Source organism: Gadus macrocephalus, chromosome 4 (assembly GCF_031168955.1).
Source record: "Gadus macrocephalus chromosome 4, ASM3116895v1".
Taxonomy (NCBI): domain Eukaryota; kingdom Metazoa; phylum Chordata; class Actinopteri; order Gadiformes; family Gadidae; genus Gadus; species Gadus macrocephalus.
Window position 1 is genome coordinate 24,215,603 of NC_082385.1, and position 144,179 is coordinate 24,359,781.

The following is a 144,179-nucleotide window of genomic DNA, read 5'->3' on the forward strand; positions in this document are numbered from 1 at the left end:
AGCAATGAGTTGAAAATTATGAAAATTAGTTTGCTAAAATACATCAATGGAATAGCTTATGATGTGCATTATGTTGAAATTCCAGTATCAGTACCTTGTATCCATAGGAATTTTTTCTTTAAAGGCTTGCTCTATCTCCATGATGACAGTCCGGCTGTTCCAGGACTTGTGTATTTCGAATGCATTCAATATGAAGCCTCTATCATGTAGTTTTCTCTGTGTTTTATGTTTACACACTAGGTCCCAAGATGAGCTTGGTAACAATATCACATCCTTTAGGAAGGTAGGGTGGTTTGGGGTAGAAGGTCTACAAAAAGAAAACATTACATACAGCCATTACCAAACAAATCGACATACAATTCGATGAATGATTGATTCTATCAAATATTAAAAACAAACAAAGAAGCCTTCCAGGTTCAGTTAGTAAGTAATCTACAGTAAAATAACTGATAAGAGTACAACAATAGGCCATTTTCTCGCTAGTGTCCAGCTTATGTACTTCACTGTACGGAATCATATTGGTAGATTTACACAAATGGCAATATGTTCTGCAATCAACAACTCAATCTGAAATGAAATTGTGCATACTGTATAAATGAAGGAAAATAAGAGAGAAGTTTTGCATCATGATTCATCTTAATGGCATGAGAAACATCATCACCTAGCCAGATGCTTGCAACGGGAGCGTGTCTATGTTCCTCGGGTCCTAAGTTCCCCTCTTTGTATGAAACTGGGGAACATAGGACCCTTTTTTAAAAAAAGAGCCCTATGTTCCACGCTTTTCCCAAAAAGGGTCCTATGTTCCCCGATATGTATGTGACCGGGGAACATAGGACCCTTTTTAAAAAAAAAGGGTTCTATGTTCCCCGGTCTGTTACTTTTTCCCCCATTACTGCCAAATTCCAGCCGAGATAACGATAGTTATGTTATTATAACTCTAGTTCTTTGTAGGCGTAGCCGTCTAGGCTTCGCCTCATGGATTTGTCCCGTGCGCGCGTATGCGCGCGCTGAAAATGTCAAACTATGCACCAATCAGCGTGGGCACCGCCCACATTTCCCACTGTAACGTGTCTATATAACGCGGTGTATACCGTCGCTCATCCTCCACGCTTTTCTTTCAGCATTTGGAGGGTACAGCAGGTGGGAAACTAGACGGCTACGCCTACAATCATAGAACTAGAGTTATAATAACATAACTATCGTTCTATTTCATGTAGGCTACGCCGTCTAGGCTTCGCCTTATGGGCTAAGGTGAAGCTGCGAGCGGAGCCCGATCAATGTACTCCTGCTGGACCCCAGTCAAAACGACTTAAGTCACCAGAGCACATTAAGACTCAAAAAGCCAAGGAAGTGTAAAACACAACAGCTTAATAAAAAACGAATTCCTCCTAGATCAAGCAAGGCAATGATCAAGAGAGAAAAATGTGAGTCTGTAAAGACTCCGGCTCTAATCCGTGCTTCATGGAACCCATGAAAAGGAAAAGAAAAACCAGAGCAACACGGTTTCCATTAGGTCCGCTACCACCGGGGGCGGAGCTACGGAATCCGGCTCTCCAATAAGGGGTCTCTCTCGGCCGTTTCTTATTTGAAAGAAACGGCGGGAGTGCCATACTGGCAAACAAAACCACCTGAAAACGGTGGGAGAATAAGACTGGTAGTCAAGTCCAACTCGCCAGCCGGCGAGAGGAAATCCAACCACGCCGCTTTAAAGAACATGTCTATATTCTTAAGCCGTAAAAGGGGTCTCGGACACCAGCACAGAGTTGCCGAGTGAACCCCTGAACATGTCTAACATGTAAAAACATGACATAGGGGCCGGGGGAAGACCAAGACGCAGCCGCGCAGATGTCTTCCACCGAAACGCCCTTGAGTAGAGCCGTTGATGCGGCCACGCTCCGTGTGGAGTAAGCTTTAACGCCCAACGGTGGTGCCAAGCCCTGCCGAGAGTAGGCTAAGCAAACACCCTCACAAATCCAGCGAGAAAACCACTGCTAAGAGAGAGCGCGGCCCCTGCTAGCGTCGCTATATCACACAAACAACTGTTGTGTGGAGCGGAACGCGGCCTAGCGATTCATGTACATAGCCAATGCCCGAACCGGGCACAGGAGATGCAACTCCGCCTCCGCCTCACTAGAATGAGGCGGGGGTTGAAAAGCCTTAAGCACAATATCCCTCGACCGAAAATAACTATTAATGTTCTTCGGGAGGAACACAGGATTAGGTCTGAGCAACGCGAAGGAGCTGTCCTCGTTTAGCAACAAGCAACTCGGGCTGACAGACAGAGCGGTTAGCTCACCGGCCCGCTTGGCAGAAACCAAGGCCAACAAGAGCGCCGTCTTAAAGGACAGGGCATCCAAAGTGGCCTGAGAAAGAGGCTCGAAAGGATCCCTGGACAATCCGCGCAACACAGTGGGGAAATCCCAGCGTGGTGTAAGCACGCGTGAAAACAGGCCTAACCCGTCTAGCCCCACGCAAGAATCTCTTGACCAGTGGATGGCTGAAGATCGGTCCACCATCACAGCCTGCATGGCCAGCCGAAACGGCTGCCGCATAGACCTTGATAGTGGAGAAGGCCAAAACTTTCTCCAATACGTTTTGCAGAAACGAACGCACGCTTCCCACTTCGCATTGAGATGGGACAGCGTGGTTCCTCTCACACCAATTAGAGAAGGCGCACCACTTCGCCGCATAGAGGGAAGAAGTAGATGGCGCACGAGCACTCTGAATAGTGTTGATAACCGTCTCAGGCAAACCTTTGCCCTGCAGGATCAACCTCTCAGGAGCCAAACCAACAGCCGTCCCGAGACATCGGGCGGGTGGTGCACCATCCCGTGGGCCTGTGGAAGTGCATCCGGCCTGAACGGTACCGGCCATGGCGCAGACCGCGAGAGCGCGGCCAGCTCTGGAAACCACAGAGCTGATCGGTTCTCCGGGGCCACTAATATCAGGGACAGGGTCTCTCCTGTCTGACCCGTTCCAGAAGAGGAAGGATCAGCTGGAGCGGGGGAAACGCATACAAGAGGGCCCGCGGCCAAGGTGTGTGTGCCAACGCATTTACCCCCAACGGGGGGAGATCCCGAGGGCTGAGGGAGAACCACCACCTGCAGTGCGTGGTCTCCCTGGACGCGAAGAGGTCCACCTGCGCCGTCCCAAACCTCTGCCAGATCAGTCTGACAATGTCGGGATGTAACCGCCACTCGTCTCGGCGGGGACCGCCTCGAGACATGAGGTCCGCCCCAAAGTTCTGGGTGCCCGCGATATGCAGGGCTCTCATACTGAGGAGATACTGATGAGCTCAAAGCCAGAGCTCGACCGCCTTTCGGTGGAGAGCAGGGGAGCGGACTCCCCCCTGTCTGTTGATGTACGCCGCCGCCGACACGCTGTCTGTCCTGATCAGAACGTGGCGGCCGCGCACCAGGTGAAAGAAATGCAACAGCACTTTCCTCACAGCGTCGAGCTCCAACACATTTATGTGTGCTGCAGGGGGCGTGCGCCACTCGTCTCCGACGGAGTGAGAGAGGCACGTTCCTACCCAACCCGTCAACGAGGCGACCGTGAAGACCACTACGTAGGACGCCACCCTGCCCAGGGGAACACCCCTGAGAAGGGCGGAGGGTCTTTTCCAATATTCCAGGTCTGGCGACACCGAATGGGGAACGAGGAACTCCCTGAGCTTGTGTCGCCTGGGGTCCAACCGTTGGCGAGCAAACCACCGCTGGAGTCTGCGCATAAAAAGCAGACCCAGGGGGACCACGGGGTGGGCAGCTGCCATCAGCCGTAACAGGCGCATGGTGGACAGTGCGGTCACATTTCTGCGAATGCGAAAACGGGAGAGCGACGACAGGATGGCGTCCGAGGAGGCGAAAGCATCGCAGTCATGGTGGCTGAGTCTAGGCAAAGCCCCGAGTAGACTGTCTGCCGGCTGGGGAGCGGGGAGCTCTTCTCCCAGTTGATGGCAAAACCCAGGAAGGAGAGATGGTTTATCACCAACATGGTGTCCCTTCTCGCGGTCTCCTCCGAGTTGCTCAGAATAAGCAGGTCGTCTAGGTAGGGAGAGAATCCTCTTTCCCTGACGCCTGAGCGGTTCCAACGCCGTCTCCACACACTTTGAGAAGTTGCGCGGAGCCAGGGAGTAGCCGAACCTCAGACACTGGTACTCGTACGCCATCCCCATAAAGGCAAAGCGGAGAAACTTCCTGTGCGCCTGCCGAACAGGGACGTGGAAGTAAGCATCCTTGAGATCCAGGGATGTGAACCAATCGCCCTCTCTCACACACCGGAACAATGCTCCGACAGTGAGCATTCTGAACTTCCTCGTGGCAACGAATCTGTTGAACACGCGAAGATCCAGAATAGGTCTCTTTTCCTCTGACTTCTTGGAAACCAGGAAGTAGCGGGAATAAAACCCTAGGTGAGACTCGTGGGGGGGAACGACATTGATGGCCCCCTTCACCAAGAGACGTGCCACCTCTGCTGCCAGAGCCGTGCTCGCAGCCGGGTCCCGTCGCGTGGTCTCCACCAACCCCATAAAGGGTGGGGGACGACGCTTGAACTGTATGGGATGGCCCCATCTCAACGTGGTGTCCAACCACGATGGCAGAACGCACCGCTCTTGCCAACACGCATAGCGGTCGGAGAGAGGGCGAGCAGACAGCTGACCGTCCAGGAATAACCCATATTCCTCGGCCCCTACCGCTTCCACACCGCGTGTGAACCAAGGAGGGCTTCCCATGAAAGGGAGGAGGCTCAGCGAGCGTAGGAGACGTACCAGAACCAGCCGCTGTAAAAACAACGAGCTGTCTAGACGTTGCGCTCGCGCCCGCTGAACAGGGAGCGAGCCGTCCGGCCGCCGCACCTGTGCGCATGCGCTGTCCGCAGGCTGTAGCCACAGCGCGCGGACCCGTCTCCTCACCTCCCACAAACTGTTGAAGGGAGGTAGAGGGGATAATGTGGGAAACCAGGAGACCGGTACAAGCGGCCGTATCCACGGCCTCGGGCAACGAGTCTCTGATCCGTCCACGAGGCTCCAAGGGACGCCGCTTCTTAGAAGCAGGTGAACCAGAGGCCATGTGAACACGCCGTCCGACCGCCACCCTACAGCCACCGGGCTGAGGGGGGGAAAGAGGCAACATGGAGGAATGCACCTCAAGCGTAGGAGGCAGGTGGCCTAAGGAATAACAGTCTGTCCGTGAGAATCGTTCCCGGTTCGGGGCGATTCCCACGGGCTCCTCCCACCAGCAGGCCGGGAGGAAGCGGGGTCCAGGCCGGTCCCAGCGTTCCGGGGGGCCGCCTCCATGATCAGAACGCCGAACAGGGATGTGGAAGTAAGCATCCTTGAGATCCAGGGATGTGAACCAATCGCCCTCTCTCACACACCGGAGCAACGCTCCGACAGTGAGCATTCTGAATATCCTTGCGGCAACGAATCTGTTGAACACGCGAAGATCCAGAATAGGTCTCTTTTCCCCTGACTTCTTGGAAACCAGGAAGTAGCGGGAATAAAACCCTGGGTGAGACTCGTGGGGGGAGCGACAGTGATGGCCCCCTTCACCAAGAGACGGGCCACCTCTGCTGCCAGAGCCGTGCTCGCAGCCGGGTCCCGTAGCGTGGTCTCCACCAACCCCATAAAGGGTGGGGGACGACGCTTGAACTGTATGGGATGGCCCCATCTCAACGTGTTGTCCAACCACGATGGTAGAACGCAACGCCGACTATCTGTCTCTGGAGGCGGTCGGGGGGCATGCAGCGGCTTTTCGTTAGGGCGCCATCCGGCGCCCGGACAGAAAAGCGCTGCCAGGGGAGGCTCCAGGCGAGGGTCACCCTCGCCTGAGTATCGGCCCACCCCTCCACGTTGGTGAAATCCGTGAAGGATTTTCACCGGGGCCTTCAGGGTTGAAGGGTCCCCACCGGCAGCAGTGAACAGGTGCTGCACAGGCGGGAACAGGGGGCACTGGGTAGCCCGCCGGGAAGAAGATGGGGTGCGAAAGCACTCGCCCTGCATATCATCAGATACGGGGACGAGAGGCGGGGCCGGCATGGGAATCCCCTTGATGGCCGCCGCCTCACCCATGATGGCCAATCCAGTTTCCCACGTTGGACGACGGTGGCGGTTGTAACCCGGGAGAGGGAAAAACCGGACGCCGAGTCACCGAAGATGTCGTCCATGGAGGCGTCGTCGTCGGCGTCGATGATGCCGTCGTCGTCGTCCAGGTGGATGGCGTCAGAGAGGTCCACCGCAGGAGAAAAGAAGAGATGCCTGGAGAGGATCCCCTCTTCAGGCAGCTCGCGGCAGGCGACACAGGAGAAATGTTAGACTATTAACAATAATATAAAATGATACCGTAATGCACCCGTTCTTTATCTTTGGATCTTTTGAATAAATGGATCAATATATGGTGAATCACAATGATCTGTCACGGTTAGCGGGTGGCAGGCAGGCAGGTAGGACAGTTCGGGTAAAAGGATCATTTATTAACTCAAAAGGCAAGGAACACGGGGGTTACGCGGGTAACACAGGGAACACCGGGAACACAGGTAACCCGGGGATTCCACCGGACGCGTTACGGCAACGTTACGGCTGCGGCACGGAACGGCTGCGACTCTGCCCTGCTTGCATTTCCACCGGGCGCGTTACGGCAGCGCAGCGTTGCCATGGGAGCCAGCCGTATTAACGCGAGATCGCGCGATAATCCTAAACCTAATGTACTTAACTTCCACTCCCAAAACGACTGCAATTAAATGCCACGCCTTGTCCTTCCGGCCATTGCCCTTATAAAAAGGATGATTTGGTACATAAATGACGTTGTGATATGAGCTGAGTATTGTGTTTTATTTTGAAAATTGACCGGATGCTCTATGGCTTTTACTTTTTCACTTCCTGCCCTGCTCGATCTGCTCTGTTGAAATTGACGCGGTTCAGCAATGGCTTGCGGCCAAAATAGAAATGCTACGGAATGATAGCGCTGCGGCACGGCGAGCTGCTCCTGGGACGTTGCTGAGACATTCCGCAGCCGCGCCCGGTGGAAATGGTCTCATTGATTAGAGTGGAACCGATCTGCTGCGGTGACCACGGCCAAGATGTGCCGCAGCCGTAACGTTGCCGTAACACATCCGGTGGAATCAGGCCTTAACACACAGGACACAACTCATCACAAACTAAAATGATCCGACAAGGAACAAAGGAAAGACAAGGGCTTAAATACAAAACACACACAGGGCACGCAACGAGTAACAGCTGAAACACATTAGGGGAGGGAGCAGTAATCACACAGGAGGGAAACCTGACATGTGGAGAAACAAGACCGATACCAAAGTAAAACAGGTAACACACCAAAACAAGACAAGGAAACCGACAGACCATGACATGATCGCAAGCAGAGGACCGTGAGAGTTATTGAGCAGCAGCTGAACCAGTCTAAAAATCGGACACGTTAACGGAGCACTGAACTAGGCCCTCTCGGATGCCATTTGTTTCACTACGACTCCTTTCAGCTGCACACCCCTCTTCTCCAGCAAAAAATAATTAGAGATAACGGCTAATAAAACGCTTGAGGTGGCGTTTTGAAAAGAAAAAACATAAATTTTTTTAGGACATGGCATGAAGGTAATTATGAGCCTTTGATTGATATCCATACATTTTTTGAGGAGACACATTCCTGTACCCCACTTGTATTGGAGTGAACGGAGATATCTACTTCTGGGTCCCATGATTTGAGGGACCCTTCCACAGCCCGCTTAAACAGCTGCAATACCAGGCTTGGCCGCTGAGCACTGGTGGATTGCGGAAGTATGCAGTGTTCCAGGGGGCTTGGAGCCGGCCCTGGGCATAGGCAGTATAGGCAAGTGCTAGGGGCGCCGTCACCCGCGGGGGGCGCCGAAAACGGGGGGAGAAAAAAATAAAATAAAAATTATATTACTTTTTTTTTTTACCAGTGCCATTACTACTATTATTTCGAAATATTATTTAAGCCCACAGCAACATAAAGTCATAGCAAAGACTATTAAATAATGGAGAAGCCTTTTTTCTGGGTACCTGCCCTCTGTGAAGGGGGGCGGGGTCAAGAGGCCAGCTGCCTGAATCTGACCGGAACGTGACCCCGAGACGACGAAAAAGATTAATGACACTATCGGAATTATGTCCAAAAGACTGAAGCCATCCGGCGCCCAAGGAAGGAAAAGAAGGAAAGAAGAGGAGGAAAAACGTGAAAAAGATAGAGGCACAGTAATGTCAATGTGATGAAGTACATGAAATTAATAGTTTAATGCATCATAGTTACCGTTGTTGGAGCAGAGTGTTAGCTTGCTAGCTTACTTCGGACGATAGCAACATTGTTTAATAATCAATAAATAGCTGAGTCGACGTGTGTTAATGTTACTACACCTTAAATTCATCAGGGACGTTTGGAAACTTAACGTTAGGCCTGTTCAGGTGTTATTTTACAGGTGTTTTTCCTGCTTGTATGTCAGTTAAAATGCTTTTAGTTGTCCATCCCCTTTGTAATAGGGTGGTTGTAAGCATTTGGTTTTATTTGTCACAGTTTATGTTTGTTTAAGTATCAGTGTTAAAGTGCAGTTGAAGTGTATTACTATGGGGCGCCGTTTGTAAAAACTCTGTTACAATTTTTTAGCTGATACATTTTCAACATTTAGCTCACTTTCCTCACATTTACCGCATTTTCCTCACATTTGAGAGAAATTCGTGTAAAACAACATGTTATATTTAATTGTCAACAATATGTTCAAATGTACAAAATCCATGTTAGAAATTATATCTAAATGTTATATCTAAATCTAAATGTTAAATATAAATATAAATGTTAAATATAAATCTAAATGTTAAATTTATATCTAAATGTTAAATCTAAATGTTAAATCTAAATCTAAATGTTAAATTTATATCTAAATGTTAAATCTAAATCTAAATGTTAAATCTAAATCTAAATGTTATATATAAATCTAGATGTTAAATGTAAATGTTAAATCTATATCTAAATGTTAAATGTTAAATCTAAATCTAAATGTTAAATCTAAATCTAAATGTTAAATCTAAATGTTAAATGTTAAATCTAAATGTTAAATGTTAAATCTAAATGTTAACTCTAAATGTGTCGCCAAGTGTAAAGCAAAATATTTAGAAAATATTCAAATCCCCAATGAAACCACGCCCGCTTCAAATCGCGCGGCAAAGATCGAGCGGCAAAGTCAAAGACAAAGTCAAGCAGGCATGGCCGGATCTCTGGGAGTCCTGGACATCAAACGGGTGGTTATTGCAGCTGTACGGGCTGCACTCCAGGGTGTAGCTCCCCCGGTCCAGTCCACATCAGCAACGGTAAATTAAGTTGTTTTAATTTGAGTTCTTTATGCAGACGAGGGGGTTAGCCACTGTTAGCTAACCCAGCCAGTTAGCTGTGTGATATATGCTAGCTGAAGTTTTGTTATCCACTCCACTGTAAGGACTCTGTAGCCTAGTTGACTTAGTGATTACCAGTGACAAAACCGACCACTTACTCTATGAAGCCTGTGCTGTGGTTAACATGTGTAATATTAACATACTTTGCCGCTATATCTCACATCTAAAATGCGGGCTCTTGTTTCAGGTTTCAACACCAGCGGTGCCCAGTGCCTCAGGCACTTCCAACTTTGCCACCACCGTCACATCACTGAGATCAGTAAGTTGTGATATAATAGCTGGATAACGTTTATGTTACCCTGAGAAGAATACAACTATTGATATAAAATAACTGGTTAATATTGAAGTTCAACACTGGTAATTTGAGGATTAGGGCTACAACTAACAATTCGTTTCATAATCGATTAATCTGATGGTTATATTCTCGATTAATCAATTAGTTGTTTGGTCCATAAAATGATAAAATGTTGATCGCTATTTCCCAAAGTTCAAGATGACATACTCGTTGTCTTGTTCTGTCCACAACCTAAAGATATTTAGTTTACTGTCAAACGGGACTAAAGAAACCAATACATATTATAAATAAAGGTTGTTGGTGTTATTATTATTTGAGATACTGGAATAAGATCATTTTTACTCAAACCGATTATAAATTATCAAAATAGTTGGCAATTAGTTTAATTGTTGTCAACTAATCAATTAATAAAGTGTTAATGTGAAATGTACTAACTTGATTGGCATATAATGATTTCATCCTGTGCATTGCAAAATTACATTAAATGTCAGCATGGAGACCTGTATGCAGTTCTTTACAACTTTACTGTTAAACTTGGTCATTATCAGCTCTATTAAGAAAAGTCTCTTGATCTGCTTGTTTTCAATAGGCTCCTCTGCCATCCATCCCTCTACGTAATCGGGCTCAATCGGGATACTTGAGACGAAGGAATGTCAAAACATGCACGAAGGATGTTGTATGTTTAACTTTTTCACCGGGGGTATCGGTCTTCATTATACCCAGAGGAGAAACTCGGACCAGGTTAGCTACGGCTGGCCTTGTTGGAAAAATTTCTTTTTCCACAGAATGGTCTGAAGACCAAGTGAGAGCTGAAATAACTGCTATCTTCAGTGGAGCATTTGGCTTATCAGAGCACCAGTCACTTCCATTTCAGTTTTTGAGCACCATCAAGGGGTGTAAAAAACTGATACCGAAGGTCACCTCCAATTTCCCCTGGGGTGGTAAAGAAGTTGCCTCCGTCTGTTCCAGCACATGCCTGTATATTATGGCAGAAATGGAAGTTCCTGCACAGGTGAGCATGTTATTGAATACATTAGTGTGGTAACTCGGCGGACAAAAGGCTCAGTCTAAATCGGGTGCTGCCCATTTATTGAACTCAGAAAAAGCTTTCAGCCCACACTAGTCCACAGTTTTTTGGCCCCTATATTTCCACAGACCTTGGGCCTTGATCTGTTACTGCACATGGGACGGAACACCCATAAACTGGTGCTCCAGTGATGAGCACACCTGTACTCAATAACTGAATCATCCCCCACATCCTATTCCAACACATACCTATATCTCCATTTACTAGCTAGATGTTGTTTACTCCCCACACCAAGAAAATATGTAATTTTTCAATCAGATACAATTATGTCTGATTTAATTACTGTTCAAGTTGCCTGTTTTTACATAGGAGTACCTTTTTCTTTTGTGCAGAACTGTAGTGTGGAGCTGTCTGATGACAGTGATTTTGAAAGCCCGGTTGTACAACGAAGGAGAGGTGAGTAAAAAAATAAATAAATTAACACCCCTCATTTGTATAGAAAATCCCAGTAAACAACTCTCGAACCTCTCGAGGTTAATTGCTGATCTGACTTGATTTTTGTGATGAATTGGTGACTTATTGCATTATTGAACTTATTGAAACAAGTATTGTTTAGGTTATTATTAAGAGTTACTGAGTAGATTCTCTTTATGTAGTGACTCAGAGACATGCACCGTCCAGAGCCCAGAGCGAACACTGTGAGAGGCAAGAGAGGGTGGAAGCCAGTGCTCCTCCATCCGATGATGGGATGGACCTACAGGGACAGCGAGGGCCAAATGAAGCTATGAATCACTTTGCAGATTTCATGTACAGTTATATGTATTAACTTAAGGTTTTCTCATGTAATATTTGTTACATTTTATGTTGGTCCATTTTGTTAGGGAATGAATCTTTTATCCTTGTGTCTTAATTAACAGTCCTATTGATATTGAAGAAGATGAAGCCATTGAGGAGGCCATAAGACGCAGTCTTTTAGAAGAGTCTGTGCAGGCCTTACAGGATTCAAGGTATACTTGCTTTGCTCATTTTTAACTTTCAGTGTTGCACCAGTCAAAATTAGAGTGGTCAGTGTGGCTTTCATGTGTGCTGGTAATAATCATTATCCTTTATGTTCTGAAGGTTTGCAGAAAGTTTGAGCATAGAAGAAATGACAGGAATTGTGAAAGCTCACAGTGAGAGGGTTGTCACAGAAGCATACAGACCAATCTACATCAGCCGAGGGAACGTGTGGACAACTGCCCTCCGACAGTTTAGTAGACGGAAATTCACTGAGTGCACCGATCTGCTGTATGTCACCTTTGCCAGTGACGAAGGCACCAACGAAGATGGAGAAGACCTCGGAGGGCCACGGCGAGAATTCTTCCGTCTGCTTGTGAAAGCCATCTTCAAAGAGAGTGGAGCATTTGAAGGTAATCTTTTTTTTTTTTTTGCATAATTGTTATGTACTTTACATCAAATGTACTTCTGTGCTGTGGTGGTACAATTATTTTACTTGCATACTGGGTAAGCTGCCCTCTTAAAGTTTGGGTAACATACATAATTGGCGCTTTATTAGCCAATTAAAGGATACTGGCTTTCTTTGTCGACATTTCTGTCTTTCAGAGGCTATAGTGGTCATGCTAGCTTGTTGGAAGGGGGCTAAATAGCAATAACAAATAATAAGTTAGGCTAAATTTATGCCCTTGACTTCTCACCTCAAGATAATAGATATCTGAATGAAAATGGGTACTCAAAAACGTAAAACCCAACACATCTTCAATAAACCTTGTAACATGTAACTTTATGCCAATCCCTTGCAGTTTATGCATGCAGTATAAATGTGTTTTTGCCTATTCTAAAATTCTATTCCATATACAGTTTTTCTGTTATAGGTTAATGGTATTCAGATTATTGTATGATATCTTGAGTGATTCTAGTTGTCTTTACTGAATAAACAAATTGCTTTTTGTCCTTTTGTCCTAGAGTCTCTAAATGGCTTCACTCCAAGAATGAACATTTCTCATGTGCAGAATGGAGTGTACCGCACTATTGGACAGATGATGTCTACCATCATCGTCCAGGGTGGTGAACCTCCAGCCCTCCTTTCTCCTCTGGTAGTGGACTACCTTCTGACAGGACACATCTTTCAGTTGAAGGTCACTCCAGATGATGTAGCTGACATGGAACTGAGAGAAGCCCTGAAGAAGGTATGATATGAGTGTGATAAAATGTTATTCGCTTCAATCCCAGTTTCTGAGGCATTTATTTAAATTCTGAATGCATCTATCATATCCTTATTTTTCGATTGCACCTTAAGGTTGATCAAGCATTAACCACAGAGGAGCTGGAGCAAGCAGTGGAATGCTGTGACTCATGGAGATACCAACTCGAAGGTCTTCCGAACCCAGTCAGCATGGACAACAAAGATGCATTTGTGCAGAATGCAATACTTTTCATTCAACGACAGAGCTGCTATGATCAGTTAGTTGAGGGTTTGAAGTACTACGAGGTAAGTTTAGACTTAAATGTAACTAATTGCATTCTAGTGTACAACAGATGGTGAATTGCTTGTGCATGATTTTTATAGCACACTGGAACACTGTTCAGTCCCATTCAAAATAAACAATGTGAATTATCTACAGATCGCACGAGTGTTCAGACACCGACTACATTACTTGCCCACCACCCCAATCGCTTTGCCTTTTTTATATATATATATATAATTAAAAAACAAGCTTACTGTAAAACACTAAGTATGCTATAACTATGTTATCAATATGTATTTGGATGATGCATCACAGGTTCTGCCACTCCTGAAAGAAAGGCCTTGCCTTAGGGTCCTTCTTGATATGCCCGAAGAACCCAGTGATGTCCCAGCAGATGTTGTGGCTACCCTCCTGAAACCCAACTACTCTGTTCTGGGAAGTAACAAAAGACCAAGAGAGGAGTTAATGGTGGTTAAGTTCAGAGAGTTTCTTCACTGTGTACAAGGTAAATGGATGTCAAATGTAGCATGGATTAAAAAAATAATCTCTTCCCTGATAAACTAAGTTTGCTAACCATTATTTTTATTATCAATTAATCTGCCAAATGTTTTTTTAATTGATTAGTTTGGTCCATAAAATCAGACACTTGAAAAATGTTTAACTGTCATCCAAACCTCAATATGACATCCTCAAGTATCTTGTTCTGTCCATAGCCCCAAATATTCAGTTTACGGTCAGAACAAACGAGAAAAATTCACATTTAGGAAGCTGGACTCAGAATCGTTCCTACCGATTAATTGATTATCAAAATAGTTGTTAATTAATTTAATAGTTAACTAATGGATTAATTGTTACACCTCTAATCCTAAACAAGTGTCTTGATTGGCTGAATAAGGTGTCCTGGTGGTGGAATAGAGCAAATGGTCCTTCTAAAAAAATTAGCATATTGTGATAAAGTTCATTATTTTCCATAATGTAATGATAAAAATTAAACTTTCATATATTTTAGATTCATTGCACACCAACTGAAATATTTCAGGTCTTTTATTGTTTTAATACTGATGATTTTGGCATACAGCTCATGAAAACCCAAAATTCCTATCTCAAAAAATTGGCATATTTCATCCGACCAATAAAAGAAAAGTGTTTTTAATACAAAAAAAGTCAACCTTCAAATAATTATGTTCAGTTATGCACTCAATACTTGGTCGGGAATCCTTTTGCAGAAATTACTGCTTCAATGCGGCGTGGCATGGAGGCAATCAGCCTGTGGCACTGCTGAGGTCTTATGGAGGCCCAGGATGCTTCGATAGCGGCCTTAAGCTCATCCAGAGTGTTGGGTCTTGCGTCTCTCAACTTTCTCTTCACAATATCCCACAGATTCTCTATGGGGTTCAGGTCAGGAGAGTTGGCAGGCCAAATGAGCACAGTAATACCATGGTCAGTAAACCATTTACCAGTGGTTTTGGCACTGTGAGCAGGTGCCAGGTCGTGCTGAAAAATGAAATCTTCATCTCCATAAAGCTTTTCAGCAGATGGAAGCATGAAGTGCTCCAAAATCTCCTGGTAGCTAGCTGCATTGACCCTGCCCTTGATAAAACACAGTGGACCAACACCAGCAGCTGACATGGCACCCCAGACCATCACTGACTGTGGGTATTTGACACTGGACTTCAGGCATTTTGGCATTTCCTTCTCCCCAGTCTTCCTCCAGACTCTGGCACCTTGATTTCCGAATGACATGCAAAATTTGCTTTCATCCGAAAAAAGTACTTTGGACCACTGAGCAACAGTCCAGTGCTGCTTCTCTGTAGCCCAGGTCAGGCGCTTCTGCCGCTGTTTCTGATTCAAAAGTGGCTTGACCTGGGGAATGCGGCACCTGTAGCCCATTTCCTGCACACGCCTGTGCACGGTGGCTCTGGATGTTTCTACTCCAGACTCAGTCCACTGCTTCCGCAGGTCCCCCAAGGTCTGGAATCGGCCCTTCTCCACAATCTTCCTCAGGGTCCGGTCACCTCTTCTCGTCGTGCAGCGTTTTCTGCCACACTTTTTCCTTCCCACAGACTTCCCACTGAGGTGCCTTGATACGGCACTCTGGGAACAGCCTATTCGTTCAGAAATTTCTTTGTGTCTTACCCTCTTGCTTGAGGGTGTCAATGATGGCCTTCTGGACAGCAGTCAGGTCGGCAGTCTTACCCATGATTGCGGTTTTGAGTAATGAACCAGGCTGGGAGTTTTTAAAAGCCTCAGGAATCTTTTGCAGGTGTTTAGAGTTAATTCGTTGATTCAGATGATTAGGTTAATAGCTCGTTTAGAGAACCTTTTCATGATATGCTAATTTTTTGAGATAGGAATTTTGGGTTTTCATGAGCTGTATGCCAAAATCATCAGTATTAAAACAATAAAAGACCTGAAATATTTCAGTTGGTGTGCAATGAATCTAAAATATCTGAAAGTTAAATTTTTATCATTACATTATGGAAAAGAATGAACTTTATCACAATATGCTAATTTTTTGAGAAGGACCTGTATGTGGCATGGATGGTTTATTCCAGGACTGGTTTGAGAACCCTTGATGTAGAAGATATTGCAGTGCATGTCATAGTACAATGTATTCAGTATCCTACTGCAGTCATAAGTGTTACAATAGGCATTTGTGATAAGTGTTTGCTCTGCCTTATTTCTACATTCTCCTACCTATGTTGAGGATAATTACAATATGTAATTTCACATTTCACTATGACGTGTCATGGTACGTCATACATGTCATGTTATCTACATATTTTGAAGTCAAGCTGTATGACAATTCTGTTTTGTAGATACACTTATAATATTCTTTTGTTCTGAAACTTTTCAACCTTGTAGAGAAGGAGCTTGGGGAACATCTTAACGGCAGGAACCTCACTGAGGCAGAAAATGCAGCAAAGTTCCTGCAATTGGATTTTCTCCCAGTCCAAAACTGACTTTTGTTCATGATGACACGAAGCACCTCCTCATTGCTCACACCTGCTCAAATGAGCTTCAGATCTTTGTTAATAGAAAGAATCTGGCAGATGACGATGAATTTGATTACAATTGTCTGGTGGCTCTCATGAATGGATCAATTTTTAGTGCTGTGTAGTCTCGAAAAAAATACGGGCGACCCGAGTTCGCGTCCTGGGTACGTCATTTCATTCTTGCCGTTGCCTGCCGCGAAACTCACCTGAATGGAATTTATGTGGCTGCAATTTCCCATGCAGTGTCTTTGTCATTGTGACAAAGGCTTATCAGTTACATTAATATTAACGTTAACTTTACCATGAGTTTTTGCCAGGAATATTTGGGTTCTAGGGATACTGTAAGATATTTATTACATAAAAAGTAAATTGTTAAGACTCATTTCTGTGATATAAAGGAAATTACAAAAATAAACCAACGGCAAGAATTAAATGACGTACCAAGGACGTGAACTCGGGTCGCCCGAATTGCAGGGCAGAATCTAGACCACTCAGCCAACTGCTGTTTCATATATTTGATGGAGTACATATAGTTTTATTAATATGTGTTGAGAAAATATCCACGATAACAATATAGGCATTTCTCAATTAATTTAATTACTTTATTTGCATCATTTAATCTTAAACCCGTAGTGAAAATATAGGCTGTTTGTGCTTCATATATGTACATTTATGACAAAATCGTGAGGACTAGGCTTGTGACGCACACACACATGTGGCGCTCACGCGGTAATAGCTCATTGGCGCCACCTAGTGATCATTATGTGCAAATGCACAGCCTCTCATTCAAATGACTTAGGGGTCATTTGACCCCTCTTGTGGCGCTAGTAGTAAATAAAAATGGCCCGGCGTTGCTAGTGTTAAAACGATTAAAAGCCACTTGCAAAAAAAACAGTTTGTGCTTTTCTTGTCCAATATCAACAGGTGATAAAAGTTCATGGAAAAAAATTGAAGAGAGGAATTTCAAAAGAAAAAAGTATATCTTTAATATTTTCATAAAGTTCACAGGTGTTAGTCATCTTACAAAGCAAGTTACAAATTGGTTGCTCGACTTTCACTGTTCTGGCATGATATAAACTTTACGTTACAACTTTCCAAAATCACTTATTCACAGGTTTGAGAGGATTAGAGAAGTACACATGGAGATCCTCTACAGGTGGATATACTGAGACACACACGGGAATAAAGTGACGCAAGAATTCACAATTAAGCTGGAATCAGATTATTTTTTTCACAAAAATGACTACCAATTGACTATCAAAATAGTTCAATCAATTCAATAGTTGATAACTAATCATCTCAGTTCTAAAATATATATATACATTTACATATTTACAATTTTGTGTAATACAAATTCCTGTACTCTGTGATCCAATGTTTTTCCCTTATTACCGTCATTGTCAAGTGGGTTTACTGTAACAACCAATTCTTGCAAGTCCTGTTGGTTAAGTGGGCAAAATGAGTAATGTGCAAGAGGAGTTGATAGTGAGTCCACTGTTCTTTCCTCAGCTGCTGATTCTGGGTAGTTTAGTAACAGAAGATGTCTGTCCAGTGTAAAAAGCTGAACTGGGGTCCTGTTTCCTTCAGAGGAAATTGAATGATTGTTAAATGCAGATTTAAACTCATCTATTGTGCGATTGATCCTGGGAATGTACACATAATGAAGAGAAAATAAATCTGTATCATTGTCCACATTCAAAGCCTCCATTGACTCTAGTTCATAGAAAATGGGTGCAAACACATGACTGCAGTTTCTGTTCAAGTCCCGATTGAATCGTTCAATTCGCTGGTTATGTACAGAGCTTCCAGTCAACACAGAATGTTCACCTCTGTGCATGCTCATGTCTTCCCAAACCTGGACATTCTCCCCTCCATGATCAGTTCTAATATGAAGGGGCCGGCCATGTTTGCTGATGGCTGAACTGAAGTGGTTCATGACAGTTTCAGCCCGATTGTTGTTGGAACACTGGAGAAACGTTAACATTCTACTGTAACCATCCATTGCCCCATGTACAACTAATTTCCATCTTATCAGTTTATGATTTCCATCTATGTGCCATATATAGTTTGGACAAGGCACAGTGTATACTCGTCTTTGTATAGTTGTTGTTCTCCTGGACTCAACACCAGCACCATCAACCCGTTGAACGGAGTCTCTGAGACGACGTCGCTGCACCACAATGTTTCTGGCACGCAAATGTCCATTAAGCATAACTTCTCCTACATGTGGATGTTCTGCTTTTATCTCACATATAGTTGCATCCAACTCCTCATCAGAAAGGTTACAAAATTTTGTGCGTCTTATGTTATATACCCGCATGAGCTTGTATAATGTGGGTCTGGAGATCCGCAGGATTGAAGCTACTTCAGAAAGTGTTGTACCTAGCAGCAGCAAACCCTCAATGTCTTCTTTGGAGATTAAAGTATGTTCACCCTAAAAAAAAGAAAAAAGGAAAAAACAGATATGACAATCACTAATATCATAACTTGTTTTTTTGCCATGCATAGGATGTAATCATAATATTCCACACAAGTTACTACACATCACATTACAATTTACATATTCCTACTTACAGCTGCAACGATTATTGATTAGTTAACAATTAAACTAATTGCCAACTATTTTCATAATTGATAATCGGTTTGAGTAAAAATGATCTTATTCCAGTATCTCAAATAATAATAACACCAACAACCTTTATTTATAATATGTATTGGTTTCTTTAGTCCCGTTTGACAGTAAACTAAATATCCTTAGGTTGTGGACAGAACAAGACAACGAGTATGTCATCTTGAACTTTCGGAAATAGCGATCAACATTTTATCATTTTATGGACCAAACAACTAATTGATTAATCGAGAATATAACCATCAGATCAATCGATTATGAAACGAATTGTTAGTTGTAGCCCTAATCCTCAAATTACCAGTGTTGAACTTCAATATTAACCAGTTATTTTATATCAATAGTTGTATTCTTCTCAGGGTAACATAAACGTTATCCAGCTATTATATCACAACTTACTGATCTCAGTGATGTGACGGTGGTGGCAAAGTTGGAAGTGCCTGAGGCACTGGGCACCGCTGGTGTTGAAACCTGAAACAAGAGCCCGCATTTTAGATGTGAGATATAGCGGCAAAGTACGTTAATATTACACATGTTAACCACAGCACAGGCTTCATAGAGTAAGTGGTCGGTTTTGTCACTGGTAACCACTAAGTCAACTAGGCTACAGAGTCCTTACAGTGGAGTGGATAACAAAACTTCAGCTAGCATATACCACACAGCTAACTGGCTGGGTTAGCTAACAGTGGCTAACCCCCTCGTCTGCATAAAGAATTAATTAATAATTAATAATCAAATTAAAACAACTTAACTTACCGTTGCTGATGTTGACTGGACCGGGGGAGCTACACCCTGGAGTGCAGCCCGTACAGCTGCAATAACCACCCGTTCGATGTCCAGGACTCCCAGAGAACTGGCCATGCCTGCTTGACTTTGTCTTTGTCTTTGTCTTTGACTTTGCCGCTCGATCTTTGCCGCGCGATTTGAAGCGGTTGTGGTTTCATTGGGGATTTGAATATTTTCTAAATATTTAGCTTTAGATTTAACATTTAGATTTAGATTTAACATTTAGATATAAATTTAACATTTAGATTTAGATTTAACATTTATATTTAACATTTAACATTTAGATATAAATGTAACATTTAGATTTATATTTAACATTTAGATATAACATTTAGATATGATTTCTAACATGGATTTTGTACATTTGAACATATTGTTGACAATTAAATATAACATGTTGTTTTACATGAATTTCTCTCAAATGTGAGGAAAATGCGCTAAATGTGAGGAAAGTGAGCTAAATGTTGAAAATGTATCAGCTAAAAAATTGTAACAGAGTTTTTACAAACGGCGCCCCATATATTACTGTTAATATTTCATACCTTTCATATATCATTCATAGGCTATATATACATATATATTAATTTCACTGCACTTTACTGGTTTTTGCACTGTGGTTAGACTGAATTGCATTGCAATGACAATAAAGTTGAATGAATCTCATCACATTTTCATTATTAGTCTATATTAATCTCATCTATAGCACACCATGCATGTTTTTTAATAAAGATGTAACATGCAGTCGTCACATATACTTCTCTTCAGATGCACTTTTAAAATATTTCAGTACCACCCCCAGTGACACAGCATCAGGTTATTCTGTCCCGTCTACCTCTGTCCCGTCTGTACCTCTACCTTCTGTCCCGTCTACAGCCCTAATACATTATTGTATTTTTTTTATACTTCAGTCGAGTGCTTGTTTAATCTCTGGTAAGAACCAAACTAGATAAACCATACTACATTTAATTGTATTTACAATAATTTGAATCTGAACTCTTTCTATTATTTTGCTTATGAATGCCTTTAGTAAACATCATGCATTTCTTTGCAGTATTTTGTGCATACCTTATTGTATGAGTGATTCATTGTCACTTGTTTTGCAAGACTTTTTTTACTGCAAAGTGTTTAATTATTAAAAGTTCTAACGTCTGCAGTATTTTGTGCATACCATATTGTATTCATGATTCATTTCTTGTTACATGGTTTGTAATACGTTTCGTGTGTTTCATTTTCTATCTAAAATCATTGAGTCTCAAAGACAAAGCTTTGTAGCTTTGAGTTTATGAACATTGGTAGTCGAATTTACTGTGCGATCCAAAGGGGTAGGGGGCGCCAGCAAAAATCTTGCCTAGGGCGCCAAATTGGTCAGCGCCGGCCCTGCTACCCAGCCAATTCTAGAGCTTTCTCATTTAGCACTAGACTTGCTGTAAACACCATACTCGGATGTCTCCATACCAAAAGATAGACGAAATCCAATGAATGCAGAACAACACAACCTGCGCATTGAATAGCAAATTACTAAATGTGTTTAAAATCGAACAACTTTGATTACGCCTGGGTAGCCTACTACCAATATTCTTCCATAACTGCTGCTGCTAGCTTTTTCTCAGAGTGAAAGTCAAAGTCAAATGTATTTGAATATACAGTCAGTGCGTTTACATGCAGAGTCATTATCGGATATAAAAATCGAATAAGACCTCAACCGGACTTTTTGCGTTCTGCACGAAAAAAGTCGGACACTCGTGCTGTGGGACTCGATTCAATAAATAAAAGTATGTGAGCATGAGCACGAAATCGCGTGATACCGGTTTGTTCACACAGCAGAGTTTTCAATGGAAAATGGCCCGTGTAATGTCGGTGGCCACTAGCACTAGCGATTAGTCAGTGCTAACGTTACGACCATGCTAACAGGAATTTGGGGAGACACTGCAGATAGGAGGACGTTAATAAACGTAAAAAGAGTAAAAGAGTCATTGGCTATATTTTAATCAACCTACCTCCTCCTGGTGGATCTCGACGGCCAGCCGCCGAAATTCTGTCTGGTTTGGTAACGGGATCCTCCGTTAGAACAAGAAGCGCCAGGGCCTGGATTTGCAGTTTGACCCCTGAATAATCTCTGCATCTCAGAGCTCTGTTGGGCCTGGTTTAGTTGACGAGAGCTGGTGGACAATGTCTCACCAGTTCCTAAAATGTTATTAAGTAGACCCACAGCTTCTGTGAGTCTCTCTCTATCCATCGCGAGTGCCAAAGTGGCGCAGTATTTTGACCGCCAGAACAGAAGCTGCCGCTTCTTCTGTCAGCCAATCAGGAACTGAGGAATCAAACTCCCTTCCGTTTCATTCAAACTCACTTCCGTTTCATTCAAACTCTCTCCCGTTTCATTCAAACTCTCTTTCACACACTACTCTCTTACATACACTACTATACTCTCTTACATACACTACTATACTCTCTTACATACACTACTATACTCTCTTACATACACTACTATACTCTCTCACATACACGACTATACACTCTCATACTTGCATGTAAAATGAGTTTAATAGTGTGTGTGTATGAGTATAGTGGTGTATATGCGAAATTATAATAGTGTGTGTAAAGGTGCGGCCACACCAGACGCGTATTTCGCGTACTATGAAATCGCCATTTTTTCCATAGGGAACCATTGGTTTACGCACGTATTACTCGTAGTACGCGTAATACGCGTGTAAGCAACATTGTACGCGCGTATTGCGCGTATGAGGCGCGTATATTTACGCGCTATACGCGCGTATATCGCGTACATTTCAAGAGTTCAAAAAATTGAACTTTTTACACTCATACGCATGACGATTAGCCATGTTGCCCAATCAGCGTTGAGCTTGACCCGACGTCACTGGCAGAGAGTAGTGAGCTTGGACAGAAGCATACGGCCGACATCTTTCTTTATTCTGTGTGGAAATAGTAACATAGTTACGCCATTAAATGCTTTTATGGAAACATTTCTAGCGAGAAATGTGCATTTTACTTTCATAATGTTCGCTCGGTGAATGTGAAGGATGTTTGGTTTGATAGTTATGACGAAGAGGGAACGCTCCGTTCACTTGCATGGACAGAGTCTCTGGTTACTAAGCAACCTCAACGTCTTGGCGGACTATTTCTTTGCTGATCAACACTACAGACACTACACGAACAGAAATGGAGGTGAATCAAAATATCATCGTCGCCGTGTGCGGCCGTCCTGTCCTGTACGACACCACGATGGTGTCGTACAGGGACAGGAACAAAACAGAGAGGGCGTGGGTCGACGTGGCAGAGAATATTGGCGTTCCTGGTGTGTGTGTGTGTGTGTGTGTGTGTGTGTGTGTGTGTGTGTGTGTGTGTGTGTGTGTGTGTGTGTGTGTGTGTGTGTGTATTTTGCTTGGCTTTAGCTATCGGTTGTGTTCTACTATGAAAAAAGTTACCGCCGGTTAGCGGTAGCACCAGTTAGCAGTAATATTAAGTGATACTACTACAACAGACTGTCCCGCTTGTCAGGTTACACAACTTAATATGTATATATGTTCTTGTCAGTGGACGTATGTCGCAGGAGGTGGAAGTCACTCAGGGACAGGTATAGCGCGTATTGCGCGTATTGCGCGTATGCGACCATTTTTGACACAAAATGGTCAAGCAACATTATACGTGCGTATCTCGCGTAAAAAGTATGCGAGATACGCGTCTGGTGTGGCCGCACCTTAAGACCAAGTATGAATTCTGTCCCAGGCGGCCCCTCATAGAAACGTCATGGGTTTGTATACTGTTGTATACTGCTGTTCTGCCATGTGATGGCTCAGTATTTGTGTTTCTATACATTAAACACAATGTTCAACATTTCATCTATGGTGTTTCTTTGGTAAAATACAGTACACAGAAAAGCCTATGGGTGGAACAAGGTTGAGGTAAAAAACTTGTTCCTTGAACTTGTTCCACCCATTTGCTGTTCTACAAAGTTTCACTGGTATTAGTAGATGGTTAACATACAATTAACAACTAATCTGTAAAGTGTGGGTTAATATATTAGTCAAGTATTAGTTATTAGCTTATGTATGTTATTCTAAAGTTGCAACTATTCCTCATTTACTAACAGTTAATAAATGGGGAATAGTTGCAATTTTAGAATAACGTCCCAATAACATATATAAACTATTAACTGATATTTAACAAGTCATTAGTAAGTAATTTACTAATAGCTTGTTCAAGATCTATTACTAATTTATAAGGTATAGTTATAAATTAACATAAAGTTAACAAGTCATTTATAACTCATCATTAACTAACAGTTTATTAATGATCTATTAACTATCTAAACGGCATCATTATAAATCCTTAACAAACACTGTTAACAAACACTTAACAAGTCATTAATAACTCATTAATTAACAGTTTACTTATGATCTATTAACGGATAGTTATTATAAAGTGTTACCGCGCATGGTACTGCCACATTGACAGTAGCTGCGTTTACAGGGACACTTATGATCCGATTAGATTCCTAATCTAAATAGATCTATTCCTATCATGCAATCCGAATGTACTGGATATATAGCATTTACAAAAGTGGTAAGTGTACGTCCGTATGTCTCTCGCGCACAACCGTTATGTTGGTAACAACAACCAATCTGAATAGGTGTATACATGTCGATTATAGCGGACTACACCACCTTGTCTATTCTGCATGGAATGATATTCAGATCAGAGAATTGTATTCCGATTGAGGCGAATAGATTATCATTTTTTGTTCTGATTGAGCTGTTCTTCCACTTCTAATCGGATCAGAAGTGTCCATGTAAACACGACTAATGTCAAGGCATGCACAATTCTGCAAGCAATTTGCAAAATTTGAAAATTTACAAACAATTAGGCTCTGAGCGGCTAAAAGGTAGCTGCCGGCCTGTCCTGGGAAATCCTAAAAGCTGGGGATGTCCTCTATGCTGGAGATGTGGATCGCCTGGCCAGAGAGCGTCCAGCATCACCTCTTCTAAGGTCGATGCCCCCCGAGGTCCCATCACAGAAGATCTCATCTATAATCAGGAGCGCCTTCTACTCCATCTCAGTTGATTCCAGCACTGTGCTGGGCCCAGCACCAGTTAGAAGCCGGTCTCTTCAAAAATATATAGTAATTATTTTAAAAATCAAAAATGAACAAAACTTTCTTCCAAATTAAGGAAATTATACTGGGAAAAGAATGAACCATTATGAGAAACGAGTGAACGTAATAAGTGGTCGAAAGACTTTTATCAACCACTGCCTCTGTCCCTTGACATTTAGTTTTCACCTGACGAACACAAACTGGCTGGGCGGTGCGCAAAGCCCGTACACAGACCCCTACAGGTAGCAAAAATCAAAGCAGTCTCAGCATAAACAGTATTAGGCTTTATAATAAGCTAGAAAAGCTATTTAAAATGTATCTTTCATTTCAAAATGTCTATTTCACATAAATAATCAACAAGTCAGACACCTTTGTAAACAGCAAATCAATAGCCTAATTTGAACGGCTGCAACAGATATAATTAAAGATGCGATTGCCTCAATCTCCTCCGCTGTTTTCTATATTTTTAAATCAGTGTAGGCTATGCTATGTTGGCCCGTGTTTAAATAGTCTAAATGTTTAGACCTACTAGAAGGATTTCGAGCAATGTTTTATTCGCAAAGACTGCAATATTTTTCAGTCATGCGCATGAAATGGAAACTCGATCTCTGAGCAATCGATTTCAGCACGTTCTTTCTGGACAGTGCCATTTACGAACGACGTAAGGAGTTTTTTTCTCAGGAGACTCCTAAGAGACCGTTCGGGAACCACGCCTATTCATACGGTTCATCTGTCATGGTTTTGAATTATGTTTTTTGCACTTTGGACTTTGGCGGCATCAAGTGGCCGTACATGTGTTATTTAAGTATTTTCTGTTCCCTTGCTTTGCCAAATAGCCCTGTCACCTGTGTCTTGTTGCTCTGGTCACATGACCAATCAAGCCATGTATTTTAGCCCTGCTTTTGCCTATGTTCAGTGCTTAGTCTTTGATGTGCCACGTTCGTACTCTGACTGAAGCTAAAGTCTTGTATTGGAACCTATTACTGATCCCCCTGTGTTTTGACCGCTTGCCTGCCCTCTGGATTACCCACTTGGATTTGCCCCATTGGTATGACGTTTTGGAGTTTTGTCTTTTCTGTTGGATTTTTTGCTCTTTTTGGATTTTGCCCTCATTTTGGAATTTGTGATATTCTGTGTTTGTTCCCAAAGACTTTGTTGTAATAAACAACCTTTCAGTTAAACTCTCTCTGCACTTGAGTCTATACCCTTCCCTTTTGTTAACTGGGTTCAGAGTAGAACTGTGGATTCGCAGATCCGGGCTCGATCCACAATTCTGACATCATCTACGCCACGTTTTCTGGAACGCCGCCATGTGCACGACCGATCTCGCCAAGTATATACTTGGCGAGATCGGTATATACTATAGTTTATTTACTATAGTAAACTATAGCATTTTCTGTAGTATACTATAGTTTACTGTAGTAAAACTACTATAGTAAGGTTAAAAAAAACTACAATATTTACTATAGTGTGGTGGTTAACATAATTCACCCACGGAACTATGGGTGGGGGGGCGTGTTTAGCACGGACCCTTTTGGCAGACGGAACGACCGCCCAGTTCAGTCCGGTTTGACTTTCCGAATGTAAGTTTTATTGTGTTGTGTTCATTAAAACTTAGTGCTGAATTCTCCACCTCCGACTCCCGGCATTACACTGGTGACACCGACGTAGGTCTCGCTGAAGCTTCAGGGACCAAAACGAACATGGCGAATAATGCTTTTATTAAGTTGCCGGAGTTCTGGGAGTTTTCACCGACGGCGTGGTTCGCGCAGACGGAGGCGCAGTTCGCCATCACGGACGACACCACACCCTACCACGTCGTGTCGGCGTTGGGGAGATCCACTGCAACCCGGGCGGCAAATTTCATAGCGAATCCCCCGGACCACGGCAAGTACAGGGACCTCAAAGCCTTCCTCTTGAAGACTTTTGGGCTGTCGCAGTCAGAGCGGGCCCAACAGTTGTTGGCTATTCGGGGCCTCGGGGACAGCAAACCCTCTGAGCATATGGAGATGATGCTCAACCTGCTGGGTGCGGAAGGACCTAACTTCCTCTTCATGGAGCTGTTCCTCCAACACATGCCACTGAGGTCCGGACGGCGCTCGCGGGCACGAGGATTACTGAGCCATGCGCGTTGGCGGAGGAAGCCGACTGTTTTTTCCTGGCTGCTCAGAGTTTCGCACCCGAAGTGCTAGCCCCAACACGCAGTGCCTACCCACCGGAGAGTGACAGGCTAACCAACAGAGCCCCAGTGGCCGCCGATGGCCGTGCCAGTAATGGTATGTGCTATTTTAACGCGCGTTTCGGCGCTAAGGCAAAGATGTGCCGGCCCCCGTGTAACTTCAAACCGACGGGAAACGCCAAGGCTTGCACTCATTAGTGGCCGTGAGTGCAGGCACGTCAACCCGGCTATTGTTCATCAGGGACACTCTCTCCGGCCACGAGTTTCTTTGCGACACCGGCGCTCAGAGTAGCGTCCTGCCGGCTACGGTGGAGGACACCGCCCCTGGCGTCCACGGTCCAAAGTTGAGGTCCACTTTTTCAGTCGCCAGTTGACCCCTAGGGAGCGCAAATACAGCGCGTGCGACAGGGAACTCCTTCGACTCTGGCTGGCGATCCGCCATTTCCGGTTCCTCCTGGAAGGACGAGTTTGCGGCTTTCGTGGACCACAAGCCTCTGACATTCTGCATGTCCAAGGTGGCGGAGCCGTGGTCTGCCCGCCAGCAGCGTCAGCTTGCGTACATCTCTGAGTACACCACGGACATCCGACACATTGCTGGCAAGTCCAACGTGGTCGCAGACTGCCTCTCGAGAACAGTCATCGGGGCCGTCCAACTGGGCCTGGATTACGTCCGCATGAGCGTGGACTAGGCCTCCGACCATGGGGTCCAGGCCCTGAGGGATTCGGACACGGGATTGCGCCTGGAGGAGGTTGCGGTTGCCAGCTCGGACGTGAGGCTATGGTGCGACGTCTCCACAGGCCAGCCTCGACCGCTGGTCCCGGTGTCCTGGCGCCGGCCCGTTTTTGAGGCGTTGCATGGCCTTTCCCACCCCGGCAGGAAGCCGTCGTGAAATTGGTTTCCCAGAGGTTTGTGTGGCAGGGGCTTAGAAAGGACGTTAGTGCTTGGGTCAGCTCATTCGTTGACTGTCAACGGTCCAAGGTGCACTGCCATATTAAGGCCCCCCTTGGAGAGTTTACTGTTCCCGAAAGGAGGTTCGACCACGTCAACGTCGACCTGGTGGGACCGCTTCCCTCCTCTCACGGGTTCACCTACCTCTTCACCATGGTCGACAGGACGACCCACTGGCCTGAAGCTGTTCCCCTCTCCTCGACGTCGGCTTCTGACGTGGCACGCGCGTTCATCGACACATGGGTCACGCGCTTTGGGACTCCTTCAGACCTCTCCTCGGACCGGGGCTCGCAGTTCACCTCGGAGCTCTGGAACGCGGTGGCTGAGGGGTTGGGGGTCAAGCTGCACCGCACTACCGCCTATCATCCCCAGGCAAACGGCTTGTGCTAACGTTTCCACCGTTCCATGACGGCAGCCCTACGGGCCAGCTTGAAGGACGGCGACTGGGTAGATAGGCTGCCATGGGTAATGCTCGGCCTCAGGTGCGCCCCTAAGGAGGACCTGCAGTCCTCTTCGGCGGAGCTGGTCTACGGGCAGGCCCTACGAGTGCCAGCCGATTTTATTCCTGACGCCTTGGTTCCCTGGTCGGCGGCCAGACAACATTCCTCCCTGCTGGAAACCCCTAAGGTTTTCGCGCCTGTTCCCACGTCGCAGCACGGCACTGCCACTTTCCGCATGCCACCCGATCTGCACACGGTGGACTATGTTTTCATTCCCCACGACGCCCACCGTGGTCCCCTACGCCCTCCTTACGATGGCCCGTTCAGGGTTTTGAGCCACGGAGACAAGTGCCTGGTGGTGGACGTCGGGGGTAGGCCTGAGACCGTTTCCTGGGATAGGGTTAAGCCGGCTGACGTGGACATTTCCAGACCGGTGGAGCAAGCGCATCCCCCACGCTGGGGACGTCCGCCTGCGCCGCGCCCCGCGCTGGCCGTTGAGACTCCAGCGACCTCGTTGACCCCGGGACCTCCGAGGTGGTGAACGGTGCCGACGTGCCTGCTGCTTCCTCTGCCTCGGCCCCTGTCATCCGCTCGAGACGGGGTCGGGTCGTCGCCCCTTCCCGTCACAAGGACTTTGACTATGGGTGAATTCTGGGGGGGCTTGTGTGGTGGTTAACATAATTCACCCACGGAACTATGGGTGGGGGGCGTGTTTAGCAGACTCTTTTGGCAGACGGAACGACTGTCCAGTTCAGTCCGGTTTGACTTTCCGAATGTACGTTTTATTGTGTTGTGTTCATTAAAACTTAGTGCTGGATACTCCGCCTCCGACTCCCGTCTCTCGGCACTACAATAGTATATATAGGGTATACTATAGTTTATTTACTATAGTAAACTATAGAATTTTTTCATGTGGGATGGCCGCCCGCACCGCTCATCTGAATGTTAGAGAGAGACAGAGATATTATCGATTTTAGGCTCCGATCCTTATTGGTTATCCTTAGTTTTTTTTTTGTCCATTAGTATGCTTGCCTCAAATCAATCTTCATGACATATATATTTATTTAGTCCACAACCCCTCCCCATACAGTGGAGATATCTTGAAAGCGTTCAAGAGCACTGATGCCTACCAATATGCTGTGGCTGGATGGGTGAAGGACGCTAAAGTGAGGCACTTGGCCACCAATAATGTTTATCTGATAAGGGCAAAGTTAAGTACTATATATTTGTGACTTCTTGTGAACAGTTTGTGGTGGGTTAATATCATTGATCGTTCATTGTCTGACATCAGACATCATTGAAATCAGTCATCAAATCATAGACGATAATTTCGCCGGAGACGCTTAGGACGAGTTTACTTCAAGATTCATTTTGTACCCACAACAAAACCCGATTTGAATTATTATGGATTATTTTGGACAATGAATGAGGTATTAATACCAATACCCTTTGGCTGGGACGATGTCAACATTGGGTATATGGAGCAGAACATAGTGAGTCATATGTCAATGTTTTTTGTATGCATTTTATTCATTAGTAAGCTACATGGATATGCCATCTTTCAGAACCTTTCATTACCTGCACTAAAGAGAATAAAAGAGCGCATCCTCATTGTTTGATTGTGGTCGTAGGTGTTGTTGTTGGTGCTGAGTTACCACTGAAATCAGTGGGTCAGTGGGTGGGATCGGTCGTCAAGATGGCGGCGCAAAGCTACAGTGAGTGACGTCACGTGAACCTTATGAATACAACTTTGATAAGTCTAAACGTATAGGCAACCTGGTCTCACAGGAAACAGGAATTTCCAGGATGCCACGGATTTTGTGCCAATGCAAGTTAATGACACTCAGTTAATGACACACATATACACAGTGTTGTGCCTGAACGCGTTCATTGAACGATAGTTCATGAACTCGTTCATATTTTCGGCGAACGTGAACTGAAGGTACTGTATTACTGCCTGATGAACGTTACTGTGAACTCGTTCATTCTGGTGTCTGTGAACGGCACGCACACTCGGGGAGTGTTCGAAACCGCGTACTTGCTTACTACTCCTACTAACTATGACGTCAAATTGAGTAAGCGAGAACTTAGTAAGCGAGTTTAGGTAAGCGAGTAGTATCCGAATGTCTTCTACTTCCGGAAAGATTTTGAGTAAGCATCGCTAGCTTACTAGACGTACTAAACTGCCCCAGAATGCACTGCGTCTATTCAAAAGAACAGTGGAAGCAATGGCGCTAAACGGGGAGCCGCAGCAGCAGTGCTTTTAATAATTGTTTAACAATTGTTTTAACATATCACCGCAAATCCTTAGGTTGAAGGTGTACTGTAACGTTAAATGTGACGTTTATATATTTATTTATAATGTTTATTAACGGCGCCCGGTCGGTAGGTTATTGACACGTCATTTGATTCACGTCATCTGAGGTGGTTAAGTAAGGACGGTCTTCTGAACGTCGATTACTCAAATGGATTACTCAATCATTATTTAAGGATTCGAGAAGTAAGCCAAATATTTAGTAGGTAGTAAGCAGTAAGCAAGTAGGCGGTTTCGAACACACCCTCGGTTTAACTTCGTTATTTGTTTATCAAAACGGCGGATGCGCGCGCAGAATGAGAACATTTGTTTGACCGGTTGCCATGGTTATCTTCGTGTGGTTAATTTGCAGTTGCGGTGTTGTCAGCTTACTGTTACATTAAACTGCAATCAGAAAATGCGGTTATATGCTATAGACCCTATAGTGTCTGTGGTGTAAAGGCTGGGACGAATTAAAAAATATAAATACACTTTATGTTGAAAGTATAGACCGTCCCGATTCCCATTGAAACGAATGGCGCGGTGATTATTCTTCAAAACGAGATCTGTTAAATTGTGAAAAATGAATCAAACTGTAATCAGACAACACAGTTATATGCTATAGACCCTAGAGTGTCTGTGGTATAAAGGCTGAGACGAATTTCGAATTATAAATATGTCAAATCCATAACGTTAGCTCTCTGGCTCATAGCTCAGCGGACTAGAATACCTCCTCGAATCATTGCTTGTTGGCCGGAAACGGAAATGGGGGCTGTTTACGTTTGGTTGTAGTCTTTTCGCTCGGTTCTCCGACTCAACAGTAGGGCTAGAACCGAGCGAAAAGACTACAACCAAACTAGTTCCCTTTCCGCTTCCGGCCAACGAGCAATGAGTCTTCCAACAGAAATCAATGGGATTTACAAAATGCGCTTAATGTACAATAAAACACGATAGAAACTATTTCGCTACGATGCTTGATTCAACCACTCTATTTCATCCTAGACAAATCACGAAGTGGGCTCGATGTTCAAAATACCGGAAAAAAAATAATGGCTCACACAGCAACATATTGAAAAAAAGAACTATGAATTAGTTCATTTTTTGGAACTGTGAACTTAGTTCAAATCTTTGAATTATGAACGTTGAACTGAACTAGTTCATTTTAAAATTTGTGAACTGAACTTTGAACTAGTTCACGTAGAAAGTGAACTATCCCAACACTGCATATACATATACATATATATATATACATACACATATACATATACATACATACATAGGCTATATATACGGAGACCACCAGACCTCCTTGAAGCAACGAGATAAATAAATACATAAGATCTGCTGCAAAACTTGGAGTATCCATAATACAAAGCCCTTTTTTGCATTTGTGAACCATCACTATGGTAGAGCTAAGAAGGTTATACGAGCACTTCAGACCAATCTTACCAACGAACGACGTAGGCCTACCACGTAAGAGATTTGTAGCAAAGAACGTTTCGGGAAACATGCGAGATGTTAAGGTAGAACAGTGTGTGTGTGTGTGTGTGTGTGTGTGTGTGTGTGTGTGTGTGTGTGTGTGTGTGTGTGTGTGTGTGTGTGTGTGTGTGTGTGTGTGTGTGTGTGTGTGTGAACCCCATGTGCTTTCCTCCACTCGGCTTTTGGCCCTTCCAGATAATGAGATTGATGTCTGCTGCAGCTACCGGGGAGGAGCTAGAGAGGGACAGTTACAGAGAGAGACAGATATAAGGGGCGACGCGTAGAGGGAGACAAAGCAAAGGGGACACACAGCAGGAGCGCATAACAATAAGTTTGATTTATTTGTTAAGCTGTCAAAGGGAAAAGCCAAAACTCCCCCCATGATGGGAATAGTAGTTAAGTCAGTTAGTATATAGTAGCAGTGTTCATGTGTTTTAGTAGCCTACTGCTTTATAAAGATTAAAAAACGCTTAACTTACTATCCACTGGGTGGCAGTATTGGCTTGTGCATTTAAAGACAACTCACCTTGCTGCTCGTGTTATTGGGAATTCCATCGCTCAACGTTACCTGTGAAAAAATAACTTTCAAAACGTCGTTTTGAAGCCGCCTTAAAGTTAGGAGTCTAACTTATGGAGTCTTAACTTTATGTATTGATGGAAATACCTAGGTCTATAGACCTCAGTTTTTTGTAGGCTTTTCCAATGGCAGCATGTGTGATATGCTCAATTATTGTTGGGATATCATTTGGATGTCATTTGAACAGATATAACATAAATTTGATCAATGGCAGCTGTTCCTAACATTGAGATTCAAAGCCACGAGAGCCATATATTGTTTGGTTGTTAGCAGAAAAAGTTTGATCGCATTGAAAACAGTGAAGTATAATTATAGACAGGCTGATACAATCGATTGGTTTGATCACACACACTTAGTGAGCGGTCCTTGGGAACACAGGGCCAGCTGCATAAAGGAACCACAGAGTGAAAAACAAAAACGATTAGACACTAAATGCATCAGTGTGAGAACCATGTCTCTATCTGATGCTTTATCACTTGGCTGCATCTAAAACTATTCACTTCATACACTTCATTTTTTTTGAACAAATGAGTACAAGTATATGCACCCATTCTGAGCCGTTACCATTTGATATTTAACACAATACTTCACATCCCACTCCACAGCAGATATTCAGCTTTTTACTCCCAGTTCATTTAAGCATACCCCTGAAATCACTCAATAGGTTTGACTTTAGAGCAGGGGTCTCCAACTCCACCTACCTGGGGGCCGCTGGAGGTAGAGTCTGGGTCAGGCTGGGCTGCATCAATTATTCAACAGAAAAAAGGAGCACAACTGACCCAATCTAAGTTAATGATCGGGCTATCATTAAATCATGTTGGCTATGGTCGCTGACAACACGGGACATTTCATAGCGGTTGGTGGAAACCGGGACATTTTAGCGTCCTTTGGCTTTTGGCGGGACTCAGGACACGCAACTCAAAATTGGGACTGTCCCGGCAAAACCGGGACATCTGGTCACCCTATCACAAGTGATAAAAAAGCGTGGCAAGCCACTCAGCAAAAAGGTGCGTTTGACAACGCGCGGGCCGCACTAACACTAAACTTTGATGCAAAGTAGGGGGCCACAAAATATCATCCCGCGGGCCTCAATTGGCCCCCGGGCCGCGAGTTTGAGAGCCCTGCTTTAGAGGGTTTGTCGTGTTAGCTATCGGTTTTTCCAACTTTAGCCCCATCTTTCTATTACGACTACGATGAGCTCATGAGGGTTGAAAGGTCATGAGTGTATACACCTGCTTTTGATACTTCAGGTTCTGTGTCAGGTACAAAACAAACGCTTCGACATTCACCACCACCACGGCTGTCCCTGCAGGGTTGCTGTTGGACTTTCAAAAGAAATAGCACACTTTGGCCTTCCCTGTGTGCGAGCAAGGTCATGTGCAGACACCAAACCGAAGGCCATGGACACCTCCTGGAGATTATAACACAGTAATGTTATTGTCCAGAGGTTGTTCACATTTTCCCCAAACACTGATTACGGCTCATTCTAGCAGTAACAATCCCAGCCGAGGAGAGAGCGAGAGCGAGATTCACACAAATCTCAGAAGATACTGTTGCTTTCTCTGATGAAGGTAAAGCTTTTGGTAGGGCACTGAGAAGAGGCTGAGCTTAACTTGAGTCCCTTTGCTGATATTCAAAAGTTAGACAAACATCTTTGTTTGAAGGGTAAGTTAGGTACTTTGCTTGTTTAAACCTCCGGTCGAGCCTCGATATCCAGCGACAGAGGAAAGGAACCACCCCTGGATAGGGTCTTGGTCATCATTCTCCGTCCGTCCGTTGCCCCGTAGCTGTCGTTTTAAGGGTGGGAGGTAGTGTGGGGCTGCAGCCATGTTGCGTAGGCTGGTCTGGTTGATGGTGGTCCTGGGGACCGGCGGCATGGCTAGGGCCTGTCCGGACGCAGACATGCCCAGGGAGCTGGTACTGGCTCTGTTCAAGGACTGGGTGCTGGGGCGGATGGGGCTGGAGGCCCCGCCAGTGGCCCCTGCGTTACCCCCGGGCTGGAAGGGACCCAGGCGGCGGCCCCGGAGGTCTAGCAGCGCGGCGGTGGCTGAGGAAGACCACAAGCAGGACCTGGATGTCTCCCAGGTCATTGTGTTCCCCAGCTCCGGTAAGACAACAGTAACGTTTTTTCCACAAATCCAGCCTGAGTGGGTTGTTAGGTCTCAATAGATAGCACGCAGGCCTGTGATTTAACATTTATTTATTTCTCCTTGGAATCACGATGCTTTCAAGCCTCTTGTCTCAAAGGAAAACGTAATCTAGCTAATACTCCTACTTCTAAAGCATTTTCTGTTGTACCCGTGTTGTTCGTTGCAAATGTACAAATACCATAGAAAGATTAAATGTTGATTTTGCTAAGGACATGGTTACCCGTGGCTACATTTGATTTCAAAACATTGGGACAAAAGCCAGCGCTTTAACACATCAATTGTTAATCAAGACGTTTGTTTGGTTGTCAATTAAATAGATCTTATTTAAAAGACGACTAAAACCCTTCTCCATTGCATATGATTCATTTGGCAGACTCGCCGTGCGGCAGAACTGAGGTGAGGGATGCTGAAACGGCCACCTTGCACTCGTATCATTTCCAACCGTCCGTCAACCCCCAGGAGCTCTTGATCACTTCGGCTCACTTCTGGTTCTATGCCGGACCGGAGTCCAACTCCTCCAGCCCGCTCTACATCCTGAACTCAGAGCAACACCCGGACCACTTGGCCGCCATTGCTCCGGCATTGACCAGCTCGGACGGCTGGGCCACGTATGATCTGGACGATCACCACCGGCCAGCCAAGGTTTACTCTGGGCCGCTTACGCTGCAGGTGCGCTGTACCAACCGCCTACCCCTCATCGAAGACCCGGATAAAACGCCTTTCCTTCATCTCCGTGCTCGCCGGCGGGTTTCCAGTCGTTGGCCACGCCACGCGATCCCGTGGTCCCAGTCCGCCGCGGACCTGTTGCAGCGGCCCTCTCAGCAGCAGCCGGAGAGTCGAGACTGTTGGCGGGACGCAGTGGAAATCAGCTTTGACGAACTGGGCTGGGGAAACTGGATCGTCCACCCCAAGGTAGTGACTTTCAGCTATTGCCACGGTAACTGCTCCGCCCCCGACCGTGGCACCGCCCTGCTGGGGATCAAGCAGTGCTGCGCCCCAGTCCCGGAGTCCATGAGGTCCTTGAGGATCACGACGACTTCGGACGGCGGGTACTCGTTCATGTACGAGACTCTGCCCAACATCATACCTGAAGAGTGCAGCTGTTTCTAAACAGACTAGGCAGAAAACTATAAAATGAAATAGGCCGTGCAGTAGTAGACTATTGGGAAATCACAGTGTTGGCTAATGCTTCATCCCCTCCCAGCTGAAACTTTATAGCTCACTTATTACACACTTGAAAACTGTTCTTGTCGCTCGTCCTTCCCACATTTCTGCAATGATGCTTTGCTACAATATGCTTGTATGTTTATGTATGCAAAAATAAAACACTGAAACTGAATATTTTGTCTGAGCAACCTTTGGGGGCAGGGAAGGCTGACCTTCGGACCATATACCACTTCACAGCCCCTTTACTTCGTCAAGCTGTCCATTTTAATCAAATACATGTCTGACAACTGCACTTCATGGCCTTCATGCCCATCTACCTATGCATATCTTGCCAAAAGATATGTGTGTTGGTGTGTCATTTGGTTGTTCTGTTAACCTTGCCCTCTTAAAAGCAACACCAACAATAGATAGTCAATGCCACCCATGAGAAGGTCTGTCAAGTCAGACATTAAGGAAACCTCAACTTTGATTGCTCAAGTGTTGCAAATAATGTTTGTGTTTGGGACAACAGACACTTTCAAACACAAATCAAATGCATTCAAATGCATTTATTAACTGGCCGTTAGAAAATTACAAAAAAAAACAATTACAAAGCCAAACCATATTAAAAGGGAATGTTGTACCATGTGTAAAGTATTCCTTAGTGAAAAAAATAAAAAAATAAACTGTTGACAACTTTACAATACACAAACCAGCTCAAGTTCATCACATTCCAGACAACTAAAAGTCTTATTCCCAGCAGGCCTCGACAGCAAGACTCCATCAGGTGGACAACCAGATAAGCTACAACGTTGGTGTTTTAAAATGCCTATCAACATGAAGTCAGATGGAATCTGCACATAGGCTGTTATGGGGGTAAAGACTGCAAGACAAACGGGTTAAACCATCAGGAACCATTTGCAGGCCTATAACACATACACACACACACACTTGACTTAAACCTGCGAAAGCCAGCATCGAACCAGAAAACGTTAAAGTGCCACAATTTCTTCTCAGAAAAGTAGGTAATTACCAAAAGCAAAACGAAAAATAAGACTTAAAGCTCAACAGTCAAAGGCCAACATTTGCAATAGTATGGTCTTGTCAACTCGAACAAAACACCGTCCAGTCATTGTAGAAATAGTTTCAAGCTTTTCCCAGGTAAACATCTTAAATTTGAGTTTCTGCGTAATACAAGGAGTGGCATACGAATCCACACACGCATATTGGGTTGAAATGTAAAGTGGTGACAGAATATAACTCATCAACTGTCACCCACACAAAATCCCCACCCACCCACACATTTGAAAGGGAGGAGAACAAAAGAGCAGAACCTTGAACCCCTTTCAAAAAACAAAACTTAACGAACAAGGCAGGGGACCCCCAAAGCGGTGCCAGCGGTACAGAAGACGACCCTGGCTTCAACATGCAAGCAGAGACCGTGCTCTAACCACAACACTCCTGAGACAACGACGGTTTCTTTGGATTGTATTTGTTGTTTGGGCCTTTAATACAGAAACACACATTTCCCTCTCCCTCTCACACACATAAACACCTCTCCCTCACTCACACTTTGGTTTTCCCGGCTTGTTCGACATTTCTCCCTTCTATGGATGCGTCCTTCCGTTCGGGGCCCGTGGGAAGCCGGCTCAGGCATGTACTCCTAGAAAAAAAACAGATAATCCATTAGGAAGGCAGGTATTGTGCGATTATGCGATTAATTTGATCCAGCAACATAATTATTGTAATAACCTGTGTTCACAGTGTGCAACCCTTTAAATAGGGAAAGAGGTAGGTATATCCCCCTTACCGGCCACCATAGCTTCTTTAAGGTAATTGGAGAGGGGGGGGGACCGTTGGTCGTGATTTGCAAACGGCCTTTAAATGCTACACACTGCACCAATGATCATCAACAACTCAAGATGTAAATATCCCCAAGCGCTACCTTTCTCTCCACCCTCGGCGCGCCTCTCCTCGGTGAGGTTGTGCCGGTTCTGCACGGCCGCTGTGGGGTCCAGTCCCCCGCTGCCCCCCTGGCCCACCAGGTCCAGCTGCAACTGGGCCTGCCTTATGTGCCGCCGCAGCCGCTCCAGCTCCTGGCCACCACCGCCACCCTCCACCCCGGGACTCTCCCGCCCAGAGTCCGCCAGCGGCAGGAGCCCAGTCCCGGCCTCCTCCTTGGGCCGGTCATGCTTCACCGTGACGTGGTAGCCTGGGGGCGCCGAGGCTCCTCCTCCTCCTCCTCCTCCTCCTCCTCGGGCTGGCCTGGTTCGGGACGCCAGGGTGGCCCTGCGGCGGAAGGTGTCGCGGAGGCCGCCAACGCCGAGGTGCACCATCTCCAGGAGCGTGAGGAGCAGGCAGAGAAAGGACACCACGTACATAATCAGCAGGAAGATGGTCTTCTCGGTGGGCCGTGACACATAGCAGTCAACCGTGTGGGGGCAGGGCAGACGCGTGCACACGTAGTCCGGCGCAACGTGGAAGCCGTACAGGAGGAACTGGCCGTAGAGGAAGGCCATCTCGAAGGCGGCGCGGGTCAGCAGCTGGCAGGCATAGACCTTCATCAGGCCGTCCGCCTGGATCTGACGCCGGCCGTCGTGCTTCTTCTCCGGGCCTGCAGGAGGAGAGACAGGAGGAGGGGCCAGGAGGAGGAGCCCAGAGGAGAAAAAAACGGAGACATACTGGTTAACTAGGGCACGCTGCAGGCAAAAAATAACCACCACAGCAGCCTGTACATGTTGATTTCATTACACAGAAAGTCATATTTTAACCGTGAAAATGTGTTTTTATTAAAATTCTCAGACAAATGACTCCTGATTAACTCACAATGACGTCATGTCTACAGCCAGGCATTAACACGACTACCACTATTCAAGGTAGGTTCGAATCCTACTTGGTAACCCCTGTTTAGAAATGAATGCGCTCAAGGTATTACAACAAACAGAGGCTAAAACACACCGACAGGCGTCAAGTGCAGCCCCTAGTACCAATAGGAAGCACCCCTAGCATCAACAGGAAGACCCAGGCTTGTGAACTAGTAAACTTTCAGTTTTCAAAATGCGCATTTTCAGGGGCGGCGACACTGAGCAATAGGACAGTGGCGTTAAGGGTCGTGGGGCGGGGCGCCGCTGGTGTGGGGGTTGTACATAGAAAATAATAGGGACGACTGTTTTGACGCACGGCGTTCGCCGGCGGTGTACTTTAGGCTTAAGGCTCTTCCAATACAGGCGTCCAAACAGCGTGTTCACATTATATTGTGGTCTGTCATTGAAAATAAACGTTTTTAGCTTAGCAAGCTAGAGCACCAACCGCGCTGCCTCCCTTCTGCGTACCATTGTCCGCCTTCGCCTTCTCGGGCTCGATCTCCTCCTCCATCATGGGGTCCTCCTCCCCGTCCTCCATTGCCTCCTCATAGTTGCACGCGGCCCCGGGGGTCACAATAGGCATGCGCTTGCGGGCGCGGCGGGTGGGCTGGTACTGGGGGTCACCCATGCGGGCCACCTTGTGCGTGGCGAAGCCCAGGTACATGATGGTGGGCGTGGTGATCATCAGCACCTGGCGGAGCAGGAAGAGAGGGAGGAGTCACATAAACGTACACTACTGTTCAAAAGTTGTGGCTAAATCTGACAATTTCAAGTTTTCCATGAAAACTCACTTTGATACAGTTTTCAGCTTTGAAACAGTTTTCAGCTGCGCTAACATAATTGAACAAGGGTTTTCTAATCCATTGGCCTTTTAACACGATAGCTAAACAACGTACCATTAGAACACAGGAGTGATGCTGGCTGGAAATGGACCTCTGTACACCTATGTAGATATTCCATTAAAAATCTGCCGTTTCCAGCTAGAATAGTCATTTGCCACATTAACAATGTCTGGACTGTATCTCTGATTAATTTAATGTTATCTTAATTCACAAGTGTCCCCAAACTTTTGAACAGTAGTGTAGGGAACTGTTACGCAGAGCGGTTAGCCTCCCCGGGACTCACCTGGAAGACCCAGAAGCGGACGTGCGAGAGCGGCGCGAAGGCGTCGTAGCAGACGTTCTCGCAGCCGGGCTGCTGCGTGTTGCACACAAAGTTGCTCTGCTCATCGTGGTAGATGGTCTCTCCACCCACCGCCGTCAGCACGATGCGGAAGATGATGAGCACCGACAGCCACACCTTGCCCACAAAGGTAGAGTGCTGGGAGATCTCGTCCAGCAGCCGCGTGAGGAAGCTCCAGCTCATGGTGCCTGAGCCGAGGCCCGGGGGCTAGCTTGGGGCGCTGAGAAAGCCAATCGGTTGACACAGGGAGTTAGCAGGGAGGGAAGGGTACACTGATGGACCAATAAAAAGATAGACACAGACAGACCGAGAAGTCAGGAAGAGAGGAGGGATAGAGGAGAGACAGGCCGAGAAGTCAGGAAGAGAGGAGAGACAGACCGACCGAGAAGTGAGGGAGAGACAGACCGAGAAGTGAGGGAGAGACAGACAGACCGAGAAGTGAGGGAGAGACAGACAGACCGAGAAGTGAGGGAGAGCAACCCAGTCGCCAAGAAAATACGTTGACGGTGTACGTTTCCATGAACACTGGATACGTACTATTACAACGTAAAAACAGCGTGTTATACCTACAGTATCCACGCGTGCCGCTCTGGAGGCGGGTTTCGCGGTTTGGGTTTCACGGGTTTCGCGCCAGATTGTGGACACGATTGTTGAGGGGGGGGGGGGGGGGGGAGGAGGTACACTGTTGGTGACGGGGGGGGGGGGGGACACGTTTGTTGAAGGGGAGGGGACACGTTTGTTGAGGGGGGGGGGAGACACGTTTGTAGGGGGGGGAACACGTTGTTTGAGGGGGGGGGGCACGTTTCTTGAGGGGGGGGGACACGCTCGACAACGAGAGTTGGTTTTTATTGAACGCTCGACAACGAGAGTTGGTTTTTATTGAACGAGACTTCAACACGGAACAGCTGCACGAAACGATGGTCACGTCACTCTCGGTGACGGTGTCGACAACAATGAACACACGAACAATGTTAATAGAACAACACACAACCACATAACATCCCGAACCCATCAACCCCACTTAATCCTAACAACAAAACAAGTTAACAAAAGCCCCATTTGTCAACTGACAACCCCAATTCCCAGAATCCCCCGCGCCCCCGGAACACGGCGTAGTTTATATTAATCTTTATTATCTGAATGGGAAATGCAATATTTTAGGACAGATACACCATTAAACGCGTTTCTAATGACATTTCTAGCGAGAAATGTACATTTTCCTTACATAATCTTCAGTCAGTGAATGTGTATGATCTTTATTAATCTTTATTATCTGAATGGGAAATGTAATATTTTAGGACCGATTCACCGTTAAACGTGTTTCTAATAACATTTCTAGCGAGAAATATACTTTGTACTTGCATAATCTTCAGTCAGTGATTGTGTCTGATCTTTAGTTTTATAGTTATTAGGATTTGATCGGCTCGCTCGCATGTTTCAACGTCAGGTTGTTAGGCTGCTTTCGCTAAACTAGCAGCTCACGTGCTTCCTGCGTTTGTGTTATTAAACTGTTACTTTATGTAACTTTTAATGATATCATCTTGTTAGAAACACGTATATCTGAGAGGCAACCCAGTCGCCAAAAGCATACGTTGACAGTGTACGTTTCGTGAACACTGGATTACGTCGCATTTCAACACACACACACACACACACACACACACACACACACACACACACACACACACACACACACACACACACACACACACACACACACACACACACACACACACACACACACACACACACACACACACACACACACACACACACACTTCGCTGCTAAAACAAAAAAATAAATTCCCTCAAATATTATTACTAAAGAACCGTTTTCCAAAGAACGAAATGTAAACCAATGCATTCTGAATGGGAGTGTTTCTCCGATTTTTCCATGCTACACAGAACGAAATGTAAACCCATGCAAATAAAGACTTCATGGTCATAATAATTTAAATATCATTAATCTCCTGAGTGTGTTGGGTGGTATTCTATTTTTTTCAACGGGGCTGGTGCCGTCTCCTTTTGACCTTTTGACCCCAGACTTCTGGGGGAATAGCTGAATCAATTCATTAGTCAATCAGAAGCATGTAAATATCTTCCCGGTGGCGTAGGAGAACGAACAAGGTGTCCTTCAACATCTACGCTTCCAGACGATTGCAACGGTGCCACACATGAGCATATTCGAACATGTTTCATGGTAGTAATTAGCTGTCGAAATTGGAGGCCTTAATCAATATGAGCAGCTATTGATTTGCTTCCCCGATAGGAAGCAAATTGATAGGCTCAACTTATGTTGATGTTGATATTAACTGCCCCCAGTAGTCTCTTAAATCTGAAGTCGACAGTTTATTTTCTTACGTAGTATATTGTGTGCTTAATAACCAGCAATGAATGAATACATTTCAAATACTGTTTCTGGAATTGGTATCCATTATTATCAATTTTATTTTCTTCTCCTGCTTTAGTCACTTCATCGGAATCAAAGAGGAGGCTAGCATGTCGCAGCTAGTCGCAAATGGAAACTTGGTTTGGGTTTAGGGCAGGTGTCATGATGCCTTGTATAATACACAACAGGCCTTTATTCATATAGAGAGATTACGACTCTGAAGAAAAGCTGTTGGACCTAGCGAGCTGTTGGGACGGGCCTTCACACTCAGTTACTAACATGAATAACTGATTATAACCCAGACAAGTAAAAAACAATGCATAGAAATTAGGAGTGATGAGGTTCTTATTCAAAACAAACAAGGCCACCACACAAATGAACCGCAACTGCTCATCGAAGCATTTACCGAGTTTGCATTGCAAGTCGTCTGTAAAACCACAAAACACTACCGTCTTTATGACTACCGTCTTTATGACTACCAAACAAATGGTCTCCACAACTTCAAGTGCCCTCCATAATAGACCTGAGCCCAGGTCCGACGGGCCGAGGTTTATAACCCATAACTAAATGATGTGATTCCTCAGCCAAGGAACTCCCAGCCAAACCGCAACATTCTCCAGCTCTTCTCAACTTTACTCATCTTTTTAATCCTCTCCTCCTCCTGGCATTTAACCGAGAAGCACAAAACCACTGCATCGATTCCAGTAAAAAATAATAATGAAGCCTAGGTTGGCAGCATCAGTTAAACAAATCCTCAACGCTTCTAATGGGAGAAAAGTTCAAGTGATGTGGTTTTTCCTGATGTGGTCCGATAAACAGAACTGGGCTTCGCAGATGGCCTGATGGAGCCTCTCACGGTTTGTAGTTATGTGGATAACAAGATAGCCAATTCTATTTTGATTAAGGGAGCACGTCCATTTATAACGTCATCCTGTCCATACCAAACTCAAACAAATGGAACTTCCAATCAACTGAACCACTAAGGGTGGTTTTCCGTTACCAGTCCCAAAAACTGCATCTCAACATCAGGTACATTCCACAATGTTTTGGACAGGAAGCCTCAGGAACCAGATTGTTGTTCAATGACACAATCATACGATAGAATAATCCAATAGACAAGTAATGACTTAAGTTAAGTGATGCTAACAATTATTGGTGTGAGCTTAATGTTTTGTAGGGACCTTAACTCAGCATCATAAGTTCAGACACATTATGTCTTCGTTCCATACACAAAAACACACACACACTCACTTTGATGGGTTTTAGATATATCTTACACAAAAGGGCAACCTGTTATGCACACCTTTGAATCAAATTACACATTTCAATGCAACAAAAATGCTTCTGCCCCAATGCCAAGGACTGATAACAAGCATGCCTTCAGGATTCTTTGTGCTTGATTAATTGTGGAATAAGTAATGATAATGCCAAACAACGCCTTTGTGTTTTTGGAGCTTAGACTTGATACCCTTTAAATCTGAAAAAAATTGTTAAGAAAATAAAAAACATCACAAGTTTTAACAAGCCCACTTTGCTGTGAACCTACACAGCTGTGAAGTAAGCCAACACCTCTTTCCAACCGCATATCACATTCATGTCTAAGCCAATATTAAAGGTCCTTACTCAGACATTGGATAGCAAACGTTTTTGTGGGGTACTTTTGACTGGGTCATCAATGCGCACGTGTCTTGAGTTCTGTTGATTTGCGAGAAAATCAAACTCGCAGGCCCATAAACTTTCAACAAACTCATCATCACACACCAAACCTCTTCCACACCACCTGAAGTCCTCCTCAACAGTTTTTAAAGTTTGCTGCTGACTGGTACGATGAAGACGTGTCGAATGAACTGCATATTAAAAATTGACACAATTGCAAAAGCCCCACCACAAAGGCTTTGCAGGCGGGCAATTATTATAATATACTTCTGCAGTAGGCCTATAGAGTTTGGACAGGGCAAGGCTAATAAAAGTAATTTAATTAAAGGACTTTAATAAGCCATCAAATTGAAGATGAGTCATCTTTCAAAGGTTACCCAATACCTACACTTTTGCCAGACTTATCGGCGTCACACAGGCAAGACCTTTGCTCTCCCACGTGTGAGGGAAAATGTTTGTTTTCCTTTAATGTGCATGTATTTTTAGAGTGTTTGAAGCCTTCTGGAAATGCAGTTCTCACGACACGTCTCGGCCACCGTAGACTGGAAATAAACCTGAACTAAGTTAGCAGCGGCTTGAACAGCAGCTACAATTCTAGATAATTGGAATACACCTATATACAATTACAGAGAACCATTCCTGGATGCATGAATCGAACCCGTGTCTTTGCGATCAGGACCACCCGCCTGTGATCCTTTGCTGCACGTCCATCCCTCTCTCCCATACCCCCCTGTCTATTTCAATCGCTCATAAAGCCTAAAAATGCAAAAACTAAATCTGAAAAAAAAAAAAAAAACATCCAGTCCCACGCAAAACAAACTACACTTCACTGGAGAAGTCCTGGTGGAAAATGATGGGGAAAGAAGGGGGGGAATATGTGAAAACACCACGGATCCACATTCCTCCCTAACCAGAAGCAGAGCACCGGGCTGCAGGACAAGAACATCAAGCCCAGCATGGAAAATTTAACTGCACTCACGAGTTCAAAATAGTCCCCGATGTATCAAATGGTTGTTTCCACAGGATGTTTTCTTAAAAATTCAGTAGGCTACACATTTAAATGGAAACACTTCAGTTAACTTCAGCAACAAGGTGAAGCGCTTCAACGTATGGGACAAGTATCAGACAGTCCGAATTTACCCAAGAAAAAACTGCAGGAGAGAGATGTTGGACGATGATGATGATAATGATAATAGTTGAGCCACTATACAATTGTTTTCAATGGGCTGAAATAGCAAGTTTGGAAGGACACGCCGTGTTAACAACCACAGAAATTAACGCAGCCTACTACCTGTGGCGAATCGAAGAACAAACGTGGAGAAGTTCCTGGTCGAAAGGCATACAAAGCTCCAGTAGTCCTCCAGAAGCGGGTCGAAACGTCCTCAACAAGTCCGCCGACTTCCTCCCGGATCTAATTGATCCGCCGGCTTTTGCCAATTAGTCCCCGTCACCAGCACGAGCCACATTTAATATTAACCCATTGGACGCGCTTCGAGGCGGAACACCCACGTGAGGCCGACCACAGGGGTCGCTACTGAACCGAACGGTCCCGAATCGCGTCCCTCCCACATGACCACGTCATTTATCCTCTCCCCCCCTACCTTCCAAGGAGGCCTCCGCGGACACACACACACACGCGGACACACACGCGGACACACACACACACGCGGACACAGACACAGACACAGACACAGACACAGACACAGACACAGACACACACACACACACACACACACACCCTTCCCTCCCACATGTTTACATAATTTCTCCCCCCACCCCCTTCCAAGGTGCTGCACTAAAGGTGCGGCCACACCAGACGCGTATCTCGCGTACTTCGCGTATGAAATCGCCATTTTTTCCATAGGGAACCATTGGTTTACGCGCGTATTACGCGTTTCACGCGTATAAGCAACATTTTACGCGCGTATTGCGCATATGAGGCGCGTATATTTACGCGCTATACGCGCGTATATCGCGTACATTTCAAGAGTTCAAAAAATTTAACTTTTTACGCTCATACGCATGACGATTAGCCGTGTTGCCCAATCAGCGTTGAGCTTGACCCGACGTCACTGGCAGAGAGTAGTGAGCTTGGACAGAAGCATACGGCCGACATCTTTCTTTATTCTGTGTGGAAATAGTAACATAGTTACGCCATTAAATGCTTTTATGGAAACATTTCCAGCGAGAAATGTGCATTTTACTTTCATAATGTTCGCTCGGTGAATGTGAAGGATGTTTGGTTTGATAGTTATGACGAAGAGGGAACGCTCCGTTCACTTGCATGGACAGAGTCTCTGGTTACTAAGCAACCTCAACGTCTTGGCGGACTATATATCTGCTGATCAACACTACGAATGCTGGAAACACACCAGACACACCATGTGAAGTTATTTAACCCGATTATTGTTATTTATATCCGAGATTATTTAATCTAACCCGATCTAAACTCTATCACCAAAACACGGCGGCGTTTGGGTTTCCTACCTCGGACTCCAGCGCAGCCACGGCCGACAACTATCTTTATTCTGGGTGGAAATAGTAACATAGTTACGCCATTAAATGCGTTTATGGAAACATTTTTAGCGAGAAATGTGCATTTTACTTTCGTAATGTTCGCTTGGTGAATGTGAAGGATGTTTGGTTTGATAGTTATGACGAAGAGGGAACGCTCCGTTCACTTGCATGGACATGGACTCATCTAGGCGAGTGACGTAGGCGCGTATGGCGCGTATGCGACCATTTTTGACACAAAATGGTCAAGCAACATTTTACGCGCGTATCTCGCGTAAAAATTACGCGAGATACGCGTCTGGTGTGGCCGCACCTTAACTCCAATACTTTAAACTTAATAACCAATGAAATAATGAAGGATAAGAAATGTACTTTCAAATTTCAATGTGTTAAAGGCACCCAGTGCAACTTTATGTAAACATTCAATGAAAAATAAACATTCAATTTCTAGTCTTTTTTACACGTAGTAAGTTTCAATAACTCCATACCATTACATATCGACATTCAAGGAGCAAAGATGAGACGTCGTTGTGTGGTGAGAACTGATAGAAAATCGTAAACAACAACAATCGCCGGTGGGGAAAAGCCATTTTTCCATTGACTGGAAGCCGGCTTTATTTATTGTAGGTTACAAAAAATAAAGAAAATGGCGGCATTGTTGTTGTTATCGATTTTGTATCAGTTCTCACCACACAACGACGTCTCATCTTTGCTGCTTAAATGTCGGTATGTAATGGTATGGAGTTATTGAAACTTACTACGTGTAAAAAAGACTAGAAATTGAATGTTTATTTTTAAGCCTCGAAAGTTGCACTGGGTGCCTTTAACACTGAAAATGTCAGAAGGATGTTGGAGTCCCTCCCTGCTTATGGTTCAGCGGGCACTGACAATCTAGACAGTAAGATACTGAAGGTAGCTGCCAATCACATTTCTGGGCCTATTTGCCATATATTGAATAGATGCTTGCTAACTGGAAAATGTCCGGGACGATGGAAAGAGGGTAAAATAATACCATTGCCCAAGGATAGTAGATCAACTTTCAGTGGACCCAACAGTCGTCCTATAAGCATTCTTCCTGTACTGAGTAAAGTTATGGAAAAGATTCTTTATGTTCAGATTCAGGAATATTTCACCTCAAACGGTCTAACCACCAAATACCAACATGCATACAGACCGGGACATTCAACTAGCACTGCCCTAACACAGATGATTGATGATTGGTTAAGGGAAATTGACGACTCAAAGGTAGTGGCTGCAGTTATGCTAGACTTTAGCGCTGCTTTCGATGTTATCGATCATGAGCTGTTGATTAAAAAACGTATCTCTTATGGGTTTACACCCACTGCCGTTACCTTGATTAAGAGCTATCTCTCTTCTAGAACACAGAGAGTCTATTACAATGGCAGCTTATCTCAGAGTAGCAGCCATTTAACTTGTGGTGTGCCTCAAGGAAGTTGTCTGGGACCTCTCCTCTTTTCTATTTTCACTAATGACTTGTCTTCCGCTGTAAAAAATGCTAGTATTGTGATGTATGCTGATGATTCTACAATGTATTATGCAGCTAACACTCATAATGAACTCAATCAAGTTTTATCACAAGAACTAGAAACTGTGCATGATTGGATTACATCAAACAAGCTGGTCTTAAACATATCTAAAACAAAGGGCATTATTTTTGGGTCTAGACACAGGTTGTCTGCTAGGCCAAAATTAGACTTGTATGTGGACAAAGTACCAATTGAACAAGTGTAGAAGGTACAATTACTTGGCATGGTCATTGATAACCATCTGACATGGTCAAAACAGATTGATAACGTCATTAGAAAAATGGGTGTTGGCATTCATATGACTAGACGATGTGAACCATATGTACCATCTCATATTCTTGAACAAGTGTGTCGATCTTTAATACTATCCCATCTGGACTACTGTTCAGTGGTATGGGCCTCAGCCACAAAAACAGTATTATTAAAACTACAAGTTGCCCAGAACAGGGCTGCTAGGCTTGTTCTTGGTTGCTCGTCAAGAACTAGCGTTCGTAAGATGCAGTCTAGTTTATCATGGCTTAGTGTTGAAAATAGGCTTGCCTCAAGCAGTGACATTTCTTGGCAACACATTGCGGACACACAGACCTGAGTTCTTCAAAGAGCAAATTGTTCTTTGTAATACTGTGCATAAACACAATACAAGAAAGGCTAGCAATGGTGATATTGTGCAAGCTCATCCAAAAACCAATTTTCGGAAAAGAACAGTGCTTTACAGAGCAAGTAAAATTTGGAATGAATTGCCTCAAGATATCCGTCAAAAAAAAGCAAAATATCCTTCAAAAGGAGAATAAAGGTGCACTTTTCTTAGTGGTTATATGGACGCTGCTTTTTGTAGGAACAATGTATGCTTTCATTCATGTTGTCTAGGATTACTATCAAGTATTCTAGTTTAAACTGTACTGTTTTAGTTATTTATTATACTGTATTAATAATTGCTGAATTTTTGTGATGTATTATGTATACTGTTATTATAGTTGTGTTTGTATGAACTGTATTTTAATACACTCAATAGTATTACTTGTAATGTGGATTTTATGTGGACCCCAGGAAGATTAGCAAACTGCTATGGCATAAGCTAATGGGGATCCTTTAATAAAATAAAATAAAATAAAAGGAGGCCCAGCAGTGTGAAACCAGAGAGCAGCTAGTGGGCTACTGTTCAGCATCACTAACATCTGGAATCTCAATTAGCGCCCAGAGAAGGCGGGGCTTTTACTTTGAAGTACCTCAAAGTGTGAATATTGGGCGTGGCAATTTATCCGCAATATTATACAAGGTGTAGTTTGCCACTTTCTTATGATTATATAACGTGCTTATATAATATATATAATATGTATATTATATATTATATTATATTGACCTTGGGTGCCTTGAAAGGCGCCTCTAAATCAAATGTATTAATATTATTATTATATGCCTTGATGGTGTGTGTTAAAAGGCCCCCTGCATACATTGCAACTTAGATGTTAAAATTTGCTTTACAGAGACCGTCGTCTGTAATAGGGATTAGATTATTACACAAAATGTAGCTAGACGTTTATAAGAAAAACCTTTTTAATACAGGAAGGCATTCAGTGGTGAGGGAGTCTACAAGGCATGGAGTGGGAGGTGGGGTTTGGGATTGACAGAAATATTATAAACTTGCCTTCCTCATCCCCATCTTCAAACCACTCATCCAAGGTCAGGTCGGGGGCAGCATCTCTAGCAGGGGGCTACATAATTGCCATTCCCATGCCACATAAACTTAACATGTTAATCTAAAACCCCCAACTTGTTGATTCAAAACACTTGACTTGTTTTGTCCCAATCAGTTAAGTAAATATTCAAGAGTTCACTATAGGCTGTTCTCATTGACTTTAGTCCCGTCCATAGCTTTATGTTTCTCTTTTGTCTATAAACAAACCACCCATATAAAGTAGGCCTATACAAAGTGAAACGCTGTTCACGACGATAACATTTCATTTTATTCATCACACATTGTTCTCGTATATAAAAATATACTTTTGTTAGAAATTTCAAAAACAATTTGATCCAAATAAATTACGGTTACTGAAGGCGACGGACCTCATCATCCTCAACGGAATTACGCTGTTGCGACCGCCACGCCCAACACAACAACACACCCACTCGCTCGCACCAATAACCGCTCACTCGCTACAGAGCTGCTCTCACTTTGAGGAAATCATTTTTTTCACGTGATCCTGCATGGGTGCCGAGGTTACGCCCAAAGTCACCTTCATGGTCACCGTGACCGCGGGTGACCTTTTGACGAGGGAGACGGCATGGCTTAGTTAGGCATGCATGTGTGCCTAACTCTACTCGCACGCGGGCACACACATACGCATTGACACGCACGCCCTCCCCCCCACACTCAGACCCCCCCTCAGCCAGAGAAGGTTAACGTGTTTCAAAGGCACAGCTTTAAACCAAGCTTTAAAATGTTTTAATATGATTATGTCACATTGCGTAGCGAATACAACAGCAGCAAAACACACACACACACTCAAAACTAGCACACATCCACACACTAACACACACACACACAGGCCAACTCAGGAGGTGGCGGGGTCGTGCAGGGTGGTTGCGAGTGCGACTCCGAACATGGTTTCCCATTGGTTGCGGACGCAGGTGAGCAGATGGGCGGTGAGCTGGGGGGTCTCGGAGCGCAGGCTCCAGGTCCTCTCCTCCTTCAGCGTCTGGGTGAGGGCCACACACACATATACAGGGACGCACACACAGGCACGCACACACACCCACACACACAGAGGCAAACACACACCCACACACACAGAGGCACACACACACACACACACACACACAGTTAAACCAGCAGCCCACCCCAACCTGTCGCAGACTAGTTCTGAGGTACAGTCAGTAGCAGCGTTTACATGGCACATCTGATCCGCATAAATTTCTATGCGGCATAGATCTGTTCCTAAAATGTGTTCCGAATGTACTGTATACATGGCAGTAACAAAAGTGTTCGTTATGTCTCTCGCGCACACCTGACACATCTCTGGACCGGCGGCGACATAATGGATGTCTAATCACTATCGGGGATTTTAAATTTGATTTTAATGAAAGCACAGCAGGAGAGAGCTTTTCTCTGCCTGCTCCTTCGATTAAGAAGGAGCAGGACAGCGCAGCAACGTCAATTTCTCGTCAGATCTTTATATTTACCCTAAGCTCCGCCGCAAACAAGAGGAATTTGGATGCGAGTCCGCAGCCAAGACTGGTGGGAGAGAGTGGTCTTACGGGAATTTAGTGACCAGGAATCCTCGTAGGTCCAATTGCGCACTACTGCAGATGCCATCTCTCTAAGTTAAGAAGTATTTTAACGTTCAGACTGCAAAAGTACTAGTAGTAGCCTACTCATTTACAGTTATTTCGGACGCGCGCGGACATGTCATTAATAAACACCCATGTCCCGTCGCTAAGCAACCGGACACGCTTACCGGACTACTTTTACGGAGTGATAACAAAGACGTGAATCAGGCAATAAATCCACTTTCCTTGACAGCGGTGAAGTTTGGTGTGCTTAAAAGTACCAACGGAGCTCAGCGGACCAATGGTATAGAATCTATGCCGAACAGATAATTGTATTCCGAATGAAGCGTATACATGATCATTTTCTGTTCCGCATAGAAATCTATGTGGAACAGATGTAAACGCGGCTACTGTTCGTAGTAGGATGCAGTTCCCGGAGTGAGAAAAATATCCCAAACTAACTGAAACATACCCCTTTCCCGGAAGTCCCGCCTTGTCTCTCACCACTAAACCCATGTCAATGAAAGTCCCACCCTCTCTCCCGCCTCTTGACCCATGTCAGGGATGGGCAACTGGCGGCCGCAGGCCGCATACGGCCCGCATCCTCACTCAGTCAGGCCCACACATAATAATAAAAAAAAAAGCTAAAAAATCGATGTTACAGAAAACTCGGTCAAGAAAGATGAGAAGAATTCATAGAATTCAAAGGCAAACCCATGCGACTAGTTAGCTTAGAAACGATATCAGTCATTAAAGATATCCACTTAAGTCGCCACTACAACTACTACAACTGCAATGAATATCATGCTTGTTGGGTTTGAGTTCATTGAGTTGTTGCACTTAATGTTGCGCCACGTTTTTTTCAGTTTTGTGACATCATTGAATGATGATGTATGTGATCCCTTGGCAATGATAAAATACTGACCATTCATATGGCTGTTTGAGCATGGAAAACATGAAATGAATGTATGTTGGTTCAATTAACATACTGTAAATAGGTTATGATTCTGGAAGATTTTTTAGGTAGTGGCCTTCCCCAAAATGCACAAGAATACAGGAAATCATATCTACCAAATTCAAAATTGTGTAGCTTCTCTCAGCTCACGTTTAGTTGAAGTGTGCAGTCATGAGGCCCTCTGATGGTTATGATGAAAAATGTGTCCCTCTTTATCATGAAAGTTGCCCATCCCTGACCCATGTCACTTAAAGTCCCGCCCTCTTTCTCACCACTAGACACATGTCACTGAAAGTCCCGCCCCCTCTCTCTCGCCTCGAAACCCATGTCAATGAAAGTCCCTTCCTCTCTCACACCACTAGTACCATGTCACTTGAAGTCCCTCTCTCTCTCACCGCTAGACTTATTGCTGAAATTCCTGCCCTCTCTATAACCGCTAAACCCATGTCAATGAAAGACCCGACCTCTCTCTAACCGCAAGACCCATGTCACTGTAAAGGTGCATCACACCAAACGCGAAGGGGCATCAAGACCCCATACAAAGTGAACGTAGAGACGCGAATCGGGCAAATTATTCGCTAGAGCAAACCGGCGACAAGTTTTGATTTGTCCACAAATTCGCTTGAGTTGAAATATTTCAACTTTGCCGCGACATTCGCTTGATGACAGCCAATCTGCGTTCAAAAGCGTGGCCACCGAGAGACATGTGTAACGTAACAGCCAATCAGCGTTCAACCGGCCAACCGTTCCCTGCAGTGCAGTCCGAGGTGAACCGCAGCAAATTCGCCTGACAAAACTTGCACAGCGACAGTTTATGTGTCTTTTGGTGTGAACGCACCTTAAGACCCGCATCCTCTAGGGCTGAACTAGTAACTGATCTAGGAGCTGTTGGACGGACCCACCTTGTCCAGGGCTGAACTAGTAACTGTTCCCACCTCGTCGTACAGCTGAATGTCCATCCTGCATGCGTCAGAGGGCCAGAGTTTCGCCGAGCTCACGCAGCTGATTGGCTGGCTCTCCAGGACGATCGCCGCCCCACTCGATGGTTCCACGCTGTCATTGGGTTCGAGGGTCGCCGGGCTCTTACACCATTGGTGGTCTTCGTCAAGCAAGTAAAGCGTCTCCTTGGTAACCAGTACAGTCAGTGGAGTCCAGCTGTTGTCTAAAAGAAGAGACAAACATGATTATTACTCATTTACGGTTTATTTTTATTGTTTAAATTTCACAAATCCTAAATCCTGCTGAGCACTGCAGCATTCAGACGTCCGTGTTCGCAGGATAGTGTGATCAGGGTGTTCGGCAGCAGGCCCAAAGGTTGTGGGCTGTGTTCAAACCTCAATGTGGCCGATGTTTAGCGAACCTTTGAAAAACCTTTGTGGTGTGCCAAATATTTTTTATAATTGTAATCATTTTTAATAACATCTTTGTGACAACTATGTCAAACCACTGGGGTGGGCGCGGGTTGGACACGTGTTCAGCGCTGGCCGGGCTCCACAACACGTGGCTGAACTGCATGCTGCGACAGCTTCCCTCTACACGTCTACAGCTGTGTAGCCGACGGCCGTGTTTCTAACAGCACGCCCTGGAGGGGGGGAAAACAATGCTTGTCTCTCTCTCTCTCTGTGTGTGTGTGTGTGTGTGTGTGTGTGTGTGTGTGTGTGTGTGTGTGTGTGTGTGTGTGTGTGTGTGTGTGTGTGTGTGTGTGTGTGTGTGTGTGTGTGTGTGTGTGTGTGTGTGTGTGTGTGTGTGTGTGCACAAACATCTGTTGTCTTATCAGCTGCAGTGTCTGCGTGTGTATATCCATGCGCACACACGCACACACACACACACACACCCACACACACACCTTGGAATAGGAACGCTAGCAGATAGAAGAAGTGAAGATGACCGTCTTCTGCTTCGGATTCGTCTTCACACACCAGAGGCCTGGAACAAGTTATACCATCAATACAAGATCAATTTACAACCAATTTACTACCAATACACACACCAGATGCCTGGCAGGAACAATTAATACACGACTTTGATTATTAAAATCATGACACCATTATTACACAAATATATTATTATTACACAAATACACTTCCAATACACTATTATTACACAAATATACGACCAATACACTATTAATACACAAATATACTAGCAATATATTATTATGGCATCATTAATACACTAAACACACACACACACACACACACACACACACACACACACACACACACACACACACACACACACACACACACACACACACACACACACACACACACACACACACACTACCAGAGGTGGTGCTGGGGGTGGAGGCGGGAGTTGGAGATAGACTTCAGTTTGCTGCTGGACTTCGGAGCCAACTCACGTACTACACCTGTTAACACACAACACAACATTATAACGAAGGATGGGGATCATTATTTATTGATATTGATACCATTTTCGATACTCCTTAACGATCCTAGTCTTTATCGATACCACCATCTATACTTTTCTATTAATTGGTGGAAATACGAAGCGTTTTTAGTGATGAGGAAAATATTTAGGAAATAAATAATTGCATTTTAAATTAAATATGTAATTCTGAATAAATATTGACATCAGTAGTTTGAGTTACATAAACTAAAATGATTAGAGCACTAAACAACTGTATTAGTAATACAGAAACATGAGTAATACAGTATTACTCATGTTTCTCACCAAAAACTCAATTTACCGTTTCTTTACATTACATTTGAACACATCATGATGACCTAACAGTCGTTTTACTGAGCCAACCTCAACACATCATCAAGCAGCACATCTGAAACTTTATTTACTTTTTAAGATAACTAGCTTGTATGCTGCTGATTACAACACCGATTTCACAATTGGATTACTATTTTTAACTGACAGGACTAGCGAGAATGTCTGTGTGTGCGATTACCACTCGTAGTTTGAGTGGATGATTAAGACGGGCCCGTCTGTGGTGCGACAGGAGAAGGAGGAGACAGTCTTTTCAACTCGGAGACAGTCGAAGGTACTGCATTTGATCTTTATTTGATGCACAATGCTAATGTGCTTGGCCATTGAGGTTGTGTTCCCCCCTTTACAATCTATGATTTTCGCCCTTTTCGCACATTCAGCCATCCTCGCGAGCAAAGTTAACTGCCAGACTTCACTTGTTTTACTTGTTATACCTGTTTGCTTACAATTCCATTCAAAAACATTGGTGGACACGCTGCAGTGATTGGATTGATTGGAACGCCTTGATGCGACTTGAGGGACACAAGGACAAAAAAATAAATAAATGAACGACGGGACTCGATAGTGGTATCGATAAGCCCTAATTATAACACAGTACTACACCTGTTAACACGCAACACAACATTTCGCACGTACTACACTTTCAAAATAAAAGACACAAGCCGAAAAAGGGAGTGAGGACACCAACAGTAGCTGCTGTCTTTTAATTTGTAGGTACCACTGTGAGACCTTCAAAATAAGAGATCCTAGCAAACACATAACCCCTAAACACACCCAAACAATAGAAACACAACAAAAATGGCCCATGCTGTGGGCTAGGATTTCTACTGCCGAATAGGGGTGGGTGGGGACGCCTATGGAGCACAATACGGCAGGTACCTGTGGAAGCTTGAGATTGAGCGTGACAAGGACAAGCAGGGGGGCGTGTGAGGCATCACAGGAGTGGGAGAGAGAGAGAGGGGTGCCTCTGTTTGTGAATAGAGTCACTTCAGAGCGGGCCACTACACTTTGGGGCTCCTGCGTCGTGTGCACACACCGGTCAGGCGGCCGAAGAAGCGTTTGCAGCGGGCGTCGTCCCGCACCAGCAGGGTGTAAGCACCGCCACCTTCCTCAAACTCCATGTGGATGGTCTGGGAGCACAGGCCCACCTCCAGGTAGCTCAGCTCCGTGATTGGATGGCTGTCCCTCTTCTGCAGCCGATCGGACAGCTGGCCGTTGCTGGGCAGAAACACGAAGAAGGATGGGGATTGGAGAATGGTATTACCTCGTAGGAAGACAGAGCTGTCCTCTGATTGGCTCAAAATGGTGTCAGGTGTGCATCTGTGTTTAGTTATAGTGCACTTATAAACACACGGCTAGCCATCTTCATTACTTTTACTAATAAATAATACATTAAGTGAAATTAAATATTGTAGTGAGTTTGTAAGTTGACATGATATTCAATACTATATCTAAACTTTCTAAGAGTCTCTACCACAAACTAAATCAAAGCACACCTACTTTTCTAATTGTGTGCGTATCTTAATCATCTATACATTTCATCACACACAACTACTGATACTCACTGGGTGGAAGATGACATCTCCAGGAAGTAGAGCCTCTGATTGGACACGACCAGAAGAGAGGGAGACTCCCCCAGTTGGCCAAATCTAACCGTGGACATCTGGAAACAAACAAACACAACAAAATCATAAACAAACACTTCCTGTTTCTGCCTTGGATCTGGTAGGTACATTCTAAGTAGGTACTTTTATTAGTCAAATTCGTTTTTTTAAGTTATGGTACCGGGAGTCCTGTATCACGACATGCATGGTATCAGGACTGAGTCTTGTATCATGACATACAACTCATGCCATCACTGGCAAGATCGTGTGAGTAATCTCACGTGATCGGCTTTTTTGATCGGTGCTTTTGGGGTTCTCCGATCAAGCTAATTTTAGCCAATATCTGCCGGCGTCCGATCAGTCGGAGCATCTCTAATCACGACATACATGGTACCAGGACTGAGTCTTGTATCAGTGCATACATGGTTTGGACTGAGCCTGGTATCTCAACATACATGTATCTGGACTGAGTCTTGTATCTGGACACACATGGTATCAGACTGAGTCTTGTCTCACAACATATTGTATCAAATTGGGACAGTATTGTATCAGGACATATATGGTATCCTATTAGGACAGTCTTGTATCAGGACATACATGGTATCATATTGGCCAGTCTTGTAACAGGACATACATGGGCCCAATCCCAAAGTGAGCCCTGAGGACTAAGGACTCACAGACTTAATTGATCTCCGGTGCTAAGTGAGCGAGTGTGTGAGGCCACATGGCCTCAGATAGGTATATATGGGATTGGGACAGCACTTCACGAGAGCACATGTTACCTTGACAATGTTTAATGACAAAGATGTTGCTGACACATGCCGGTTTGGGAATTCTCCTATTGACTTTTTTTTTGTTTTGTTTTTAAATGCAATGAAAACAATCGGCTACAGCAATTTATTGATATTAGAAAATATAATTTTTACTTTTGAATACATCTAGTATAAAGGATGTATTGAATAATTATGGGGATTATTGGCCTAAACATACTAATCATAAGTCAGAACGGGCTACATTTGGCTGAATTATATGTAGTAATATGAAGAGCATGCTCTTGTTGGTGAGCTGATCCAAATGATCAGGCTCACTAAAAAAAGGCATAAATTCCTATATGGTCGCGCATAGAGTCGCAAAGTCACTCCCCTTCCGGTAGACCCCATGGGACCTATGAGATCGCAAAAATATGTATGGGTTTCAATGGAGAGAAAGTAATTATCTTCTGGTCCCAGTCTTTATATGCCGTATGTTGTTTGTGGATTTAAATGATAATTTTTCATGTCAAGAGTGTGACAGTTTATTGTGCAATTGTTCAGTTAAAGGCTGTAGAGAAAACACAATGAGAAAGACTACATGTCTCGTATGTGCCATCAGGCTCCCTGCGACTGGCGTGTACAAGACCGACAATCTCCCCATCGGCATAACTAAAACTCTCCACATGCCACAATTTATAATGGTTTTCACCTCTTTTGATGTGAACTGTAGAAAATTGGGCCCTGATGTATTATTTTATTTCCATATTATATACTTATTTCTCAAAGTTTCCCCTTTCTGTACTTTGTCTGTACTATTCCCTTAATATTGTATTACCTGTTGGGTTATTAAGCTGTCCATCAGTGATTTTGCTCATACTGGAGTCTTATTGGTTGTATCTAAGAATACAAACCTCCTAATGGGTAGAGAGAAGTAACCTTTCACGTAGCTGTCGTCAATGCGCAGCCAAAAAGCTAACACAAGCAGACAAGTAAAACGATCTGAGAAAACGAGTCAGATTGAAGAAAGTGTCAGTTATAAAACTGTATAAAAATGGAGTTGAAGTTGAAGGGAAACAAAACCGAAGTGAGAGAGAGGGAATTGATGACCAAGCGCCGGGAGTTTTATTATTTTTTTCGGCAGTCTTGGTTAGGTTTTTTGGATTCCTTGGAAACCCTTGAGAATTTGGATCGAATTCCCCTTGGCGAAGGGGTGGCGAGCTAGTGAAGATACCTCCTTATCCGAAGGAGTGGACCGATATCACCTGTTCCGAGGAGGATACCAATCTTCCTTTACATCCATCACTTGAGCATATCAGGTGAAAGAGCTCTGAAGCGCCACACATGACTAATTGACTTTTATTTGACATTCCCCTTTTTTGACTAAAGTACGCTGAACGAAGGAAACTAAAGGAACACTGGCAAGGAATTTATTTTTGTTTCTATTTTATTTTTTCCTTATGGACATTTTTCAGCCATTTCATGGTGTTTAAAGATAATTGTTTCTGACCTAATGTTAGGGTATAAATTGTGGAATTCCTGAATATTCTTGATTGCATTGAAATCTATATTATTATTTTTCTACAAGGTTGAATATAGTTAATCTAAAAGTTAACCTGTGGCTCCAGTTAGTCATTGTGTTGTCATTTATTCTTTCCCTCCTTACGAACTTAGTGACTAGTCCATATATCTGAATTCTCTACTGCCCACTAGGGTTACAGATGCTTTATCCTCCCCTTGGAAAAACCTAACATTATCAAACTTCTTCACGAAAATGTTTAGTTTTCTTTGTATGAAAAATTATCATTTAAATCCACAAACAACATATGTGTAATCCGGGGCATATAAAGACTGGGACCAGAAAATAATTACTTTCTCTCTATTGAAACCCATTCATATTTTTCGATCTCATAGGTCCCATGGGCTCTACCGGAAGGGGCTTGACTTCGCCACAGACAATAGCGTTGTCTTGTTGTTTACCTTCCTAGTTTCCGGATTTCCCTATGGTCTCCGCGGTAAACGTCACAACGCATTGAACTGTGGGTAATTCCCTTAGGTGAAGTCTGCACTGATGCAGACTCACGGAAAGGGCTCGGTAAGTGTGGACTCAAACCCTCACGCCCTTTGGAATGCGACATTGGGATAGCCCTAAAGCCTTAATAATTTCACGAGAATGCGCAATAAAGTCTGTGAGTCCGTGAGTCCGGACATTCAGATTGGGCCATGGTATCATCTTGGGAAAGTCTTGTATCAGGACATACATGGTATCATATTGGGACAGTCTTGTCTCAGGACATGCATCGTTGACAATGTCACTGCCATTGGGACAGTCTTGCCTCAGGACATGGATCGTTGACAATGTCACTGCCATCTTCCTACCTTGATGAAGGAGTGCAGCTCCTCCTCCTCCTCCTCAAACACCTCCATGTCGAGAAAGAGCTGCAGTCTGTGGTCCACGGCGTCGTAGTCCTCCGCCAGCACATCCAGGTCACCTACAACCAGCAACAACCATCAGCATGGGATGGTCGGAGATCATAAAGGGGCGCGGTCCCGGTCGGCTGTTTCCTCATATGAGAGAGTACTGCTTCATACCCGTGGTGGGAGAAAGTGAAGAAACGTTGGGACCATTGAAGGCATCGGTGAGGGATCGCGTTCTTAACAAATTGGAATAATTAGTGGTCCAATTTTTCGAAAAACAGAAATAGGAAGTTGTAAAATCTTTGGACCAATCTTTGTATTTTCGTATTTTCAGTTGTCTTATAATAGCAGTACATTGTACACTTATATTAGAAAACAGCAGAACGTAACATTACAAGATTTCATCATCATGAATCATAAATCATAATAAAATTTATAAATTAGTTGTATCGTACGCACCGTTGGGGCTCGACCTATCAGGCTGCTCTGCTCCACTCAGTTCATCGCCGCTAGCCGCCATGCTAATCCCAGTGCTAGCGTAGCAGTAGCTCCCTGCTAGCTCTTCTTTGCCGTGGGTCTTGGCCCAGGAATCCACCTGGTCCTGCCCGGCCTGGAGGGAGCTCTCCTGAGCCGTGACGTACAGGGATGAGGGGTCTTGAGAGGCGCTGAAGGAGGTGGAGACGGCGGTGGCGTTGAGGGTGTACTCTGGTATTGGACTGCTGCTGGGGTTTGTGTCGCGGGACAACAAATCGTCGGAGAAGGAATTCTATGGCGAAAAGCAGCGCAATTGTTTTAGGAAGAACATTTGGAGGCGTTGTGTAGAATAATTCCTTAAAGATCTTTAGATGGTGTTGTGCATTGCACTGTTCAGAATAAAAGTATCAGTCTTGACCTCAATCCCAGGAACAGCCTCAGAGGGCTACACACACACACACACACACACACACACACACACACACACACACACACACACACACACACACACACACACACACACACACACACACACACACACACACACACACACACACACATTATTATACATAATGATACTAAGTGAGTCAATCTATGAAAAAAAAGGGCTTAACCCCAAAAAAATGCATACAAAAGGTTTTTCAATGGATTCTCGCAGTATTTGGTGTGCTGAATAGCATACTAAAAGTATACCAAAATATACCTCCCAGAAAGCCCTCATTTCCAAGATGGCGGCCGAAATGGCCGCGGAGAGCATGAAATGGCTATATCTCAAATTGAAAAAATGTTGCAAAGGAATATTCAACTGATTCTGGTACCTCTGGATATGCTTACAAACATACTAACAATCGAGGAAAATACACCTTCCGGAAAGGCTTCATTTTCAAGATGGCGTCCAAAATGGTGGCCGGCCAAGCATAAAATGGCTATATATCTCAATAGAAAAAGATTATTCAAATGATTTTTCACTTGATTCTGGTAACTGCAAATATGCTTATGAACATACTAAAAATCTAGGAAAATATACCTCCCAGAAAGGCTTCATTTTCATAATGGCGTCCAAAATGGCGGCCGGGAGCTTAGTACGGCTATATCTCCAATGGAAAATGTTATAAAAGAATGTTTCAACTGATTCTGGTACCTCTATACATTAAGAACGCGAGACAAATCTAGGTAAATTTAACTGCTAGAAAGGCATCATTTTCAAAATGACTGATGGAATAGGGGAGTATGGTTCTCGTGCTTGGACTGCGGGAGCAGGACAAGTTCCCGTGCTTTGACAGCGAGAACGGACAGGTTCCCGTGCTTTGTGCGAGAAAATCTCTCTCTCTCTCTCTCTCTATCTCTCACACACACACACACACACACACACACACACACACACACACACACACACACACACACACACACACACACACACACACACACACACACACACACACACACACACATATATTTGATTCATTCAAACAACAGCCTTTTTAAAGGCTTCCACCTTGCCTTGCTTTATCGCTAGGTTCAAGATGAGTGCATTCAACGACCAGATCTGTCCCATTTGCAAATTGGAAGATGGAAGTGATTTAGTTGAGATTCGTCAGAAGGGTGCTGATGGAATCAATGAAGCTAATGTTAAAAGAGGTGACAGTATTGTTGTTACTGCTGGCATGAAAGTACATCAGAGTGCCGCAGATTGTACACAAATAGTCGACCGATTTATTTACATTTACAGAAAAAACAGAGCAGTGATTCCAGTACCAATAAAAGGACTACTAGGAAGTCTGAAGATCCATTTAATAACCAAACTGCGGTGTATACCGTCGCTCATCCTCCACGCTTTTCTTTCAGCATTTGGAGGGTACAGCAGGTGGGAAACAAGACGGCTACGCCTACAATCATAGAACTAGAGTTATAATAACATAACTATCGTTCTATTTCATGTAGGCTACGCCGTCTAGGCTTCGCCTTATGGGCTAAGGTGAAGCTGCGAGCGGAGCACGATCAATGTACTCCTGCTGGACCCCAGTCAAAACGACCTAAATCACCAGAGCACATTAAGCGCGAGAGCGCGGCCAGCTCTGGAAACCACAGAGCTGAACGGTTCTCCGGGGCCACTAATATCAGGGACAGTCTCTCCTGTCTGACCCGTTCCAGAAGAGGAAGGATCAGCTGGAGCGGGGGAAACGCATACAAGAGAGCCCGCGGCCAAGGTGTGTGTGCCAACGCATTTACCCCCAACGGGGGAAGATCCAGAGGGCTGAGGGAGAACCACCACCTGCAGTGCGTGTTCTCCCTGGACGCGAAGAGGTCCACCTGCGCTGTCCCGAACCTCTGCCAGATCAGTCTGACAATGTCGGGATGTAACCGCCACTCGTCTCGGCGGGGACCGCCTCGAGACATGAGGTCCGCCCCAAAGTTCTGGGCGCCCGCGATATGCAGGGCTCTCAGACTGAGGAGATACTGATGAGCCCAAAGCCAGAGCTCGACCGCCTTTCGGTGGAGAGCAGGGGAGCGGATTCCCCCCTGTCTGTTGATGTACGCCGCCGCCGACACGCTGTCTGTCCTGATCAGAACGTGGCGGCCGTGCACCAGGTGAAAAAAATGCAACGGCACTTTCCTCACAGCGTCGAGCTCCAACACATTTATGTGTGCTGTAGGGGGCGTGCGCCACTCGTCTCCGACCGAGTGAGAGAGGCACGTTCCTCCCCAACCCGTCAACGAGGCGTCCGTGAAGACCACTACGTAGGACGCCAACCTGTCCAGGGGAACACCCCTGAGAAGGGCGGAGGGTCCTTTCCAATATTCCAGGTCTGGCGACACAGAACGGGGAACGAGGAGCACCCTGAGCTTGTGTCGCCTGGGGTCCAACCGTTGGCGAGCAAACCACCGCTGGAGTCTGCGCATACAAAGCAGACCCAGGGGGACCACGGGGTGGGCAGCTGCCATCAGCCCTAACAGGCACATGGTGGACAGTGCAGTCACGTTTCTGCGAACGTGAAAACGGGAGAGCGCCGACAGGATGGCGTCTCGCCGGCAGGATGGCGTCTCGCCGAGGAGGCGAAAGCATCGCAGTCATGGTGGCTGAGTCTAGGCAAAGCCCCAAGTAGACTGTCTGCCGGCTGGGGAGCGGGGAGCTCTTCTCCCAGTTGATGGCAAAACCCAGGAAGGAGAGATGGTTTATCACCAACATGGTGTCCCTTCTCGCGGTCTCTTCTGAGTTGCTCAGAATAAGCAGGACGTCTAGGTAGAAGAGAATCCTCTTTCCCTGACGCCTGAGCCGTTCCAACCCCGTCTCCACACACTTTGAGAAGGCGCGCGGAGCCAGGGAATAGCCGAACGGCAGACACTGGTACTCGTACGCCATCCCCATAAAAGGCAAAGCCGAGAAACTTCCTGTGCGCCTGCCGAACAGGGACGTGGAAGTAAGCATCCTTGAGATCCAGGGATGTGAACCAATCGCCCTCTCTCACACACCGGAACAACGCTCCGACAGTGAGCATTCTGAACTTCCTCGTGGCAACGAATCTGTTGAACACGCGAAGATCCAGAATAGGTCTCTTTTCCCCTGACTTCTTGGAAACCAGGAAGTAGCGGGAATAAAACCCTAGGTGAGACTCGTAGGGGGGAACGACAGTGATGGCCCCCTTTACCAAGAGACGTGCCACCTCTGCTGCTAGAGCCGTGCTCGCAGCCGGGTCCCGTAGCGTGGTCTCCACCAACCCCATAAAGGGTGGGGGACGACGCTTGAACTGTATGGGATGGCCCCATCTCAACGTGGTGTCCAACCACGATGGCAGAACGCACCGCTCTTGCCAACACGCATAGCGGTCGGAGAGAGGGCGAGCCGACAGCTGAGGAAGACCGTCCAGGAATAACCCGTATTCCTCTGCCCCTACCGCCTCCACACGTGTGAACCAAGGGGGGCTTCCCATGAAAGGGAGGAGGCTCAGCGAGCGTAGGACACGTAACAGAACTAGCCGCTGTAAAAACAACGAGCCGTCCGGCCGCAGCACCCGTGCGCATGCGCTGTCCGCAGGCTGTAGCCACAGCGCGCGGACCCGTCTCCTCCCCTATAATGTGGGGAACCAGGAGACCGGTACAAGCGGCCGTATCCACGGGCTCGTGCAACGAGTCTCTGATCCGTCCACGAGGCTCCAAGGGACGCCGCTTCTTAGAAGCAGGTGAACCAGAGGCCATGTGAACACGCCGTCCGACCTCCACCCTACAGCCACCGGGCTGAGAGGGGGAAAGAGGCAACATGGAGGAGCGCACGCGTAGGACGCAGGTGGCCTGAGGAATATCGCTCTTTAGGTACCATGTACTGCCGTTCGGCCGAACGGTCTTTACTTTTTTCTTTAATAGGGAAAGAAAAAGTAGGAGCAAGCGTCCGGAACTTCCTGGTCCGTGGCGCTACTGCTCTCCCCGTGCGCGGCGGCTGCGGCTGCTGCTGCTGCTGCACCGGGGCTGGAGTCGGAGGCGGCCCCCTGGAACGCTGGGACCGGCCTAGACCCCGCTTCCTCCCAGCCTGCTGGCGGGAGGAGCCCGTGATAATCGCCCCGAACCGGGAACGATTCTCACGGACTGACTGCTGGTGCGCGAGCACCTCGGAGAACCTGGGACCAAATAGGCCATCCGGCGCTAGTGGACCCTGGACGAGGCTGGCCCGCTCTCGTTCCGGCACCGCAGTGTGGGAGAGCCATATGACCCTTTGAATCATGGTAGCCCACGCCATATGCCGGCCGGCCGAAACGGCTATCGGCTGGCATAGCTGGAGGATGGCGCTGGAAAAGCGGGAAACCGCCAGCCATCTCGCGGCGTCCTCCGGGCCGTAGGCCTCCCTGTCAGCCGACAAGGAGACCATGGCAGAGGAGAGCAGGGCGATGTTGTTGACCGCCGCCACGGATTGAGTGGCACAAACGAACACCCTGTCCGTTAGGCCGACAATCTGCTTCTGGAGGCGGTCGGGGGGCAGCGACTTTTCGTTAGGGAGCCATCCGGCGCCCGGACAGAGAAGCGCTGCAAGGGGAGGCTCCAGGCGAGGGATCCCCCTCACCTGAGTATCGGCCTACCCCTCCACGTTGGTGAAATCCGTGTAGGATCTTACCGGAGCCTTCAGGGTCGAAGGGTCCTCACCTGCAGCAATAAACAAGTGCTGCAAAGGCGGGAACAAGGGACACTGGGTAACCTGGCGGGAAAAAGATGGGGTGCGAAAGCACTCGCCCTGCATATCGTCAGATACGGGGGCGAGAGGCGGGGCCGGCATGGGAATCCCTTTGATGGCCGCCGCCTCGCCCATGATCTCCCGGAAGAGATCGGTCATCCGGCGCGGACCCTCGTGTTGTATGACGGTGGCGGTTGTAACCCGAGAGCGGGAAAAACCGGACGCCGAGTCGCAGAAGACGTCGTCCAGGGAGGCGTCGATGATGCCATCGTCGACGTCAGGTCCGAACAGGTCGATGGCGTCAGCCAGTTCCACCGCAGGGGAAAAGAAGAGATCCCTGGAGAGGATGCCCTCTTCAGGCAGCTCCCGGCAGGCGACACAGGAGACGGGGGCCGCCATAGCAGCCGCGGCGTGGTCGGCACCGAAAGCACGCCAAGTGCCCATCACCCGGTGCCAGGGAGGCGGGACAGGAGGCGCATTGGAGTCCTGAAAAGGACCTAGCTCCAGGAGCGCTCTCAGGTGGCCCTGAAAAGGGCAGTTTGTCCTCGGCCTCGCCCGAGCCGCTGCCACCGGCTTGGGAGATCCGTGTTGAAGTTCTCATCTTCTTAATAGTAGTTCTCAATTTCTCGCTGATAAGCACAAGTGCTGAAAGAAAAGGGAGGATGAGCGACGGTATACACCGCGTTATATAGACACGATACCGTGGGAAATGTGGGCGGTGCCCACGCTGATAGGGGGCAGGCGCGCGGGGGGGGCGGGCCCATAAGGCGAAGCATAGACGGCGTAGCCTACATGAAATAGAACGCTTGTAGCACACATTTCCGAATTGACCGTGATGTTCCCGCGCAATTTCAGCCTCATTGTCATCCAAAGCGGAGGAAGGCTGGAAGGCCAAAGAATGAGGACCAAGAACAAGCCTTCTCAAAAATGTGTGCTTACTTTGAATTGAATGATGATGGACAGCTGACTGTTTCTGCACTTAGGTGTGAAATGCAAGAGTATTTGTCGAATGCTGATTCCATCCCATATGGTAATCAATACCTAAAAACACTGCGGTATGCGAATAGCATATTTATTGCAGAAGGAGATGGCTTCGATTGTATTGTTACAATAAGAGAGAAAACATCCTCAGATCCTACTTCAACAACACAAAACAAAACAGGGATGAACGCTTACCTGAAAGAGAAGAGTCTGAGAATGGACGCTTACTTGAAACAGCCGCAAAACTCATAAAAAGTGACATAATGACAAATGTCCCACCTGTTAATGAGTACCCGACTACAGACACACTCAAACTACAAAATGCCCTTGATTATATTCCAAAATCACTCCATATTGTGTTAAAAGCTTTGTTTGTCGGTAATGAGACAGAGCAGAAAATTGCTAGCATTGGCCACGCAATTCTACAAGCAGCCCGACCGCGAGCTGTACTTGCCCCTGCAAATTGGCCTTGCAGTGCAAATGCACCATTTAAACCGATCTAGGTTCATTTTAGATACGTTGAATAAGTTGGGATTCTGCTCTTCCTATGCTGAATTGCAGAGGTTGGAAGCGAATGCCGCAAATTGTTCTGGTCCCAACATGCTTGGTAACGATATTGACGTGTCGAACACGACCGTCTTATTTGCAGCAGACAATGTAGATCACAATATTCTAACAATTGATGGGAAGGGGACATTTCATGGGATGGGCATGATAGCTGCCTTGACACCAGGACAGAAGACAAAACAAAGGATCCCGAGGTTCAAAATGAATGAACTGAATATTGTACAGCGCTCAAAAGTTGCGATAATAGATTATCACTTTGCCAAACACATTTGCAGAGACACAACATTCAAAGAACTTCCAAGACTCACAGAATCTAACAAGATGGTTGATCAGCTTTGGGAGTTATCATTCAATTTCAAACAGGCCACACCAAGTTGGCAGGGGATGATGCACATTGTGCCCAAGGGAAATGAACATCCAGGGCAGTCTTCAGTGAGATACTTACCCATGATAGACATGTACTCCGGAGACAAAACATGCATTCTTTCAACACTGGAGTTCATGTGTGATCTTGCATCCAAGCACCACCTTGCCCCAGTAGTTACCTTCGACCAGCCGCTGTACTGGAAAGCAGCAGAGATAATCATAGATTCACCACAGTGTAGTCACCTCAAGTCCATTGTCCTGCTCCTAGGAGGATTTCACACATTTATGAATTTGCTAGGAGCGATTGGTACACTGATGGATGGCACAGGACTTAAAGTGTGTATTGGAAGTTAATGTTTTAAAAAATATTTATACATAACATTCTCTGAAAATTGCCCTTTGAAATTAAAATGCAGGATTTTATCAGTTTAAAAAAGTATATCGGCAAAAAATCCAGTTTTAAAGTGACTATTTTGAGCAAGGCTTCAAAAACCGTTGTTTTTTTATATGATACGTCAAACGCGTCATATTACGTAGGAATTGGTAGACGCGGTCGCTGTTGCTGCCTCAGTCAGTTGTGAGCAGTTACCGCGGTGAGCGGTCTTGTATTCCCCCCCGCTGTGGTTTTGGGGTTTTTCTAATCGACGAGATGAGGTTTTGTATCTGTGGGGGTTGTTCCAACTCCGACCTCCTGTCCGACCATCTCCGATTTCAAAGTTTCCCCGATCGGAGAAAGGATGGAGCAGGCTTTCGAGCCTGGGTGCATTTTGTACAGGTGAAGAGAAAGGACTTTTTTTTCGCCTCTGTCACCAAATACACGTTCATTTGCGCGGCTCCTCTGCTGCCTCTGCGTGTGTTTGTTTTGCATTGTCATGAGTGGACCCAGTCTGAGCTGATAACCTGTAATAACCCCGCTGCCTCACACCGCCAGCACGGATCTGGGCTTCCTCCGACAGCCTGCAGACGAGTGGGCGTGTCCGTGTAGAACGTCTCCCTCTCTCAACACAACCATCATGGGATCTTGTGATTGATCGCAAGCTAGTGCTGTTCAAACACACACGCCTCCACGCAACCTTTACAGGATGCTGGGCCGGACGCCTGGAAGTCAAACGGCTGCACTCACTGGAGATGGGCTGGAGACATATGGTCTTGGGGGGTCTAGATCCAGGGGAGACATGCAGGCCTGGGGGGGTCTAGACCAACATGCAGGTCTGGGGGTCCAGACCCAGGGTAGACATGCAGGTCTGGGGCTCTGTGTTCAGTTTGGCTCAGAATGTTAGTTTGCGTTGCCTAGCCGGTTTAGTTATCGTACATGAAATCCCCTGACACCAACGTGTTTACACACAGGAAACAACGTGTCCCAAGAAGACACAACATCAGCGCAAACCCTCACGTTAGTTGTACTCACTCGTTCTCCAGTAGGGTCATACACACGACCTCTTTGACGCCAGGGTTGTTGGCCTTTTCACTGGAGCAGCGCTGAAGGTCCCAGGTGGCCAGGCGCACCGCGGCCCGGCCGTCCCGCGGGCCCGGGGCCGGTGCCACGCGGGGCCGTAGGGACACAATCTGCGTGGGTCCTCCCGGCGGGAGGTCGAGGTCGTCGCTCCGGAGGCTGAACGAGGTTGGGCTCGGATGGGACCGACCCGTGTAGGTCAGCCCGCCGTTGGTATTGGTGGACGGAGTTCTTTAGCGCTCCACAAACACCTGGAAACGGATCTTGTCCAGTAGGGAGCAGTTTATGTGATCGACCCGAACCAGGTCCTCGATGCTCTTGAACGGACCGTGTTGGGTCCTATAGGCGACAATGTTCCGGGCAATTTTCTCCGTGATGCCGCGGATGCTCATGAGCTGCGGCGGGGTGGCGGTGTTGATGTTCATGCCGCTGCCGGAGGACATATGCTCCGGGTCTCTCGGCAGGGAGGACGGGGAGTGCTGCGACGAACTGGTCCTACTCAACACGCAGATCTCCACTTTAATAATCTCCAGTTTGGTGGCGCCTATCCCACTCACCAGCGCTAGGTCCTCCACCTTCTTGAAGCCCCCGATGCAGAACCGGTACTCCACGATGCTCCGCGCCACGGGGCGGTTGACCCCGGGCAGGGTCATGAGCTCTTCCTCCGTGGCCGTGTTGATGTTCAGCCGCTCCTGGTTCACCATAATTCTCCTGACACCACAACTCTATCTCCCTCCTATTGCCATGGTGTATCCCCCTATTAGGTGGTTGCTGTTCTCCCTCACGGCTAGCTGGCTCGAAATTGTACGGAAGTGGTCCGAAACTGTTATCCATTGTTGTTATGTTGCCTATGTAGTCTATGATGATTAGAACGTCCGTCTACCAATTCCTACGTCACGCTCGAAAACGAGCGTTTGAGATGCGGAAGTAAAATTGTATCACAAAAACGGCTCAAGATGCCACTTGGAGTGTAGATTTATTAATGAAAACTAAAAAATCGTGTATTCGATTTTTTTTCCTATATGATTCTTCACTGCAGTATCTAACTTCCAATACGCACTTTAAGGACATTCTAGGAGTAGTCTATGGGGAGAATTCAGTAGCCCATATGATGACTGGCAAATCAGTTCAGAGAGCATTCCGTGGCCATCTTCTTGTAGACAAATGTCTTAACCGCATGCTGGTGTCAGAGATGATTGATGAAAGTCATGGATTCGCAACAATGGTTGAACAGTCTGAAGCTATGTATACCTCACTAGTTACGGGTGAAATGCCAATAGAAACAGTGTTTATATCAGAGATCCTCATTAGAATAAATGAAGAGCTGGGAAAAAGGAAGATGGAACTGTGTGCTCGATCCAAGACAAGTCAGTTGTGGCTAAATTACCAAAACATGTTAGAAGTTGCTAGGTCACTGATAACGGCAGATCGCACAGGTTCTTGGCTTTTGCACCTACGCGCTGTTTCTGACTGCATGCCGATTCTCGCTGCGGCTGGGCATTACAAGTAGTTGAAATCTGTACACTTTTATGTCCAAGAGATGAGTCAGCTTCACATCAACCACCCAGATGTGTTCAGAAAATTCAAAATGGGTTTTCATGTTATCTGTCGCAGCATGGGCAGGCCTCAGCTCAGATCTTGTCAACGAGACGACATTGATGAGGTCATTGAAGACTACCAGTGGTATGACGCATGAAAGTAGAATGACTGACAATCAGAGAGCCCTTTGGACCATGTCAAAGTGCATAACATCAGAGTACAACACCGCAATGCAGGAGTTCACAAACCAGACATACACAACATCAGAACAGCACAAGGACTCAACAGAGGCAAGGATGAAAAGGGATGCTGCTGACCTGGAGAAGATTACTTCAAAACGTGCTATATGGTCACCTTTCTCTCCAGACTCTTCTTTAAGGAATGTTGTTACAGGTGTTGTTGCTGAGGACGGAGTTAACGTGCATGATTATGACTCTGTTGGACGCAATATCATGCACAAAATGATTGGACAGCCTGCATTCACATTCTCATTTAGTAGAAAGGATAAAGCCATAACCCTTGGACAAAAATCGTCTATCAAGGTTGCTCCTGATCGAACAATTGATTCTGCACTTCTTTTTCAACGTTTCCTGATTGTCTCCCAAACTGGAGAGCTATCATTGGAGGAGGTTATGTGTTACAAACTCAGTCCTTTCCCTCCTGCCCTCTTTGAAGCTGGAAACATCTTCCGCAAGGCTGATAAACCACAACTTGCACACGCAATCTGTGATCATGCAAGTGATGCAATCCTAGATACTGTACCAGAAACAGATCATTATGTTCTTGATGGAGGTTCACTCCTTCACCGAATACCATGGAAGCACGGACAAAGCTACGGTAAAATTGCGCAGTCATATGCCGACTTCACCATCCAACATTATGGCTCGGCTACCACCATTGTGTTCGATGGCTATGGGGATGGGCCATCCATTAAAGACTGCACACATCAAAGAAGAGGAAACAATATTCATTCCATTGTCAACTTCACTGCTGAGACAGAGTTCTCAGGTAAGAAGGAGGAGTACCTGTCAAGAGATCTGAATAAACAGGCTGATCCAAATGATAAGCGATGAACTGAAAGAAAGGGGTTGCACTGTGGTCAATTCAATTGGAGATGCTGATGTAGACATCGTAAGGGCCACAGTGGAATCATCTCTTCTTCACACCACTATGCTGATTGGAGAAGATACAGATCTCCTTGTCTTACTACTTCACTATGCACAGAGAGATAGTAAGGGTGTTTATTTCAGATCAGACAAGTCAAGTGTATGCCGTAAACCATTTAAAATAAGTACTTGGACATGATGTGTGTTCTCAGTTGATGTTCATCCATGCTCTCACTGGCTGTGACCAAACTTCTCGGATCTTCGGGGTAGGCAAAAAGACTGCTTTCCAGAAGCTTGTAAAAGGGGATCCTGTCCTTCGATCTTGTGCCAATGCATTCATTGTCCCAAACCAGACCACAGAGGTGATCGATGACCTTGGGTGCCAAGTAATGGCTGTCCTCTTTGGTGGAAAGTGCACAGATTCCCTTGCGGCAATGCGATATAACATTTTCAGCAAGAAGGTTGTCTCAGCTTCATCAACTGTAACGCCTGAACGTTTGCCACCAACTGAATCTGCGACCAAATTTCACTGACGTAGAGCATTCTACCAGGTCATGGTCTGGATGGGAAAAGAAGATGGTATGGATGCCCTGAACTGGGGGTGGAGCCTGCAGGACAATAGATTTGTCCCACTCATGTCAACAATGAATGTTGCTCCAGACAGTCTCTTGAAGGTCATTCATTGTAACTGTACCACTGCCTGCAAGACACTCCGCTGCTCTTGCAGAAAATATGGACTACCTTGTACTACTGTCTGTGGACCATGTCAACTTAAGGAATGTGACAATCCACATAACAAGTTTCTTCCAGAGGAGCCCGAAGATGATGATGAATTAAGACCACAATAAGTGTGGCATTTATGTTGTTCAACACCAACACCACCTTTCTAGTTTGAATAGTAACCAATTTTAACCATTTAACCAATGAAAGTCATTTTGAAAATGATGCCTTTCTAGTAGTTATATTTACCTAGATTTGTCGCACGTTCTTAATGTATAGAGGTACCAGAATCAGTTGAAACATTCTTCTGTAACATTTTCCATTTGAGATATAGCCATTCTAAGCTTCCAGCCGCCATTTTGGACGCCATTATGAAAATGAAGCCTTTCTGGGAGGTATATTTTCCTAGATTGTTAGTATGTTCATAAGCATATTTGCAGGTACCAGAATCAAGTGAAAAATCATTCGAATAATCTTTTTCTATTGAGACATATAGCCATTTTAAGCTAGGCCGGCCACCATTTTGGACACCATCTTGAAAAGGAAGCCTTTCCGGAAGGTATATTTTCCTCGATTTTTAGTATGTTCATAAGCATGTCCGGAAGTACCAGAATCAGTTGAAAATTCCTTTGTAACATTTTTTCAATTTGAGATATAGCCATTTCAAGCTCCCCGCCGCCATTTCGGCCGCCATCTTGGAAATGAGGGCTTTCTGGGAGGTATATTTTGGTATACTTTTAGTATGTTATTCAGCACACCAAATACTACTAGAATCCATTGAAAAATCTTTTGTATCAATTTTTTTGGGGTTAAGCCCTTTTTTTTCATAGATTGACTCACCTAGACATTATATAATAATAATAATAATACATTTTATTTAGAGGCGCCTTTCAAGACACCCAAGGTCACCTTGGGTGTATATGATATTCAGAAGCCCACTAAAGGACAAGGAACCCCCCCCCCCCCCAAGCGAAGGAACCCAGACGAGTGAAGGGAAAGCGTTTCCGTTACCTTTCTCTTTTAAATACTGTTAGAATGACGAAGAAGGTTAGAAGGTTTGTGACTTACTAGAGACGAGTTGACATGGGCAGGGCTCTCCCGGTCTCTGGCGTGTTTCATTGGTGTGCTGCTGGAGGGAGCTGATTGGACGGCCAGATCAACCACATGATCGCCGCCACACTCTGGACACACCGTGCTGTTTTCTGTTGAAAAAAACAAAACAAAGATCTATTTGATATCTTTCATCAAAAGATACCCTTTAAAGGCACCCAGTGCAACTTTATGTAAACATTCAATGAAAAATAAACATTCAATTTCTAGTCTTTTTTACACGTAGTAAGTTTCAATAACTCCATACCATTACATATCGACATTCAAGGAGCAAAGATGAGACGTCGTTGTGTGGTGAGAACTGATAGAAAATCGTAAACAACAACAATCGCCGGTTGGGAGAAGCCTTTTTTCCATTGACTGGAAGCCTGCTTTATTTATTGTAGGTTACAAAAAATAAAGAAAATGGCGGCATTGTTGTTGTTATCGATTTTCTATCAGTTCTCACCACACAACGACGTCTCATCTTTGCTGCTTGAATGTCGGTATGTAATGGTATGGAGTTATTGAAACTTACTACGTGTAAAAAAGACTAGAAATTGAATGTTTATTTTTAAGCCTCGAAAGTTGCACTGGGTGCCTTTAATAACTTATAATAAATATCTCATGCATTGCTTAACAATTTCTCATCTGAGTCTTTTGTTATCTGTAGTTATTCAATGGGAAATGTATGAATTGCTCAACAGTTCTTGTAAAGGACCCAATTTCTAAATTTGTTCTAAAGAATACACAATTTGTTCTAAAGAATACAATATTGAGTAGTCACAAGCTATAATTACTATTTAATTTTTTGGTGAATTTATATTGACTTATATTCTGCCTTGTTGGAAGGACTTTTATTTTGATATAACGTGCCGTATGGAGAGTGAGTTCCTAGCGCGAACGAGGGAAAAGAACAGAAGGCAACAGAAACATAAACAGGGAAAGAAGGTTGGCGATATAGTTAAGATTAAATATTGAATTGATTTAGCACCCGCCAAAGAGGCACAAGGTCAGTATTCATGTAATAATATACGGTTAACATGTGTTAATGTAACTTGAAATGATTTTGTACTATAAGACATTTCTCACTGCGTTTATCTACCACGTAATTGTACCAAATATTATGTTAAGTTAATACATTACACTGGCTAGGTAGTTAATGCATTGTATTTGTGCTCTGCCTATAGCTCTTACGGTGGTTAATTTATGGACTAAGGAAGGAATTCAATAAAACAAGAAAACCATCTGTTTAAGTCTGGACCATTCATCGGTGGGGATGCTACAGTTCTCAAGAATTGAACCACACAACAGCAATGAATTGATGTTGTGTAACACTGTGTTCTTTGTATTTTTAGCCAGAGGCCATCTTTTAACTTGGCAACACCCATGTAGGAACATGATAATCCAGAGACCAATTATTTTGGAACAAAAACTTGATGATCCCTGACAGGGGAAAAACTGTTTTAAGAAAATCCAGCTCAAAGGGTTACTAAGGTAGCCTAAAGTATCACTTGAAATGGGTTATTCTCATGTAATTCTCACAGGATAAATGAGGTGTGTGGGATTCCAGTCTTCAGGATTGGACTGGGGTCAGTGAGAACCTGCCCCCCGAACATCCCTTCAGAGGGAAGTGAATGTGGTTCTGACGATTTGATTGATTTTAATGAAACGAAACACCACATTTTTGCTTTCTATCTCAACACTCACTCCCTGACTCCTTGACATTTCAGACGACAATTGATTGAATCTTCTTGATAAATGAAGTGAAAACGGCACGTGCCAAATGTGTCCATGGGGTGGGATTTGAAGAGAGACGTACGAGTGTGTCCTGGGTATAATCTCTATCACGGCTAATCTAAAGCTCATGTTTCAACAACCCTTCACCGGCCTCACCTTCTCTCACACTGCTGGTAGCCTTCCAACACTAAAGAATGTTGCCGCGGGCTACGTGACTGACTCATCAGATGCGTGTACACGCTCAAATCGCGCTTGTATAATGATACCTTACCAGGAGCCTCGTTCAGTACGTTGTTCCACAAAAGGCCTCGGAGTGACCTCGCACATCGCGGTCCAACAGAATAGGCATGTGGTATGTGGTATGTTTCACTGAGAGGACGTGTCCACACAAGATGGAGCCACATCCTGATAGGCTGCTTTGTTCCCCGCACCAAGGTTCAGAATCTCTGCAGTCTTACCTGAAGGCATCCTGGGACAAGATGCCCCAAAACGCCTACCTCGGACTTAATGAGAAAACATCAACTCTGAGTCTTATTAGAGAAAAGCGTCTGCTAAAATGAAATGGTCAATGCAAATATGCCAAATAGACACACCCTCCCAACCCGCTTACTTATTGTATGTTGTACGTCCTGGCACTTAATTTACGCACTTGTTGTATTTGGTACTAGTTATAGTTATAGTTGTGTAGGATCTTATCCTAGCTATCTTTGTTGTATACGGGGAATGGGTTAACCTAGCGTAAGTGCTTATCACTTGGTTCTATGAACATTCTTACTCTACCGACAGCAATATATTATTGCTTCACCTTCTTCTGAAAAATGTACTTGTTGTAAGTCGCTTTGGATGAAAGTGTCTGCCAAATGCCCTAAATGTAAAATGTAAATGTAAATACAAAGTCGTACAATGAGACAATGAGATGTCGAGCAGTGAGCAGTCGTAAAGACCCGCACACAAGCTTGCTGCTCAGACCCGGGTCTCTCGCCGCCCCCCTGGGGGCCCAGCAGGGGCTCCAGAGCATGCCGCAGCAGGTCCGGCATTCAGGCCTGACTCCGAGGCACACCGCCCGGGAGAGCTGGATATGGTCTGGAGAGGTGGGCTGATTAGAGAGCCGGAGACGCAGCCAGACAGAAAGTCTGCTCGGTCGTGTAAGAGCAGGCACATGACTTGACTCGAGTCAGACTCGAGTCGAAAATTTGAGGACTTGAGACTTGAGACTCGACTGGACTTTGACTTGGTCTTCATGACTTGAGACCTGACTTAGACTTGAGACAGATGACTCAAAATTACTTTTTTAAAGTTAGATTAAAGGTTGGATATGGGATTTGCGATAACCCAGCAGATTTTGAAAATACAAAACTCAAATGGTCCTACCCCCTCTCCTTCAACGCTGACTCCACCCATTCCAAGTACATGGACGCGCAATCACGCACGAGCGCGAACACAGATGCGTGAAAGTGAGCCAGGCTAGCTAGGTTGGAGTTTAGGGTTGTCTTCTAGTGCTAGGTCCAAATGTGGATTAGCTAGTTAGCTAGCTCCAGTAGCTACTGCAGGATAACAACAAACAGAAGCTTGCTCTGGGTCACGAGCTTTGAGTACGTGCACGTGCACGAAGGGGTCACTCGCGGGGAGCGGGAGTGCAGTACGACCGTTTGATTGACATACTTAGTGTCCAATGCCACTCGGTGGTTCTGAAAATCATTGGCTGGAGTTTTTCGAGCCCTGCCCGTTCCACAGATGATTGACTTGTTTAATTTTTATGTCAGTAGGCTACTTCTAACTCAGTGGCTGTAAGTGGGTTATGATAAGGATTTCAAGTAATTTTCAAGTAAAATTACACCGTCAGAGCCAGAGCATCAGACTGGGCTGTTCTCAGCATACCGCAAAAAAATTAAGAGGGTTCAAGTTCCAGTCCCCAAATTCAGTTGAACCACTACCTGGACATTTGTGATAGACAGAGCTGCCTTCAGTTTTGGGCCATGAACAGGCGCACCCTCCCCTCTTTGTTCAAGGTGGAGGTAAGAGTTATGGCAGTCCCTGCATCAAGTGCACCTGTTGAACGTGTGTTCAGCCATGGTGGGGTGATAATGTGACCCCATCATTCACGACTCAGTGACAAAGTACTGTCAAATATATTTTTTTGCAAATGCAATGCATTGTAAGTCGATGTATGTTGCGAGGCAGCAAGATTGCTACCAGCTTTCAGGCTTGTGCATTACTATTTCCCCTTCCTACAGTATGTGTATGTGATATTACTTTTGAAATATTCTTTTTTTTTTCATGTCTGATGCCATGTGTTGCAAATAATATTCTACAACATGTAGGGAGATTGAGTGATTGACTTGAACTGTTCTCGTACACAGCCACCTAGAGGTTCTATTTGATTCTGTTCATAGGTTGGAGGTAATGATCATAAAAACATTTTCTAACTATTCACATAATGGTTTTGGAATGTTTTGAATAGTTTAAGTTATTGTTAATGTTAAGACATTGTTTTTGTTAATGTTGAAATAAAACTCCACTTATGAACCACTCTCTTTACCGATTTTTAAATGTGGAAACTGGGTTAGATCATCAGATTTTTGTATGACTTGACTTGTGACTTGCTTGACCTGAGCAATGACTTGACTTGTGACTTGCTTGATTCTCACCGCAGTGACCTGGGACTTGCTTGAGACTTGAAGGTTATGACTTGAGACTTGCTTGTGACTTGCACATGAGTGACTTACCCCCACCTCTGGCGATTACCACCCGCCCACCTGGGGATGAGGGTCTGGGAACGGTGGGGTTTGGAGGCAGGCTAACCAGAAGGCTGGCGGCTCATAGGGATGTTTATGGTTTGATGGTTTTAATGGCGTTTCTGCTGATGGTCAGTGATTGTATCTTGATTTTAATTGTAATGTTAATGCAAATCTCTGTTATGCATGCACTGACTGGAGGTCAAGGCGGACCAAATGACCCTGCGAAGGAAACTGTTACCACCCCCTCGCCCAGAACGTACACACACACAAGCCTTGACAAACAGACACAAACAAGCCTGGGCAAACACACACACACACACACACACACACACACACACACACACACACACACACACACACACACACACACACACACACACACACACACACACACACACACACACACAAAAGCCTGGACAAACACAGACCCACACAAAAGCCTGGACACATACACACACACACACACACACACACACACAAACACACCAGCCTGGACACACACACACTCACTCCAGCCGAGACACACACACACACACACACACACACACACACACACACACACACACACACACACACACACACACACACACACACACACACACACACACACACACACACACACACACACACACACACACAGGGGATGTGTTAAAGTGCAGTAACTGGGTGTCTCACCACTGCCCTCCTCCTCATCTGGCCTCTCCCTCAGGGCCCCGGCCACGGCCCCCTGCAGTGTGAACTCTGAACAGCAGCGGAGACACTGCAGCCGCCGGGCGCCGCTCGGACGGCCCACCGCCATGACCACATCACGCTGACGGTTCAGCTCCGCCACGCCGCACAGCATGTCAGACAGCATCTGAGGATTGGGGACAGGAAGTGACAACGTTTGAGTGGGCCTGTCGCTGTACGATAGCCTGGCTCCGCCCACCCGCTCAATTTGAATTTCCCTTCAGTACTACGTCTGGGTCTGCAGTATGTTAGTGGGTTTTCTCCATCCAGATCCACAGTGGCACTGGGCAGATCCAATAGTTTTCAGATCCAAAGGCAGATCTCGCCTTCAAGTGAGTTAACGTTTGTCAATTGAGTAGGTCCAGACTCTCTGTGCAGATGAAATGAATTACGAGTGTGTTTTTAAGGAGCATTTGACGTGTGTACGTGTGTGTATGTGTTTGATTGCACACTAGGGGTGGGAATCTCTTGGCAACTCACGATTCGATTCCGATTATGAGGTCAACGATTCGATTCTAAAACGATTATCGAAGCATCTCGATGCAACCATTTTTTTTACGTACATTTCCATGCGTGATTTTCAAAAATATATACATACATCTGAGTTTGCTACTCAGAGTTTGCTAATCACTACCTACTTTTGTGATGATCATTAAAGACATCAACAGATGAATTAACTTATCTAATATTTTATTGGAGAAGAAGCTTTTGTCACAAATATGACTTTCTATTAACAATGCAGCTTGCATTACAACACAATATGGAAGTATGTAAAAAATTGGTTTCAGTTTTCTTTTCTTCCTAATCTTACTTTTCTATGTCATTAAAGAAAAAGCTCCTCTTGAATTAGAAGGAGCTCTTGTGTCTGGCTGTGCGTTTGAGTGCATGCTATGCGTAGGCTGATTCGCAATCGTGTCAAGATAAATCAGATTGGCCAATACACACTGAAGATAAATTTAACTAAAATTATCCCTCTGTGGCAAACAGAATGTTGCAGCAGTCGAACAAATTATTGATTAATCTGCATCGAGACGGAATCGCTCTAGAGAGAATCGCGATGCATCGAAGAATCGATTATTTTTCCCACGCCTATTGTACACATCAATGTAGTGTGCATCTGCGTGTGTGCCAACCTGTAGAGCGTGCTGTGGGTTGTCGTCCAATAGGACGTAGCTCCGCCTCCTCTCTCGGCCGATCACACTGAAGTGAAGAATCACACCAGGAAGAGACTCTACCTGACCCTGAGAGTGAGAGGGAGAGAGAGACAGATAGATTATACACCCACTTGAATCACCCCCCTCTCCTCCTCCTCCATGAGTTCTGTGTGATCTTTCACCCCCCTCTCCTCCTCCTCACCTCCCTCCTCCAGGAGTACTGTGTGACCTTTCACCCCCTCTCCTCCTCCTCACCTCCCTCCTCCAGGAGTACTGTGTGACCTTTCACTTCCCTCTCCTCCTCCTCCTCCTCCTCCTCACCTCCCTCCTCCAGGAGTTCTGTGTGACCTCCACTCTGCTCAGGGAGTCCAGGTCGAGCCGACGGATTTCCATGCCCCGCTGCACCTCGACCTCCACCATGAGGGACTGCTTCACCCTCAGGAACACCTCCTTCCCCTGGCTCCTGCTCCTACTGCTCTCCTCCTCCTCCTCTTCCTCCTGCTGCTCATCACCGCTGGACAGCACTCCCACCAGCAGCGGGGGACACAGGTCCACTGGGAGAGAGATAATGAGCACTAGAGTCAGTGCGTTTACATGACCCTCAAGAAAATCTAATTATTGGGTTAGTCCAACTATGATTGGATTATTAAGATGCATGTATACACCTTAGTCAAACTATAATTGAATCGAGTTACTCATGAACGAATTAAGACACCTAGATTATTAGTCGAATTAAGTGTGCATGTATCGGGTCGGATCGCATGGATTTGGATTTTGCGTTCTGCGCATGCTCGAGACATCTCCCGGGGGCCGTGATCCGGAAGTATAAAGCCCAGTTCATACCAAAGATTCACCTTGCAACGACTTGCAACGTTGCAGGGGCAACGACTTGCCCCTGCGAGAAACGTCACAGGGGCGGTGTGAACGGGTCGTTGCAAGGAGTCGCAAGGAGTTGCAAGGAGTCGCCAGAGATTGAACATGTCAAATTGCAAGGTCCAGTTTTAGAACGCGGCGATTTGACTATTTCTCTTCAGCCAATCACAGCACAGAACAACTTGTACGTCACGGCCTTACTCCGTCCCGGTACCGTACTGTCCTATCCAGCATACAAATATCCGAAGATGGCAGACTTCTGGTCCGAGGAGAGGGAGGAGAATTGAATTCGCTTGCTGGAGCAACCTGTCCTTTACGACGTTGGCAGTAAGGGGTATAGCAACAGGGACAGCAAGAAGAAAGCATGTTGCGACATTGCGGTGGCCCTTGGTGTGGTGTTTTAGTTCAACTCGTGACCGTGTTAACTGGTGACCATTAGCCGAGTGCGTCGCTTGTTGTCGTGGCTACGCCAGCTGTTGGAAATCGGGACCAGACACGTAGCTGTCCTTGCGAATGCCTCTTTGATTTGTTTTTCAATAAAATGTCAAAAACATTCCCATCTCATTCTTATTTGGAGTGTAGGCCTAATTGGAAGAAACTTGTCACGTAGAACCGTTTTAAGCCGAAATAAATGAAAAACGAACACTTCAAATATGATACATTACGGGATTCGAACTCATACCATCGTGGGGGGAAATATTAATAAGGTCGGATTTCATTCCGTTGTACCGTAGACCCACAGAGAAATTCTCAGCCAAAAATCCTAAATTCTTCCTGAAAACACGAAAGGCAGCCAGATCAACTTGTGACCCTAATATCCATGTAGAGTTATGACGATAAATTGGTTGCGTTTCCAAAAAAGAAGACGCCTTTACATCCAGTTATTCAAGACCTAATGATGTGTTTCCCTCCACTGCTTGAAAATAGCTAAAAAAACTGTTTTGTGCTCATTCTATCATTTCGGTCGCCTGACGTGGTGTCCCCTTTTACTGGATCGTCTCTGTAAGCAAAGCAGCGACTTCGGAAATCAATATGACGCAAGTCACATTGACGCCTTTAACTGGATGTAAAGGCGTCTTTTTTTTGGAAACGCAACCAATTCATGGTCTTAACTCTACATGGATAGTAGGGTCACAAGTTGATCTGGCTGCCTTTCTTGTTTTCAGGAAGAATTTATGATTTTTCTACTACGGCAGAGAATTTCTCTGTGGGTCTACGGTACAACGGACTGGAAACCTTATTATTTTGTATTATTTTAAAACTGCGACCATTTCACTCTCACCAACATAATTAGGCCTGTTTATAATTAAGTTATCCATCTCCAAGTAGTAGTTGAGCCGATGGTAAACAAAGACCGATCAAACTTAAATTCAACTAACGGAAAGTATCCAACAACGGGTAATCTAACTAACTGTAAGCTCCAGCTATTAACTCCAATGCAGATGTAGTGGAGAATGACCAAACACAGTAACTCTAGCCTACTCTCAAGCAAAATAAAACTAATCGCAAACCTAACTAATCGCAAATCTAACCTACGCAAATTATGCTGTTGCGGCTCTCAGCCGTGCCATAGCGTTCACAGTTGCTAGGGAAACCACCTACCGTCGCAGCCCGTTGCAGCGCGTTGCAGCCAGTGTGAACTGCCCAGTTTTAGAACGTTGCAGCCCGTCTCGTCGCAAGGAGCATGGGTGGATGACTGCACGGGCACACCGGGCACATGCCCAGGGGCCCAAGGGCTCAGGGGGGCCCTTGGGCCCCACAAGTTACTAACAGTGGGGTCCAGGGCCCCACAAGTTACTAACAGTGGGGCCCTGGCCCCCACCATTAGTAACTTACTAACAGTGGGGCCCAGGGCCCCACAAGTTACTAACAGTGGGGTCCAGGGCCCCACAAGTTACTAACAGTGGGGCCCTGGCCCCCACCGTTAGTAACTTTTAATGTTGCATTGTCGAAGCAATCAGTAGAGAAACACAAAAATTCAAGCAAAAACAGCAATAGTAGGCCTATTACTACTGAGTAAATAAATTAATAAAAAGATCAATTAGGGGGCACTATTTCAGTTTGTGAATTTGAGACCGGTCACGAACAAGTCACTGTCATTTAAACATGGAGCAACGGCGAACTCTAAGTGGAGCGTTGAAGCAATGAATTAATTCAGTTCAGATTATTTAACAAGCCTGGAGATGATGCAACCCCAAAAGGACTGCTACGAATTATACTCGATTGTGGACTGCAATCTATGTTTCCAAATGTGTATGTAGCGCTACGGCTTTTTCTGACTCTGCCCGTCAGTAATTGCGAACGGGAGCGGTCATTCTCTCTTCTGTACAGGATAAAAAATGAACTGAGGACGAAAATGTCACAAAAACGCCTCAAGGCACTTTCTGTCATGTTAATTGAGAGCGACCTTAACAATGCACGCACTGGACTTTGATGATATCGTGGAGGATTTCGCACGGAACAGAGCCCGGAGAAAATGCATTTCATAGGTGAAATGCATTACTGTCAATTAATGTAAGGAACTGTTCGTATTGAGTTGCTTTAAGTCGTTTTTATTTGTGGTTGAAAGTGGTACATTCGAAATTCGTTCAAATCGCCAAAAATTGCATCAATTATATATATTTTTTATCCTGTTTTGGTTAAATAAAGATGCATTTATTTGTAATAATTATTGTGAGGTTGCCTTTCCTGTGCTACAAATCCTGCTGAGTTGCAGGTATAGGCCAATGACTTATTATCGCCAATAAGTGTGTGTGTATTCTGGGTGTGTGTGTTTATGTTGGAAGGGGGGGGGGGGCGGGCCTGTGGAGTCCACGTGCCCAGGGGCCCGATATGTCATAATCCGTCTATGGCAAGGAGTTGCGAGTTGCAAGTCGTTGCAAGGTGAATCTTTGGTCTGAACTGGGCTTAAGGAGACGATAGTCATGTTGTTGTCGCCGTCGGAAAACGAGAGACGGCAAATTATTTAAAAAGTAGGCGAATACGATGGAGGAAGCCGGTCTCGTGCAAATGTAGTTACCCCCTATAAGAAGTGTATCATCATCAACATGCATTCAGTACAAACTATGCTTCTGTTACGAGAGTAGCGTGTGTGTGCGCGAAAATGGCAGGGTGTGTGTGTGTGAGTGACTTCAGCGAGTGAGTGGACGAGCGAGTAGAGCGAGCGGTTTCGCGTGTCAGTTTAGTGAATGAACGAGTCCGGTTGTGTCTTTGCAAAAGACGTGTACTGTTAAGTTAGTGGAACTACGAATAAAGTACCCAGTCTTTCAATAATCGGTGGCCGCTTCATTCCGACCTATAAGCAGACCCACTGCCGGTCAAAGTTAAGGGTGTTACCCCCGAGAGAACATCGGCCCTTGAGGGAACGTCTCTCCTGTGCTCCTCGACTACGGTCTGGGAGCCAACAGCAGGAAACGTGTAACACTTCGATTTCACCCAAGGTTGAATTAAAAGTAGGCCTACATGTCTTTCTAAATGTTGGTCATCAACGAGGTTGTAAAGTAGTTAGGGATGGGCAACGATCATCGAATAGTCGGAGTCACGTAGAATATCGAATAATGAATGTGACTATCGTTATTTATTACACGGCTCTTCTCAATGCTTTTGAACGCTCCGTTGACTTGCATGGGCCTTTACTATGGAGCCAGTTTCCTGCCATAATTCAAACCTGAAAAAAAAAGTTTCAAAGGCTTGTAAGTCTGGGTTAGAAAACTCCACACCTTGTAAAAAAAGGTTTTGCAACACTGAAAAAAGAGATTATAACCTGAAAAAAATTCCAACAAAAATTCCAACATCTGTAAACATGATTTTGTGTTCCATTTTATCTTCTTCATCATTTTCACCAACACTTTTTCAAAGTTCAAACAATTTCACCAGCGCATTTGCAGAGTTTCAAATCTGGCACTGTTCTAACAGTGTATTTCATCGTTTCCCGGTTTTGAAACCTTGTAAATGGGATTCTGCAAACAGGTGTTCATAAATTGAGAAATAAGTTTTGAAAGGTTGTATATTTAGTTTTAAAAACTTGTTAAGGTGTACGTTTACGCCATTGCAACGTATTTTTTCAGAACTGACTTTTCCGCATTGACTTTTCAGAGATTTGACCACACAGGCGCAAGCTTTTGTCACGTGAATATTGGCAGTGTTCTGTCGGGCATATGTTTTGAAACTCCTGACAGTCAAGTCTGAAGAAAAAGAAAACTTTCCTGGGGGCGGGACCATTTAGCTTTAAACCTATTGGTTGCTCTCGGCTGACGTACATTCCAATCTCGGCTGACGTACATTCCAATCACTCGGCTGACGTACATTCCAATCTTCAGATTTGACTGTCAGGAGTTTCAAAACGAGTGCGCGACAGAACACTGCCATTATTCACGTGACTCAAAGCTTGCGCCTGTGTGGTCAAATCTCTGAAAAGTCAGTGCTGAAAAGTCAGTTCTGAAAAAATACGTTGCAATGGCGTAAACGTACACCTTTACAAGTTGTTAAAACTAAATATTCAACCTTTCAAAACTTATTTCACAATGTATGAACACCTGTTTGCAGAATCCCATTTACAAGGTTTCAAAACCGGGAAACAATACACTGTATACTAATATCGAGTACTATTTTTGCCAGAAATGCACATCCCTAAAAGTAGTAACTTCGGGCACATCTGTCAAAATAACGTTTTTTTTTACGATCTTTATTCATTCATTGCGCCGCGGTCGAACTGACGGGGATATTCTCTGATATTATGAATCTTAAAGGCTGCGTCAGGTTCTCCGACTCTCTGGTACTTCAGCAACACGTAAAGATTTGTAGTGAGGGTTATCTTGGCCATGGTGGAGAAGGAATTGGGGTAAAGGAACTTTGGCTTTGACTCTCTGAAGTCCATATTGAAACGCGACATAGAGGAGAAAGGGATTGTTGCTGTATGCGGGACAGCTGTCAGTTCACTTCGGGTCCAATTCTCAGACGCTCCATTGTCCCGTGACTCCCGTCCTCTCGGTCGTATGCGGACTCCTCCGGCTGGACTCCTCCCGCTGCTCCGCTGCCGGAGGAGTCCGCATACGACCGAGAGTTCGGAACAATGGAGCGTCGGAGAAATGACATGGACCCGAAGTGAACTGACAGCTGTCTACTGAAAACATCCTTCTGCGGCGGCCTGAGTTTGTTGTTGCTAGTGACGTAAAGAGGTCAACCGGTGGCTCTATTACCACTAGTTGAAATGGGCACAGTGCCACCTATCGTACCAGGGAAAGAAATGCTTCGGCCAATGAATCAATTTTCTCACCGCCATGTATACTCAGACAAATGCAGTTGTCCGATTGAGGAGCATCATCGAACTATGGCCTTAATCTGATTAAGCTGTGCATGTACATTTACTGAGTGAGTTAAGATACCTTAAATTCAGATAAAATACGTTGAATGAGGATAAGTTCATTTAAGTTGAGATACATTGAATTAAGGTAGATAAGTTGAGTTAAGATAAGATAAAAAGGTCCCATGGCATCCTACTTTATGTATGCTTTAATATAGATATTAGTGGGCCCCTAACACAGTATTTGAAGTCGTTCCCGAAATTCAGCCGTGGTGCAGAATTACAGCCACTACGAGCCAGTCGCACATTGAGCTTTCCCCAAACGCGCCGTTTCGGTGACTGTAGCTCTAATTCAAATGAGGAGGAGAGAGGTGGGTCAAGGAGAAGGGTGGGGGTGTGGCCCTGAGCAGCTTGTGGCCATGGTACCATGCACTCTGTTTACAGTGGATGCATCGCAATGGCGAGGCGCACACACCATTGGCCGCGTTCTGTAAATATTCTAGAAAACTCTGGGTGCTCCGGCGGGAGTCCTGGAGCTCTATATCTCAATAATCATATTATAAATAGATATTCATATCATATAATATATATTATCATGGCAAAAAGCTGTGTGCGCCTCCAGACGATATTATGAATCTCAAACGACTGCGTCCGACGTCTCTGGTTCTACCATTTCCACATCTGTCTGAAGTAGACTGAACCACGAACTGGAGGAGAAAGGGATTGTTGCCCGGGATTGTCTCCCGCCAGAACAGGCAGCAGGGCTCCGGCGGGAGACAATCGCGGTCAACAATCCCTTTCTCCTCCATGTTCATGAACTTCAGGGAGTCAAAGCCAAAGTTCCTTTCCCCCAAATTCCTTCTCAACCATGGCTGAGATAACCCCCACTGCAGTTTCGTTGTGGAAATACCAGAGATGTGGGAACCGATGTGTTATGCGCCATAACACCAACAGCAGAGTGTACAACACTTGTGTTACAGTGTGTGTTATCACACACATACACACACACACGTGGTGCGCGCACGGTCGTAGCTCATTGTCTCATTGTCGGGGCAAATTAACTGGGCGGGCAAGGAAGAGAAAGGGGGGGTAGCTTGGCCCCTTATGTCAACACATTCCAAATCAGCGCAACTGAGCTTTCCATTTTTTCAAAGGCGAGAAGGATAACTAGTGCTCGCTTTACATCGAACGCAAGTTTGAGCGACTGCGGGACCATGGGCAGCTTACCATGGGGAACTCATTAATGTTAGAAAACCTCATAAAGTGAGATTTTCAAGACTTTCATGCCATGAGACCACCGCCTCGGCGCTGCCCGCTGCCGAGGCACCACTGCCCGCTGCCGAGGCACCACTGCCTCGGCAGCGGGCAGCGCCGTGCCTCGCCCCCGCAGCGGTGATGCTTTGCGTTGGTGGTGCCTCGCGGCAGCGGGCAGCAACCGTGCGAACGGTCCTGGGCAACAATAGTGGGCAACAATCCCTTTCTCCTCCATATCGCTGTTCAATCTGAACTTCAGCGAGTCAAAGCCAAAGTTCCTTTCCCCCAATTCCTTCTCAACCATGGCCGAGATAACCCCCACTATGAGTCTTGTTGTGGAAGTACCGGGAGTCCGCATACGGCAACAATCCCTTTCTCATCCTCCATGTCGCCGCTCTGTGCTTCAGATTGACGTGGAAGTGGAAGAACGAAAGACGTCGGACACCCCGACGCAGTCGTTTGAGATTCATAATATCATTCGGAGGTGCACACAGCTTTTGGCCGTGATAATATACATTATATTATATAGATATCTATATATTATATTATATTATATTAATTAGATATAGAGCTCCAGGACTCCCACCGGAGCACCCGGAGTGTTCTAGAATATATCAAGACCACGGCCAAAAGCTGTGTGCGCCTCCAGAATGATATTATGAATCCAAGCCATTGCGATACATCCACTGTAAACACTAGCGCAGGGGTCTCAAACTCGCGGCCCACGGGACTATATTTTGTGGCCCCCTACTTGACATCAAAGTTTAGTCAATTTCTTTCTTTTTTTTTTTCTTTTTTTGCCGAGTCGCTGCGCTTGCCCGGGGGCCTCATTTATAAAGCTTGCTGCGCACAAAAATCTTGCATAAGACGGAGGTGAAATGTGCGTAGGCCAACGGTATGGCTTCTCCCAAGTGTGTGTGCGCTGGAGATACGCCCTTTCTGTGTGTATCTCTTTTCAAACACCATGCACCTGAACGGGTTCTCTCCTGTGTGACTCCTCTGATGTATTTCGAGCTTACTGAAGCATCTGAAACTAACCGCTTAGCAACCGAGTTCCTCAAGTTGTGGAGCTTCATATCCCCGAGCATGAAATGTGCGTCAGCTTTTCTCACTGCAAACGCTGGTAGGCTATTTATAGAAAATGTCCATGTTTTGACATGTTTGATTGCATTTTATAACTGCATGGGCCTGGACACGTCGGTAGGGGTGTGTGTGTGTGTGTGTGTGTGTGTGTGTGTGTGTGTGTGTGTGTGTGTGTGTGTGTGTGTGTGTGTGTGTGTGCGTGCGTGCGTGTCCAGTGGGAGAGGAAATATCGACAGTGTGAAAGAGTGTTTTGTATCAAGTTGAGGCCGACACATATATATACAGTGTTGGGATAGTTCACTTTCTATGTGAACTAGTTCAAAGTTCAGTTCACAAATTTTAAAATGAACTAGTTCAGTTGAACGTTCATAATTCAAAGATTTGAACTAAGTTCACAGTTCCAAAAAATGAACTAGTTCATAGTTCTTTTTTTCAATATGTTTTATTAATATTATTTTCAATAATATTATTTTTTTCCGGTATTTTGAACATCGAGCCCACTTCGTGATTTGTCTAGGATGAAATAGAGTGGTTGAATCAAGCATCGTAGCGAAATACAGTTTCTATCGTGTTTTATTGTACATTTAGCGTATTTTGTAAATCCCATTGATTTCTGTTGGAAGACTCATTGCTCGTTGGCCGGAAGCGGAAAGGGAACTAGTTTGGTTGTAGTTCAAATCTGGTTGTAGTCTTTTCGCTCGGTTCTAGCCCTACTGTTGAGTCGGAGAACCGAGTGAAAAGACTACAATCAAACGTAAACAGCCCCCGTTTCCGTTTCCGGCCAACAAGCAATGATTCTGGGAGGTATTCTAGTCCGCTGAGCTATGAGCCAGAGAGCTAACGTTATGGATTGTACATATTTATAATTCGAAATTCGTCTCAGCCTTTATACCACAGATACTCTAGGGTCTATAGCATATAACCGTGTTGTCTGATTACAGTTTGATTCATTTTTCACGATTTAACAGATCTCGTTTTGAAGAATAATCACCGCGCCATTCGTTTCAATGGGAATCGGGACGGTCTATACTTTCAACATAAAGTGTATTTATATTTTTTAATTCGTCCCAGCCTTTACACCACAGACACTATAGGGTCTATAGCATACAACCGCATTTTCTGATTGCAGTTTAATGTAACAGTAAGCTGACAACACCGCAACTGCAAATTAACCACACGGAGGTAACCGGCAACCGGTCAAACAAATGTTCTCATTCTGCGCGCGCATCCGCCGTGTTGATAAACAAATAACCCCCCAATTGAACGAAGTCAAACCGAGTTCGCGTGCCGTTCACAGACACCAGAATGAACGAGTTCACAGTAACGTTCATCAGGCAGTAATACAGTACGTTCAGTTCGCTTTCGCCGAAAATATGAACGAGTTCATGAACTATCGTTCAATGAACGCGTTCAGGCACAACACTGTATATATATATATACATATATATAATTGAAATTTATATATCATGCGATAAAATCATGTAATACATTTAGGAAATTATTACATGCATCTCTTCTCAAAAATATTCGACCCTGGAAGTTTAAAGTACTCAGTTTCTCTGCCGCAATCATCTGCGCGTCTAGGGCTTTTTTCTTTTTTTTCTTCCCATGTTAAAATGATGAATAGATCAGGGCAGCAGTGATCAGGAGGAGTAGGCAAGAAAGCCATATGTTCAGAAGGACAGTTCATGTTCTGAAGAAGGTTCAAGTTTAAAAGAGCCATTCATGTTCAAAAAACCATTCCTGTTGCAGAACTGTTAATAGTAAAGTTAAAACATTTTTACTTTTTTGTGGAATACTTGACGCGGCCCAGCCCAACCCAGACTCTACCTCCAGCGGCCCCCAGGTAAATTTAGTTTGAGACCCCTGCACAGCCTCTCCTGGAACCGTCACCTTTTCGTGGTGGAGAGGTTTGCGTGTCCCTGTGAACCTGAGGGCTGTGTTGTCTGGAGCCTTGTGCTCCTGGTAGGGTCTCTCATGGCAGAGTGGTCTCAGGTGAGGGGCCAGACTAAGAATGGTTCAAAAACTCCAATGAATAACGAAAAAAGAGGAGATGTGACCCGGCCCGGAGGAAGCCCGGGGCCCCCGTCTGGAGCCAGGCCCAGACGGAGGGCTCGATGGCGAGCGCCTGGTGGCCGGGTTTGCCACGGAGCCTGGTCGGGCACAGCCCAAACATACTACGTGGCACACCCCTTCTCTTCATCCCATGGGCCCACCACCTGTGGGAAGACCCGTTGGGGTCGGGTGCGCAGCCACATGGGTGGCAGCGAAGGTCAGGGGTCTCGACGGACCAGACCCGGGCGGCAGAAGCTGGCTCTGGAGACGTGGAACGTCACCTCGCTGTGGGAAAAGGAACCGGAGCTTGTGAGGGAGGTGGAGCGCTATCAGTTAGATCTGGTGGGGCTTACCTCCACGCACAGTCTCAGCTCTGGTACCGTACTCCTGGATAAGAGTTGGACTCTATTCTTCTCCGGAGTTGCCGAGGGCGTGAGGCGCCGGGCGGGTGTGGGGATACTCATAAATCCCCGGCTGAGCGCCGCGGTGTTGGAGTTTAACCCGGTAGACGAGAGGGTCGCCTCCCTGCGCCTAAGGGTTGTAGGGGGGAAAACTCTGACTGTTGTTTGTGCGTATGCACCAAACAGCAAGTCAGAGTACTGTTCCTTCTTGGAGACCCTGAATGGAGTCCTGTATGGGGCTCCAGTAGGGGACTCCGTAGTTCTGCTGGGAGACTTCAACGCCCACGTGGGCAACGATGGAGACACCTGGAGAGGCGTGGTGGGGAGGAACGGCCTCCCTGATCTAAACCCGAGCGGTCGTTTGTTATTGGACTTCTGTGCTAGTCATGGATTATCCATAACGAACACCATGTTCGAACATAAGGGTGCTCATAAGTGTACTTGGTACCTTAGGCCGAAGATCGATGATCGATTTCGTGATCGTGTCATCTGATCTGAGGCCGCATGTTTTGGACACTCGGGTTAAGAGAGGGGCGGAACTGTCAACCGACCACCATCTGGTGGTGAGTTGGATCAGGGAATGGGGGAAATTTCCGGATAGACCTGGTAAGCCCAAGCGAGTAGTGTGGGTGAATTGGGAACGTCTGGAGGAGGCCCCCGTCCTAAGTATCTTCAACTCACACCTCCGGCTGAGTTTTTCTGGCATTCCTGTGGAGGTTGGGGGCATTGAGCCGGAGTGGGCGGTGTTCAAAGCCTCCATTGCTGAAGCTGCGACGGCTAGCTGTGGCCTCAGGGTCTAAGGCTCCTCAAGGGGCGGTAGCCCTCGGACACCGTGGTGGACACCGGTGGTCAGGGAAGCCGTCCGATTGAAGAGGCCTTCCGGGATATGATATCCTGGAGGACTCCTGACTCGGTTGCAGGGTACCGACAGGCTCGAAGGGCTGCAGCTGCTGCCGTGTCGGAGGCTAAGCAGCGGGTGTGGGAGAAGTTCGGAGAAGCCATGGAGAAGGACTTTCGGTCGGCACCAAAGTGTTTCTGGAAGACTCTCCGGCATCTCAGGAGGGGGTAACAGGGAACCATCCAAGCTGTGTACAGTAAGGATGGGACTCTGTTGACCTCAACTGAGGAGGTCGTCGGACGTTGGAAGGAACACTTTGAGGAAGTCCTGAATCCGAATAACACGCCCTCTATGTTGGAGGCAGAGGTTGATGGTGTTTCGTCGTCAATTTCCCTGGTGGAGGTCACTGAGGTAGTCAAACATCTCCGCAGTGGCAAAGCCCCAGGGATTGATGAGATCCAGCCAGAAATGCGAAAGGCTCTGGGTGTTGAGGGGCTGTCATGGTTGACACGCCTATTCAACATTGCGTGGGAGTCGGGTACAGTGCCAAAGGAGTGGCAAACCGGGTTGGTGGTTCCCCTGTTCAAAAAGGGGGACCAGAGAGTGTGTGCCAATTACCGGGGTATCACACTTCTCAGCCTCCCTGGTAAAGTCTACTCCAAGGTGCTGGAAAGGAGGGTTCGGCCGATCATCGAACCTCAGATTGAAGAGGAACAATGCGGTTTTCGCCCCGGACGTGGAACTACGGACCAGCTCTTCACTCTTGCAAGGATCCTGGAGGGGACCTGGGAGTATGCCCATCCGGTCTACATGTGTTTTGTGGATCTGGAGAAGGCGTATGACCGGGTCCCCCGGGAGAAACTGTGGGAGGTGCTGCGGGAGTATGGGGTAAGGGGGTATCTCCTCAGGGCCATCCAATCTCTGTACTCCCAAAGCGAGAGCTGTGTTCGCGTCCTCGGCAGCCAGTCAGTTTCGTTCTCAGTGGGTGTTGGTCTCCGCCAGGGCTGCGCCTTGTCACCAATCTTGTTTGTGATATACATGGACAGGATATCGAGGCGTAGTCGTGGTGGGAGGGGTTGCAGTTCAGTGGTCTGAGGATCTCGTCACTGCTTTTTGCAGATGATGTGGTCCTCATTGAATCATCGGCCTGTGACCTTCAGCACTCACTGGATCGGCTGGCGGCCGAGTGTGAAGCGGCTGGGATGAGAATCAGCACCGCTAAATCTGAGGCCGTGACTCTTAGCAGGAAACCGGTGGATTGCTTACTCCGGGTAGGAAATGAGTCCTTAGCCCAAGTGAAGGAGTTCAAGTACCTCGGGGTCTTGTTCGCGAGTGAGGGTACGATGGAGCGTGAGATTGGCCGGAGAATCTGAGCAGCGGGGGCGGTATTGCGTTCGCTTTATCGCACTGTTATTACGAAAAGAGAGCTGAGCCGCAAGGCAAAGCTCTCGATCTACCGGTCGATCTTCGTTCCTATCCTCACCTATGGTCATGAGGGTTGGGTGATGAATGAAAGGACAAGATCGCGGGTACAAGCGGCCCAGATGAGTTTCCTCAGAAGGGTGGCTGGCGTCTCCCTTAGGGATAGGGTGAGAAGCTCAGCCAAACGTGCCAAAGTTGAGTTAAATTAGGATAAGTACAATTTAGATAGGTTAAGTTAAAGGGGACATATTATACCACCAGGTGTGACTGTGATTAGCCTTCCAAGCCGTTTTGAAAATCTGCCCCATATGACATCACTAGTGGGTGTGTCCACCTAGATGTGTGCTGGATAGATCATTCTACCAACCTACCCAGTGGACTGAAGTAAACGTTGCTCATCTACCCAGCACAGATCTAGGTGGACACGCCCACTAGTGATGTCATATGGGGCAGATTTTCGAAAACAGCTTGTAAGGCTAATCATACTCACACCTGGTGGTATAATATGTCCCCTTTAAGATAAGATGCATTCAATTGAGTTAAGTAAAGCCGGAATGGGGTTGAACACCTGGTGGGAAATCACTTGATAGACATAAAAATGTAATTTTCCTTTCTAATCATATGTTTCTCCTTCTTGGCATTTATGCACTTTGGCAAATAAAACTATGGTGCATTAACGCCATCAACTGGCTTAATCCAGTTAGGACTGGGAAACGGAGGAACCCAAGACGACCCCGACCATCAGATGGACGTCAAGGAGGCTGCGGGTAAGCACCACCATTAAATGACCCCAGCGGTCAGGTCAGTGTGTCTGGGCCCTTAAATAAGTAAGCTTTAGAAAAGATACCTTAAATTAAGATGAGTCAAGTTAAGATACCTTAAGTTAAGATAAGTCAAGTTAAAACACGTTAAATTCAGTAAAAATACATCAAAATACATTAAAGGTCCCATGACATGAAAATCTCACTTTATGAGGTTTTCTAACATAAATATGAGTTCCCCTAGCATGCCTATGGTCCCCCAGTGGCTAAAACTTGCGTTTGGTGTAAAACGAGCACTAGCTGTTCTGCTCGCCTTTGAAAAAACGGAGGCTCAAGTGCGCTGATTTGGAATGTCTGTGTTTAGGACGTCATCAAGCATGATGACGTCTTAAACGTCATCATGCTCCTCCCCTTACTCTGCCTGGCCCGCCCAGAGACGTTGGCCCGTCAATGAGACTCGACCGTGCGAACGCCACATGGGTGTGTGTGAATACACACACTGTAACGCAAGTGTTTCTTGTCGGTTCTTTGACGCGTCTTATATTTCCACAACGAGACTGTTGTGGGGGTTATCTGAGCCATGGTTGAGAAGGAATTGGGGGAAAGGAACTTTGGCTTTGACTCGCTGAAGTACATGAACTGCGACATGCCGCCGGTTGCCGCGAGGCACCATCGCCCGGCAGCGGGCAGCCGGCAGCAGGCAGCGCGCGGTTCAGTTGACTTCAGGTTGATGTGAAAGTGGAAGAACCAGAGACGTCGCAGAACCCGACAAAGTCGTTTGTGATTCATAATATCGTCTGGAGGCGCACACAGCTTTTTGCCGTGATAATATGTATTATATGATATAGATATCTATGCATTATATTATATTATTTAGATATAGAGCTCCAGGACTGTAACGCAAGTGTTGTACACTTCCTTGTTATTTGGATAACCGTTCTGCTTTTGGTGTTATGGCGCATAACACGTCGGACTCTCGTCTCTGGTATTTCTACAACGAGACTCGTATTGGGGGTCATCTCAGGCAAGGTTGAGAATGAATTGGGGGGAAGGAACTTTGGCTTTGACTCCCTCAAGAACATGAACCACGACATGGAGGAGAAAGGGATTGTTGGCGGCGAATGTCTCCCGCTTGAGCCCCGCTGAGGGACCACCGCCGGAGGCGGAGGTGCCTAAGCGCTGCCCGGCAACGATCCCTTTCTCCTCCTTGTCGCGGTTCAGTCTACATCACATTGATGTGTACGTTGAAGAACCAGGAACGTCGGAGAACCCAACGCGGTCGTTTGAGATTCATAATATCGGCTCACACAGCTTTTGGCCGTGATAATATATATTATATGATATAGATATCTATGTAGGCTATATGATAATATTTAGATATAGAGCTCCAGGACTCCCGTGTGTTCTAGAATATTTACAGAACACGGCTAAAGGCTGTGTGCGCCTCGCCATTGCGATACATCCACTGTAAACAGAGCGCATGGTACCGTGGCTGCAAGCTGCTCAGAGCCACACCCCCACCCTCCTCCTTGACCCGCCTCGCTCCTCCACATTTGCATTATAGCTACAGACACCAAAACAGCGCATTTGGGGGAAGCTAAATGTGCGACTGGCTCGGAGTAGCTGTAACTCTGCACCACGGCTGAATTTCGGGAACGTCTTTGAATACTGTGTTAGTTGCCCAACAATACCTATATTAAAGAATACATGAAATAGCATGTCATGGGACCTTTAAGATTTGTTTGGTTAAGAAAAGTAACAATAAGTCAGGATAACTTAAAGGGGAACCACCACCCTCTTCCGTTTTCTGATGAAAGAGGACATTTCAAACCAACGTGGTCTCACAGGAATCCGTGAAATGACCACTGTGGTCAAAATCCGTGGAATCCTCACAGAAACACGCCAATTTCCGTGATACGGCCACAGATTTTGCTTCAATGAAAGTTATATGTTTGCTTCCCTCGGTAAAGGGACATAAGCACACCCTATCGCCTATTGACAATTACTTCAGGGAGGACGTTCCTCCCTCAGCCTCCATTGACTCCCATTCATTTCCCGAAAGTGTTGGTGGCCGGTGAATAACATGGGGTTCAATGGGAGAGAGGAGGAAAGTCCTCCTCTGAGTGGGTTTGACTAGCTAAGGGATCTGGATCCCACCTACGTCCGCTCATAGCGCATAGCTGCGCTATGAACCAATAAGCAGGAGCCCTGGCTGTGGAGCAGCCTGGAGGGAGGGGTTATCCCCTCAAGTCTAGGCTACGAGAACCAACAAGCTCACTGAACCAACAAGCTCAACAAGTATGCCTCGTTTCAACCGAGCTGTGCACTACTGTTTGTTGTGGTACAGTGCGGCTATGTTCGCTTATATTGGCGTTTCCATTAGGGATGGGCATTTGAAGAAATTTTCTTGATCGAGCATCGCTAGAGTTATCGATCAATTATCGATTAATCATTAACTTTTTTCTATGTTTTTTTTCTAATGTTTTTATCAATGAAATCTTTATTCCAACAATAATGTATGGGCCAAAATTAATACAATACAGTTAACTTGAAGACCTACAACTGTTTAACAGTTTTAAAATAATAAATACAGGCATTATAGGTTATAGGCCTATGCGGCGCTCGTAAAGTCCGAACAATGCGCCTACAGGCGCTCTTAAAGGTTTGGAAACGATTCAACAAGACTAAATCTGTAGCCTATTCCAATTACAATAAGTAGCGAACTTATCGGACAACAATAATCAAACAAAGGCAGTAGGCTAAAAGTGGGCATTAAACTGTATAACTGTTATGAAAAAAAAAGGGGGGGGAAAGGCCGACATATAATGCCTGCAGCCGGCGCGCGGAAAAGGCTCGCAACAAAAAGATGAGCCACCCATTTACAAACAATTGCATGAACTAGTCTATCTAAAAGCAATACCTTATTGAACATATATAAGGCTGGACTTGTTGCTAAAATATCACAGTTTTGGCAAAATGTAACGACTCCAAGAGGCACCAAGCGGAGCGAGAGTCAACACATTAAGAAAGAAAAGAGCGACTCACATACGGTGGTGACTGTCGTCCATAGCATACAGTAACTCCAGCCTACATATTTTTGTTTAGGAATATAAGCATGTTAACATGCTCGGGGGTCAGACGCGAACGCAGCCTTGTAACTGTCAGTCCAGCAGCAGAAAACACCCGCTCTGACGGGACCGAAGTTGCGGGGATGCAGAGGTATTGTCGCGCTAACTTTGACAGCCTGGGGAACCTTCTTCCATTCACTTTCCACCAGTCGGCAGGGTTATATTCAATTAAATGCTTCAAGACTCACAGTATGCAACACAACGTCCTTTTAATCGATAACAATATAAATTGATCGACGCATTTCTTAACGATCAATTATCGAGCATCGATTAATTATGCCCATCCCTAGTTTCCATAGCCCGTGGCCGAGCAGGGTTGCCCGTGGCCGGGCTGCAGAGCCCGCGACCGGGCTGCCCGCGGCCGGCCTGCCCGCGGCCGGGCTGCCCGCGGCCGGGCTGCCCGCGGCCGGGCTGCCCGCGGCCGAGCTGCGGAGCCCGCGAGGAGGATTGACTTGATCTATAAATGAAGTTCCTCATTCTTAAATGGTTTAACAACATGATCAACATTCGGAAACATCCAAACATCCACATTTGCCTCAAACAATGTTAGGCTTACAGCCCATGTAAATAGTTGTGAAATAATGTTCTTGTTGTTCTTTTAATTGTTTGTTACTATGACCATTCTGGTTGATATTATGGAAAGGATGTTAGTGAATGATTCAGAGCATGAAGCATTTTAAATGGCATCACTTTTGGTCTTGTGTCTACATTTTTCTTAAAACAATTGTCGCTGAAAATAAACAGCCAAATTACAATCAATAGCTTCAGTCATTGAAGGCACAAATTGGCCCAATGATAGGCCCAGATTATAATATTTATTTCTTTACCTTTACAAATCAAGAGTAGGCCGGATTTGACTAATTAGGGGTCCTACGAAATCCGTAGGAACCCTATTGTATTCGTTAGTATTATTAGGGGTCCTACGAAATCCATAGGAACCCTATTGTAATCGTTAGTATTATTATTTTTTTCCTGAAATAATCGGTCATATCTCAAAAACGACAAGGTCAAAAGTTCTGAAAATTGGCAGGCTTGTAGAACTCGTAAATTTAATTGAATTGAATTGGCCAGAATGAAGTGTAGGTGGCGCTATAGAAAGCCTTTGAAGTGCAACATACTCAACAGGCTGCCATTTCCATTAGGAATGTGCAATATAGGCCGTTTCTCAATACCAAGTACGCAAACTAGGGACTCGCGGACATGGAAGTTCGCACTTGGCAAGTCCGGACTTCAAGTACACAATTCCGAGTACGGGAGCACGCACCTGCAATTGGAACAGCAGCGGACTCGATGACGTCACCACCTCAGCTCGTCTCAGTTTATAATAAATAAATAAATAGGCATGTATATACTTATTTACATACATACATATTTATATATATTTATTTATTATATACGGAGACCACCAGACCTCCTCGAAGCAACAAAAGTGGTCTATTAAATTCAAGAAGGGCCGGCGAGAATAGGGATATAGTATGGCGACACATTAGTGCCATAAAGCACTCATGTGATAAAACATGCATTCGGGCGTATTATATCATATCACACGCGTAGATATTAATTGCGCACGCGCAAATTATCTCTGCGTGTGCGCGCACTCAGAGCGCTGCTCCCCGAGCGAGGAAAACAGCTCCTCGAGTATGGAGCCAGTTACCTGCCATAATTCAAACCTGAAAAAAAAAGTTTCAAAGGCTTGTAAGTCTGGGTTTGAAAACTCAACACCTTGTAAAAAAGGTTTTGCAACACTGAAAAAATAGATTATAACCTGAAAAAAATTCAAACAAAAATTCAAACATCTGTAAACATGATTTTGTGTTCTACTTAATCTTCTTATATCATTTTCACCAACACATTTTCAAAGTTCAAACAATTTCACCAGCGCATTTGCAGTTTCAAATCTGGCACTGTTCTAACAGTGTATTTCATTGTTTCCCGGTTTTGAAACCTTGTAAATGGGATTCTGCAAACAGGTGTTCATACATTGAGAAATAAGTTTTGAAAGGTTGAATATTTAGTTTTAAAAACTTGTAAAGGTATTTTTTCAGAACTGACTTTTCAGCACTGACTTTTCAGAGATTTGACCACACAGGCGCAAGCTTTGAGTCACGTGAATATTGGCAGTGTTCTGTCGCCCACTCGTTTTGAAACTCCTGACAGTCAAATCTGAAGAAAAAAAAAACGTTCCTGGGGGCGGGACCATTTAGCTCTAAACCTATTGGTTGCTCTCGGCTGACGTACATTCCAATCACGTGTGCCGTTCACCGGGCTGTGCGTGATTGACAGTGCTCTGCCGATGAAAAGAATGTGATTGGAATGTACGTCCCATTAATTCTTCTTGTTTTAATTCTCTTATCAACATGGTGAAGTGCATTGGCTTGCCTTGTGCAAATGATTTTTTATTGATAACAACATTGGCATTTACTGATCAAAACAGGAAGATACAAAAAAAGAGCCTATAGTGCAATCAAAATCTAAGCAGTCGTTTAGACTGCTTTGAACAAATGTCATTTGAACATAGCAGAACATTGGTTTGCGTTAACGCCGTTAATAACGCGTTTAACTGACAGCTCTACTAAATATACAACCTTTCAAAACTTATTTCTCAATGTATGAACACCTGTTTGCAGAATCCCATTTACAAGGTTTCAAAACCGGGAAACAATGAAATACACTGTTAGAACAGTGCCAGATTTGAAACTCTGCAAATGTGCTGGTGAAATTGTTTGAACTTTGAAAATGTGTTGGTGAAAATGATATAAGAAGATTAAGTAGAACACAAAATCATGTTTACAGATGTTTGAATTTTTGTTTGAATTTTTTTCAGGTTATAATCTATTTTTTCAGTGTTGCAAAACCTTTTTTACAAGGTGTTGAGTTTTCAAACCCAGACTTACAAGCCTTTGAAACTTTTTTTTTCAGGTTTGAATTATGGCAGGAAACTGGCTCCATACTCGAGAGCATTACCTCGTTGCAAGCGAGAGCGGGAAATAACTTCGGTCGCACAAAACAGCCTCAGCCTCTCGCGAATGATGTTCTGCTCTCGCGCGCAAATTTAGTTTTGGCACTATGGGGAGGGAACCAAGGCAGGGCGGGCTTTCCTATGATTGGCCATTTCTGAAGCGCGATATTTGATTGACAGCCCTCCTCACATTCAATTCTGAATTGTACAGTAAATGGCTGAAACGATAGTTACGTATTGTAACTCTAGATTCTATGAGTATAGGCGCAGCCTTTTAAGGCTATCGCTATTGGGTTATCCCTAGGCGTGAGCACTGAAAACCCACCAACAGCGTGGGCCTCAATTACGTCCGCGTGCGGCGTGCCTCAATGACGTCCGCATTTCGCAGATATAGTCGGGCGCCGGCGGACGTTCTGCCCCCAATAAACAGCTTTTCTTCAGCTATTTTAAGGACAATGAGGCCGACACTTAAAAGGCTGCGCCTATACTCATATAATCTAGAGTTACAATACGTAACTATCGTTTCAGCCATTTACTGTACAATTCAGAATTGAATGTGAGGAGGGCTGTCAATCAAATATCGCGCTTCAGAAACGGCCAATCATAGGAAAGCCCGCCCTGCCTTGGTTCCCTCCCCATAGTGCCAAAACTAAATTTGCGTGCGAGAGCAGAACATCATTCGCGAGAGGCTGAGGCTGTTTTGTGCGACCAAAGTTATTTCCCGCTCTCGCTTGCAATGAGGTAATGCTCTCGAGGAGCTGTTTTCCTCGCTCGGGGAGCAGCGCTCTGAGTGCGCACGCGCGAAGAGATAATTTGCGCGCTCGCAATTAATATCTACGCGTGTGATACAATATAATACGCCCGAATGCATGTTTTATCACATGAGTGCTTTATGGCACTAATGTGTCGCCATAATATAGTGCCATACCGTCAATATGAATTTCATTAATTTCCGAGAGGATGGTCAATGGTCAGATACAGATCTCGTTATAACAATAATTTATATCGATGTAACGAGAAAGGATGTAATGATAACGCCAAGAAAATAAAGGCTACATGGTTATAATAATTTAAATATAATTAACTTATAAAGCGTATAACGAGACAACGTGACGTTCTTTGTGTACGTTAGTTGTGGGCCAGCAGAGGCAGCATTTTAACCGAATTCGGCCTATAACCTTATACATATAATAGTCTAACTCTATATGTCAAATGTATGATATTCTGTAGGCCTACGTATAGGCTAGTTTTTTATATTATAAATATTTAAATATTGTCATACCTGAACCACATTCCCAATGCATTTCAATGCATTTCAATCTGGAGATTATTTTCAATTTCAGAAGGGGGGGCAGGCTGCGCAGGATTCATCAAAACAACAATCCTATGGTGGTTGCCATCGACTGCACCCTTCCACCCCCCCCCCCCCCCCCCCTTTCCCACAGTTATCGTATACATCCATGTGCACTTCTTTACGACCTATGGCCATTATTTCATTTTCTGTAACATCCACGCATAGATCCTGCAATTAATACATGTTCATCTTATATGCAAAATATTCTGAACAAAGCCCCGAACATATTGATTCTAGATTCCTGTGATAGAAGCGGGATGCTTTGATGAGGAGCATTAATGTACACAATGTATGCACCGTTGACTTTGCAAACGACTTCATGAGTTCAGACATCTCTGCTCCAAACCACGTTAACGACGTTAAGGGTGGCAACTGAGTTGCCGTCAATTGTGTTGTTTTTGTCGTAAACTAGGGTCTGCTGGAATATCTTTCCATTTTACGCAGTTTAGACTAGTACGTTTAAACTGAGTAAAATAAGTTATTTTTGTATTGTTCTTTTTTTTTATTCGCTGTCTGGTGTCTAGTTACGTCACTCCGAGAGATGCGCATGGACAGATTTGTGTAGAGACACAGCCTAGGCCTATAACCTATTAGTGAAAGCAAAACACCAAGCTCATTCATTTAACGAGGCAGGGTTATTTGAAAGAATTTATTAAGTTATCATGTGAGAGAGGTCATTCCTGAGTGTGCTTACTATTTATGTCTAGTGTACCCCTACTGTCCACAAGCACCCCCCCTCCCCCATATGGATATGGAGAATTGTTGCAACGTCCCAGTTGTGGTGTCATGAAAGAGGGCATTCAAATATACTACAATGATCAATTAGGAGGCCGAAGCCCTAAAGGAAGTGATGCAATAGGTGACTGAGGCGAGGACATTAACAAGTAAGCTATAGACCTGGGATCTCTTTAGAGGGTCTCAAAGAACACACACGATTATCAACTGGGGGCTCCAGCCCTACAGGAAAGGCTCACATATCATCATCAAATGCTAAATTTTTTCGCATTGGCACCAAGTCATTGCTAGAAATTAATCTAAATTAGTTGACAAGAGATAGAATCTTGTCCATTAGACCTTCAACCAGGGTGTATCTTGGGATTACTCAGTGAAAATTGTGGGTCTCTGGAAAAGAAAAGCCCTAACCCTAACCATAACCCTAACCCAAAATCTCAGAAAGTGAATGTTAATTTCTCTCATAACTTTTTGTCATTATTAAAGAGAGGCCTGATTCTCAGATATGATCATGGATGGCTAGAGTGTAGGTCTGGGAAGAACTTCAGGCCAAAATCTTGCAAGCGAGCCGCTGGGTGAGGTGCAACGAGATGAAGCACTTGCTGAGTAATTGCTTGATGATCGTATGCGTCCTTTGAGACCCCCGTTGATATAAAAGAGACCGCAGGTCTATAGATTACTTGTTACTGTCCTTAACTCAGAAGTTACCTATTGCATCACTTCCTTTAGGGATTCGGCCTCCTAATTGATCATTGTAGTATATTTGAATGCCCTCTTTCATAGATATGACACCACCACCACTGAGGCCTGGCAACAACTCGCCATATCCATATGGGGTGCATGGGGTGGCTAGTGGACAGTAGGGTTACACTAGACATGAATAGGAAGCTTGCAATGAGCATTTCAATGACCAGAAATAGTCAATACACTCAGGGGGAGGAATGACCGCTCACACATGATATCTGAATGAATTATTTCAAATAACCCTGCCTCGTCCAATCAATGAGCTTGAGCTTTTGCTTTCACAAATAGGTTATAGGCTGTGTCACTACCAAATATGTCCGTGCGCAACTCTCAGAGTGACGTAACTAGCCACCAGACATTGATTTAAAAAGTAACTTATTAATTACAAGTCTAAACTGTGGAAATTTGAAAGATATGGGGGGGGGGGTCGATGGCAACCACCATAGCAACCATGACAGTCACGTGACGTGGACGCATGCTCATTGAAAAGAATAGGCCAAAAAACGTAGGTGTGTCACATGTTTAGAGCCGTTATTGTAATGTGTTTTCCGCTGTGGGCAGATTTACTACAATCTGGTGTGAGACTGGGTTTAAGGAACGTGGTTAAATCGGATTGTTGTTTTGACGAATCCTGCGCAGCCCCCCCCCCTTCTGAAGTCGAAAATAATCTCCCAATTTAAATGCATTGGTTTAATATTGAATAAATTAAATATTAAAATATATATTATGTATAAATAAATAAATAGACAATTATTTAGCTATAATATTATAAGTTGACCATGTAGTTATTATCGTTATATACATCGATATAAATTATTGTTATAACGAGATCTGTATCTGACCATTGAGCATCCTCTCGGAAATGAATGAAATTCATATTGAAGGTATGGCACTATATCCCTATTCACGCCGGCCCTTCTTGAATTTAATAGACCACTTTCGTGCATAGGTATATACATACCTATTTATTTATTTATTATGTACGGAGAAGCAACAAAATAAGTAAATATGTAGGCCTATGGATAAATATGTACGTGTATATATATATATATATATATATATATATATATATATATATATATATATATATATATATATATATATATATATATACACACACACATACATATTTATAGATATTTATTTATTTCGTTATATTTAGATGTTTATTTATTGATTTGTTATACACACAGACCACCAGACCTCCTCGAAGCAACGAAAATGGTCTATTAAATTCAAGATGGGTGCATGGGCGAGAACAGGGATATAGTGCCATACCGTCAATATGAATTTCATTCTATATGGTCATTTCAAGGATCCCTGTGAGACCCGGTTGACTCGGTCGTTGAGACGGGGATCTGTGTGTGTGTGCCACGGAATATGAGTGTCATTAACTTGCATTGGTGCAAATTCCGTTGGCATATCACAGACAATTTAAGTGATTCCGTGAGGCCACCACGGATTTTGAGTTAAGCGCCCGTGGTCGACTCGGTCGTTGATACGGGGATCTGTGTGTGTGCCACGGAAAATGAGTGTCATTAGGTTGCATTTGAGCAAATTCCTTTGGCATATCACAGACAATTTAAGTGATTCCGTGATGCCACCAAGGATTTTGAGTTAAGCGCCCGTCGTCGACTCGTTCATTGAAACGGGGATCTGTGTGTGTGCCACGGAATATGAGTGTCATCAACTTGCATTGGAGCAAAATCAATGGCCATATCATGGAAATTGGCGTGTTTCCGTGGTCATTTCACGGATTCCTGTGAGACCAGGTTGTTTCATACGCATACTGTGAGAAAACCTACAACCTCAACAACATTTCTGTTCTTTCTCAAGAACCAAAACTTGCTTTATGTGCCAACTTTTCCGGGATATTTTCACAGATTGTATCATGGGAAATGGTTTATTCCTGGCCCTTCCACTTTTTCCACGTGTTCATCGTAACTAGAATAGAGGAACAAATCAGAGATCTGAGAGTCAAACTTTTTCTTTGCAGTCTCCTCTGAAGTTTCTTTATGAACCGGTTTGATAGAACAGGCCGTTTTGAAAATCCCTGGCCTTGACATCGAGACCAGGGACATTAGCATAATCCAACCCCTATCAGGTGAATAACCATGCCCATTCCAAACACAGATGTGATGAAGAATGAGAGGAGCTCTGTCGGGTAGAGCTTTTATGACGCAACGAGTGTGTGGATGGTGGGTTTCCCGGATACATGTCGTATAACGCCACAGAGTGTGTGGATTGTAGGCTTCCCAATTATACGCTCTAAGTTACGTGAAGGAAAATATATGTAAAGAAAGGATAGGATTAAAGATGATTAGATACATTTAGATGAACATTAAAATACACACTAAGAAGAATGTACTCCAATGAAACGCCACTTTACCTCCCAGGTCCTCCTCCTCCTCTTCTTCTCTGGTGTCCGCGCTCTTCTTCATGGGCACGGACCCGTCCTCTCCCTCCAGGGTGGACTGGGTCTCTCCTGGGCTCTGACAGCTCCACCGCAGGGTGGACTCCTCAGTCTCCTGCTCCGCTCCCCCAGCCCAGGCCCCCTCCCTGGGCTGGGAGCAGGGGGCTGGCGGGGGTGGGACCTCCAGGACCTCCGGGAGCTCTGGTGCCCGGTCTGGGGGGAGGTCTAAGCCATTGCTGCTGGCGGTGAGGGGAGTGGAGTTGGTAGGTGGTGCCACCTCGAGGTGATGCTGGTAGCGCAGCCAGTCCTCCCCCAGCTGCTCCCGGAAGCTGTCCATCCGCTCTATGTCCTTCTGGTGGGGGAGCACGATGTCTACCGGGAGGAAAGAGGGCTTTTACTTTGAAATGTACTGTTTGTATATATGTCTACCGGAAGGAGATTGGACATTTACTTTGAAATCAATGCATATATCTCTACCGGAAGGAGAGGTGAATTTTACTTTGAAAGGTTTTTATTAGTGCTGTCAGTTAAACGTGTTATTAACGGCGTTAACGCAAACTAATTTTAACGGCGTTAATATTTTTATCGCGCGATTAACGCAATTTTTTTTCTTTGGCTCAAAACAAAGAAGCAGTAGCCTGACAGCTATGTTCAAGGCAGTATGTTTGTATGTTCATCGTTTAATTGCACTATAGGCTTTTTTTTTTGTATCGTCCTGTTTTGATCAGTATATGCCAATGTTGTTATCAATAAAAAAACATTTGCACAAGGCAAGCCGATGCATTTCTCCATGTTGATAAGAGCATTAAAATGAGAAAAAATAATGGGACAAAGAAATCAAGGGATATTTAGCATAGAAAAAACATTTGCGATTAATCATGATTAAATATTTTAATCGCTTGACAGCACTAGTTTTTATACATCCTTCTGGTGAGGTAGCACGATGTTTACTGCGAATAGAGGACTTTTACTTTGAAAGGTATGGGTTTTCTGGTGACGCGCACACACCCCTACCTTGAGAGGAGGTCCGTGGTCTGGGCTGGTGATCTGTGTCACTGAGTTCAGAGATGCTGGCCCTCCTCACCTTCACCTTGGCCTGTAGGAGGAGGGGAAACAGTGAAGGAGAGGGACACTAGCCTGCACGGAGCCTGGGCCCTTATTACAGAAACTTCCTATCTTAAGTCCCAAGTTAAGATAGGAGAAGTGTAAGATAGGATTTCTCTCAATTTGTTATTACAGAAACATATCCTATCTTGTTTTGGGAATCCTATCTAAGATATCCTAAGTAGGCGATCTAGAATCGACATTCAGCTTTACCTAGCAACAGATGAAGCTTACGTGCGCATCAAATATTTTTTAACTATCCGTCGACGCAACAGAGACGGCAAGCGCTGTGATTGGTCCTCTAACAAAGTCATTTCCGAAATCACTTCTCCGGTTTGACTTTGCACCTTATTTACTTTGTGCATTGTTTACTTTGCACATTAAGGACCAAACACCAAATACGTTTTGAAAAGCTTTGGACGTTAAACGTTAAATTCTCCACCAAAGACTTTTCTGACATTGGAATATAATTTTTTACCCCTTCTTCAAACCGGAATCAACCGGAGTGAAGAGAGCAAGAGCGTCACTCTCATTGGCTGGAGGTTATTTTAACATTGAAAGGCCGTGCCCATATTTGGAAATCTATTGCTGCCAAGCCAAGGCCACTACAATAACTCTCCGTTGTTCAGGCAGGAAGCGTACCCTGGCCTTCTTCCTGCGGACCCGCGTCACCGCCACCTCGCCCACGGACATACTGTCGCTCAGCTCCCCCGCGCCGCTGGACCCTTCCTCTGCACCACGCTCCGTTTCCCTGGCAACCGGGGGCGGGGCCTGGGAATGGCCAATGAGCTGCCCCGGTTTGGGCAGGACCTTAGGGGAAGTGTCAGACAGTGAAACGTGATTGGCTGTTGACTGACTCATCAGAATGAACTGTATTAAAAAAATTGTTGGACAACTTGTTTCACGAATACATTGTTTTTGTTATTGTTGTAGCAGTATCTCTACAAAACAATGTCTAATGCTAGGTACTTAAGATTGACTTACGGACAGCTCTGATGAGGTCAACGTGCAGCCGTCCAGCTTGAGCTGAAACCAAAACACAGTGTCTTTGAGGGTGTAGGGTAGATGCAAGGGTGTAGGGTGGATGTGAGGCTGTAGGGTGGATGTGAGGCTGTAGTGGTGGATGTGAGGGTGTAGGGTTGGATGTGAGGGTGTAGGGGTGGGTGTAGGGGTGGGTGTGAGGGTGTAGGGATGGATGTGAGGGTGTAGGGTAGATGTGAGGGTGTAAGGGTGGATGTGAGGGAGTAGGGGTGGGTGTAGGGATGGATGTGAGGGTGTAGGGGTGGATGTGAGGGTGTAGGAGTGGGTGTAGGGGTGGGTGTGAGGGTGTAGGGATGGATGTGAGGGTGCAGGGGTGGGCGTGAGGGAGTAGGGTGGGTGTCAGGGTGTAGGAGGTCTACTGACCCTGAGGTGGGCCGCCCGGGGGGAGAGGTGACGGACGGTTGCAATGCGGTGGTTCCTCTGGAAGAACAGAGGGTTCCCATCCAGGATGAGCTGGGGGAGGAGGAGGAGGAGCACGTTAGGGTCACAGGGTCACACACACATAAATACACACACCTGGACAATTGGCATACTGTGCTGTGAAAGGTTCTACCAAAAAGTGTGTGTGTGTGTGTGTGTGTGTGTGTGTGTGTGTGTGTGTGTGTGTGTGTGTGTGTGTGTGTGTGTGTGTGTGTGTGTGTGTGTGTGTGTGTGTGTGTGTGTGTGTGTGTGTGTGTGTGTGTGTGTGAAACGCAGAAGCACACATGTGTGTGTGTTACCGTGGAGAGAACATGCAGCAGTGCCAGAGGAGCGAGCTGAGAATGTTCTAGCAGCAGGTTGTAGGCAAGGTCCACGTGTTGCAGCGACGACAACTGTTCTACACCTGGAACACACACACACACAGTAAATGTTGGATTACAAGTCTGCAGCTCTCATTGTATTGATGTAAATATCAATCAAAACAGTTGTGAATATTTTTCTTGACTCCACATTAAGAACAATGGTGTGTGGATATTTTCATTCTGCATAGTGTGTGTGTTTGTGTGCGCACATATAAATGAGCAGGTGATTATAAACGTATGCATGTGTTTAAGTGTGTGTGTATGTGTACATGTGTGTGTGTTACCGTTGATGGTCTCCAGCTCGTTGTTGCGGAGGATGAGTGTGTGCAGCTTGGCCTGGGCGCTAGGGGCAAGCGATGGCGCCCTCTGCAGGTTGTTGTAGCCCAGGTTCAAATACTTCAACTCACTGAGAGGCTGAGAGACATAGAGACACGCAGAACGACAGACAGACAGACAGACAGACATAGAGACACGCAGAACGACAGACAGACAGACAGACAGACATAGAGACACGCAGAACGACAGACAGACAGACATAGAGACACGCAGAACGACAGACAGACAGACATAGAGACACGCAGAACGACAGACAGACAGACATAGAGACACGCAGAACGACAGACAGAGACATAGAGACACGCAGAACGACAGACAGACAGACATAGAGACACGCAGAACGACAGACAGACATAGAGACACGCAGAACGACAGACAGACAGACATAGAGACAGGCAGACAGACATAGAGACACGCAGAACGACAGACAGACAGACATAGAGACAGGCAGACAGACATAGAGGCAGGCAGGCAGGCAGGCAGGCAGGCAGACAGACAGACAGACAGACAGACAGACAGACAGACAGACAGACAGACAGACAGACAGACAGACAGACAGACAGACAGAGCCAGGTTAAAGGGCTGATTATGTTCCCGGAAGGTAAACAATTTTGGGAAGCGCTTCGTCAGGCCCTTGCGGTGGATGCAAGGACGTAAGGGGTCCGTAACCCCATTGCATTGCGTGAATGTGGGACCATGATCAACCCTTAAGAGTCCATCAACCAGCCGATACAGAAGCTCTGCCCAGCACTGTCGGTGCTTCAGGACAACCCTCAGACAGTTCAGCCCCGCCAAGTTACCAATTAATAAAAATTAAATACCACAAAGAAACACTGGAAAGAAACTACAAAGTCAGTTACACTTATATCTTACCAAAAATAGAGGATATCTGATCTTGATGAATCTCTCACACACACACACAGAGACAGAGACATAGAAATAGAAGAGAAATAGTAGGAGCCACAGAGAGAAAAAGAGAAAAAGAGGGAGAACCAAATTGAGAGAAAGAGAAAGAGGGAGAGACAAAGAGAGAGAAAGAGAAAGAGAGGGTAAGACAAAGAAAGAGAAAGAAAAGTCCCTTTCAAACGTTAATTATATTATCGTGAGGGCTGCATGTGTGAAAGGGGGTGGGAGAGAGAGAGAGAGAGAGAGTGAGCGAGAGATATTTTAAGTTATCTTATTTAAATATAAGTGTAAGACAATTTGACAATGTTTTGTGCTTTGACAATATAAATGTATGTTTCCCATGCCAATGAAGCACTTTAAATTGACCTTGAGAAAGAGAACGTGAGGAAAATGTCTTGCTTTGACAATGTAAATGTATTATTTTCCTATCAACGAAGACCTTTGCATCTGTAAACGGACAGATATAAAGAGAAAAAAATACAAAGCAGGACTTGTGAGAGCGAGAGAGAAGATTCAGGTGGCGAAGGACCCCAGATAAGGAGAGTGCACAGAGAGAGAATATGGAGAGAGAGAGTGAGAATATGGTGAGAGCCAATATGGTGAGAGCCAATATTGTGAGAGCCAATATGGAGAGAGCGAGAGAGAGAGAGAGAGAGAGAGATACCTTGAGGAACTCAGCACAGTCCTGGATCTTGTTGTGACTCAGATCCATAGACGTCAGGACATTCAGCAGACTCTGAGGAAATCACACATTACACTTATCACCACTGTGTGAGCATCCGCCTGTGTGTATTAATGCGTGCATGTGTGTGCATTAATGCCTGCGTGTGTGTGTGTTAATGTGTGCATGTGTTTTAATGCGTGCCTGCGTGTGTGTGTGTGTATTAATGCTTGTGTGTGTGTTTGTGTATTAATGTGTATATTAATGTGTGTGTGTGCATTAATGTTTGTGTGTGTATGAATGTGTGTATTAATGTTTGTTTGTGTATTAATGTGCGTGGGCTATTCATTTGTATGTGTGTGTGTGTGTGTTTTGTGTGTATATTAAGGTGTGTGTACGTGTGTTTGTATTAATGTGTGTGTTTTGTGTGTGTATTAAAGTGTGTGCATCAATGTGTATGTGGGAAGTCTCTATTAATGTGTGTCTATTACTTATTAGTATTGCTAAATATTATTAGTGTGTTTGTGTCTGTGACTGATTGAGTGTGAGTGTGAGTGTGAGTGTGAGTGTGTGTGTGTGTGTGTGTGTGTGTGTGTGTGTGTGTGTGTGTGTGTGTGTCTGACCAGCGAGGCATCCAGGCAGTTGATAGAGTTGTAGCTGAAGTTTAGAGTGTGGAGGTCTAGCCAGGGGAGTGCAGAACTCAGGTCACCTCCACACAGTGACAGCAGCTCCTACACAAAGACACATACATAATACACATACTTATTATTTTACACACACACACACACACACACACACACACACACACACACACACACACACACACACACACACACACACACACACACACACACACACACACACACACACACACACACACACACACACACACACGGTACCTCCAGGGAGGTGAGGCTTTTGGAGCACTTGAAGACCTCCAGCTGGGAGTACACTCCTCTCAGTCCCTCCAGACGGTGAGGAGGGATACGCTTCAACTGGAGGACAGAGAGAGAAAGAAGAAGAAAAAAAGAAGGAGAAGAAGAAGAAGAAGGAGAAGAAATAGAAGTAGAAATAGAAGAAGATGAAAAGGAAGTAGAATTGATTCAAGTCAAGTCAAGTTTATTTATGTAGCACATTTGAAAACAACAGTAGTTGACCAAAGTGCTGTACACAAATACAATATAAAAAACAATTCCATTGTTCTGAACGTATTCCTTGATCAAGTGGAGGTGCTGATTCTTAAAGCGAGGTAGATATTTACCTCCAGGATCTTGAGGGACTTGAAAGGGAAGATCTTCACTGCAGACTGAGTCCTCGACCCGGGCACCTCTATCAGCTGGGAAATCAGAATACAACATTACAACACCATGAACCCTGTTTAAATACACCCTTATATTATGCACTAAACAAATCCCACTGCTAGAAATGCTTAAAGAAATGCGTGTTTAAAATTGTAAAACTAACAATACTCTGAATGAAATGCATATAGAGTGCATCTCAAGCTATATGGCTCTTTCCTTCTCTCCCCATCCTCCTTTTCTCAGTATTTTTTCCTATCCCTCCCTTCATCCTTCTCCCTCCCCTCCCTTCATCCTTTCCTCTCCCTCTTCTTCTCCCTCTCCATCCCTTCATCACTGTCTCCCTCCCTTTATCCTTCCCACTCTCTCTTTTTCTCCCTCTCCCCCATCCATCATTCTCTCTCTCTCTCTCCCCCCCTCCATCATTCTCCCTCCCTTCCTCCTTCCCCCTCTCTCCACCCCCCAACCCCCCACCTTCAGTGAGATAGTCTTCTGCAGCACGTCAAACAGGAACTGCAGCTCCAGCAGGGAGTGTGTGTCGGCGGGGTGGGAGGCCAGCGCCAGGAAGCCGTGTTGGGCGCCGGGCCGGGAGAGCAGGTACTGCTCGAACAGCAGCGTCAGCTGGGCCAGCGTGGACGCCTGAAGGGTCAGGGTGCTGCTGCCGCTCAGCACCTCGCCCCCTGGGGGAGGAGAGGGTGGGGAGGGGGAGAGGGGATGGGAGATGGTGGGGGGGAGGGGGAGAGGGGATGGGTGGTGGTGGGGAGGGGATGGCGGAGGAAAGGTGGAGGGGAGAGGGGGCCGGTAAGAATGTATAACGGAACTCAGACTTAATAAAAGGACAGGACACTAACCCGCCCTGTCTACTTCGGCATTCCAATGGTTAAAAACATTGTTTAGATATGCAAAATAAGGGTAAGTGTGAGTGTTACCATCGTTTCGGAGCAGCGCGGCCAGGCTGTGGACAAGGGAGGACTTGCCCGTGTGTGCGACAGCCATCCTGAAAACCCAACGACACACAACAGGAGATCACAACACTAGAATGTGGTGTGTGTGTGTGTGTGTGTGTGTGTGTGTGTGTGTGTGTGTGTGTGTGTGTGTGTGTGTGTGTGTGTCGTCACATGTCCGTAACTGCAGAACTGCGGATCTCGGTAGTACGTGAGCATGCGACAGGGGGTAGGGGGCACATTTCAATTTGCTTTGTTATGCCTACAAAACATATGTGCATTCACTATTGGGCGTGCTGTGGCTCAGGAGCGGGTGGAGGGTAACCGGAAGGTTGCTAGTTCGATCCTCCGGCTCCTCCTAGCTGTGAGTTGTGAGCTCTGCGTCGATGTGTCCCAGAGCAAGCCACCTCACCCGGACTGCTCTGGCTGTCACCTGGCGTGGTTGACACCGCCGTTGGTCTGTGAATGTGTGTATGTGAGGCAATATTGTAAAGCGCTTTGAGTGGCCATTGAGTCACCATCTGAGAAGCGCTGCATAATTGCAGTCTATTAACCATGTACCATTAATCTGCCTCTTCCCTTTTAAACTCCCCCTCAGCACCCTTACTTAAATAAAACAAATGTTTAATGATATAAGAGTCGGAAGTCGGTCCTTGACGACGTGACCTTGGTATTGAACATTTAAGTCTCCTTAACAAAACCCTAGGATCCGTGCCGCGATCCCCTCAACCCCACCGTCATGTTTCCGTACACAACCATACACAACAGTACACGTACCTTCATCACAGTGGGAAAATAGACAGTGTAGTGCACATTTATTTGATCACTTTTAACACCCCCAACCTTCGACATACGTACCTTTAACAGGACAATCTAACAGCACTGTTTATTAGCGGAACATTCCCAAAATAAACCTAAATGTCTGAGATCTGAAAGGCAAGCAGCGAGAGATGATGTTGACATTTTATGTCACGTGACGCTGTCAACAACGGCAAAGAGAACGGCAGCCGACACGGGACAAAGATATTGAAGCATATATGTTGCAAAATTCAAATGGCAATGGAATTTGCAATTTGCAATTCAATAAGTCATTACATTATGCAATTGACAATTCATAATGCAATTTAATAATTTAATTTTTAAATACGTTTTTCAAAGTGTATTTTGATATGCAAAGTGACAATGAAATCTTCAATGAAATTTGCAAAAGTTATAACAATAAAAATAGAAAACCATTTTGTCAATTATTTTGAGTTCCTTTATTCAAATTGAAAAGCTATAGCGTCCCCGTGATTGCAATGCACTTCAGAACGCTCCCTGTGTTGCGAAATTCAAATTAGTCAATCCGCAAAACACTTGGCAAAATATTTTGCAAAACGTTTTACAAAAGATTATGCAAAACGCTTTGCAAAGATTTTGCAAAATCAGCCAATCGCGTCTGGGCGGGAACTACGTCACTTCCTCGCCAGACCAGCTGATCATCCACGACGCTGTTTTATTATCCATCCGTCTCGGAGGTCCGAGGACGTTGCCGAGCGACACACACGAACACGCCCCTTTTCCTCGGAAGGCGAACTCCCCATCTCGGTTGAACTCAGTGGTGACCTAGCCGAATTCAAGATGGCTTCGCCCAGTGTGACTTGAAGCATGAACTGTTTTCATTGTGCTTGGACCACTTTGGTGGTGAGTCGGTTCGCAGAGAATACTCAAACGCACTACTTGGCACTTTATTTTCTATGCCTAGCATTGTGCCAGGTTTGACTGGGTTGACGTATATAGTAATAACGTGAAAATGGCGAAAAAGACGGTGGCCGAGCTGCTGCGGGAGGCCGCTGCAGCTCTTGATGAGCAGCGAGATGCAGGGTCCGAAACAGCGACCAACATGCCTGCACCGGATCGCACCGGAGAAGGGCGCGCAAACCGCGTGTGCCACTTTTATGCTCGTATAGGCTACTTTACTGAAATAACTAGTCAGGGGCATTATCTCCTTTGGAAGATCTGTAGGTATGCTTTGTTGATCTGAATAAACGTGATTCTCGAGCTCGCTGCTTTGCTTGGAGACGATCCAGAGCAAGAGACTACACCACATCAGGCGACGAAATGATAGCGTAAGAGCGAATAACATAATTTTTGGCTGGGTTGTAGGCAGTGGAAGGAAACACAACTTTAGGTTTTGAATAACTGGTGTAATGGCCTCTTCTTTTTGGAAACGAGACAAATACACGCTACCGGCTAGGAGCTACAACGAGCAGCGGTGCTTACATCCTGCAACACGCTACCGGCTAGGAGCTACAACGAGCGGCAGTGCTTTCATCCTGCAATAAGCTACCGGCTAGGAGCTACAACGAGCGGCGGTGCTTTCATCCTGCAACAAGCTTGCTTTACGTCCTGCAGCAAGCTACAGGTCTATGTGGACACTCCGTGGAGCAGCTTCAGGCTACAACGTGGTCCACAGGTCAGACAGTGCAATTGATATACCTCAGGAAGTTGATGGATAGAATGTTACGGTTTTAATCATCAAATAAGACATTAAAGGGGATTCTGAACATTAAAAAAAAAAGTATTATATATATATGTATATTGAATGCTCTGATAACTGCAATTGTTTGTTTTGCTAAATTGCATAAATTGAGAAAGTTAATCTCAAATGCTAATTAGGTATTAAGGGTGTCATTATGTATTAGGTGTTATTTGGTTAATCAATGCTAATTACAGTCATCATAACTTACCTTGCTTACCTTGCTTTCTCCATATGCTAATTCTAGAAGGTTCAAAATGTCTAAAAATAGTGATAATCATTCTGATGTCATGTCACAAGGGCAAGATACAGGGGAGCTAGTTGAGGGAAAATTTTGAAAATCCTCTTGTGAAAGACGATTAACACCTAAAATGCAAGAACTGAAAGAACAAGAGATAATTCAAAAGGAGAAGAAATTTAAAGCAACACATGAGAATTGGAGAAACAATGTAAGAGACATTCGTACAAGGTTGAAGCAAGACTGCTCTGAAAGCGACATGTATGACATGATGGATAAAGCTGAGAAGCTGGACTCAGAGTTAAAGGACCTGTATGATGGCATCGGACTCCAAGTCGCACCAAGTCAAGAAATTCAGAGAAAAGTTGATGCATGCGCAGCTGTGACAGCAGACTTGCTGCAATTGATGAGAGTGCGCCTCACTGAAGAAGGAGGTGAGTTTGATGCTGAGGTAGAGAGATCAAGGTTACGCATGCTACTTGATAATGAATATGCTAGGTCCATGTATGGGTCCGAAGCCTCCAGAGTTACTGCACGCAGCTGCCACCATTCAGAGCATCTCTCAGAATCACCTAGCATTACGGCTAAGAGGGCTAAAACAGCAGCTCAGCTGGCTGCAAAGAGAGCTGAAATTGAAATGGAAGCTGCTATTGAAGCTCAACGTCAGCAGTTGAAAAAACTTGAAAATCAGAGAGACATTGATGTTATTCAAGCAAAGCTGAATGTTTACACTGAAGAAGAAACAAAAGGAAAGGATGGATCATGCAGTCCTGTATGCAGCAAAGTTGATGATGCAAACTCATTCACTCACTGCATCTCAAGTCAAGAACGGCAAGCTGTAAAAAATTAGTCATCCTTAGTCCAGGCATTACAGGAATAATTAGCTCTCACTCGCCTTCCAACCCCAGAACCTACGGTATTCTCAGGTGATCCTCTGAAGTTCATAGAATGGAGCACAAGCTTTGAGGCTCTTAAAGAGAGACGATGCTCCAACCCTGCAGACAGGCTGTTCTACCTGCAAAGGTACATAGGAGGGGAGGCTAAATGCTTTCTAGAAAGCAGCTTCTACAGGAAAGATGAGGAAGCCTATCAACAAGCATGGGATAGGTTGAACGCAAGATATGGTCATTCCTTTGTAGTGCAACACGCTTTCAGAGAGAAACTAAATACGTGGCTAAGGATTGGTGGAAAATAGTTTGTCAAACTGAGAGAATTCAGTGATTTCCTGCAAACATGTAGTAGCGCCATGTCTCACATCAAGGGCCTCCAAGTTCTGAATGACTGCGAGGAGAACCAGAAAGTGCTGGCCAAGCTTCCCGAATGTGTGACGTCCAGGTGGAACCGCTACGTCACGGAGCAGCTGGACGAGGCCAGGACTATCCAAGCTTTCATGAGTTTGCTTCATACATCGCTAAAGAGGCACGTATTGCATGTATTCCAGTGTCATCCTTACATGCTTTAAGGCACTCCACAGAGACACCAGTAGGAGAGGTGAAGCGCTCAAAAGCAAACACGTTTGCCACAAATATGAAAGCTCCAGGTCTATCAAGCCTCACATCCAAACCAGACCTTGGTGAAATCCAGTTGAGAGACACGGAGAAATCAAAGAAATGGAGCACACCACTCCAAAACTCAAACATGATCCAGTGTATTTGTTGTGGAGAAAACCACTCCATACATAGATGCAGAAAGCTAACCGAAATGTCTATGGAAGAAAAGAAAAAATGCATACACGAAAATATACTGTTTTGCATGTCTAAGAAAAGGTCACAGCTCTAAAGACTGTAGAAACAGAGCCATGTGTGGCATATGCAGAAAGAATCACCCAACTCCACTGCATGAGGATCGTTTCTCAGCAGACTCAAGGCGAAGTGCAGTTGAGGAAAGTACATCCTCATTATCTATGATTGTGCCAGTGTGGATTTCAGCACCTAACGCTCCCAATAATGAAACGCTAGCATATGCCCTACTGGACACTCAAAGCAGTCACACATTTGTGGATCAAGAGGTGTGTGAAAAGCTTCAGGCAGCGATGGAACCTGTGAAGCTGAAGCTCTCCACCATGATGGGGAAAGATTCAGTTAAGAGTCAAAGAGTATGTGATCTCAAAGTCAGAGGTCTCTCCTCAAACATTTCCATCAGCTTTACCTCCAGCCTACACGAGAGACTTCATTCCTCTTGAACGCACACACATCCCCACTTGTCAAACAGCCCAAAAATGGAAACACCTTGTCAACATGGCCGAGGAGATACCCCCATTGATGGACTGTGGTGTGGGATTATTGATTGGCTATGACTGCTCCAGAGCGCTAATACCAAGAAAGGTCATCACTGGGGGTGACTACGAGCCCTACGCCATCAAAACCGACCTCGGTTGGAGCATTGTGGGAAGCGTGCCACAGAGGGTGAATGCTAAAGATGTGACTGGACTTTGCCATCGGGTATCTGTAAAAGAGCTACCACCTGTCACGCCATCTTCTATCATCAAGGCTCTTGAGTCTGACTTTGCAGACACCAAATCAGGCGACAAAAGCATATCTCAAGAAGATATTTGCTTCCTGTAGATCTTAAAGGGAGGCATCCAGCAAAACGAGCATGGCCACCTGGAGATGCCTCTTCCCTTTAAAGTACATCCTGACCTACCAGATAACAAGAAGCTGGCTTTGGCTCGGTTGAAGCACCTCAAAAGGAAGCTGGACAGAGACTCCAAGTTCAAAAATGACTACGTGAGGTTTATGGAAGGGGTTTTCAAGGATGGTGATGCAGAGAAAGTAGACATCCAACCAGAGCCTGGGAAAGTCTGGTACATCCCACATCAAGGTGTCGACTGCTCTGCAAAGTACGAAGGCACCTCATTAAATGATCATCTGCTAACAGGACCCGACCTTACAAATGGTCTCACAGCTGTACTGTGTCGCTTCAGTAAACATCCCATTGCAGTCATGTGCGATGTGGAAAAAATGTTCCACAGGTTTCATGTCAGCAAAGAAGACAGACTATTTGCGAATTCTCTGGTGGGAAAATGGGGACACAAACTCAGAACCCTCAGGGCACCGCATTCAGGTGCACCTGTTTCAGGGTATCTGCAGGTTTCAGCAAGTCAAATTTATGACTTAAGACCTTTTTAAAACCACCTTGAATGAAATTTAAGACCCTAAACCCGCGATGGTGGGGGGGATCCCGCTGTATTACAACCCAAGCATAGCATGTGTGTCACTCAATGAGACTCATTCAAGTTTACTTTTTGTCTGTTTATTGAACATAAAGTGATACTCAGTGCTTTCTGGTTCAAAAACTGTAAGTACAAGAGCAGTTTAACAGCATGTTTCCGACCAAGAAGTATACAAAACATTATACAAAAATACAAAATATACAAACAAATTTAGTACATTGAGTCAAACAGCAGTGTGCTCTGTGGTTCACAAAATAACAAGTGCAGCTGCAAACCTCTGACAAAAAAAACGAATGGACCTACTGCACACACACGCACACACATGTTATGAGCCTCAGGTGAGCCTCAGTTCTGTGGCCTTAATCCCCAGTTCTGCCTCTATGCTTTTCAGCTCACTTAATCTTTCCTTGCATCTCTTCCTGAGGATGTTTGATTTTGTAATGAGCTGAGCCATCAAGGTGCCGGACTTACCCTCAGCTTGCTCGGCTACCAGGTCAGCATCTTTCTCCGGGGAGCCACATACCTCCAGGAGAGTTTTCTTTTTCTTTTTAAGCTCAGCGATGTGTTCTTCTGCAGCTTTCCTCTTCTGCCCTTGTGCAGCGCCTTGGCTCTTCCTGTGTTCTCTATATTTATATTTATATAGGTCAGGTGTTCTCTATATTTTGACCTTGCTGATCCCACCGAGGTCAGCAGCTCCTTGGTGAGAGGGACATTGGCAACCCCCCCACAAACGGAAACGTAGTCACATACCAGTCTCTGGGCAATGACCGTGTCCTCCTTAAGGTTTACAGTCTCCACCTCCTTATTAATCGAGAAGCCTCTCTCGACCGTTGCCTGCCCATGGGATAACAGTAGGGTCTTCTGACAGAAACCCAAAGCTCAGGGTAGGGTTGGCTGAGAAAGCCATGCAGAAACACATCAAGCCTGGTTTCTATGGGCCGGAAAGACAAAAACTGCTAATTTTTAGCCTCGATAGGCATGAAGTTCCCAAACTGTTGGATAATCACATCACCTGTTATAAAACAGATGAAAGGAAATATGTGAAATCTTATTTAGATGATCAATTATGATATAAGCAGATGGTCTTATGTCCAATTGTTCCTTTATAATCAGGAACAACATTAAAACTATTCTATGAACTATTCATACCAGCAGAGACACCTCTGGACAGCTGCTTGTCTTGCAGTAATTTCTGCACTACACTTCTCATTCTTCCCTGGCACCAGTCCGGGTCGGAGTACATGGCTGTGTGGTCCAGGCATGCCACCTGTCTCTCAAAAGGGTACTTCAGGGGGCTCTTGTCCTGGACTTTCTTTAGGATATTTGACATACCCTTCACGCAGTCCTTCCTAAACTCTAGGGCAGTGAGCTCTCCTATGCTGTTCTTTCTCTGGAAGTCCTGACAGATTGGTGATGTGTTGTAAATACAGCTGAATGGCCTAACACAGCATTCTCTCCTGCCTGGTGGATATGGAGCATCATTTGGTAGAAAGTAAGTAATAAGTAATACATCAAAATAACCTTCAGGGCTGCCTCTGCACCCAAGCCTATGTCAGCTTCCTTCAAGTTGACCCAGATCTTTTGGTCAGCAACATCCAGCCTCACCAGCTGCAGTGGAGTGATGTTTTGGAGATGCTCCCTCTTGACAAAACGCCTAAGCATACTCTGAAAGGGTAAAAGGAATTGTTATATAGAGGGGTAGGTACCTTGATAACCACATTAACCATGATGAACATTTCTATATTAGTTATTTAAAATAATCTCTTAACATCACCATAAGCAAGTATAAATAATGATGATGAGTGACCTTTACTTAGCAAAAACATAATCTTTCAGTCATTTTATGTTTTGATTAGGGACGAGTTTGATGAATCAAGCTACCAAACAGCGTCTCCCATTTTTGCATGCTCATGCACACATGCCCGCACACATACAGTATGCCCACACACGCTCAACTTGTTTTTCTTTTGTTGTTGATTATTAATTTGATTACCTTGAACAACTCCACCAAGTCCTTGCAAAGGAATGGCATGACTGGTGCGCAGTGGCGATTCTAGAAAATTTTACATGGGGTGGCAGAAGGGTGGCAAGTTAAATTCAAGGGTGGCAAATCAGACACACAGTCAAGTCAAGTCTTTTTATTGTTGGAAACACACATGCCTGGTGTCTATATGTATTTATTTATACCAATCGCTAATGAAAACAGTTAACATATTTACATATCCAGCAGCAAAACAATTCAGTTTTATTTAATTTCACAAACAATTAATGTAGCCTATATTAAATTCTAAACAGCAGGTCAGGGAGCTAAAAAAGAACAATACGGCGGTTGCCATGTTCGACAGCAAATCGTCTCACAAACTCATCTAGATCAAGACCCTTAGCACGTGCTGACTCTATACTAAGTGTAGCTAGGCTTGACAACCTATTCTCAGCCATGGTAGAACGTAAGTGGTTCTTGACCAGCTTTAGAATTGAGAAACTCCGCTCACATGAAGCTGACGCGGAGTCACCGGGAGTACCGGGAGTGCAGCCTGATGTGTTTTACTGAGACATGGCTGCACAGGGACATTACGGACCATATAGTCTCTGTGGATGGCTTCCACACCATCCGAGCTGACCGGGATTGTATTGAGAGCGGTAAGCGGAAAGGAGGGGGGGTTGCCGTTTTTGTAAACAGCAGTTGGTGCAATCCTGGTCACATCACCATTAAAGAACAGCTCTGTAGCCCGGATGCTGAACTGCTCGCCGTTGGACTTCGTCCATACCATCTGCCTAGAGAGATCCCGCATGTTATCATTGTTGTACTGTACATCCCTCCCTCTGCAAACCCAACATCTGCCAGCAGCATCGTCCACACCACCATCTCCAAACTCCAGACTCAACACCCCAGTGCCCTCATCATCATTTCGGGAGACTTTAACCACGTCACCTTGGATAGAGTTCTGCCAACCTTCAAGCAATATGTGAGCTGTCCTACCAGAGAGGAGAGGACCCTGGACCTGATGTATGCTAACATTAAGGATGCATACATCTCCTCTTCTCTCCCCCCTCTGGGCAGGTCAGATCATAACCTGGTTCACCTCAAACCCTGCTATGTGCCGCTGGTGAAGAGGAAGCCTACGACCACAAGGACTGTGAGGAGGTGGTCGGGGGAGGCTTATGAGGCACTGCAGGGCTGCTTTGAGGTGACTGACTGGCCTGCACTCTGTGAGCCCCACGGGGAGGACATTGATGGGCTTACAGAGTGCATCACGGACTATATCAACTTCTGTGTGGACTGCAATGTCCCTGCTCGGACTGTTACCTGTTATGCCAACAATAAGCCGTGGATCACAAAGGACATTAAGGCCATCCTGAATGAAAAGAAGAGGGCGTTCAGAGATGGCAACCGTGATGAGGTGAGGAGAGTACAGGTGGTACTCAAACTTGCAATCAAGGAGGCAAAAGGCAGATACAGGAGAAAGCTGGAGAATAAACTCCAGCAAAACAACATGAGGGATGTGTGGAGTGGTATGAGAAACATCACTGGGTTCCAGAAGACTGGTGGCATGGGGTTGGAGGGCTGTGTGGACCGGGCCAATGAACTGAACCTATTTTTCAATAGGTTTGATACAGCGGCCCCTCCCCCACAAGACTCTTCTGCTTGCTGCCAAACACCTACTGCCACTCCACCTCCCCCTACTCCTTCTCCTTACAGACCTCTTGTCTGCCCCTTGACACCTCAATTCACTCCTACCTACTCCACCCCTCCTCCCTGCTCTGCATCATGTCCTCTACAACCTGAGGACCTCACCCCTCCCCCAACTGTCACCTCTACAGTGTCCTTCACGCCTGACCTGGTGAGAAGACAGCTAACAAGACTCCACTCCGGCAAAGCTGCAGGCCCCGATGGTGTGTTGCCCAGGGTGCTTAAAGCCTGTGCCCATCAGCTGTGTGGAGTACTGAGTCTGGTCTTCAGCCTGAGCCTGCACCTCCAGAGGGTCCCCGTGCTGTGGAAGACGTCCTGCCTCGTTCCTGTACCTAAGAAGCCGCGTCCCAACGGCCCTCAGGACTACAGACCGGTGGCCCTGACGTCCTATGTCATGAAGACCCTGGAGAGGCTCATCCTGGAGCAGCTAAGGCCTATGGTCAGGCCCTTCACTGATCCACTACAGTTCGCCTACCAGCCCCGCCTGGGAGTTGAGGACGGCATCATCTACCTGCTGAACAGAGTCTACTCTCATCTGGACAAGCCGGCAAGCACTGTGAGAGTCATGTTCTTTGATTTCTCCAGTGCCTTCAACACCATCCGTCCGGCTCTACTGGGTGAGAAGATGACTGCGATGGAGGTGGAGGCCCCCATCGTGTCCTGGATTGTTGATTACCTGACGGGCAGACCACAGTACGTACGCCTACAGAACTGTGTGTCTGACAAGGTGGTCAGCAACACTGGGGCCCCACAGGGGACTGTCCTCTCTCCCTTCCTCTTCACCCTTTTCACCTCAGACTTTATCTATTGCACTGAGTCCTGCCACCTTCAGAAGTTTTCTGATGACTCAGCAATAGTTGGCTGCATTGAAAAGGGGGATGACCGTGAATACAGGACTGTTGTGGACAACTTTGTCACTTGGAGTGAGCTGAATCACCTGCAACTCAACGTGACAAAGACGAAGGAGCTCATTGTGGATCTGAGGAGGGAGAAAACAGCAGCTGTGACCCCTGTTTCCATACAGGGGGTCCCAGTGGACACTGTTGAGGAGTACAAGTACCTGGGGGTGTACTTTAATAACAAGTTGGACTGGTCTAGAAATGCAGAGGCTGTCTACAAAAAAGGCCAAAGCCGACTCTTTTGCCTCAGGAGGCTGAGGTCCTTTAACATCTGCCGGACGATGCTGAGGATGTTTTACGAGTCTGTTGTAGCCAGTGCAATCTTCTTCGCTGTCACATGCTGGGGCAGTGGGATGAGGGTTGCAGACACCAACAGACTTGAAAGACTGATTAGGAGGGCCGGTGATGTTGTGGGGGAGGAACTGGACACCCTGACGACCGTGGCAGAGAGGAGGATGCTGTCCAGGTTTCAGTCCATCTTGGACAATGTCTCACACCCTCTCTATGACACACTGGCCCTGCAGAGGAGCACCTTCAGCAGGAGATTCCTCTCACCCAGATGCACCACAGAGCGCCACAGGAAATCTTTCCTGCCTGTGGCCATAAAAATTTACAACGCCTCCCTTAGAATGTCAGACACCGTCCCTCTCTGTAATCTCTGACCTCAAACAAGGACTATAATTCTTGCACCTTTTGCACAATACTGTACAATTCTTTTTGTACAGTGCTGTCTTTTGTGTATGTATGCATGTATGTATGTATGTATATATATGTATATGTATATATATGTGTATATGTATGTATGTGTATATGTATGTATGTATGTATATATGTGTATATATGTATGTATGTATGTATATATATGTATATGTATGTATATATATGTATGTGTATATATGGTGTTGTATATATATTTATATTGTCCTTAAAAAAATTGTATTTGTATATTTTTGTTTTTCTTAGGTTTTATCTTTTGTGCATGTATGTGTATTTATGTTGTATGTATGTGTATATATATGTGTGTATGTATGTGTATATATATATATATATGTATATATATATGTATGTGTATATATGTATGTGTATGTGTATGTATGTATATATATATATATGTGTGTGTGTATGGATATATATGGATATATATATGTTATATTTTATTCTTAATATTTATTTATTTATTTATTTGTGTATTTGTGTATGTATATCTGGAGTTCGTGACAAAAATAATTTCCCTCTGGGATTATTAAAGTATTTATCTATCTATCTATCTATCTATCTATCTATCATCTATCAGGGAGCTAAAAAAGAACAATACGGCGGTTGCCATGTTCGACAGCAAATCGTCTCACAAACTCATCTAGATCAAGACCCTTAGCACGTGCTGACTCTATACTAAGTGTAGCTAGGCTTGACAACCTATTCTCAGCCATGGTAGAACGTAAGTGGTTCTTGACCAGCTTTAGAATTGAGAAACTCCGCTCACATGAAGCACTGCTAACGGGTAAAACTACAGCTATTTTACATAAACGATGTAGTTCAAAGAAAACAGTCTTAATGGGATCCAAAAAAAGTAATAGTTCCATGAGACTAGTCGGTCTCTCCTTTTTTGCTGTTCTATCAAACAGTCTCTTAACCTGATGCAGTTCAAGCTTAACATCATCTGAATTTGTCCCATAGGAATTTGCCAACAAAAGAACAGCCTCCTCACTGAGAAAGCTAGGACTTGATGGATTGAAGGCCTGTATTCCTTTCATGATTTCGCAGTTAATTTTGGAAAAACGCCTTTCCATCTCCAATCATGCAATCTATTATGGAGTAATAGACTAACTCTGAAAGATTCTTTGTTATCTGGTTCTGTGTGCTGTCCTAGAGTGGATGTAACAACACTACTCTAGTTTTCTTGCTACCTGTCTTGCTCGTTTACAGGTGGGCTGTGATGTAGGGATGCTGTTACTTTGGCATATGTCGAGTACTTCACCCCAGACAGTCTCAAAAGAGGGCTCACTGCGATATTCCCTGAGAGTCTGTTGGAGTGTTTCTGCCAACTCAACAGCTTTTGTTAGGTCTATTTTTGTTGACTGGTACGGTGGCGCTGAGCATTCACCAAATAAAAAAAAGTTTCACTCAGGATCTCGTAATTACGAGATACGGATCTCGTAATTATGAGATAAGGATCTCGTAATTACGAGATAAGATATCATATTTACGACATAAGGAACTCGTTTACGAGAAAAGGATCACGCCTCTCATTCATAAATAACGTTGCTGGCTAGCTGCAGGCCGGCAAAGATGACGCTATCCGACGCTATCGTATTTAATCTCCTGCTCGGGTTGAGGCAATGGGAAATATTGATGTTCCTTAAAAGTGAGGAGGGCATTAATATAAGTATGTCAACATTGCGCAGACATCTGAAGTCATTGGCCGGCAAAGATGACGCTATCCGACGCTATCGTACTTTATTTCCTGCTCGGGTTGAGGCATTGGGAAATATGGATGTTCCTTAAAAGTGAGGAGGGCATTAATATAAGTATGTCAACATTGCGCAGACATCTGAAGTCATTGGGACTGTTCAGGAGAAAAGCCCAGTCGGACCTGATAAATTGCCGGCGAACCGCTCTAGCCGAGCCTTCTCTCGGAGGGACGCTAAAGTGTGTTGCATTGCGACCGTCGTGCATTTTGAAGGCAGCCAGGAGGGATTACTTTTTTGTATTCTTTAATAAAACAGCTACTTTGACTTTCTTGTTGTTTTTTAATGTAGTGTGTCTATGACTTTCGTTTTGCCATAATAGTAACCATTGTATAAAAGCAATAGATCACTTCAGTCAGTGGTGTGCTCATTAATAATTATACCACTGTGAAGGTTTTTTTTTAATAATTTAACAACTGACAGGGTTTGCCTTAACTATGTATTTTACATAGTATTTTAAATTTGAATACAATAATTATATGACATACTGTCACAGCCAATATTAAAACAAAATCTAATGTGGGCAGTGGGACAAAAAATATATTTCCCCACAAAAACAATATTTTATTGATTTGTATAAAAACAATTTAGCTCATTAATTGGAAAAGAGCTTGAGGTAAGACGTTTTCTGAACAATAATGCATAGTATAAAGTTAAACACATAATGCACTGCTGTATTCAACTTTTAAGAGCCGCAATGTGAGGGGCCAGCCACATGCCCTTTAAACCACCATGACAACAACATTTCCACTTCTGGGTTCCACTGAACAATTAACGCGTCAATATTCGAGGGGCTTTGGCACATCAAATGATGGAACAAGCATCCCGTACTGGTTCAACTGCTCCTGCAGGAAGAGAGCCACTTGTAGCAGGTCCGACTGGGCTTTTCTCCTGAACAGTCCCAATGACTTCAGATGTCTGCGCAATGTTGACATACTTATATTAATGCCCTCCTCACTTTTAAGGAACATCCATATTTCCCAATGCCTCAACCCGAGCAGGAAATAAAGTACGATAGCGTCGGATAGCGTCATCTTTGCCGGCCAATGACTTCAGATGTCTGCGCAATGTTGACATACTTATATTAATGCCCTCCTCACTTTTAAGGAACATCAATATTTCCCATTGCCTCAACCCGAGCAGGAGATTAAATACGATAGCGTCGGATAGCGTCATCTTTGCCGGCCTGCTGCTCGCCAGCAACGTTATTTATGAATGAGAGGCGTGATCCTTTTCTCGTAAACGAGTTCCTTATGTCGTAAATATGATATCTTATCTCGTAATTACGAGATCCTTATCTCATAATTACGAGATCCGTATCTCGTAATTACGAGATACGGATCTCGTAATTACGAGATACGGAGTGTGCTAACGATCCTGAGTGTGCTAACGGCTACATTAGCTGTGAAACTTTTTTTTATTTGGTGAATGCTCAGCGCCACCGTAGGGACTGGAGCATGTCTGACAAAAATGTTGATTCACCTAAAATCTTTCTAAACACCACAAGACATCCAATAAAATTGAGATCTATCTGATGCAGAATTCCTCTGGCCTCCACAGCTCTATCTGGGTTGTCCTCATGTGAAATGTCTTCAAGGACACACACAATAGCAGGCAACCTATCCATCACATTCCGACAAGCTACATACCTGCACGCCCATCTTGTATCACTAAGACGCTGAAGCTCCCTTGGTCCTTCACCTTTAAACATCTCTTGCTGCACCTTCAGCCATTTATCATGAGCATACGAGCCTGACATAAATACATACAGACGTTCCAACAACACTGCAAAAAAGGCCCCTCTAGAAATAAGCCTAATATTCTTAAATCTAGTCAAATTATCTTGTATTGAGCAAAGAAATCTGCCAATGGGGTAAGACAAATTTACTTGGTTAGAATTCTTAAAACAAGCAAAAATGTCTAGCCACTGAAAGATCATAATGTGCCTTAAAACTAGACAAAAAGGCTAGAATTCAAGCAAACTGAGCTTATTACAAGCAATGAAATCATATTTATTTGAGACAAAGTAACTTAAAATGAGGAATTTAGTCTCTAAATGAGCTGAAAATTAGAATTTATATCTTGAAATAAGATTAATAACTAGCATAAATAACCTTAAAATAAGCATTTTATTCTCTTAATTGAGCTGAAAATTAGAATGTATATCTTGAAATAAGATTAATATCTTATTTATTGAGCTGACTTTAGGAATGAATACCTTGAATTAAGGTTAACTAGCCAAAAAAGTTGAAAACATGACACAATATCTTAAAACAGCACAATAAAAACAAGCTAATTCGTCTCAAATTAAGGCACCAGAAGCATCTTGTTTTTAGCATTTCTTTCTTTATTAAGAGATGTTTTAATCAACGCTTCAACGCAATTTGAACGTTTTTTCTTTCTTAAAGGGGACATATTACGCCACCAGGTGTGAGTGTGATTAGCCTTACAAGCCGTTTCGAAAATCTGCCCCATATGACATCCCTAGTGGGAATGTCCACCTAGATCTGTGCTGGATAGAGCAGTCTACCAGCCTACCCAGTGGACTGAAGTAAACGTTGCTCATCTATCCAGCACAGATCTAGGTGGACACGCCCACTAGTGATGTCATATGGGGCAGATTTTCGAAAACGGCTTGTAAGGCTAATCACACACACCTGGTGGCATAATATGTGAAAATATGCAGGTATTCAAGCAGCAGAACACAGTTAAAATAATTTAAAAAACAAAAAACACTTCCATCCCAGCTGCTGGTAAGAATATTTGAAATGACAGCAACAAGCACGTTGTATCTTTCTCGAAAAGAAACCAGTGACGCACTTACTCAATGATGGACCACCAATGAGATCAACAAACATGTGGCTAGAATGGGTCTGACTCTCTCAAACTGAAAAACATTTTCTTAGAGATATCAGTCAATCACTCAAGGAAGGACCTCCACTCTGCAATGGCTTTTTTGTAGGAAGCAGTTGAATCTTGGTCATGCAGGGAGTCCTGGAGAACCTCAGTTTGCAATACTGAGAGCATGGTGGAAATGGACTTTGGATAAGTGAGGTGCAGGCAATAGTAATACCCCAAGAGGTAGAGCAGGCCTTCATCCACCTTCTTCATGTCAAAGGTTGTCACTGGTGTGTTTCCAATGGTGATCATGCAGTTGTCCTCACAGACGAGTAAAACTGGACAAGACAGGGGTCGCTTGCTCAAGTATGCATCAGGGTCCTCTGAAGCCTAGATGACAAGAGTGGAAGTTTAGGAAATCACAAGTAACACAAACTTAGTCCTGGACTGGGATACAAAAAAATGCATACTGCTCAAAACCAACATGAAAACACAAAGTTATGTTCCCTCAGTGTTTTGCTGCTAAACTGTATGTAAAATGAACAGGGACGTTAAAGGAGAATTCTGGTCGATTTCAACACGTAGCTCTGTTTGTAAATAAACACAGGAACTAAACAGAGCTGAATTAGCAAAACGTGTATGCATTTCTTTTAGATCTACTGCAGTCAAGATTCACTGTGTTCACTCGGAAGGAATCACTTACATTTACATTCAGTCATTAAGCAGACGCTCTTATCCAGAGCGACTTACAGTAAGTACAGGGACATTCCCCCCAGGGCAAGTGCCTTGCCCAAAGACACAATGTCATACAGCACGTCCGGGAATCGAACCAGCAACCTTCTGATTAAAAGCCAGATTTCCTAACCGTCTGGTATTAGTATGTGTGATATCTGTAAAGCTGAACTGACTCAAAACTGATTTTATTCCTATCCAAAGAGTCTTTCTGTGAGATAAAGGACACTAACATTATACCCTGGACACTATCCATTATATCGAAAGGTTAATGAGTAACTGTGTTGAATAATCTTGATTTTTTTTCTCTCTCCCTTAATCGAGCAGCCATGCGTGCATGGTAAGCATGAGTAACTGAAACAACTGAAATACTTTGTCTCACCGTAAGGACATGGAAAACAGCCTCGCTGCTTTCGCCTAGCTTCTTAGGTGGCAAAGTGCTGGATGGAAAGAGCAGTGGCAGGGCTCTGAACACAGCAGTGGCATGTTCCACTATTTTGACAAAGAGCACAACACAAGGCAGTATGAGTTACCACTCATCATGAGATCCCAAAATATAAACTTGGACAAATCAAGGTATACAGTGATCTCACCTCCATCCAACGTTTTAGGGGGTTTAATCACTTTCTTCATCGCCCCATAAAATTGGACCTTTGAATAGAAGTCTTTCCATCTATTCCGCATCTCTGAGACGTAGTGGGCATTGTTTGGCTGTAGTATCCTTTGCAACTCATCTAAGACCTGAAAGACATAAAAAAACAGGTTTAAATAATTTCCATTGCTGGTCCTGTTGATGACAGATGTCTCTTCAAGGTGAGGTGCACAGTTGAGACACTATATAAAATATAAGTATGGTTTTATATACAGTGTGATATGCAGTGTGGGTTATTGCACATCATTTGAATATTGCCCAATGATATGATATGTTAAAGGCCCTAATGGCCCCAAATCTGTACTGAAAGCTACAAAAAGGTAAAGACTGGGTACGAGGGGATTCACTTACATGATCCAAGTCTTTGAAACAAGAATATGCCTCCAGAATCTTGCTGGGTCGGTCTTGCTCCTTTAGAGTGTCAGAGGTTATAAAGAGTCTTCTCGACTCAAACTCCAAGTTCAGCAGATGGGTTACTGAAGCTTTGTTTGGCTTCTTGGACCGGCATATCTCTTGGAGTGTCTTGTAGTGCCTTGCCTGGGTTTTCTGGCTGTCCAAGACGTCACCGGAACCACCTGAAGGAAAAAAAAACAATAGAGGGTGGGGTTAGAGGTGTAAAGCAACATTAGGTTTCCAAATTAAGTAGGAGGAACATAGCAGGTAACGGGACTCAGTCATTCTCTGTAACTTGTTATCACAGTATTGCATTGTTAGAATACTAACATCCCTGGACTCATACTTTTGCAAGGCCATTTACCCATGGCCTATCATTTCTAGCAATCTCTCCCACACATCTCAGTAATCAAAAATGCATCACGACAACTTGAGGCTAGCTGTACAAAAAAAACTCATGTAAACAAAATGTATTAAGTTGAATACATACATTCATCACTGCTATCCAGGTCTTGCACTGGGGTACTGGCTCTGACTGGCGACCGATGAAGAATGACCGTAGAAGCACTCGAATCCCCGTCGTAGTCACTAGTTGATATTTCTCCACATTCCCGCCGTTGTTTCTTTGTAGGAGGATTGGCCTTCTTTGGGCTTTTTACATTTGATAACCTCTTTATCATCTTTTTGGCAACATGTTCCTGCCAGGTAAAAACAGTAAACATTCAAATATGACACATGACAATGTTTTCACTATACAAATAAAACTACAATCAAAAGGGGAGATAAAAAAATACTTACCCAGTCTTTTAACATTGGATAATACTCCACCAATCGCTTTGCCATGCCATTGACCTCTGGTTTGTTGGGGTATCTGGCATCTTCTGTGGCTCTTGCAATGGAAATCATATTACACATAGTGTTTCTGATGAGCCGGCAGAAGAGCTCCTTGGATAAAACCACAACGCCCATCCGGTCTCAGTCCCCATCCGTTTCTGCTCGAAGTAGGAGCGTCGCACTTGTTCAAGTTCACTGTCTGAATAAACAATGAATTCTGGGCTGGACATAACCACAAACTTAGAAATGTTGGGCTCTTTTTGTGAAGGCCCACTGCCTCCAGTCGCTGACGGCTGTGGTAGTTCCACAGCAGTCTCCACCTAAAATACATTCACAATGACATATTTCATAGGATAATTTTCTGTCATAATGTATTCCCACGCAATTAGTTTTTTGCTCTGTAATATGGCCCAGCCAAAATGTAAAGCCCATACAACAGAACTGAAAAAAAAAAGATCCTGCTGAATTTAGGTTAAATATGGACTTAAACTATTGTTACACTGACGGGTCAAACCTTTTATTTTTTTTACCAAAGAATGAGCTTTGGCTAAATTAAATACTTTTTAAAATGAAAAGATTTGTAAATTGATGGTATCACTTAGGCCTATGGATGCACTCCACTACATTGAGTGGACTACTAAACTTAATGTGCATAACATAGAACTGACCTTTTCATCTTTATTAACAACAAGCCATATAGCCCGCCGCCTGTGAAAGTTCTCAGGACCAGGAAACAGATCCTTGATTTCCTCTCGAGAAAGGGAAGGCAGTATGTCTTCTCCAATCTTGGCAGCTATAGAAAATAGTTAGTGCCAAGACACTGAGCTCATCACTGACTTTATTCAGCCTTGTGTACATAAATCCTATATACGTATATGATATGTCTTCAGAAAAAAATCAGAGCAGTATACACTGTACTGCAGTATTCAACTTGCCAGCTGACATCACCGGATGGGCAGAGCTAGCTAACAATGCTAGTGCTGAATAAGTATTTAGCTGCTTGGCTCCATGACGCCGGTTAAGAAGGGCTCGTGAAACTGCTCATCCAAAGAAGGAAGGGGAACCCACTTGTCTGGCATATTAAGACATGACTAGCGAAAAATAGCCCAAACTTTCCAAGACTTTTAGCTAGTGCTAAGTTTATAGAGCTAGGAACCTAGCGAAAAATAGCCTCAAGGTTATCTTGAGCCATGCTAGGTTGCTAGCTAACTTCATGGGTTTTAGTACACAAGCCAACATAGCAATACAGGTTAGACAAAATTAAATATAAACACATTTATGTTAATAGATACAGATAACAATATATCTTACCTCTTAGTGTAGCAATTGTAACTTCGTCCAGTTGATCCATTAGTTGAACGATTCCAAAAACTCTCTGGTTGCAAAAAAATGTACCTGCATTTGAAATCCAACAATTGCCGTTAGACGCTGCGCGCCCAATTCTCCACAGAATCGCGCTGAAACATTTGGAATGTTCCAATGTAGGATAGGGGTGAAGCCGGCGAAATAGCTTAGGTTTGCAGCGATTTTTTTTTATAAAAATGAATTTACTTTAGATTAGAGCCCGACCGATATAGGATTTTTAAGGCCGATACCGATACGAATATTTTGTGATTAAAAAATCCGATATGCCTATATTTCAGCCGATATATATAAATAAATAAAAATCCAGAAACGCGCAACAATACAAACAGATTTCCCTAACATTGGTTATTTGTAGTTATCCTTTAAATCCTTTTCACTCTCAACTAACACGTAACAACAGCAAAACTGGACATGGTAGTCATGAATTAAGTCATGCTTATCGACTTTAGAGAATTGATGGGGATGTTCTTTTAATTGTTATTCAAGCAATGTATGTCTTGTGACAGTTGCCAACTTACCATGAACACACTTGCACACATGAGCTGTATTGGAAATCATTCCCTATTCACTCCCTCACTATTCCCTATATAGTGTTTATGATATAGTGCACTATATAGGGAACAAACAAACGAGAATTCGGACACTACGCTGAACATTTCTAAGCGTCATTTGCGTCAGTAAATGCGCCGGGTATTTGTGTGACGCAGACAGATGCTCCCACATCATGTTAACAAACCGGGCAATCCCGAGGAAAGCTGGAGCTTGTATTGATGTTGAATGCAACATTTCCTTGATCAAGTTTTTTTTATTAATTTTGAATATTACATTTTCTATGTTAACTCCCAATTAAATTGTTGACATCTCTAAACGAAAGCCGGAGACTCCATCATTAAATGTAATAGTTTTCGCGGTTATTCAGCTTCTTCTCCTCCGGAAGAACACTACCGCATTGCATTGTGGTATACGGAGTAACAAGTAGGGAACATCGTATGTACACTCAAATTTTAGTGCATGAAATTAACCACTGAGAATTCGAACACCACTGCAAAATGGCGAGCACCCTATATAGTGCACTATATCCGTGATAGGGAATGATTTCGAACACAGCTATGAACAACACCGATGATCTCCGTCGATCTCCGTCATTCACTCTGCCTGAATCAGCGGGTTTGGGGCGTTAGAGCGCCCTCTGGTGGACAAACTTTTTTTTTTTAATATTCATTTATCTGCCATTATAATGCCGATACCGAATAGTTTGAAAAATGCCTAATATCGGCCGATAATATCGGCCTGCCGATATATCGGTCGGGCTCTACTTTAGATCATTTCATTCAAATACAATACATATTAAGCCTGTGTATGAGATACTTAATTAATGACTGGTTGCTGCTCTTATGAGACACAGATTTATGGTCACTTCCCCTTGATGAGCTCATGTGATAAACCAACCAGGTCGCCCCAAGGGGACACACACTACCCTTTGGCTTTCCTTGGAACAGTGCGTGCCGTGGGAAGGAGGAACATTATTGTTCTTATCTGCGTCAACAAGGGACTCTCTAAATCGACGCCACTTCGACCTGGGCGGGACTTTACGTCCTACGTCACTCGCTATGGGTGTGCATGTGTGCGCGTAGCCGTTTGTCTCAGGGATCTGTGCACGAACTCCCTTGCACTACAGGATTACGAGCGTCAGTGTTGGTGCGTCTTATTGCTTCCCACGTCTGCGTCTGCATCTTTCCCACTCCTGGCTAATAGTTTCAGCTTTTGTACTGTATATCAGAAATGATCACCCTGTACCACACTGCTGACTTGTTGATGTTTTGTGAGCACTCAGGCATTTCTCTAGGTATCTTAAGTTTCCTACTGGAGTCATCAAAACTTTGAACTTTGTTATTGTAAGAAATATTGTGTTGCAAAAACACTTTGTGTCTTACCCGTACCGTTACCCTAACCTTAACCCCAGTAACATTTCTTCATCATAAACTACAAGTTACGCAAAATGGCATACAAACATCCAGTCCAATATGAAAGAAAAAAGCTTGCTTCATTAAGGAATCGAACCCCTTATCCCCGCGTCAATGAGTTGTTCTCTGACCACTAACCCATCAGGTCTCAGTTCAACAGTTGACCACTTGACAATCTTCTAACTTCGGTTGCCTAGAAATTGTAAAGACAGTGATGTGTGTACATTGTGCGAGTATCCGTCACTCGCGATGTGTGTGCAGTCCAAAATGAAAGAAAAAACCTTGCATCACTAGGGAATCGAACCCCCAATCATCAGTCTTTAAACGTTGGTCGTTGGTAACTGTAAACAAAGAGATCGCATTTTGTTTAACTGCTAACTAACAAACGGGTTTATGCGTTCACTGAACAAAGATTATGGAAATAAAAGACCACTTTTCCATCAGAAAAATCATCAGAACCGTTATTACCAACCCATAGACACTAAAAGCCAAAACCTTTCTCACATGCACACCCATCGCGAGTGACGGCTAAGCGCACACCCATAGCGAGTGACGTAGGACGTAAAGTCCCGCCCAGGTCGAAGTGGCGTCGATTTAGAGAGTCCCGCGTCAACAAGCCAGCTAGCTTAACTAGCTACTACATAGGATCATGATTTGGCGCTGCGTTATCTGCTTTGTTTTTGTAGGTCTAACCCTCAAATCTTTATTGAGTCATATAAATTCGGCTCATAGTCGTAGTCCAGATTTCCGTGTTGTTTGTGGAATCGATGGTTGTAGCAAAGAATATCGCGTCTACAACTCACTTTGGTATCATATTCGAAGAACCCATTCTGAACACTTTGACAGTGGCAGCGCCAATTTAAGGAGACAAGGAACGACAGCAACCTCAAGACTGGACTTCACATCAGCGATGGATCGAAACACTAACAACGTGTGGGCATATAGGTAAAGCACCTGCGTTACTTAAATCAGCGTATTTGGCGCGCATTGCCCATCCCTTTGGAGTGCCCAAAGGGAAGCTCTGGGAAATATAGCCTATAAGCAGGCCAAATGACAGTCTTGCCTGGGTCCGGGATTAGATAATTTTAGATTAAATTATATTTAATTATAATATAATAATAATTTAATGAGGGCTGAGTTCTGCCCCCTACCCTGGGCCCGGGGCAACAGACCTGTTTGTCCCCCCCTATCGGCGGCGGGCCTATAAATATAAATTTGACTCACGCGGATGATTAAAGTGCAATAAAATAGAGACTGATTGATAGATGGATAGAGTTTTGATAGATAGAAAAAGAGAGAGAAGTTATTTTCAGAACTAATGTTTTGCCAATGTGTTGCTTTTTTAAATTGTGACTTAATGCATGATGTCAAAGTTGCAGTAGGCTATTGGGCCAACATGATGTGAGTTGTAACATTGGATCCGACCCCATTTATGGGTTAGTTTTAAATAGATACCTTTTATTATTCCATTGTAGCAAAAGTATTTTGATGCACAGACTGAGTTTGGGCCCCCGCTCTTCTAATGTTTTCATGTCCGCAAATGCAGGCCAATTAGATGGAGATTAGGTGGAGAACAGAGAATGTCCAGCAGAACATGCAGTGGATAACGTAGAGCGACCAACGGAGGCTGCAATGATGGAGAACAGAGAGCAACCCTGTCCTGATCCTGTCATCCCAGAGCATTTTGGTGCTTTTGACAATTCAGTGTCATTGTACTCTGGCTTTGACAACAGCAACCTCACCGCTCCACGGCACCCTACTACGTCCCAGTCTTGTGACTGTACCATACAAACAACTTTGAATATACCAGATTTTCCAAGTGAGCCTGCAGATGACCCCTCTGCATCACACCAATCTGAGGTATGCATATTAATAGTTTTCTTGAGCACACAATAACAATCTTTTATAATGCTGCATGTATCTTCTTGTCATTTGACTTTTCTGGGTATATCGTTGTTGGTCATGGTCAGTAGTTCATATTTTGACGGCCCTTGCAGCCCTCTGCTCCCACACAATCAGCCAATACTGCGATTAGAGCAGGTTAATTTCCTCAAACACATTACCTGCTCCACGTCAAGGTTACACAAAACATATATAGCAAGATCTTTTGTTATGTGGCTTGGTTACTCTGAAGATGAAGCAGAGACACTGACATTTCATTAAAATAGTAAGAGCAGTGAGTCTTATCCTCTTGGTCTTCCACGCAAATACTACTGGTCATGCTAATCACTAAGGCATACAAGACATATATCTGCAACATAAAGTGTAAGTCATTGTATAAAATAAAATGACCAAAAGATACTTGAACCTATTAGACACATCTGATTTGACTGTTCTTTTTAAAGGATGACTCCAGCCAGGACATTCTGACCAGACAAGCTACTGCTATTGTGTTGACTGCAAGAGAAAGACACCATCTTTCGCAGGTCTGTCCACATGCAACATTAACATACTCTTTGGCCTTGTTGATCATCTGCAATGTCAAATCTGATCATTAGATAATATGTACATTTGTCTTTAAACTGTCACAGTCTGGAGTGCTCCAAAAAAACGTTCTAAATAATTATAGCCTCTCTCTTGAGTGTAGTGAATCTGACGGTCTACCAAGCATCACATGCATTGATTATTTTCTCAGTTTTGCTGTGCATTTAGTCTGTTTCCTTCGCAACTTATTTTTACTGTAACACAACTGACATCTCTGGGATGCTTTATTTTTTAAACCTGTGCAATTGTTTTTGCTCAACACAAATTAGATAGACATGTATTTTGCATTATGTCTTATTGCCCCGTCATTCAATTGATAAGTTAATTGTTCCCTATTTTTTTTTTATAGTATAGTTTATGTTTCTCTCATTCATTCACATTGAAAGGGTGGTGTAATCTCTGGCCCTTTAGAGGACAGAACAACATGAACATGTTTTATATTGGACTATTGTGATGTAATGTTATTTTTATCTGTCCTTTTGGGCCTGTTTTTCAGACTGGTGTGAATGATGTTGTGGCGGCAATGCAACAGTACCAAGCTTCGTTGGTAACCAATCTGAGGAGTCGGCTACAAAGAGTATTCCATCAACATCAGGGAAGTGAACTTGAAAAGGAGGCTCTGGAAGTATTTGACCGATTGGAGGATCCGTTTGCCTCTGTTTCAACAACGTACAGGCAGGACTGTGTGATTAAGGACCGTTTCCATTTTGTAGAGTCAGAGGAAGTTATTGTTGGGTATACTGCTTGCTTTCTTAAAAAAGGAGCAAAAAGAGTCCTCTCTACCATACCCAAATGTTTTCAGTATGTTCCTCTGATCAAAAGTCTGGAACAGTTGTTGTCCCATCCAAAAGTCCTGGCAATGATAGATGAGCCACAGAAATACAGAAGTGGCTATTTGTATGACATTACAGATGGTGAATTCATGAAATCACACCCCTTATTTTCTGCCCGGCCCTCTGCCTTACAGATAATCCTTTACACTGATGACATTGAACTTTGTAACCCACTTGGGTCTCATGCTTCAAAGAATAAGTTGACAATGTTTTATTATACACTTGGAAACATTAATCCAAAATATAGATCACAACTGGCTTTGATTCGTCTACTCGCCATTGCAAAGAGGAGCCAACTCTCTGAATGTGGAGTTGATGGAATTTTGTGAAGGCTGCATGAGGACCTAGTAAGGCTATATGAAGGTGTTAAAATTAAAATCGGGAATGGTGAACGAGAAATATTTGGAGCATTATTTTCGATATGCGGGGATACTTTAGCTCAGCATGAGCTTTGTGGTTTTAAAGAGGGTGTTGGTTTTGCTTTCAAGAAATGTAGGCAGTGTGAATGTACATTTGAGGACATGCAATTGTATTTTGATGAGGATTACTTTGAAGGAAGAACAATAGAGAGACATATGCGTCAGTGTAGTGATATTGAGATTGCCAATACAGAGTCTCTTAGAAACAGTTTAAAAACTACATTTGGGATCAATAGAAGGAGTAAATTGGTAGAATTCCCGGCTTTTAACTTGATCCAACAAACACCCCAAGACATCATGCACGTAATACTGGAAGGCATTGCCCCATTAGAAATAAAGTGTGTGATGAAACACTTAGTACTTTTAGGACAACTTGACTTGGATGTTTTCAATAGTGCATTACTTGCATTTCCCTACTCTCCACATGATGTCAGAGACAAACCAAGCCTTATAAAACACAGTACATTAGCATCCAGTGACAATAAATTAAAGCAGTCCTCAGGCCAAATGCTTGTTCTACTTAAAATTCTGCCATTTCTGATAGATGCAGTTAAAGGCAATGAGTACCACACACTCATTCTTGAGCTGATAGAGATAGTTCAAATTTTGTTTGCTCCTGTTATTTGTCTACAGACTATCAACAAATTGAAATCACTTATTGAACAGCACCTAAAACATATGAAGAACCTTTTCCCAGATAACAACATCACTCCAAAGCAACATTATTTGATCCATGTGCCATCTCAGATTAAGCTACTGGGACCAATGGTTTGTCATATGTGCATGAGATTTGAATCAAAGCATTGCTTTTTCAAACAGTGGGCTTCAAAACTCAATTTTAAAAATGTTTGCAAATCCTTAATAAAGCATAATCAAATGTATGAATGCTGTCAGAATGTAAGTAGTTCTGAACACCCCATTTTTTCAAATGATTGTACATTAGGACCCATATCAGAAATAAGAAACATGTCATACTTAAAAGAGAAAACCAGAGCCTTCCTTGGAAATGATGAGGTTAACCATGCTGTTTCTGTAAAATGGATTAATCTAAATGGCAACAAATATATACGGGAAAAGTCATTATTTGTGAGTGATATTAATTCTGATCTGCCAGAATTTGGACTTTTAAGAAATATCTATGTGATTAATTCATCATTGTATTGTTTTGAGTTCATGCCGTACAACACCATTTGTTATGATAGAGATTATATGGCATATCAAATAGAGATCCCAAACTTGGCACAAGCAACTGAACTGGTATCTGTCGATAAACTTGTAGATTTCACTCCGTATTACAGCTTTACTCACAAGGATATGGTCTATGTCCCAATGAAATATTACCTCGGGGATGTGATTGGGCTACACAAAGCCTCATCTGATGTATTATAAAAGGCACACTGTTATTCTGTTATTACAACAGCTGTGGCTCATAAGATATACATGGAAATTTGGCAAAAAGTTATAGAAATGTTATGGAAAGTTTTGAAATATTTTTGGTAAGAAGGTAGTGGGCAACACAGAACTGTTTTATATCTTTTTCCCAATCAGTCAACGGTCATGTTAAACTGTATTTTCATGTTTGTCATGTAAATGAAATAAATTGCTGTCATTTCTTACGATTCTTAAATTGAGAAGTTGTGCGCGTGGTCTCAATCTTAAAATAAGGAAGATAATCTTGTTCCTTTGCTGGGATAATTAGCTAAATATGCCCACACCTTGTTACTAGTTAAATCAAGCTTGATATTAGTTGGTAAATCTTATTAAGAAAAAGTTAGATATATTTTCTCAAAATAGGACTATTTTTCTTATGTGAAATATGCTTGGCAAGATTTTTCTTCTTTTAAGACTTAAAATAAGACACATTTTCTCGAAATAAGGCTTTTTTTACTTTCTTAAAAATCAGTTTTTGCAGTGAAAGAAAAAAACTTTCCTGCCTCAGATACAGATTTCACACTGTCCACTATCACTAGATTTAAACAGTGTGCACTGCAGTGTACATAAAAAGCATGACTGGCTACATCCCTTATTCTAGCCTGTACACCGGAGTGTTTCCCGCTCATAACGGCTGCTCCATCATAGCCTTGCCCGACTAAGTTTTCCTTGTAATTCAAGCCATGCCTCTCTATGATTTTTTTCTGTTAAACCTGCAGCATCCAGCCTTTCTGCTTCCTGAAACTCTAAAAAGCTCTCGTGCACCATGCCGTTATAAAAGTTCCTAAGAACAAAAGACATTTGTTCTTTTTTTTTTACATCTTTGGTTTCATCCACTATGACAGAAAATTGTTCACTTTCTTTGACCTCTTTAATAATCTCATCCCTGACCATCCCTGCTAAAATGCTTATCATTTCATTTTGAATATGGCTGCTGGCGTATTTGGCATTCTTGGCTTGATCTTCTAATCTTGTCCTAACTGACTGGTCATGTTTCTTTACGAGTTCTAAAATCTCAAGGAAATTGCCCCTGTTTTCTGAGTCAGAAGACTCTCTATGACCACGCTGGGCGATATTCTAGGTTGCTGTAAGACACAGTATTTCACCTAGTGTTTTGATGTATTTTTGATTGTCAGTTATCTTTTTCCTATTTTCTGCTTCCATCAATACTATCATTGATGTGTTGTTGTCCTTCCTTCTTTTATCTTCTTCCCATGCAAGCATTGCATTGACATGGTGCTCAGATTTAGCATGACGACAAAATCCACTATCCCTAAATGTTGCTTTTTTCCAATTAGAGTAACCATCCACTGACGTAAAAACACTATTGGGGACATTAGGTAGAGAAAAATGCCTACAAGGATAGCAATATGCTGCATCTTTAGAATGCGAGTACTCAAGCCATTGACGTTCTTGGTACCACTCTATGTGGAAACTTCTCCAAGCTCCACCCTGGAGAGTTCTGGGGAATCCCTGCCTGATTGGTTGACTTGGGCTGTCACCTCGATGCTTAGATATATCTGGAACAAGAGAAAACAGGTTAGAACTATTTTACAGTAAAAATAATTGACATGATTCCTCTACAGAAGTCATACTGATTACTTTGCTTAGGTATAATATGGGCAGGGTTAATACAAAAGGTGTTTTGTTTACATTAAAAAAAAAAATGCAACCATATAAATAACTGTTTTATCTAATCTGAGACATACCATGTGGACCTGTTGGACTGGTTGTGTCCTCTGGGGGTTCTGGGCTGTCTTTCTGTGACTCCACCTCCACACTCTGACTGTCTTTCTGTGTCTCCACCTCCACACTCTGACTGGCTTTCTGTGTCTCCAGCTCCACACTCTGACTGTCTTTCTGTGTCTCCACCTCCACACTCTGACTGGCTTTCTGTGTCTCCAGCTCCACACTCTGACTGTCTTTCTGTGTCTCCACCTCCACACTCTGGCTGACTTTCTGTGTCTCCTCCTCCACACTCTGACTGTCTTTCTGTGTCTCCACCTCTTCTGTCTCCCTTTTTTGGACCCTGAAACTGCAATATTACTAGTGGTTTAGTTTTAAAGAGGATCTGATATCTGAACAGTGCCATCAGTATGATTTACAACTGATTTAGTGCTTACTGGCATTTGGATGGTGAGTTAAATAGGCTATGGTGTAATGGAGCCCATTAGATGTGTGTTAACACTTACATTTTTATTTTATTTTTTTCAAGTCCAAGTCCAAGTCTCTAAAAAGAAAAGATAACTGCATTCAGAACCCACAGCACAAAATGTGACATAATGACATATTTCCCTTCATAATGACAAATACTTTTCTAAATGGCCAATTGAATTTCTAATGTATTAGGTTATTACATACACATGTACATATGTATTATGTATTAGGTTATTACATACAAAATCATGTTTACCAAAGCTAAACTAACTAGCTACCAAAAGATAGGGTGGACCAAAGAATGCACACTTTTTACTGTTAATGAGTTTACTGTAGGCTACATGACTGAATACCTTTACAACAGCCAGAAAAAGGCTTTTGGTGAGAAAACGGTTAGTGGTATCTAACATCTGATTTAGGAATAGCTTAACAGTTAGGTTACATACGTAATGAAACACCTTACTGTACTAAAGACGTTAGTAAGACGTTGGTTAGCTAAGCTAACAGTGGTAACTTCAAGGCTAGCTAGCACAAGCAAGCTGTATAGCGAGCTAGCTACTAGTCCTATCGACTTTTGCAAGCTAGCAATTAAATAAACGATTGAAATTACAACGGAACTGTCTATCACATATGACCACCCATCACATTTTCTTGATTCAAGTTTCAGCTGTACTGTACCTTTTTTCATCACTGCAAGCGTACAGTTGGCTTGTCTCCAGTTCTTTGGCTTTCAAACCGTTTCTGTCTTCATTTGAATGAAGCGGCAGATGCGCACGGTGAGAAGAGAGCAAATAGGATTCATGGACTCAACCATTTTACAGGGGAGGGGGGACATAAAGATTTTAGTTCTTAAACTTAAACAAGTTACCAATGAGATCAACAGCTTCAGTAGCAAAAAATATAATACCATTCAATAAATGTATATTGGAGACACTTCTAACATCCTGGGTGGCAAGTGTGGTGGCAAGCATTTTTTGGGGGGTGGCAGCTGCCACCCCCCAAAGAAGGTCCTTGAGATGGCCATGAAGAATTGTAGCTTAGGCAAGATGAGTGGATCTTGCTTAGCTGCTTCTATGGTACCAAATGAGGCTGTTCCAGGGTTTGGAACCTTCTTTGTCCTCACTGCATCCACGTATGTCACCAGTGAAGGCCATACCTTTTAATATTTCATCATGTATGTGTGTATTATTTCATCATGCACGTCTATTTTATCATATTGTGCAGCACCTTGTAATTATGTTTTGATAAGTACCAGACATGGGGGACTCGAGTCGCAAATTTGAGGACTTCAGACTTGCTTGACTAACACTGATAAAAGACTCGACTTGACTTTGACTTGGTCTTCATGACTTGAGACTTGATTTAGACTTGAGACAGATGACTCAAAATGACTTTTTTAAAGTTAGATTAAAGGTTGGATACGTGATTTGCGATACGCCAGCAGATTTTGAAAATACACAACTCAAATGGTCCTACCCCCTCTCCTTCAACGCTGACTCTGACTCCACCCATTCCAAGTACATGGACGCGCAATCACACACGAGCGCGAACACAGATGCGCGAGATTGAGCCAGGCTAGCTAGGTTGGAGTTGTAAATAATTCTTATGAAGGTCTGTTAAAATAACCACTTTCTCCATGCTTTTATTTTGATAGTGTTTTTTGCCGTCATGGATCTTTTATTTTGACGCAGGAAGTTTGAATCGACAGTAGGTAACTTGACTTGAAGGAGATCGCACGGAAAGGTTAGCGTAGGCTACATGTAATTACGGAAGGAATTCAGGCTACACAAGGTTGCTCTGCAAAACAATTTGTAGTAATTAATAAGCACCTAGCTGGAATGGGAACAAAGTATTGTGTGTTTAATTTGTTTAAGACTTTATATTACTTAAAATGTGTTTAAATGTGTTGCTGTACAGCCGTGCAAATGTTATCTTCATGGCGATAGTTGTATATGTGTAAGAGCTAATTAATGTTATTTATCTGTCCTGTAGCTCTTACGGTGTTTATGAAGAAAGATGTGAAGAAAGGAATATTTATGCTCAAAATAAGGCTGACGGCTGAACGTAAATAAAGGCATCTGAAACATCTGTAAGCTTCACCATTGTCCGGCTGGGGTTCGCTACAGTAAGAGCTTGACCCACATCGATTCGACGATTTGTTGCCGCCATGACGGGTCACGACGGAGGGTCTTCACTGCATGCCTGCTGCTGTTGCTGCTACATCGCCCCATGCTGTTCACATGGAGTCATCGAGCAGCACATGTTCCTGCATGTCAACGCATGATCCACTACGGCAATCCGGGCAGCGGTCTCGTGGATTCGGTGCATTGGTCAAGTACAGTCGCATTCATTGACGCAGAACTGAGCATTACCCAATATTATATGGTCTACGGTACTTCCAATGAGGTGAGCAACACATTAACAGCTTCTTGAACTGAACCAGAGAACATTTAATACTCACCTGCTCATCTGCAACGAAGGAACTGTTGATACGTTTATACAGACGGACACATTCATGTGGACTCTTTATAATTAAGGACATTTATAAAAAAAAAAAAAGGGAAATTTAACCGCATTTCATGCTATCTGAAAATTGTGCTTATCATGGTATTTACCTGAACATTTACAGTTATTTGAATGCCTGCACATTAATGTAACTGCTAGTTATTTTTGTACTGGGGTTCTGATATTCTATGTTTAAACTGCTTAAGAGTTCGATCATATCTGCTTAGGGGTTTTCATCTGGTTTAATAATTCTGAGTTTGGAGTTGATAATGTCAAAGTCAGGTTATGTTAGTGACACAGAGGAGCAAATGGCTAGTTCTCAGCATGAAGTTCAAGATTTCCAGAGGGAGCTCCACTCGGTGGCAGACTCACCATGCCTGAAGGAAACGACTGAAGTGGTGCAAGAAGGTCAGAGTCATCTCCAAGGTAAACTGGATGACCCACCTGAAGGTCCCAAACGCTCCGAACGTGCACGGAACCCGACCGAGAAGATGCGTGCACTACAAGCGGAGGAGGCCAAGAAAATGGAGAAAGGGCTGCTCTCCATGTATGAGCAATAGAAAC

General features: G+C 44.6%; 5 protein-coding genes across 9 annotated transcripts; 2 read left to right on the top strand and 3 right to left on the bottom strand.

Moving 5' to 3' along the window:
• The first annotated feature begins 9,001 nt into the window (after window positions 1-9,001).
• Window positions 9,002-16,159, top strand: LOC132455468 (uncharacterized). Its single transcript, XM_060049331.1, has 11 exons — window positions 9,002-9,328; window positions 9,597-9,668; window positions 10,294-10,716; window positions 11,124-11,187; window positions 11,388-11,538; window positions 11,649-11,738; window positions 11,851-12,140; window positions 12,694-12,917; window positions 13,028-13,219; window positions 13,512-13,701; window positions 16,062-16,159. Exons 1-11 carry the CDS (start codon window positions 9,077-9,079, stop codon window positions 16,157-16,159), a joined length of 2,046 nt encoding a protein of 681 aa, XP_059905314.1. The 5' UTR covers window positions 9,002-9,076.
• A 1,154-nt stretch (window positions 16,160-17,313) lies between these two features.
• On the bottom strand, window positions 17,314-19,822 carry LOC132456380 (uncharacterized). 3 transcript variants are annotated; one of them, XM_060050727.1, is made up of 4 exons: window positions 19,575-19,822; window positions 19,218-19,289; window positions 18,507-18,626; window positions 17,321-17,773 (listed from the first exon to the last, which is right to left on the bottom strand). In XM_060050727.1, exons 1-4 carry the CDS (start codon window positions 19,677-19,679, stop codon window positions 17,720-17,722), a joined length of 351 nt encoding a protein of 116 aa, XP_059906710.1. In that variant the 5' UTR covers window positions 19,680-19,822; the 3' UTR covers window positions 17,321-17,719. The 3 variants fall into 3 exon arrangements, 2 of the variants coding, with proteins under 2 accessions (XP_059906710.1, XP_059906709.1); XR_009525454.1 differs by lacking the exon at window positions 19,575-19,822 and having other exon boundaries at window positions 17,314-17,773; window positions 18,575-18,626; window positions 19,218-19,568; XM_060050726.1 differs by having other exon boundaries at window positions 17,335-18,626; window positions 19,575-19,820.
• A 12,500-nt stretch (window positions 19,823-32,322) lies between these two features.
• inha (inhibin subunit alpha) lies at window positions 32,323-36,646 on the top strand. Its single transcript, XM_060050732.1, has 2 exons — window positions 32,323-34,741; window positions 35,158-36,646. Exons 1-2 carry the CDS (start codon window positions 34,462-34,464, stop codon window positions 35,892-35,894), a joined length of 1,017 nt encoding a protein of 338 aa, XP_059906715.1. The 5' UTR covers window positions 32,323-34,461; the 3' UTR covers window positions 35,895-36,646.
• Window positions 36,485-45,717, bottom strand: LOC132456382 (gap junction gamma-1 protein-like). 2 transcript variants are annotated; one of them, XM_060050731.1, is made up of 5 exons: window positions 45,313-45,717; window positions 39,920-40,248; window positions 39,263-39,485; window positions 37,876-38,544; window positions 36,485-37,593 (listed from the first exon to the last, which is right to left on the bottom strand). In XM_060050731.1, the coding sequence occupies exons 2-5, from the start codon at window positions 40,157-40,159 to the stop codon at window positions 37,580-37,582; spliced, it is 1,146 nt and encodes a 381-aa protein (XP_059906714.1). In that variant the 5' UTR covers window positions 40,160-40,248; window positions 45,313-45,717; the 3' UTR covers window positions 36,485-37,579. The 2 variants fall into 2 exon arrangements, with proteins under 2 accessions (XP_059906714.1, XP_059906713.1); XM_060050730.1 differs by having other exon boundaries at window positions 39,920-40,196; window positions 45,313-45,714.
• A 4,306-nt stretch (window positions 45,718-50,023) lies between these two features.
• On the bottom strand, window positions 50,024-113,028 carry stk11ip (serine/threonine kinase 11 interacting protein). 2 transcript variants are annotated; one of them, XM_060050729.1, is made up of 26 exons: window positions 112,881-113,028; window positions 112,008-112,075; window positions 111,553-111,758; window positions 111,042-111,116; window positions 110,680-110,775; window positions 110,404-110,511; window positions 109,784-109,855; window positions 108,162-108,291; window positions 107,815-107,918; window positions 107,459-107,548; window positions 107,039-107,080; window positions 106,697-106,864; window positions 105,965-106,046; window positions 104,927-105,322; window positions 79,953-80,185; window positions 79,611-79,718; window positions 78,424-78,604; window positions 73,250-73,383; window positions 60,277-60,583; window positions 59,779-59,891; window positions 56,612-56,709; window positions 56,083-56,264; window positions 54,591-54,675; window positions 54,151-54,230; window positions 53,240-53,466; window positions 50,024-50,778 (listed from the first exon to the last, which is right to left on the bottom strand). In XM_060050729.1, exons 2-26 carry the CDS (start codon window positions 112,072-112,074, stop codon window positions 50,635-50,637), a joined length of 3,528 nt encoding a protein of 1,175 aa, XP_059906712.1. In that variant the 5' UTR covers window position 112,075; window positions 112,881-113,028; the 3' UTR covers window positions 50,024-50,634. The 2 variants fall into 2 exon arrangements, with proteins under 2 accessions (XP_059906712.1, XP_059906711.1); XM_060050728.1 differs by having other exon boundaries at window positions 53,207-53,466.
• Window positions 113,029-144,179: the final 31,151 nt, after the last annotated feature.

Excerpts from the sequence above, each read along its gene's own strand:
- LOC132456382 (XM_060050731.1), bottom strand. The coding sequence starts at position 40,159 with ATGAGCTGGAGCTTCCTCACGCGGCTGCTGGACGAGATCTCCCAGCAC. Across the intron at positions 39,486-39,919 it reads TCCGCTTCTGGGTCTTCCAG|GTGCTGATGATCACCACGCC; the intron begins GTGAGTCCCGGG and ends CTGCTCCGCCAG. Across the intron at positions 38,545-39,262 it reads GAAGGCGAAGGCGGACAATG|GCCCGGAGAAGAAGCACGAC; the intron begins GTACGCAGAAGG and ends CTCCTCCTGCAG.
- LOC132456380 (XM_060050726.1), bottom strand. The coding sequence starts at position 19,679 with ATGGCCAGTTCTCTGGGAGTCCTGGACATCGAACGGGTGGTTATTGCA. Across the intron at positions 19,290-19,574 it reads TCCAGTCAACATCAGCAACG|GTTTCAACACCAGCGGTGCC; the intron begins GTAAGTTAAGTT and ends CTCTTGTTTCAG. Across the intron at positions 18,627-19,217 it reads CCGTCACATCACTGAGATCA|GGTGAACATACTTTAATCTC; the intron begins GTAAGTTGTGAT and ends TCTTTTTTTTAG.
- LOC132455468 (XM_060049331.1), top strand. The coding sequence starts at position 9,077 with ATGTTAAATCTAAATGTTAACTCTAAATGTGTCGCCAAGTGTAAAGCA. Across the intron at positions 11,739-11,850 it reads CAGGCCTTACAGGATTCAAG|GTTTGCAGAAAGTTTGAGCA; the intron begins GTATACTTGCTT and ends TATGTTCTGAAG. Across the intron at positions 12,918-13,027 it reads TGAGAGAAGCCCTGAAGAAG|GTTGATCAAGCATTAACCAC; the intron begins GTATGATATGAG and ends TTGCACCTTAAG.
- stk11ip (XM_060050728.1), bottom strand. The coding sequence starts at position 112,074 with ATGGCTGTCGCACACACGGGCAAGTCCTCCCTTGTCCACAGCCTGGCC. Across the intron at positions 111,117-111,552 it reads AGAAGACTATCTCACTGAAG|CTGATAGAGGTGCCCGGGTC; the intron begins GTGGGGGGTTGG and ends CTGATTTCCCAG. Across the intron at positions 50,779-53,206 it reads CTAGTTCAGCCCTGGACAAG|ACGCTGAAGGAGGAGAGGAC; the intron begins GTGGGTCCGTCC and ends GCCCTCACCCAG.
- inha (XM_060050732.1), top strand. The coding sequence starts at position 34,462 with ATGTTGCGTAGGCTGGTCTGGTTGATGGTGGTCCTGGGGACCGGCGGC. Across the intron at positions 34,742-35,157 it reads CATTGTGTTCCCCAGCTCCG|ACTCGCCGTGCGGCAGAACT; the intron begins GTAAGACAACAG and ends TTCATTTGGCAG.